General features: G+C 37.7%; 1 protein-coding gene across 2 annotated transcripts; it reads right to left on the bottom strand.

Annotated features, from left to right (window-relative positions):
• Positions 1–3,903: 3,903 nt before the first annotated feature.
• On the bottom strand, positions 3,904–101,614 carry MMS22L (MMS22 like, DNA repair protein). Of its 2 annotated transcripts, none has more exons than XM_030036235.2 (25): positions 101,528–101,614; positions 98,981–99,168; positions 96,640–96,765; positions 93,388–93,440; positions 90,341–90,428; positions 90,067–90,244; positions 88,896–88,989; positions 86,796–86,926; positions 82,720–82,833; positions 80,700–80,879; positions 74,685–74,747; positions 67,654–67,773; positions 67,005–67,228; positions 63,978–64,487; positions 31,449–31,639; positions 28,833–28,983; positions 23,960–24,102; positions 23,049–23,191; positions 22,729–22,888; positions 20,248–20,417; positions 12,336–12,547; positions 9,809–9,975; positions 8,285–8,381; positions 6,925–7,092; positions 3,904–4,577 (listed from the first exon to the last, which is right to left on the bottom strand). In XM_030036235.2, exons 2-25 carry the CDS (start codon positions 99,157–99,159, stop codon positions 4,496–4,498), a joined length of 3,744 nt encoding a protein of 1,247 aa, XP_029892095.1. In that variant the 5' UTR covers positions 99,160–99,168; positions 101,528–101,614; the 3' UTR covers positions 3,904–4,495. The 2 variants fall into 2 exon arrangements, with proteins under 2 accessions (XP_029892095.1, XP_029892094.1); XM_030036234.2 differs by lacking the exon at positions 101,528–101,614 and adding an exon at positions 100,764–100,877.
• Positions 101,615–121,896: the final 20,282 nt, after the last annotated feature.

Here is a 121,896-nt window from a genome sequence, read left to right as displayed (position 1 = left end):
GACGTGGAGTTACTCTGCTTGCATTTCCCAAGGCCTGTAAAGCCACCACATCCATGAATACAGGATCAGAGTTTTTGATTTTTTTGTTGTTGTTCTATACATACCTTCACATTTTGTATAATAAGTCTACAAAAGGTTTACCATTTTAAAGCTGTTCAAGTAGACAAAAGCCATATCCTAGTCATTCATCATAAAACAAGCTTAATTATGCTAGGACATATTGACACCGCATCAGATTTTTAATCTTCAACATAATTTTATAACCATTGCTAACAGATGGGCTGATTACACTGAATTTGAGTTTTAAGTAATAGTTAAAAATTATAAAATATGATTAAACTGAAAATACCCATGCATACATAATTTTCAGAAGCTACTGAAAGAAGGAAAAACAGAGCGCAATAAAACCTCTTTTCTGTTTCCTGAGGGAAATACATTGCATTTAGGTGGACAGTTATCAAAGTTCCTTAAATGACTCTGTAAGTAGTATATGCTATTGGCAGCTCCTCTTCTGTGCAATTACAACAGATAGGCAGAACCTTATTCTTTCCATAGGTCTGCTGCTCTATTCCAGCATAAAAGGCATAAATTTTTCTATTTCTGAAGCTCTTTTATTGAAACAAGTGCCTTCCCCCCTTTATTTTTTTTTTTATCATTGAAAATGAAAGCAAGGAGTAATTTAAATTACCATGTTCCTGCTCTTTAATAACAATAACAAATGGGAAATTCTTATAAAATAGAGGGACAGCTTTGTGGAACTAATGGAAGTTGCATGTGAATTTTGAACAGAAGGTGTCTTTTTTTCAGTTATCATTTTAAGGTTACTAAAGGAAAGATAAGCCAGACTTCCCTCTCCCTGCCATTGTTTATGATGTGCTGGACATCTGTTTCATATCACAAGGATGATAATGGGTCAGAGGTGATCAGTATCCTGAATTCTGGACTAGGGAAAATATAAAAATGAAACACTTTCTATTCAGCTCTCAATTCTATATATTGCAAAAAGAAAAGGGCAGAGTAGTCCTCTACCCACTTATATCCTGGAACAGTCCTCTGGCCAGTGAGATCAGCATTGAAAATGCTCACAAGGCTCACACCTGCTGGACTTAACCAGGGCTCCTGTTAACTGTATTAGCATTTCTAAATGAAAGGAGATATTGGGTGTGGACCATGCAAGAGCCTTGGGAGAGGAAAAAGCTTACTGAGATTTAATATTTTGTTGTAACTCCATGGACGTATGATGATCCTGTAGTGAGAATAATTAATCAGTGTTCAAAATGGCTTAATACAACCAATTTTTCTTACATAGAAGAGGAGGAGGACTAAGCCCAGGTGTGTATGTTGAAGTTTCTCTGAATTTCAGTAGGAACTTTAGCTATAACTTTTTTTCAGGATCTTTTCACCCTCAATTATGAAAGTTAGTTACAAGTGCAGTAGATGTCCCTCTTTGCAAGCAATGTTATTTTTAAACATACTGTGAGAGACCCTTCCCTTCCAAGAAGTACAATGCTGCCCTACTGCTACAAAAATGCAGGCCAAAGGAGGATCTTATAAAAGGCAAAATCAGGCTATTACTTTATGCTGATGTTCAGACCCAAACTGGGGCAAAACAAAGCTGTGTGTCTGGAGAGGGCACATGTTAGTGCAGCCAACACACTCACCTGCAGTGTGGCTTTAGCGCACCACATCTGACCTGACTTTTAACTCAGACCACTGCTGTGTCTCTGTAGCATAGTATTCATATGTAAAATAATAGAGAAAGGTTTAATTTAAATAATATTCAGTGTCCTGAATAGCCTTTTGTGCTGGTTTTGGCTGGGATAGAGTTAATTTTCTTCATAGTAGCTGGTATGGAGGTATGTTTTGGATTTATGCTGGAAACACTGTTGATAACACAGGGATGTTTTCGTTACTGCTGAGCAGTGCTTGCACAGAGCCAAGGGCTTTGCTGCTCCTCACCCCACCCCACCAGGGAGGAGGCTGGGGGGGCACAAGGAGTTGGGAGGGGACACAGCCGGGACAGCTGACCCCGACTGACCCGAGGGATATTCCAGACCATAGGACGTCATGCTCAGCATATACAGCTGGGGAAGAAGAAGGAAGGGGGAACGTTGGGAGTGATGGTGTTTGTCTTCCCAAGTCACCATTAGGCGTGCTGGAGCCCTGCTGTCCTGGAGATGGCTGAACACCTGCCTGCCCATGGGAAGTGGGGAATGGATTCCTTGTTTTGCTTTGCTTGTGTGCGTGGCTTTTGCTTTCCCTATTAAACTGTCTCTATCTCAGCCCACGAGTTTTCTCACTTTTACCCTTCTGATTCTCTCCCCCACCCCATCGGGGCAGGGGAGTGAGTGAGCAGCTGTGTGGGGCTTAGTTGCTGGCTGGGATTAAACCACCACACCTTTATACAGACAGCATCTAATAAGACATAATTCTTTTTTTTTTGTGGTGGTTTTCAGTCTTTACTTTTTCTATATTGTACTTAAAATCAGCACCTTCTTCTTTCTACCTAACTTGTTTTGGACTGTTTTGGTGTATACTTGGTAAGTCAGTCTAGACTAGCACTCTTCAAGCCTTCATCTCATTAATATTATCAGAACTGTCAGTCACATCTGCAAATGTCCATACCAAATAATTAGACCCAACCATGTTGTCCATTTGGCAGTGGTTGAGGAATACAATGCAAAATGCTTTATTTCTGTTCGCATTAACTTGACAGAGAAGGAAGATAATTTCCAAACTGTTTAAACTAGCTTATCATGCACCAGGAGCTGCTACGCATTTACATAAAGCCCTGTTGCTTTTTCAGAAACTTCCAACCACTACAGATTGTATTAAATATATCTTTAACAACCTCCTAAACACATCAGTTTATGTTTTGTTATAATATCTGCTCTATCTTTTAAGAGTCAAAGGTTTTACTTTCAGGAAGCAATACTACAGTCAGACATCTGTTCTGTAATCTGTGTGGTAGGACTCAAATTTCTATTAATCTCTCTTGGAGAGGTTTTTATTTTTTTTTAATTTATTTTTTAAAAAAGCTTTTTAGAAGAACAATCCTCCTGAGATGAATAAAACTCCTCCCAGGTACAGAAGCTTACAAGAAGCTACAATGCAAGTTCAATAAGTCACTTTTATAATGAAAAGAACCTCCATGTTCTGCACTATTAAGTAGCCTAAACAGGCTTTTAGTTACTGCATTATCTGAAGTAACAATAGCAGAGTTAGGCAAAAAGATTATCTAGTTCGACTTGATAAGATTACTGAAATGAAAGAGAAGCTGCTCTGAACAAGATTTCAGGGATTTTTGTGGCACTGTTAGACACAAAAATAATCTTTCATTCCCATTATTATTGTAAAGTTAAAATTTGAATAACTTTAAAAGTAAGCAGCCTGTTCAGCAGTGTTGCCATTAAGGGCAAACTTACCACTCCCAAAGTCCAGTAAGTAGCTGCAGAAATACAGGTTATTGAGGGAAGTGAAAATGTGAATACCACAGCCATTAATGAAAGTTTCCTGAGAACTTTAGGAAAAAAATGTAGAAAAAGTTACAGAGCTAGGCCTGTCCTGGAAAGACCCAAAAGATAATCCATAACACAGCGAAATATTTGAAATATCCAACTTTCCAGGCAACCAGGAATAATTACTAGCCTAAATGAAATAAATTCCCCAAATGAGTATTTTCTTTAGAAGTCTGTCCTCTCTTCTTTTTTCTCATACCATTTACAGCTAGTCTAAGTTCAATGGATAATTAACAGTGTCATGACTAATAAAAAGATCATGGGATCACTGGAAATTATGGGTTAATTTTAAGAACATACTATTGAAAAGGAAGAGAACAGGAAATCTGAACCTGCCTTTTCTTGTATTACCCACAAAGACAACAGAAGAGATTTTACACTGGAATCTGAAAAACTTTAAAGTTTTAATACAGGTGGAAGGTTAAGACAGGTATATACATTTTGTGCAACATATACACAAGCCTTCTTAACAACTGCTAGCTCTACCATACTGACACAACTCCTAGTGCATTCAACACATTCAGTACTAGAGATCACAGTTTTTTCCCATTCTACTAAAATAATAAATTAGAAATGACAAAGTTATGATTTTCATAAGACCATACTGAATAAGATTTTCAAAAGTTAAGAGGGTCAAGGTCTCACTCAATGTGAATTGAGTTCTGAAATTCCTGATTCTTTGAAATCCTACCTCGTATGTTGCAATACAAGTTCTGCTCACATAGACATTTTAACATGTAATAAATTTGCTGTATCTTTCAATTGCCATTCAACAGTATATTGAGAGTTACTCTTCAGATGCATGACAATACTCAAATGCCACAGAAATTATTAAAATTAATACATAACAAAACCAAGTTGATAAATGTATTGTTATTGTAAAGAAAAAGAACTTGGCTAGTGTGTCGTAGAGTGCAGTTTTAGGTATCGACAGTGTCAGAACATTCAAGAGGAAACGATTAATCACCAGCACACTGCTAACCTGTCTCGTTTTCCAGTTTTTGTATCTCATTTTGTCCAGCCTCTGTGAGGTAAGATAAGAGTCTTTTATAGGCTTCTCTGTTGAAAAAAAACAAAAGAATGTAACATGTTACTTAAACAATCTCAATCTCACACATCCTAGGAGTAAAAGCAGGTAATTCCCAAACACATTGTTTACATATTGGGATATTAAAACATAGTAACTTTCCTCCCCTCCCACCCACCCCCATCTATTCAACTGTTTTGTTTGCTCTGAATTTTTAGCATGGCCAGGTTGGAAGAAGAATAAGGATTGCATTGTTTATGGCTACAAGTGTAGTAGTGAAGATGCTTAGAAGTCTACTTGTTTAGTAAAATGCTGTGAAATAGATTTTTTTTTTTTTTTTATTTTAAAACATGAAGTTTCCAAGGCTTAGATGAGATGATTGGCATTCAGACTTCATCATGTTTGCTATCCGATTTCTGCATAAGAAATCTGTCTGTGACTCATGCTACAACACAGTGATGTGAGCCACTGGCACTAGGGTGCAGACTGGCACTCACACAGATTTAGACCATCATCCTCAACAAAGGGCAATGACCGTTTCAAAATAAACCTGGAGCTCAGAAAGGGACTGTCATGTAAGTGGATTTTCCAGAAGAGTACGTATGCATTGGCAAGACTTTTCACCTGATGTTCATTCTAATCCTCTCCAACCCACACAATATAAATTTTGTTAAAGTACTGCCTCTGACATTTAGGTCTCTTCTAATTATATATATATCTTTTTATTCTAATTATATATCTTTTTCATGAAATATTAACTTGTGCAAACAAAACTGCAGTTTTCATACTAGTTCCTTGCAATAATAATACTGACATCACCAGTATAAGCATCTAATGCAACTTCTGAACTTCATTTTTATTTTTTTTATATATATATATATGTTTGCAGTTTAATGTCTACAATAATTGCACAGAATATGTTAATATAATGTTATTTAGTGGCCAGGACTGAAGAGAGAAAATCAGTTATTAGTGGTCTTACAATAAAATGTTCATGGATCACCTTAGACTGCTGGGTTATGGAATACATTCTAAATACAAATTATTAGTACAAAACATCAACAACAGATTAGGTAATATATACATTAAGTGATGAGGCTAAAAGAAATTTAGCTCTTCAGTAATCTCCAAGCATGTATTTCAGGAAGCTCACCCAACCTGCTTTTTTTTCATATTTTTTAGGTAAAGGGATGAATTGTACCTTATTAACAGCATAAAAAAATGTAAATTGGCTATGAAATATATTATCAAAAGATCAAAAACAAATAGTTTGAAAATCCTGCACATAATGGTACTTCAGTCTGACCTTGGATGAATTCCCTTATATAAAAGCAAATGCATTTGTTGGTAGAGGATAATAAAAAGTGAATAATATAACTACAAATGAGTTGTTAAATATATTTTTCAAGAAATGGAAGATGAATACCCTTTACTGTCTCAAGAGTTACATTCTTGTACAACTCCGTCTTTTGGGTGTTTTATAGCCCCGGCCCTGCCGACACGCACCTCAAAACTTCTCCAGCCTGAGGCGTGACTAGGATCCTACCCATTGAGTAGTCCCAGTGCCTGAATTAATGCAAATGCTGAGGCCAGTTCCTTGCCCGGACCGACGCGAGGGTCAAGGGCCAGCCTTCCAGTGAGCACACCTGCCAGGAGAAGCCGCTCTGGCTCAGGTGCCACACTGGGCAGAGCGCCCTGGAGTTTTGTAATAGCATTTATACAGATGCTGAAAGTTCACTGCTGCATCTGCGCGCCGAGACGCTGTGCGTCTGCGCGGAGCTGCTCACCTCGTGTGCCAGCTCCTCCTAATGCTAGATGGATTCACAAGTCAAATATTTCTGTCCTAAGTTCTTGGGGGCAAAGGGAGGAAGCGCGAGTCTGCTGTGCCTACTGGGGAGAGGCGGCCAGCCTTTTCTGGATGCCCACAACTCTCATATGTTTGTGTTATGAGAGACCTCTTGAAATTAAGCCATGGGTATTTCTTTTCCAAGCATCTCACTCAGATCATACCTGATTATATCGTAATTTTAGATATGACCCATATAGTCCGTTAAAACAGGGACTGACAGGAAAATTCTTTGGGGCAGGAATTCTTCTTTATTCTGTTTTGGAACATAGAGTGTAGTGAGCAGAGGCAACCCAGCTTCACATAAATTCTACTGGGGTCTGTAGCCCTAGTGTAAAAACATCTCTGAAAATATTTAGCAAATATAGATGGCTTAAAACCATGAAAGGCCTGAGCAAAGGGAGATTTCTAGCTGAACACGCTTAAAAATCATTCATTTTTGAGTATCTGTGCTGCTGTCCGACATTGCTTTCTTTCAAGAAAATAAACCTTACTGCTCATTGTCAAAAAACAGTATTAAATAAAAATCAAACCTCTGTGCAGCATTCCTTCCAAGACCTTGTTTGTGCTCCGAATCCTTCAGAGACTGTGTGATTGTGGGAATCAGGCTGGTAACTAACGTCTGATCCAAGACCGCCACTGTTTCTAGTATGCTGAAAACCCGGTGATCATACACAGCAGTATAGTCCTGGATAAACTGCCTGAGGGGGACACAGAGGCATTTAATGCAAGGTCAAAACTAGATGCAGAGAACATGCCAAGAACAACTGAAGAGTCTAATCAGAACAAGCAATCTGGCTGCATGGCAATTTTCATATTGTTACACTGAAATACTCTACATGGAATACCTTCTCCAAACGAAGCCATGCTTTTGAAGGCTAATGCTAAAAATCCCACAGGTTTATTTTCGAGCAAATTGTCAGATTCTGCTGCTGTTTCACCAGGGCTGACTTGTTCCAGAGCACTTTGTAATGTGCCTGAATGCAAAACTAAAATATGTATGTATTATTTAATAAAAAATAATAATTAAAAAAAAAATAAAGACCAGCAAAACAAGAGATATTGATTCAATTCTGCAGAAATAATGTTAGCATTTCTTATAAAGCTCCACTGGACCTTAAGCAGGGCAGACCACTGGATGGAAGCGTACCCATTTGTCTTCCTGAGGGTTTGAGGCCTTTTAAGATCACAGATTACATTCGAATCAGAAGTAACACCCTAGGGATGAAACAGCCCATGAACATGATATATCACGTACAGGGAGACTGGCATGCCCACAAACATCCATTCTTATTTCAGTGAGTCCCTCTGGAGCCTTCACCTAGACATGACCCAACACAGCACCAGTGCCTAGGTTTGCAAAATGTCTTCAGGTCTCAGCTCATGCAGCTCTTCTACTGTATCCAGGTGAGAAATAGGATTCATTTTGCAGAGGTATGAAATAAGTATAATTTACATTATAATAAGCTATTATTTATTTGTCACAAAATCAAATCAATAAAAAAAAAAAAAGCTAAGCTTCTTGTATGAGGATTTGCTCTTCATTATATATGCTTCAAATCAGGCATGTACATCTTTCACAGCACCTAACACTGACCATCCCCATTCATGAGCAGTTTTTCCCATTGCAGCAGCAACATACCTCTCTATTATACACCTTTCAAAACAGTACCTAATCCAGCAGAAAGCAGGTACGTTTCTCTCTTCTACTTTTCTTGCTCTGGCTTTTTGGCCAAGCTATGTTTAAAACCAGTGCCAAAAGCACCATTATTTAAATACCATAAACAAGTGATAATGCAGTATGTTAAGGATAATCAGTTATTTTAAAAAAACATGTTTGCTGTCAATTGGCTTGCAGTAGCTTCACTGCCAATTGGCATATTTTCTGGTTACCTAAATACACAAGTCAGCTGGGTGGCACGTTCTCCTCCTGACCCTGCTTGGCAGCCTTCTACCATGTACTGTACGATGTCTGTAGATATTTTTTTAACTGTAAAAGAAAAATCACAAGATTCACACAGAGCTCTTGAACTGACCATCTGGAGAATGTCCTTCATGAAGACTACAATTTTTAAATGAGAAAAAAATGGTTTTATCTTACTTTGATGCAAGGGAAATGACTGTGAGAGCAGTTAGTTAGATTGGCTATAAAGAACAGAATGAATCACAGATTTATGCAAAAGTCTTATTTTCACTACCGTTATCCTTTAAACATACAGATTTTTAAGGACGCTATGGTCTCTTTAAGTCAAATCAAAGAGACACACACTTAGTGGAAATAGAGATTTTATTTAAATTTAAGTTCTGTTTGTATTCTTTAATCATTCCTATTTGAATTAAAAAAAAAGCAGTCATGGCATTATACCCTGCCCAAAGCTATATAGATCTACTCCTTACTTTCAGTGGTGGGTATTGTTCTGAATTCCACCCTACCTCTTTTTTTAAGGGGCGGAAAAAACCCAAACCCACAAAACCCACTATTTTCTTCCCCTTAATTGTTTCCAAATTAATATTCAAGTTGCAAGATACAGCTCTTCCTGTATAAAGGTGGAACTGGGCTGCCAGGACTTTTCTGCACAGGTGTGGTGGAGCCCTGCCTAGGCAGGCAGTGAGCTGGTGGCCACAGCAGCACGGACATTCAGCTCATTCTACTCCACAGCACACTGCAAAGCAAGTCCTTTCAGCTTCAGGCAGATACGACTATGATGGCAAACGGGGGAAGAAAGGTGTGTGACGATTCAGCTAATTTCCTAAGCATGTCTTGTCCTTGAAACTTTTATAGAGCAGAATCAAAAAGTACTTTATTAGACAAAATTTCCAGGAGAAGTCATAGGTGAATCCCCATTTTGCCTAATGCCTTGACTGGCAGCAAGAAGTGGAAATTTTGAGCTTATGCACACATGCACATTCATTATACAACTGTGGGGTGAACAGAGTGCTTCATTTTTTAAGAAGCTAAAAATAAAGAAGTTCTCACTACCAAACAAAGCATGCTAAAAGAAGACAGAAGACTCAAAGATGCCTACAGAGAGCAACATGCTGCTTTTAATCCATTTATAATGCCTCTATGGGGAGAACATACGCTAGTCTTATTTGGTCTCAAACCTTTAGGTGCAAGAAAACTTCCACAGTTTCCAAGTTTGGGAGAAATGAGATGGCAAGGATGGGGAGAAAGGAAGTGCTCTTCAGATTCCTGAGAAGTTGATCATTAGTTCATTAGAGAGCAAAACGAGGCAGGACTTCTCTGCCTCTTGGAGACAGAAACCCCAGACGAGTTAATGAAAAAAGAAAGCTTGTCCAGTTTATCTGGCCAAAGTATCTCATTCACCTCATCTAAGAGTCTTAAATACTGGGATGAAAGATGCTCAGCAGTACAAAAATCTTACAGAGATGTATTTAAAGCAACAAGCAGCTCACCTTGTAGCTCATTAACCAACACCATGCATTTCAACACGGCCGGGAGAACTAAGTCTATATCACACAGTTCAGCGCTCTGGGTTCTCTGAAGTACTTCAAGAATGAAAGCAAGAACTGAGGCCAAGCGAGGAGGTGGAGCATTACCTTTGAACTGCATGTAGTTTTCACTGGGAAGACAAAGCAAACCAGAAGAGAGTCTATACTTTGGTTTTTTCCATTCAATGCAAACACCATACACCTTAAAATAACTTTGTGATATTTCAGCAGGAGGCCTATTACATAGATTTCTATCTTTATCTAGCCTCAACTAATGGCTTCTATTTGTCTTAGTCTTAGAAAAGACTCCAAATTTATCAGAGGACAGTGATGCCTTCTGACTCTTCTGTTGAGGGAAGTGAGAAATAGCAGCTATCATGATTATAGTTAAAAACCAAAGTGTGACTATAAAAGTTAAAATATGAAGGCAGCTTTGTAAAATAACTGAAAAAAAATGGAGGAATCAAGACTCTAAGACCCTAAACCAACATCCAAAATACAACTGTTGTTCAATTACTTTATTTAGCTTTATGTGCTTTTGTCAACTCACGATCCAACTTGTTATAACAGCTCTGCTTTTATACTGGTACTGTTATTTTATTTTTGTCAACAGTATGTTGTAGCGGGGCAGCCAATGTCTGCTTTTGCTCCATCGCAATTAACACAATCATGTCCAGTATAAAATTTGTTACAAACATAAAAGGTGACCTGTCGATCTGCAGCAAGAGCAAATTTTGACATCATGCACACTGAATGTTCCAATTTGAACGGCTTGATAGGTTATTTTTCCAGAAAAGGATACAAAAATCTGAACTACTGTTCATTTGACATTACAAATGACTTTACTGGAACCTGAAGACAGTAAGTTTCAATGGGAGTATTCAGGACAGAAAAGTGCCAGTAAAAAGAACACAGCATTTAATCATCAGTTAGCAAGAGCACTCTCAAAAGCTGCAAAATAACTTTTTAGATATTTAATATTAGGTACCATTAGCTACCCAAAAGAGGCATCCATGTTTACTGAGCAACGCATCAACTAAGAACTACCATCCTTGTTAAAAACTTACTAAGGCGTGCTTCTACAACTTTCAAATCAAATCTGACTTTCAGAGATCTGAGTATTTCATTGCACAGCTTCAGGGCACTGGTATAACTTGGCAAATGAAAGTTGTAACACTTCTATATTCCTTCTATCGTGTGGTCTTACTCACTTCAATATTAGCAACTCTGAAATCTTCTATCCCATTAATTTACAATGAAAATTTCACACTGATTTTTTCTAGAGGTGCTCTTCCACTAAACCAGTTCTTTGACCTGGGTAATACACCCCTGATCATGTGGTTCAATTTCCTCTGTGCAGCAGCAGCAAGATATTCACTTGCTTTCATATGTCAAAATGGCTAGCGATCTCTGTATGTATTTATGTAAAGACTGACTGACTGCTTCCTGACCATACAACAGTTTGTAAATCAGACTGCTGCTCAGTTCTAAGATATTCTTCCCAGATCACTAAGGAACTTTTTCATGTCTTACAAGTCACCAAGTGCCACTACACTTTCAGAACTTACTTTCCACTATCAATCTGAAAATTCACACATGCATGCACACATTCACAAGTAAATTTAAAATGATTGAGTATTCGTAAGTTAAAAACATGTCAGAAATCAGACTATGAAATCTTAATTCACTCGTTCAATATGTGATAATACAGGCTTTACTTACAGGATTGCCTGTAATATTTACTTAAAATCAACACTAAAATTCTCTCAATCAACATGTATACATACTCTTTTAACACAGAAAAATACAATTACCTTAGACATAAGCAATCACGTTATATTTGAGGGGGTTTAATTCCTCTCCCAACCTAGACAAAAAGTACAGATTGTTCCCTATTCTGCAGTACATAAAACAAAGCTTTGGCTTTTCAGCAGCAGAGACCCAGCATTTATAGCTGCTGTTAACATCGTGCAAGTAGTCACAGCACAGTGAACAAGTACTCCCTCCTTGCCTCTACATCTCCCTCTTCCCACACCCCAAATTTTCCTTTTCCCCTAGGTAGCTGGCACACTTATTTATACCCTGACACTTACAGAGCAACAAGGCCTCCCATGCGCAGGTAACTGTGGCAACTATAAGCACTACGAGTCTGCGACCCTAATACAGCCTGAGACACAAACATACGATGATGCATATCGGAGTGCAATTTTCCTAGAAAAATACTTGCTTTTCATGTGGCCCCATGTGATATTTTTTTCTTATAGTCTAGGACCTCCATCCTCAGTGACTCTCTTATTAGCCTCCAGATCTTCCCAAGTTTACTCTTCTGCTCTATACACGCTGTCTTTCCTTTGCTCCCTGCCCAGCAACTTACCGGCTCTTCCCACAGCCAAACTATCAGTTACTGAGAAGAAAACAGTGGCATTCCCTTTCTCATTAGCTATTTTTGAAATCTGAGTGAGTGATGGTTTTTTACTTCACTGGTCCTTACTTTATGACATGCAGAGTGGTCTTCCTTAGACGGAGCATCTGGGGGGCTGTAATGGAAGTACATAAAGCAGTCAGCATAGGATGCTGTCCGGCTCCAAGTGCAGGCGGAGAAGAAGGGAGAAATCGTCCAAAATACTGTTGAATGATGCTCCCAAGCAGTTGATTTAAGTAGGCGCCCTGTGTTTGGGACTGACAACATATAAAGGACAGACCCTGTAGAAGAAAATTTTTAAAAGTGAGAAATTGAATAAATTTTTAACAATACTTTCAAATAAATCTTTAACATCCATAGGCTAAATACTCACTACATGCTGTGTAAACTGCTGCATACAGAGTAACTACTGCATGACAAATAAGCATCAGTAATTTCCTGCAGATATGATGGTCTACAAATGAAGACAGAGCCAGGGCAAGGCTTGCAAAGGAGAGAAAAATCTTTTACTAGACTAATTAATATATTGGAAGATAAGCTTTGGGACATGCAAGCTCCCCTTCAATTTTGAAATAAAACCTTGGCATTTCAGACCTGAGAAGTGTTTCTGTGCCCAAGAGCTCCCAATTTCTTTTTCAACTCAGTATGTGGCCTAACAAAGTACAGTCGGGTAAGATTTAGGAAGGGAGAGAGAGAATACCTCATCTGTTTGTAAAGCACCGTGTGAAATTTTTGTACGAACAACACAGCAGAAAAATGAGGACTTAGAATCGTGGTCTGACAAGACAAATCTTGCTCATAGTGTGAACAAAGTAGGGTAAAAATTAGGCACCATTTATGGCGTATTTAGAGAGTTTCCTTAAATCTGTTTAAGATAAGGCTAAAACTGCTGTGATTTATCCAATATAAGCTATATTAATCCAGAGAAAAATCTATAATGAAAGTACTTGCCCAGAAAGTGCCTATATGGACACTACCCATAGTTACACAACATATATACGGTATGTCTCTGAAAAAAGAGTATTCTTCTTACTGGTATAGGTTGCTGTGAGAAGAAGTTAGGAGTTTCCTTCCCTTTTCTTTGATTACTGAAAGCAAGAAGAACAAATCACTAAGAAAAAAAAAAAAAAGTCCAGTGATCTCCTATCACAAGAGTCGCAGTCAGTGGCACAAACAGAAGCCTCTTGAGAATTCAGTTTTCACAATAGTTTTGTCCAACAAGAATAACGGCATAAAAGAAGTTCAAGCAGAGTTCCCTGGACAGCTACTTCAACAGTACTTCAAACTTCGACTAGCATTGCCATTCAGACTCCAGTTTTGGAAGGAAGAGTATCTGCCTGAATACTGATGGTTGCTGAGGTAAGCTAATGCCCCTAATATATGAATATATAGTTCAAGACAAGCTGCTTTTGTTCCCCAGCTACTGACAATGAGTATTTCTGTTGCTTTTCGCATAGAAGTCCCTCCCCCACAAGATTTTCATTTACACCTGCCTGTGTGAACATGACAGAACAATTCATTCAGAAAAAAGCAAGCTGAGACATAGCTGAGGGTCTTCTGGGCACTTTCTTGAAATGGGGAGTTCCCACTTTTGGTTCCACAGGAAATAAATACAGGAAACGTGAGATTTCAAGAAATGAGGTGCTTCAGGACCTGCCTGAAGACTTGCTGTAGGTGGCCCTCTTGAACACAGACATGTTTGGTTAGAGTTTAACTTCACATACTTCTAGAGCCCCTTGGTAATTTGGTAAGTCCCAATGATAAAAACCACACTTCCTGAACTGGGGCTTTGATAAACAGTTCAGATTCTCTCCTCCTTTTGAGTACATACGGCAAAGTTTTGTAGGAAAAAGCAGCTGCTGCTATATCAAAATTCTTAAAAACACTGCTTGGCAAGTAGCAGACTCAGAAAGACTGTTACAGATGACAGATTATTTAGTATGTAAGCCTGAGTGTTTGGTGTTTTCAGTAAGATGTTGCAGCAGGCATAAAGAAGAGTTGTCTGTGCTTTCTGTACTAAAGCTCTTACAAAAAGATAGAAAATATTGCATAATCCCAAAATCAGAGCTGGCACTCTTAAGGCTCTAGACTGTTTTAACGCTACAAAAAAAAAAACAAAAACAAAAAACTGTGAGAAAGTGTATTAATCTATCTGATAAAAGGGACACAAAGAACATCACAACCTTACAGAGGACACCTGTAGGAATACATGAAGACATAACATCTGTGAAGAACTAACAATGATAATTACTAAAATGAGACAGTTCTTCGAATTAAGGATCCAAAAATGCTACACAGTATCAAGAAAAGAAGGAAGAAATCAGTTATTATTAAATAATAAGAGTTACTGTTTTTAAGAAATTATCCTAAAGATACTTAAAAGGTGCAATAAAAAGCAAAAAATATTAGAATTTAGATATCTGAAGGAACACTGACTAATTTTTGCAGATGATCTAACAGTTTCATTTGAAGATGGCTCAGCAAGTCTAGCCTGATCCTTAATGAAAGCATTTTTATTTTTTGAGTCGAAGTAAACTGAGTCTAATTTTTTGGGGTATGGGATGGGAAGAGATGTAGTCTGAAAAAGAAGGAAAGGATTAAAGAAGAAAACAACACCCTGTCAAGAGCATTACCGAAAGGTACTCTTCTTAACTAGAGAGGAAAATAAGGACATAAGTTCACCAGTGATTTTTTTTTTTTTCTTATAGTTATCTGATGAGGACAGAGAGCGCTCTTGAAACCCTATAAGGAGACCTGTTAACTGAAGAAGTGTTTAAAAACATGGAAAATGCCTTTTTTCTGTAATCTAATGTTTTCTTTAGAAAGGATTCCAGGTTTCCTTTTGGTGGGTCAGGCAGAGATGCTGCCTCTCAAAAAAAGTGTAATTTTTAAAACCACATAGTAATACCAAAATTCTCTCTTCAGTAAGGAGGATCCTCATAATTTTTCCTAATGAAAGTTACAAGATTAGCACCAATGGCTTCCAAGATACAAATTCTTTTTTTGAATGAGACAACAGTGAGAAAAATCACCTTCCATTTTGTTGAGAGCCAGAAAAACACCCCCAAACAAAAAATCCTTCTCTTCTACATAGTAGAAAAATCCATGAATCAGCCCTCACACATGAAGGGCATATCTACAGCATCAAAGCTCTTCAGGGAAGATTCGTCACACCTTTGACCCTGACACTTCTACTGTTCCCTTAAAGTTTCCAGAGAAGAATTTGGATTTCTCTTTTGGACATGAAGGCCCATTGACTTTAGCTCAACACTGTGTTCTTTATTTTGGACTCTTTTTTCTCACATAAGCGCAGAGAGCAACAGACCTGCACAAGGTCTGACAATGCCAAGTCCCAGTTGACACAAGGGATAAATTACCAACACTGCACAGTAGCTGCAAATCTGTCAGTACAATGGCAAAATATCCTAGGCAGCACTGGCCAAGGATGTGATTACAAGGAAATCACATAGAACTTTCTTCTTTTAAATCCTACCAGTAATTAACAGAGATGAAGGAAGCTACTGTTCATATGAGAGAGAAAAGAAACACATGCTACTGGACTGCAGTTCTGGACCAGAGATCTGAAATCAATCACATCAGACCCCTAGGACAATCCCTACAAAGCAGATGGACATTAAAGGGTTGATAGAGCCACTCTCTTTTTCTTAACTATGTTCTTTATCCATCTTCTGAGGTTAAAAAAAACCAAGTGAAAAAACAAAGACATTTTAAGGGGAGCAGAGGGGCATGACAACATCTGCTCCTCATTTTAGCAGAAAGGCAATTGATTCCTGTGCGTGTTCACTGCAGGAACCTTTTGTGGCCAGAGCTGCCTCTTTCTTCTGATTTATCCATATATCTGTAAATCACCTGTGGAGAGCGAAGAACCGATTAGTATGGATTACTGGAACTATTCACTGCAGAAATGCCAAGCTACCTAATGATGACTTATAATATCAGTCCTGCTGTTGGAATAAATCTGCTGTTCACCAATTAATGTTGTACAATTCCTATTAAACACATACTATAATTCACAAAACGTATTAATAAGCTTGCTTAAATATCGGACCACAGATGTGGCTCACAGGAGGGCTTTTAAGGTCTGATCTCTGACAAATGCTGAGCCTGCACAGGCCCATTAAAATCACTGGAAAATGTATGTGCCAAGCACTACTTAGAATTAAGCTCTTTCACCACTCTCCTGTATTTAGATAGAAATCAACCATCTCCTGTGTTTGGACAGGATTAATGCTGATAAAGCAAGCAGGGTATCTTACCTTTCCCATCATTATGTATATTATGCTTATTCCATGCACCTACACTGTATTCTGCAAGATATATTTAAACTAGTATTTCTTCTCTAAAATAAGTTTTGTACACTGCTTCAGTTCTTTCCCATATTACTGGTAAATGCGTACCAAAATTTCTCCATTCTCCAAGAAATCCATCCAAGAGCAATCTCAACTGCTCTCAAATTTCCTGTGGTAAGCTTCAGCAATCTACTATCACACAAATCAACTCAACTTCTTTTTAAAATGACAGAATATCTAAAGATAGATTTTTATATGCCTCACTATCTCATAATTAAGAACAGTCCCATCAAATTATAAAATGGCTGTTCATTCATGTTCTTCATGCTTCACTTTCTGAAGTCCATCATTCAAACAACTCTGAGGACAATTTTGATATTATATCCCAACAAAATCTTTCTTAGGTCATCAAATATTATCCTAACAGATGATGCACAGTGAAAGAAATAATATCCAGACAGTAATCCTTTAGGCAAGAAAAAAAATACTAGTTTAAAAGTTGTTAGAGCTAAGCTATTTTGACAAGGCAGCATCAGTGACTTAACTTCTAGGTAAGTTCCATGTATAGTGGACAACGGACCAGCTGCCCAATAACTGTCAAAAGGCACAGCTGTATAGCCCAGATATATATATATACAGTAAACACAAACATAACAAGTAAATAAAGTCAGTCTGAACTGAGGAGAGAGAAATGCACCATCTAGTCTTAATTAGTACATTTGACAATTATTTGTGCTTGTGTAAAGTTAAACAAAGCCTGTAATTTTGATCTATTAAAAATAAACCTGTAGGTTTGGGGTGGTAAAGGAGGGTGAGATACAGTCATCAGTTTTGATGAATTGTGAAGGTAGTAATGAACTATGTTGTGGAGAGAGAAGGAGCTTTGTATGTTGCCCTAAAAGATGAAAAATTGGCCTCCGCCATTATAGGGTGACGCACAAAGGCGATGCTCTCTCTTAGTACAGCACAGTGACAACAACATTGTCCTTGCTTTTAAGCCTGCTGCCCAAGTTGTGTGGCCAGTTGCATTACCATTTCACAGGGTATGTGACCGTTTGGGGAATCTTTTTCTATACAATTCTGGAATTCTATAGGATTTCATAAGATTGCTGCATCAATGAATATGAGAAATTAATTACCTGCTACTAAGACTGATTTAAAATCCTTTCAAAACCCACACAAAAGGATCAAATAAACCACATTAAGATTAGTTGTTAAAAGCTCTGGAAAGAGGGAAGTTTTGCAAACCATTGCTTGCAAACTAAGACATTTTCTGAGATCTAAGGAGGTTGGGGATTTTTGTGGTTTTTTTTTTGTTTTTGTCCATGTCCCCTCCCGTCCCGTGTCCCCCCCCTTCCCGACAAAGGAGCAGCAGCCCACACTGAAGGAGATGAAGAAGGAAAATTCAGGACAAGAAAAGAAGAGAAGATTGAGAGGGAGGCTGGAACTTTTCAGAAGACCGGAAAAAAAGAATTGAAGAGACCTCTGAGTAGAAATGCTACTCAAGGGCTTTTATGCTTTGACTATGAATAAATGTATAAGAAGATATTTTGCATGGTCTCCAAATTCCTGTTTCTTTATTTTCATGTAACTGTCAAAGGATTAAGTTGTAAGCTAGAACATTAACGGGGACGGATCTATAGAACAATGTTTGTCAAACAGTAGGGTGAATTAAGACTCCTGCACTAAATACCACTGTTCCACCTCTACGAACGGGCACCAGACACAGGACTGCCACCCAAGGAAAGCCTGATCACACATTTCACCAGCAGTTTAAGTTAGTCAAGGTGGGGTTATTCCCAGAGGATTCTGTTTCTCCGTCTTTCCTCCCACCACATTTACATGCTTTCCCTCCCACATATACTGTTTTATCACTTTTCTGATATGCCCATTTGGGTTTGGGTTTTTTTTTGTTGTTGTTGTTCGTTTGTTTTGTGGGGCTAGTTACTAGCTGAGTCAGTTCACAAATTGGTATTGACAGATTAAAGCAAATTAAATGGGAATGCACATGGGGGTGAAAGGGAATGAATTTAGCCTTAAGCCAACTTGGCGTAAGCCAACTGTGAAACAATAACCTGAGAAGTCAAAGAGTGCCTAGAATCCATTCAATCTCAAAGGAGCTCAGAAGCAGTCCTAAGAGAATTTTTTTTAAAAAAAACTGATATTGACATATTTTCATTTTGAGTTGATTCTAAATTGGAATTTTTCCACTTTCCCAAATAAAGGGGAAGGAAGTATTTTGAAATGAATGAAGCATTTTGAAGCACTTAAAAATTTTGGAACTTTGTAAATACAAACAATTAATAAAATGTAGAAGTACCATATTGAAACAGGAAAAATAAGTCTTCTCCTCTGTCTTCTGTCCTCCAAAGTGTTTGTCAAATTAAAGAACTACTTGTTTTCTAGAAGCAGCATTTGTCCAAAATAAACTATTTGGTCAATAAGATCATCTAGCTTAGCCAGAAAGCACACGGACTACACAGCAGACTGCTGAAGAGTACGACAGTGTACGACAGTGAGGTCAGGAAGTCAGAGACTGACAGAGAAAACAGGAAACAAGGGTCCACAACACTTGAACTTCAAAACCAACTTGAGTGGCTTCATCTTAAAGCTACATCTGTATGTGCAGACTACAGAGAAACAGTGGTCTCTAACTAAAATACTGAATTAGCAACCAGTCACACCGTGGTCGTATCAGTGTCCAGATGGTCCTACATGTATATAGCTTCTGAAAATACCTACAGATCAGCAAAGCAAGTCATATTCTGCACATCATTATATAATCATATTCACTTCCATATGACATGCCATCGATCACAATGCAACTTTTGAAAGGAATAAATCCGAGGGATGTTTACAATGTCACCACTGCATTGTTTCACAATACAATCCTGTAAAGTAATCAATTAAGACTGCAATCAAAATGAAGACTTAAAAGGGAAGAGAAAATAAGTAAGCAAAAAAGACCCAAGGATTTACAAGGATGAACATGTAAACTTATTTAAAAAAAATACATTCTTTTCTCTTCCTCACTGGCAGGTATTAGTCTCTTTCTACAGCATCAAGAAGCCTTACAGAGTTTCAAGAGTGACAGGTAAGCTGAGGGAAGAATAGGAGGAATAATGGGCAAGAAAGCTTTAGTCATGTAAGCGTAAGCAGCAGGAACTTGATTCAGCAAAACATATTCTCAAACTATTAAAACAGTGCCATGATACGCAGAGGATTGTCTTTTGTTCCTAAAAGCAATGAAGAGAGAGTAGCTCATCTTTAATTATCTACAGTTAGCCAAGTCACGGATGATTTAAAACATTTGTTTGCTCTGCCATCTCAACAAGTGTCTTGCTACATATCATGATTATTTGATCCACTGTTTCAGAAATTTCTCACATCAGAGACCAGTGTAAACAGCAGGTTGGCTAAAAGCTTTCTATACACAGCTATTAGACTAGCAGCTCTGGAGCGTACCACAGCATAGCTGCATGCAATGAGAGGAAAGCCAATGGGGTGGCATTTTTCCTTCCACTTCTACAAGAAGAAAAAAACTCCTTTTGCTGCTTCTTTTAAATTCAGTCAACGCTTGTTTTGATTAGGGAAAAAGAAAACATCCTCTGCAATATGAATCTTTTCCTGAATATAGGTTTTTCTGCTGATAATAGAGTTTAGCTATTTACCTGAAGATAAAGAGGTAGGCTTTCCTGAATGGCAGACAGCAAAGCCACAGGCAGCTCTTTGTCCTGCTGGAGCACAGAGTGTGGCAGCAGTAAGCAATCCACAATGCGGAACAACAGTTGCTGCGCTTTGGAAGTAGCCAGTATTGGTGCCCAGAACTTTACCAGACATCCTGTTGAAAAAAAAAAATAATCAAGAATTCACAAAACAATTTACACTCAGGAAAAAAAAATAAAATTAAGAAAGCCTAAAGAGGCAATTACGTTAAATTAGATAATCCAAGAGTAGCAACAGCAACTGAAATGTCTCACTCCCATGTACTCATTCCATGTTATCCCCTTAGAAAAAGCCCAGTGAAGATGACTCAAAGTCCATTTACAGTTCAGCAAAATGGAAGTACTAAATTGACTCAATACATTACAACTACAAGTTCTTAGGCAAGTGGAGCTGCTTTAGTAAAAGTACAGTAATGCTAAAGAAAGGACAGTCTCTCACATCCATGCAGAAAAATTAACTAAACTTAACACATAACACTATTGCAATCAGCACACATGCACTTAAACATTTACCTTACTGTGTGCATTCATCACAATTTGCAGAGACACTGCCTCTGCCTTTCCTTCACATTTATCTAACACCACTGTGGCCACATCAGTAACTACTCACATAGCAATTCAATGTTAGGAAAATATCTTTCAAGTTGTATTTAATGCATCTAATTCAGCAGATTAAAAAGAATGAGGGGCAGCCAACTCCATTAAACCAGCATGGTCTCTCCAGATCTTTGTGGGCTCAGTTGACAAAATGAGAGCCTCAGAGAACACCCTTCTTTTGTTTTCAACACATTAACATATCACTTGCACAGCTTTGAGCCAGTTTATAACCTTCCTTTTGAGTTGCAAAAAAAATGTAAAAAGGTGTTGATGTGTAAACACCTAACTTTGAGAAACATCTTTATTGCAGGTGAGGTGTACTTTTTCTTGAGAAAATAACTCTATACTCATGAGTGTTAATACTCAAAATACAGATTAAATAAAACAAGATTTCTACATAGTAGTTCCCACAAATATTCGTAACTTTATATTTAATTAGAAGCAAGAAAAAGTTTGCTGGGTTGAAAATACAGGAATATCCCAAGAAAAAAAAATATGTTTAAGACTTTGAAAATAATGAAAGATCAAAAGTAGGCTGTTACAAGATATTACTAATCCATAAAAGTCATTCATTACCATCTCTAAAAACAACGCAAAACAACATTAATCTTGTGGAGTGAAAGAAAACACAATGATCAATCATAGAGAAAGAGAACGATCACTTAGCAATACTTCTAATAATGTTGTCTAAGCTTCCTGTTTTGAAAGAAACATGCTCATTCCAGCTGAAAGTACTCCTTCTATTATCACTGCTGTGATGTATGGGACAGTAGAAGACACAATCTGACCACAGACAGGAGGTGTTTAGACTTGTTAAGTTTCTTTCTTCATCATTACAATTTAACAAGCCCACAGAATGTGAGGAAGTGATTGAAATACACTTAAAATATTTCTTTTCTTTTAAACTTTTTAAATGTTTTCTTAACTAAAAAGAAAGGACAATTTCTCGCACACAACAGCATGACTGAAGATTAATCATTTCCTACTGCAAAGAACAGAAAGGAAAATACCAATCTAAAATTACTTTACAAGGCTCTAGCCCAACCTCTGGATATCTAAAAACATTTGATTTGACATATGTCTTCTGTAACAAAATATGCAGATCTTGCAATAGAAAAGTAAAGTATTTTACAAAATTCATATTCTATTACATTTGATGCACCTTCTGCATCACGGTCACGCTTTTCACTGTAGTCCTTATAATCATGATGTACACTGCGTGTACATGCAAATCATCACCTCTGTCTTTAAGATACACAAGGTTTACCCTGTTTTTAAAGGTGAGTGAGTCAGACTGGCACATTCATTCATAATAAACAGCACTCATATTTGTCCATCTTATCAGTGGTTCCACACTTTAATGAACAAATACCAGAATTTGGGCTTTAATAAAGTTCTAAAAGGAAGCAGATTACATTCCTAAACCAACCTCTTCACTGTCCTAACTCCATTAAATACAATGTACCATGTCATAACACTGCTTCTCTAGCTTGTCACTGTTTCTGGTTTTCTTTAGGTAAAACAGGTGGTTTTCAGTGGTAAAAGACATGAAAACATCTTACTTATGAAAACACTGATTTGCAGGGGGAATTTAAAAAAAAAAAAAAACAAACACAAGGAGGTTAGGCATCGGGATAAAAACCAAAGAAAAACAGTGCAAGAAAATTAAGTATCTCACTAACATCTTGGTAGCTTTGCTTTTTTAAACCATTACGATAGACAGCATATAGAAAAAAAAACCCAAAACAAAACCCTAACAGTATTACAAGTCACTTTTTACTGAGTCCTTAAAACTATTTTCTAAAAGAAAAGAGGTTGTAAAATAATTACCTATGATCCAATATGTAAGCTGCAGACCTTCTGGAGGTCCTTTTACCTTCAGATAAGGTTTTACATACTTTAATACATCACCTAAATACTCCAGAGTCTTTGCTACCATGGCAGATTTGTCAGGGAGTGTCTGCAGGCCACTGTAAGTTCTACCAACAGCCTGAGAAAACAGAAACATTGAAATAAATAAATATAAATAAACTTACTAAGTCTCTCACAAGGTTTGTATGAGTAATTTCTTTTCATACACCAAACAAAATCTGGTACATAATTCCTTTTCCCTAAAATTGTCCTATGAAGCTAACACAGATGTACAGTACCTTAATGAATTGGACAAGAGCATTTTTAGGGTCTTGCTTGAAAACTGACTCTTCAACATGAGCCTTTGAAAGAATGTTTTCTACTTCTGAGAGTTTAAAAATCAGTCTTGTCATTTCAGTCAGCTGCTCCATATAGGCTTTCCCTGTTTGTTACAAGAGAGCACAGCAGTAAATACAGTATACAGTTACACTTTTCGATTTACTTTAGTCCCAAAATCATAAAATGAAACATGATTTTAAAATATCTAAAGTACAAGGATTCTGCAACCAACTGCATCTCTCTAGACAAAGAATGTGTGTCTAAACTAGTTATGCTTCTAATACAGATATATGAGAATGAAGAGTATTAAGTATGTATAACCAAGTCTTATTTTACTGGTAGTTTTCTTCAAAATCTACAAAATGTGTATGAAAAATAGTTGCTAGAAGATGTGTTCTACAAATAATTAGAACTGCAGTGTTTTATAGAAGTGATAAAGTATGGCTCTAAATATCCATAAAATATCCAGTACAGAAAAGGGAAGAATGACTTGCAACTGGATTTTTTCCTTTTTTTTTTTTTTTTCTTTTAGGGCATGCACAGCATGATTTCTGACTATTTACTTCAGATTTTCACTTTTTTCAGAGCAGTTTCTCCATGGGGGAAAAATAGCTTGTCTCCTTGGGAGCAAGTTTTTGTTCTTTGCTTCCAAGGAAACAAGCTCTTTTATCTTTGTTTGTGATAAATTTGTCATATGCAGAGCAGGCAACCTATCAATAAATAGCACAAGCAGCATAAAGAAACACATTTTGTAATTAGGTAAAAGTAAAGGAATACAAACAAAAATACATTTTGTAATTAGCTGAAAATGTTTGCCAGTTTTGCAATATAGAATCGTTACTGCAAACATTAGGGAAATGTGAACACTTACCAACTGTTCGCTCAGCATCTGTCTTGGCCAGCGTACCACTTGGTTGATCTATGAACATTTGCAAAATGCATCGAAACCAAGAACGTACTGTCAAAGCTTCATAGGATGTATATCCCATACTAGAAAAAGCTTCACATAGTGCACTGCATAGGTAGAAGAAGAAGGTAAAGAGATCTAATAAAAGTATGCAAAAAGGTGGCAGAGTGTCTCATTTAGCTGTAGACATACAGAAACAGTGCACAGAAACAATCAGAAAGAAAGTAACAGAAAGGCCAACTGGCATTCCTGCAGAGTCCAGCACTCTGCAGACTTTGCTCACAATATCCTGATGCCCAAATACAGAGAACGTGAAAAATTTGGTAATGCCACGCATGGTAATATAAAAGCATATATACACACACACACACACACACACATATATATATATATATGTTTTTGCTACATAAAACAAAACAGAGGGGGAAAAATTCACACAATGGGAAATACCTTATTCTAACAATGGATAATTTGACAGTATTATCTAAATTGATGATGCACAATGCTGGGAATAGTTTATCTGAATCAACCTGGAACTTCATATTGACACTGCTTAAGCTACTCCAGCCTTTCATATAAAGCTAGCTCAGGTGCCCCACACTATTCTGAAGTCTGCTTAGTTCTAACTACATAAAAGATGGAGAAGAAAAGGTCTGCTTTAGCAAATAAAGATATGTCATGTTAGTAACAGATCAAAAAAGGAAGCATAGAAAGGCACTTTGGAGATGAGAAAGGAAACCGCTATACTTGATGTACACTTACAGACATATGCATTTATGTATGTATACACACACAAGTATATACATTCCCACACACAGCAAACTTGCTGTATATACTTTCAATCAAACACTTGCTACTGTTCTGCCAGCCAGGTGTCAGGCCAGAGTCAATGGCACCATCAACACTCAATGCACAATCCCTGTACGCTACTGTTCAGTATTCCCAAAGTTTTATTTGCCTTACCATCACGAGTAGCTGCTGTAGGCAGTTTTTCCCAAGCGTATCAGCCCCGCACCATTAATTCTGCAGATACTCCTTGCTAACGGACAGTGGGTGTGTCCTACACCCTGTTTCCAATTCCTATCGGATGAGCTCCATGTGTGCTTCAGGTCAGTGAAATTTCTTGAAAATAGTTACACCTTTTTATTTGAGAGATTTCCTCCCTGGTCAGTCCTAGGTGCTTCAACTTTAATGAAAAATGCTTGTACTCTTTTCTTGATATATGTACATATAAATCTGCTTATTTTCTACTGAATTTTTACTCATGCGTGAAACAGAAAGTCAACACAGGTCCAGATGGAAACCAAACTGGATTCTGTTTCTCACTAAACAACATTCGTAAAGTCTTCTTTCTGTTTCATTTAGTTAAAAACCAATGACAACTGTATATTTTGTCTGAACATCCCTGCTGAAGTACTATTGACCAAATAAGGAGACGAAATACAAGCAAATAAAATATAAAAAATGAAAATTAAATTCCAGTACCAGAAGAGAAAAAAGCAGGATGCCTATGGACTTAATGCTTTTTGCAGTAACATATTAACAATTCCAGCCTTATGTAATCTTGATGTACACAGCTGGTCTACTTGGCCCCAACAGCTCACGAAAACACTTTTTGCTGTAGTCTCACTCTTGTTTCTCTTGCTTGCTGATAGGTAGGCCACTTAGGCGTCTTCCTAGAACTGGAGAGGAATATGCTCCTAATCCTTAAGAAAGGAAAGAACAATAACTACCTGCTAGAAGCACGGCAAGTGGTCCTTTTAAACCAGTGAGCTTATACACATCCTCAAATTAGTTTAAAGAGGTTATAATAGTATCACGCACTACACAACACGGATCTGGAGAGGAACTTTTAGGCACTACTGCAAAAGAAATGCCAAAGCTTGTGTGCATGTTCCCAAGGGCACAGCTTGTCCATCAGAACCTTTATTACTGATATTGAAGTAGCTGATATGCAGAACAAGCTTCAATCTTAAAAGAGACCAGGCAGAGCTTGCAGGGTACAGAAAAGCATCAGCAACAAAATAATCTTTTTACTTTTTAACTGAGAATGTTTCGTGTGAAAATTACCAGAGCGCAGTAACCATGAAGTCTTAAGATCCCAGCACTTAGATACTTTGACAACTTTTGCTCTACAACTGCCTAAGGTAAATAAGTACATGAATCATGCTACAAAAAGTTTGCTGTCTTATTAGCATATAATAAAATGACAGTGTTTAGAGTACGATACCTCTGTATAATTCCACCAAAAAAGTCTTGTCTTAGGTATTCACTGTCCTTTCACAAGGAAATCTGAGCACCTTACAGTTCTGCTGATGAGGTAGGGACATACCTTCACTTAGTCTCAGATACTTCAGTTTTTACCTTGTTGGCCTTGAGGCAACTGATGGGGGAAAACAGACAATTCTCCTTGTGGCTGGGCAATTGCAACCCCAACACCTTAGGGGCAAAAATATTTGCCTCTGTGTGAGTGCTTTCTGTCCTATGCTTCCAGCAGGGGGGACATTCAGAAAAGCAGAGAAAGAGAGAGTGAGAACATATGACAGAGAACCAGAAAGAGTGAGAACATACACACACGTAAGCAAAAGACAAATATCCATCATCACTCAACTATGGAGTCATGCTTTCTCCTGCTAGTTCTCTCAGTATGGATCCACGAACCTGACATTTTCAGTTAGTCCACGGCACAACCTGCCAGAGGAGGGCAAGGTCCTCTCATTCCTTTCTAAGGCAGTATTTGGAAATAAAGGTTTGAATTCCCTCAGAGTGCAAGACCCACTTAACTTGGGTTTTCCAAATACCTGCACAAGTGCTCTAACTTCTCAACTAATGTACACCAGCTAACTATCATCGATACTAACTGCATTTTTAGATTAAATTATGGCAGCAGGGCTGTATAGGGAACTCAGTACTAGCCATGTGTGCATGCTCTGCACTTGCTAATGCAATCGTGCTCCCAAGCACTTGGAAACATGAATGCTTTGGCCATGGTTCCAAATACAGTAAACGTTACCTCAGCCAGCATAGCAGTGTATCTGCGGATACATATATAACAATGTCAGGTGCTTAATGAATATTGCTAATGAATACTTCAGTAACTGCTTTCAATGACTTACTTAAGTGTTTACTGGGGGAACCGGTAATTAGCCTTAAGCACCTAAATTATACCAAAATTCCAGTTTAGGCATCAAAATGTTTTTCTTATTTCACCTGAAGAGCAACAAAATTCAACTTATAAATGGGTATTTATGTGCTTAACTCCTATTTCATTCAGCACACGCTAGGTATCTGCAACCTAGCATGAAACTCACCCTATAAAGATCATACAACAGAAATACGGCAAATCAGAGGACTGAATGCGCCTCTCCTGAGTTCCAAACTGACACACGAGGAACTAAATTCAACCTCTTTTAACATCTCCCTCCAAGAAGGCCATAGCCTCATCTTTACTGATCACACTGAAATAGTCTTTACCATATCCTGATTTACAGCTATCCTCCTTAGTACAATATGTACCCTAAAAATGTGCAACATTTTTCACTTTCAAATGCAGTCCAACATAGAAACACTCCCTCCTTCTCTCTCATCTCTCACCTCCCCTGCTTCCAAAGCCTGATTCAGAAGCAGGGCGAGGGGAGGGGGGGGGGGGAAACAACACCACACAAACTACCACCATTCTTCTATCATAGGTTCATAGAGGCCTACTTAAAGCAAATAAAATTTCTCAGGTTTATAAAATTCTGACTGGACAGAGTCCTGGGCAATGTGCTCTAGCTGACCCTGCTTGAGCAGAAGCATTGGACAAGTTAGACTACATGATCTCAAGAGTCCCTTTCAACCTAAACAATTCTGTAATTCTGTGAAAATTCAACATTGGCATGTAAAACACAGGAATGTCATAAATTTTCTAAACCTACTATTTAATTTAAAGTATCCATTTAGCAGGTCTCGGAAACCTGAGCTACATGAACATTAATATGCAATCAGAAAACGTTCCAAGCTTGTCAAAAAGAGTTTTAATGCATGCATTTCCTTACAGTCATTTTCCTTACAGTCATTTTCCTTCTACTTTCAATACTGCCCACCCCATCCTCCTCAGCTTCCTGCAGAAGTTCTTTGCTTTGAAGAAGTCAAGGTATTTAAACGTGCAGTACTTACTATATAGCATCTTCAGATTTCTGTGATAATGTTCATCTTGACTTTTTATAAGATTTAAGTTTTTGTGTTAAGTGTAACTGGTAGGGGAAAAATAAGACCAGTACTTTTAACTAGAAATTTTAAAATTTACCAAGTTACGTTACTCAACTTCAAATGCAGCTAGGGCAGGAGGCTACTGCCTTGCCAAGCTGTAACAACTTTGCCCAAGTGTAATAACAATAGAAGGGGGTGGATAACTATAGCTATGCAAATTAAAACTAGGTTATGGGTTCAGGTATTTCACTTCGATGCAGTATTGCTCTTCACGGAAGTATTTCTCTGAAGACACTGTCTAGGTCCCCATTTTCCAAAATCTGTTAGTAACAACACTGTTTCCATTGGGAAAAAACAAGTGGTTAGCTATATAAAAGACAACTTTTTCAACAGGCTTACCTATCTTCCTGACAAATTTTGAGTATCTTAGGCTATTTACACATAAAAACAAACAAACAACCCAACCCAAATAACACCCACTATCCCCTGTGAAATGTCCCAGATGATTTCAAGAAACCTAGAACTTTAACAGTTGCAAAGAACTTGGACCATCTTAATAAAACATTACTGTTTGAAGCAACATTTTCCACAAGTCTAATGAAGGAATGAGAGGGTACTGGAAGAACAAGCAGTCACAATTTTTCACCTGTTTTGAATTAGGTGACTTAGATATCTTGACACCAGCTGAGGCCACACCATGTCATCCCATCCAAACAGCTGCATCATTGATAGAACGGGCTGTGGCTGGAGATCTGATAGGGCTTTGCTGGGTATATCCAAAGCCAAGAGAGTAAAACCTAATATAAAGAGAGAAAAACATGGCACCATATTAATGGTTTCTCAATACATCCCTTTTTCATTAGAAAGCATTGAAAATTAATGATGATTAATAACGTGCAGTCTGGGAGTACCAGAAATCTCAATTAAAACTGGGCAACTATTCTAACAGATAGCGTTTGTACACGTGTTAAAATGTAGTCCGTGTCCCAAGGAGGTTGTAAGTCAACATGACACACTGAATGCAAAGGAGGGAAAATGGATCCAAACATATGCAATTTTAAATATACTCATGAAACCACAGATTATAAATCCGGAAGGCATAGCTTTACCACCTATGCAATAAAAAAGATGTCTTAAAAACTTGCTTTTTTGTCTTCTTGGCCTCCCTTTCTTGCCTCCATCTACCACTTCTTCCCTTATACACATAAGTATTACTGTGCTTTACAGGGTTGAGTTTTATTTATTTGCTTAGTTGTTTTTACACACTTCTCTCAGCGAAGAACTGTATTTGGAAAGAATTCACTCAGTTAAAGCTGGTATCTTTCTATTTTTAGAATAGACTTTCATGTACCAGAAACTACTGTGTAAATAAAACACTACGGACAAGCTTATTCTTGAAAAAAAAGGATCTTCATAAAACAATTGCAGATCTAGAAACTGGGACAGTACTTTGCGCAGAGTTTTTGTTAATGAAGCATAACCTTTTGCTGTTTCTGTTAGGTCTACTGTGGAATCTGTATCTAACAATACAGCATAAAAAATATAGCACATTCTTTATGCTGCAAATGACAAAGGCATTTAAACTGAGGAAGAAAATGTAATCTGAAATGCTGAGCAGTTACTAGGTTATAGGAAATGAGAGGCACCAAATGAGTCAGGAAAACTGACTTTGGAGGGCAATGAAGTAAACAGGCTCACTAGTTCCCAAATTCTCCAGTTCAAGTTAAATATAAGTGTAATATTAATTTATTAAAATAGTGATTTATAAAACTGCACGCATTGCAAAACTGATTTTGAATTAGACAAAAAAGGCTAGTTTTCAGAAACAACAATGAAGCTATTTTAATTAACGGTGTGGGGACAGACTACCTTAAGCTATGAAGGATTTAACGTTTGCTTACGTGCCTCAGAATAAAAAAGGAGGTCACATATAGAGTCTCCACTCTGCCTTAGGTGAGGAAGCAATTTGTGCCAGACTTCTTCCAGATTATCACATTGATTCTACAGCATCAGCCATAACATGGGTGGAGGAGAAATGGGAGACAGAAGCCTTAATATGGGTCCCAGGCTAATTTGCCTGGCAGGGGGAGCAGGAGAGCTGTGACAGCTGCTCTCTCCTCTGGGCTGCAACCTCTAAGGCAAGAAGCTCATGCAGCGCGGGAAGGGTTTGCCTTCCTCTGTAGTACTGCCTAACACATCTCTATAAAGCAGGTCACAACTGCACTCCCCTGCTTCTAAGTGGAGTTTATAATAGATTGTTCTTCTTGCTGTTTCACTGCATTAATATAAAATAAAAAGATATGACGCTGTAGGAAATGAATGAAAGTTTTGACATTAACAACCTCTTCCTTTGATTTGTATTGCTGTTTCCCATACATGCTTCAGCAGTGTGAGACCACTACTGTTGCACGCTGCCTCCTTCATTAATGTTACCTACTAACTACTGCAGAGCTGCTTCAAATGAAGGATCTTTTAACTCTTCTATTACCAACTTGGTACTTCTGAGCTTGTAACTTTAATTCATATCATGATGGGAAAAAATATTTTATATTTCACTTCTCTAAATTTTAGTTAGATACAAGATTTCATTGTAACTACAGAATATAAAGCTAGCTACTGATGTTAAAGATCAAACTGGGATTTCTTTCTATTCACTGCCATGCTGACTTGTTGCACGTAGAGTTCGCGTATGGAATGTTGTACTTCAAGATTAAAACCCTTCAGTGTAAAGCAAGATAAATTATTAAAACGAATTATGAAATGGTTTTATGACCATGACCATAAAGGTTCAGCAAAAAACAAGTCATGTAATATAACCTTCTAAAATTTGTCTTCAAATGTAAAATATCATTTTACAAAATGTAGTTTGAACCGCAACCATAATGAGTAGTTCAACACAAAGTTATAAAAATTCTACAAAAATATGTAAATTCTAGATACAGTGAGAGAAGTTATTCTCATTTATATTGGATAACATTTGCAATGTTGATTATAATCTGTGACTAGTAGGGAAAAAGAAGTCAGGTTTGTATAGCTTCAAAGCCCGTTGGAGTTCTCAATCTGTTTGTATTCTATCAAGTAATTCAACACTACAATATTTCTTCTTGTCAAAATATTTAGTACAGAATCTACTTTTTTGCATTTATGCATATTTAAGTTACTACATGGAAGCAGAACTACCCCAAAATGCAAAATCCTTGAAAGTTTGTGACCCAGAAAGCAGCACCAAATCCAGTCAGTCACAGGGAGGATCAATGCTAACCTGCAGCTGTATCAGCAAGCTGCGGGGAAGGTGGCATCTGTGACATTCTCTGGCTCTTCAAGTAGGGAAAGAAATTTCTCCAGAGAGCACTGGCGACAGCAAGGTGGTGCTCTTTAGCCGCTAATGGAAGCTGTGCGTCTGGGGCCGTGTTCCCTAGCTGAAGTCCCTGGCTCACACGTTTGTGCACACTCCTAGGGAGAAACAAAAACAATGTTTACGTTCAATAAATGAAAAATTCACATCTTTTAAAAACGCATTTACAACTACTTTAAACCATAGAGCCTGAGAACTGAAGGATCATTTTGTGCAATTAAAACCTTTATGCAAAGACATTATGCATACCAGTTATTTGACGGATGAATGATGGCATATTAAGCATCGTAAAGTTAATGTTAATTACTAATGTCAACCATTAATTATATGCTTTTTAATATGTCAGATCAAAATGAGAAATAGGCAGCTTTAAAATTAATATCTGCACTTTGCAACTGCTAGCATGACACGCAAGCCTGCTTACAATCCCAAGCCAGATGCGTTTTGAAAATTTTTGTCAGTAGGGTGTTTAGGATAGGGCTGTGTACAGCAAATAATGGCAAATGATTTTGATCAATTGTAAAGCTTCCTTCTGAAACGTATTTCTCATTTGTAAAACCTCACTAGGTACGAGTTTAGATAAGAGAAAAGATTCATTTTATCCTGATGCGCTGCAGACAATTAGGTTTGACAGCAATGCCCACAGCTTTGTTAGTACAGTAAGGACAAAAGTTACCTCTACACGTAACTCCCATCTCTTCCTGAGACAATGTGGCATGAATTCAATAATGCACTCAATTTTCTTTGATTCTTCTAGTACCATTCCTGCTACTTAATCTAATTTGGAAGTTGTGACTTTCTAGAGGTTTAATAGAGATATGTCTGCAGGGAATCAATGTTCTCAGAGAAATGGGGGGCGGGGGGGGGAAGCATTAATAAATTTATCTGGTAGAGCAGGATAGAAGGCATTACTGCACTGGGCTGATCAACTAAATAACATGCTTATTAAAAACAATCTGTAGGAACGCACTATCATTCCTGTTCCTATTTATCTTCTGGTCAACTCAATTGAGATTGTGCATTAAAGCACAGGCAGCATTATTACATTTGCTTTATTAAATTCTATAAACAGCACTGTAAAGTCAGAGTCAAGATATTTATAAGATAATGGCAAAAGCAGAGGCATCGAGACTTGCCTTAACACTAACATTTGTAGACTATAATATTTTTTTTTCTTAATTGCCATTCTCGCAATAGCAACTGTTTTACAAAACTCTTCCCCTAGATCTTTATTCTGTGCTCACCCTAATTTGAAATAAACCAAAACAAAAATAGAAAAGACTCTAGCCCCTAGTTCTCTTCTGGGAATGTGAGAAAATTATGAAAGAATTACACAACTCACAGCACTCATTAGGACATCTGAAATGGAATAATTTTAAATAAAGAGTAGGCTGGCTGCAAGGCCTTCCCATACTACGGTTGATATTAGAAGCGCATCTCATTATATCAAATTAGTATCCAAAAATTCTGCCTAACACATAATTTAAAACATAAAACATACTGGCTGTCAAAGGTAACGATACCTTATGCCTGCCTGCAGGCATCCATTAGTTTCAATAGGACAGACAGAGAGAATTGAGTACCAGCTACTTTTCCAATGGCTACATTTAACAGACATGGAAAGGTATGTAATATTAGGAGGAATCAAGTATTTCTTTGAGAGACGGTGCAAGTCTAAACACAAGAACAGAAGCCAGAATTCTAAACCCAACATTTATTCCCTCTGTGGCTTCACATAAATCATTCAGCCTTTGTTAGCCTCAGTTTCCCAGCCATGATATTTGGATAGTAGACAGCTTACCCTTTAAGGATGCTGTGAAAACAATCAATGCTTAGAAACTGAGGATTATATTCAGTATGTCAGTGGTATTCCTATTTACAAGGCATATTCTCCAAGTCAACATGAATTGAAATAGAAGTGAGATTAGCATAAAAAGTCAAGCAATACTTCTTTGGGAGTATCCCCTTATTAAAAAAGGGGACAAAGAAAAGGGTATAGAAATAGTGAGGTCTAGAGGACAAAAAATGAAAAAGTAAAAGCAGGGCTAAAGAAGCAAGTTAAAAATATAGTTTTGCCTATTAAAAAAAAAAAAAAAGAAAAGTTTAACAGTAAAAACAAAGGGCTTTTCTGTTTTATTTTGTTAAGAAAGGAAAGCCTGATGCCTCATAGTACAGTGAATAAAACTTCTGGGACCAAATTCTGCCCTACTTACATCCAGAATATGCTGTAAAATTGCACAAAGACCTTTTTCTCTCCTCTAAATTGCCTCTCCAAAGAAGGGTGCCATGCATCTCCTTTAGCCATCTATGCAAAGTGGAAGGGTGTACAGACTTCCAAAGTAAGGCAATATATCTCTGTGTCAGTGGAAGGGCAACACGTACAAATCAGTATTTATGTTTATTCATAGTAACCTACACAAATGCTTGCAATAAGGTAAATGCTTAGAACTGATAGGGCATCAACATATGCTGCAGCTGATGTAGCCAGCTACTTCTACCAACAAGCAAATTTTTTAATTCTCTAAAAATATGGATAAATACAATTTTACTTTTTATTCAGGCTTCCACATTTTTCCAAGACTAGACAAGCTTATCATCAAACATAGAATCACGTAATAGTTTGGGTTGGAAGGGACCTTAAAGATCACTTAGTTCCAACCCCCTGCCATGGGCAGGGACACCTTCCACTAGACCAGGTTGCTCAAAGCCCCATCCAGCCTGGCCTTGAACACTTCCAGGGATGGGGCATCCACAGCCTCTCTGGGCAACCTGTTCCAGTGCCTCACCACCCTCACAGGGAAGAACTTCTTCCTTACGTCTAATCTAAATCGACCCTCTTTCAGTTTAAAGCCATTACCCCTTTTCCTATCACTACATGCCCTTGTAAAAAGTCCCTCCCCTTCTTTCCTGCAAGCCCCCTTTAGGTACTGGAAGGCTGCAGTAAGGTCCCCCCGGAGCCTTCTCTTCTCCAGGCTGAACCACCCCAACTCTCTCAGCCTGTCTTAAAGGAGAGGTGCTCCAGCCCTCTGATCATCTTCGTGGCCCTCCTCTGGACCCACTCCAACAGGACCATGTCCTTCTTATGTTGGTGGCCCCAGAGCTGAACACAGTAGTCCAAACATAACTCCAGCTCTGAAACTATATACATCTAGTTTTCCATTGTGTTAAGAGCTCTGGAACCACCAGTTGCCTCATTACAACCGTAATAACTTGGTGTTCATTTTACTTGTTTTCTATCACGGATTTCCTATTTCTGTAAAAAGAGGCATTTTTTCATTTTGCCATCAGATCAAATAAACCCTGGGTTTATAAAAGAGGGGAATGTTTGTGCTACCGGAATGAGGACTGTGGATGTATAGGTATAGCAGTAGCATGTGGGATTACTTTCTACATCCTACACCTGGGTAAGGAATTTCAGCCATTTATCTAGATCCAGGTATTGTAATCGCAAACCATGCTTTTACAATGATAAACCATGCCTTTGCAAGCCCAGATTACTAAAATGGAGTGAAACTTTAGTTCAAGCTGGAAAAGTAAAACACATAAAAAGCAGAAACCTGCCTATATAAGGGAAACTCAAGTCACTACTAGTCCATAATCTGCACCGGCTGCATATTGGCATCCAGACTTAATACAATGTCATTTAATTTGATCTACAAGGGTTCAGAAGTCCCCAACATGAGAGAAGACCTCTCTCCTCCTACCAGCTTTGCCAGGGACACACACTACCACCGTCAGGGGCTCCCAGATTATAAATACAGACACTGGTTTCTCCACAGACTGTACTCCCAGTTCCTCTGCTCCCAGACAATGCCAGGCCAGCCACAGCATCCACAGAACTCAGCTGCCCAGTATAGCCAAGATCAAGCTCAGAAAAGTCTTTTTAAAGGACCTGAATGACCTTTTAATGTTGAAACAAATAAATAATTAAAACCCAACACCTGCAGGACCAACACCCTTGAATCTAGGGAGATTGGGTAGAGATATATGAATATTTCTAAAATGATAAATGACTTTGACGCTTAGAATTTCAACTACTAACATCAGTTCTTTCAAGGCAAACTCAGGCAAAGCGAAATGAAACAGCATCATCACACTCAGATTCAAAGACAGGTAATAGGGTCTTTGTGCTCTCTGCAGATCAATGGAACTTGAATAATACTTGAATTTGGAGACTTCCCTGCCAAATATTCTCCCTCTTTTTGCATCACTGTAAGACTATCAACGCAGTTCCTCATTTTGATATTTTGGCAGCAAATGCATTGTGCCTTGGTCCTTTTTTAATGTTGCCATAAAGCACAGCAACAGAAGTGATTGGGGGAAGTTGAGGCTTCTTCAGCTATGGGGTACCTATGAAGATTTCAGCATAAAGAACTGAAGAGATATGGAGATTAGCTGATGCAGAGAACAATAAAGTGGGAGTTCTGATTTCAGTGAAGAAGACAGAAGAGCTTTACATTCTCTCAACAAACCCCAGACACAGAGGTGATGTCAGGTACTTAGAAATGTGCACAACAATAAAGTCATCAGCTTAAGGTCTCCCGAAAATCAAAAGCCACATTAACACAATGAAAAGTATATTTGTTTCTGCTGAAAAGATTAACAACAAGTTACACAATAAACATGGCATTAAAATAAAATCCAGAACAGAAGTGCCAGTGTTGACACTACTCCATTTCATATGAAAAGGTATTTCTGCTTCCCTTCCCCCTTACTTGTTGATACACACAAATTATATAGCACTATTGCATGGCAAAAGATTGGGCTGTAGAAATCTATCCAGTCATATTTTCTGTAGTTGTATAAATCTCACTGCAGTGACACATTCAAAATTTGTTCTACTGCTACAGGTGCAAAACTCTGAGATCTCTGCTCGACAGCAGCCCACTCAGGTTCAGTGACCAAACAATATTTACCAAGCAGCATTTCAGAATTCAATTCAATATTACTCATCCAATTTCACTTTCTTCAAATGCAATAAAACACCAATACTTCTTTAATACCTCTACTCATTTCTTCCTTTCGTTCCATCAGAACTGTTGCTTCCTACAGTGACCAGAACTGGAAGCAAGGTTTCAGCACTGAAGCCACACACATTTCCAGTAACTAGTCCTATCCAAGGTTAAGCTGAGAAACATCCTTGCATGGCTTCCATATGCCTCTGAAAATAATCCAGTATGGATATTCAACTAGTTGACTGTTATGCCATTTAGTTACCCGATAGTTATAGAAAATTGCAACCATAGCACTTAACTCATTGATCCATACAGATACCAACTCCCATGTTGACAAACTCACTGTCAACTTTTACTTAGTAATTTATTGATAAGCATTTACTTATTTTTATGTCTGTGCTTCAAATATGCAGTTTACACTAAATACATGTACATTTCTGAAATCATAACCTGTTATACTACCATAAAATATAACACAAAGTGTGAAGGAGAGTATGTTTTTTAGAGTTAATTACTTTTACACATAATTTTTCAAAACATTCAAAAAAGAAAAGCCAGTTTAAGTATGGACTAGAATACTGGCATTCACAAAGGCAAGGACAAAACGGTTGCATCTGGGTTCAAGTCTGCTTTCAATGCAGTATCATGGAGCTTTGCCAAGGTACCAGTAACAAACTGTATGATCCTACCTCTCATATACATGCAGATTCATGAAAATGAAATGGACCTGAATTCACGGAAGCGGCACCCTAGCTGCACAGTGATTCCACAATGGCCCAGCTCCTCCAAGAAGAAAATGCCCTAACCTAACCATGCTTAGAGATTGGTGGCAAGTCATAGATGTGGGTTTCAGGCATCTCATGGTAAAGGCTTTTGGCTTCCTGATCACTGGTGAATGATGTGACCACTTGACCTAACATGTAAAAAGATGAACCTTCTTTTTCTTGGCCATAGTTATGAATGCAGGTATGCCAGGTTGCAGAGCTCTGCACTGAACTCTTGGTTATCAGCCTGTTTAGTAAGTGCACTGACAGCATGCTTACGAGAATTTTAAGTGCTAAAACATCTAGTTTATGGCCTCAAAGTGCCTAAGCTGGATGCTAAACAGCTAAGGCCTGTGAAAACAGCCTTAGTGTCCCTAGGCACACAAGTTTAGGTACCTAGGGAACTTCAGTCGTTAAAACAGTCACGTACATACTTTCAAGACACTTCCACATTCAGGCTGTTTCAGTGAAACATGCATGAAAGAAGGTGACTAAATTCTACCCAAGTGTGATTCAAACATCCAAGTCCTCTTTTAAATCTGTTTCTAAGCTCTTTAAGATACAATTTCTTTTTTATATCCCTTTATATAGCACCCAGTATATTGACACTGGTGTGACTACAGTGGGAACCGGACAGAAGAAGCAATCCCACCTCAAATCAGAATCTCTCAACTTCAGTTGTTTCCATATCTGCAACATACATACAAAGTATTTATAAACTTTCTTCATATTTGAGCAACAGCCTTTTCACTCTCTGATAATTAAAAAACTCAAAAAAGCACAGAATTTTCACCCACCTTTATGGAATTAAAAAATAGGCTTCAGAAAGATAAGCAACTTGACAAACTTAAGGCCAAAAATAAATTTTCCCAAACATTAAAGGAAACATTTGAAAAAAATCCCACAGTTTATAATGAAAGCGTCAGCACTGTGTAAGCCCTAATGATAGCATCACCACCACCACAGAGCTGTACTGCTGACTGTACAAATAGAACTGGAAAAATCATGATACAATACTATCAAATATTAACATGCCCCCATCAGATCAGTATTTATCAAATCATGTTTCAGTGTTCTCCCTTCAGTTTAATTTGCTTCAATAATCCACACTAAACTGCATATTTAAATGTTTATTGCAAAAAGGATGTCCAAATAATATGCCTGGTTATGTATGTGTATGATGATCACTGATTGGTGTGATGAGGTAGGGAAGGCTAAGAAGGGAAGAGAGATGCTTTTCAGAACTCTAACGTCCAGTATTTTTATCAAATGCTTTAATGCATCCATTTGTGCTTAAGTTTTTTATAGCACAGACTTGCACAACATCATACATGCCAGTATTACAACATGCCTTGATCAGGCACAACAATATGAAGCACACACAAAGTGACAGGTCTTAGATGTTGGATGAGATCCAAAGGGATAAAAGGATGTAATGGTTAAAAAGCGGGGCACAAACAGATCTCAGACTCCTGGATCATAATTCCCAAACTGCTCACTTAGATCACCCTCTTTTGACCCTAGGTGCCTGCAATTCAGCTACACAAGAGCCTCTTGAGCTGAGTATCTAACCCACAATCTCCTTCCACTGGGGCCCAGAAATCTGATAACGACTAACCCACACCAAACAAAGCAGGCTGCACAAGGTCCAGCAGTAGCTACCTTCATTTTAAAACCTAGAATACACGTTTTTTTTAATGTAACAACCAATGAGTCACAGCCTCAGGGTGGAAGGCACCTGGGTCCAGTTTTGATAGACTGTTGGGATCAGGCTCTGCTCGATTGCGAATTTTACATTAAGTCAGTCACTGGATAAAAACGCGAAATCCCAGAACAAGGAATGGAGCCCATGACATTCTTCCCTCCCCATATTATGTCCTAACCACTAGGTAACATATATTTAATCATTCAGACTGTTGTCTGTTATTTTAAAAAACAAACAAACAACAAAACAAAACCAAACAACCCCAAACATATTTAAGTACGCATCTTCAGCAGTGGGACCTTACGAGTGGTTCCAAGCACACAGATTTCTGTTCTTCATGACACTGAATCAGACGTCTCTGGGCCCACCAGACACACACGGGATTCAATCCTCCACATTTTCTGTAGGCTAGCGGTAGACAAAGGAGGCAAGAGTGGTTTGTTGTACAAGACACGCATGCTGTATGTGCCAAACAAGTTGCTGCTCAGCTGGACCTGTTACTGTAGGCCATCAGACCGTAGTATCTTGGAAGACCCCCACGCCATTTCAAGGCAGGAGTCTTCCAAGCTCTGGTATCCTCCTAGCTCACCTGGACAGAGCTGTCAGGCAGGCAGGTGCCCTAGTGCTCAGGAGTAAAAGGTCAAAAGAGGCCTAAATCACTGTAACACTCTAGGACTGAGGTGCTTCAGACCATAATTTGAAAGGCTTGTTTATATATGTGTGTGTGTAGATATATATATATAGAGAGAGAGAGAGAGAAATAAAAATACCAGGGCATCTAGCTTAGGCTGCAAGAGACACACACAGACATCAGGGCAGCATTTCAGTTTTGACAGCTTCTCTCTAAAACCTTACCTAATCATTGCTAAAAGATACTTCACCTTCCTCCACCCAAAAATCCTAATGGGACTGTTTTCTGTTTTTCCCACACACCCATCAGGAAAGCATCGCCCCTAAACATTCTAAAACATATTTTGCATTATGTTCCCTTAATTGAAAAAATGCCTATTAACAAAATAAAAAAGGCTACAGATCCTTTCAATTCACCACACATCAATCGCTGCCTGAGTAGAAGCAGATCACACATGCTTTCCTATTGAAGATACAGTAGGTTTAAACAGAGCCATTCCAATTCTTTCATTGATGGTATAAATCTTCAAATCTCAGTGGAAGAGCCTAGTATATTCCTATTGTTAGTGGATCATTGACAGAACAGACTCAACAGTTAAGAGGCTTCTAATGTGACAATTTATATAAACAGAGTAATTAAAGTATATTAGAAATCCAGATAATCTCCCCCAATCAAACCAATGAAGGGCAGCCCATGGGCATTCAAATCACACATTGCAATTTAGCTCAGGGTCACCTTCCCAAGTTAAATAATATCAACAGAAAATACCTTAAACTAAATGATCCTTACTCATTACTAAACCTATTCAGGAAATTACATAAAGGTCTTTGAAGATACAAATATTTTAAGAACAGTTAACCACTTTAAACAACTACTTTTTTCCTTTTAGTGATTTGAAAACTAAAGCCAAGTTTCATTTCTCAGACATTACTTGGGATATTCACTAAAACATAGGAAAGAGTGAGGAAAATGTGACAGATCTTTTTAAATGTTATAACGCAAGTACAGCAGCAGCAATATTTTCTCACGTTACCTGAGAGTGCATTAGTATAGATGATGCAAGTTATCAGTAATTAAATTATTACATTATCAACAGCTAGGGAATCTAGCTCTTATGATTTTTTAATATCCTCACAAGCAATTACATTTTTTGACTATTTCTGTTTGGGGTTTTTTTGTTTGTTTTATGTATCTCCTACAAATAAGTTTATCAACTGCACAATTAAAAGCATTTGATTACATTACATTTTGACATAAAATAAAAAGTAAATCAAAACCAGCACTCTTTTTATAAAGCTTTCCAAATTTAAGGTTATATTAAAAAAACAAAAAAAACCCCAAAACATAACCATTGCAACCGAGCCCATACCAAGCAGAAATGGAAAACATACACTATTCAAATTTTAAGCCAATGTTCCTAAATTATTTTTTTTTAAACAACAGATGCTGTAATACATAGCTTGGCAGCTACTTCATTAGAGAAATACAATCTAATAAATGTGGCTCTTTTTCTGACACTAATACAGAGGAATTTGGTAGATCTATGCTATTCACTACATTCTTTAGATTTCAATGTAACACTACAAACAGCATGTAGCACAGAAAAAAGTGAACTGAAAGTCTCAGGTTTTAAGATAGTTGTCTTTTCCACAGCAATACGGAAACAATAATATGTTATGTTAGGATATATAATCAGCAAAGTTACTTCTCATTGCTCTATCCATTTTCCCAACCAATGAATCACTAAAATTGGCAAAAGCAACCATGACCTAATCCAAAGTTGCAAACCAAGCATTCAAAGTTAAGAGATGTTAGTTTGTCAAGCTGCAGCATCTCTGAACACGGCCATCCCTTGACACTTTAAATATATTCATTCTTTGGGAGTTCACCTTCTGGACTTGTAGAAGGAAGTAGCGCATAGGAGTGACAGAGACGACTCAAAATCTAGGTGTAATTCACATATACCCCTTTACTTTTTTTTCTACTGGAAGGCAAAAGTTGCACAAAGGCCAAAGCAGTAGTAGCCTGAACATTCCCGCCCTTCACTGGAGAGCAGTAAAAATTCTCAGGATACCACCAACAGACTTGGCAGAGACAAGAGGATAAAAAGAAGGCTATTTTAAAACTCATGGAGTTGCAGGAAGAAATGTGGAAATCCTTCAAAAAGGAAAGTGGACAGACAGCAACTGCTGAAAAGTTTAACTTAGAAAGAAAAAAACCCACAAATGAAGTGACCTCCAAGCACAGCCAGCTCTCCCTCCTCTGTTATACCACTTCTTTCATCACATTCTTCCTGCAATGACCTTTCCCCCATGCACTATATGGCAGAAGAGAGACCTGGAACATGTTATGATCACCCTGTCCTGTCCTTCTGACTCTGCCAGACGACTGTGGATGCAGTGAGACTTGCAATGATCCAGGCCAAAGAGATGCCATAATCGTGAGATGCAAGTGAAGCTGTCATATAAACACTTGCAAGAATTTTCCACAAGTTGCTTGATGAAGGTCTTAAATATATGGAGAAATGGGCCAGCAGTCTACCCGAAATACTTATTAAGTTACAAGAAACAGCAAGTATTTGGAAGAGTACTAGCATAAAATAAAATCATGGATAAAGAAAAGGAAATCAAGCTTGAAATTCTTTTTTACTGGCTGGATTCCCTTTACTTTAAAGAGAGGCAAAGCAAGTGTCACCAAAATAGTGATTCCACAATGTGCAATATTGAAGATGGGGCATTAAGTTCCAATGATTTTCCATGCATTTAACTTTAAATTTTAGAGGCAAGTCATTCATTAATAGGTCTGCATTCATCACAGATACAAAACGTCAACATATCTTATATTACTCCTTCAATCTACTGATTTGTAGGTAATAATGTTTCTTTATTTTTAGATGTGGAACACTACAAAATGTTTTTCTTAATTACTCTAAAATGTTATCATGGATTTCTTTCAGAACACAAATATTTTCCTAAAGTATTCACCATTTTGTAAGCAAGCAAACAGTGTAACAGTCCCTTAGTTAACCACTAATTCATTCATCACTAAATTGTTTTACCCATTTTTGAATGGTTAGTCTTGATGAGCATTCCCTGTATATGCCCAGGAGAAGAAATATCCAAGGCAACATCTACAGGACCACACTAATAAAAAAAAAAAAAAACCCAAAACCAAAAAAACCCTATCTGCACATCAAAGAGCTCACATCCTGATATCAAAGTTTCTAATCTTCACTGGGATGGAAAGTGTTAATGCTGTGAATAAAAGGTTTTCAGCTGCAGTTGAATCATGTGAAGATTATCAATATAGCAGCAAAGTACAAAGGGGCTTCAGCAAGGTTACTGAGTTTAATATAATCCTCTCTATAGCTAAGCACAGTAATAGACAACCCTGTGTTCACTGTGACAGCATGTTGTGTATGCTCAGTAATACTTTTAAAATATACAGGGAGAACAAGGAATCCCCAACATCTTTCCTACACTCAAAGTAAAGATATTAACAAGAACAGACACACAAACCCTAAAACACAAAGGTACAGAAAAGCCAAACATTGAAAGCTGCAGCATATTAGTTAGCACTTTCTCCTAACCCTTCTCAAAGGGTTTAACTACATCACTGAAAAGACAAGTTGTTATGACTATAATTTAAATGCAAGCAACAAAGCTCTAGCCTGCTTTGGCTAGTTCTGCTAGGAGGGAACATTACCTCCGCTTCAGCCACCCTAGCAAATTTGTGCCAGAGCGCTGTTGTCTTTTCCTAACCACATTTAACTAAGATAAGGTTGCAAGAGCAGCAAAGACAACACAACCTGCTTGAATTCAGTGCAACTGGTTCACATTTCAGCTTGTGGAATACTCTTTGGAAAAACAGACAGCTAATTTGAGCCCAACTGCAATTTTCCTTCATTACCTTCACTGGTATTCAGCCAAGTTAGCTTCTCCCCTGTACTACACAGGCATACGCTAACATCACAGTTTTCTTTGTGTCTTTAATGCAAAGTATACACTGGAACACACAAAGTGACCCTCTGCTGTCCCAAAATCTGAAGTCCCAGGAGAGTCAGTCCAGGTACTCATTTCAGCAGCAGGGCTCAGGTGTTCGCAGATCTCAGCCAAGCACTCTATGCTAGGCTCTGCACTGTTCAAGGCACTGGGAGTCATGTTGCTTTGCACAGGTAAGTCGGTGCTCAGTTCTTTCAAGAAACAACACAGAAAAATCAAACAGTTAAAAAGACATTTAGTTTGCCTAAGCAGACTTTCAGCATAGGTCAGATTCAGATTTTTTTAATCCTCTCAAAGAACAAATAGAGAAAAAATAAAGGAAAAAAATGGACGGGCTGCACTGAAATTGGTGCTATCCTAAGCTGTTGTATTTCCCTTTTTACTTCACATACATACAAAAAACCCACCTAAACCAAACTTAGTATTTCTAAATCATTGCCATTTCACAGAACTTAAAATAGGTCCATTCCAATTCTTAAAAGCCTTATTTTGAATAGCAATCTTTGTAACAAACTGACATTACAATTAGTTTTGATCAAAGACAAAATTCCCCAATAAACTCTTGTATTACATGCAAAACTTCAGAACAGTAAACCTGCCTCAGCCTCTACTGCAGTGTTTTGCAAAGGTCCTTTCAGAGCTCCTAGTGAGCTGTGAGCCACATAACCTGACCCATAAATGCTAAGTCTTCCCCGGTGTAGGATTCAAAGTACATTCATCACATGATTGAATTATGTTCTTTACCAAAGGCAGACATTCATTCACGAGGGCAGGGTCTGCAGGCACGTCACCTCACATGATGAGAGTTTAAAAGAAAAACACAAAACACACTCATCCAGCATTGCGGGGGTGGGGGAGCACATGCAGAGGCTTGCAGGTGTCACTGGAGGCTCTCTGATCAGTCCTAACCACGAGACACTTCACTCTTTGGTTTTGAGGGTTTTATTTGTTTGTTTTAAACAGAGGTCATCTGTTATATAAAAGATTTCTTAGGAACTACTGAGAAATCGTAATTACAGTTCTGTAGGCTTAAATTATAGGGGCATAATTTCATTTTTTGGTTTTTTTTTAAAATATGAGACTGAATTTGGTTTCCAAACTATTCTATATTTGAAAGAACAGGAAGTCTAGATCACTCCAGACAACCTTTATTCAAGTTGATAGCTTATTAGGAACATAAATGCTAGTATCTGTCATATAGGGAACAGACAGTATTAGCTGTTATGTATTTAGCTGGAAACAGCAAATCACTGCTGGTACACAAGATCATTTTTAACAACCTTCCGTGACAGCTCTTCCTCCTTGCCATCAGAGCAGGATGGAGTTACAACCAGAGACTCGAGGGTCACAGCAAATAACCTGGCAGCACCATTTGCTTCCTGCTAAAGACCTTCAAAATGTTCAAAAGAAAGATCCACTCAACCCCATCAAGGCCTTCTGAGTGAGCTCTTTGCTTGCAAAGTTCTAAAAAGATGCCACACATCAAAGAATATCCTGGTATTACATGCAACAGTCCTGCCTTGAATACATACTGTTGAGTACAAAACCCACATTCTCCATTCTTACTGCGAAGTCAAGAGAATCACAGAATGGTTGAGGTTGGAAGGGACCTCTGGAGATCACCAGGTCCAACCCCACTGCTCAGGCAGGGACACATAGAGCCAATTGCCCAGGACCATGTCCAGATGGCTTTTCAGTATCTCCAAGGATGGAGACTCTGCCACCTCTCTGGGCAACCTGTGCCAGTGCTTGGTCACCCTCACAGAGAAAAGAGTGTTTCCTGATGTTCAGAGGGAACCTCTGGTGTTTCAGTCTGTGCCCATTGCCTCTGGTCCCGTCACCGGGCGCACTGAAAAGAGCCTGGCTCCGTCCTCTTTGCACCCTCCCTACAGGTATTTATATACATTGATAAGATCCCCCTGAGCCTCCTCTTCTCCAGGCTGAACAGTCCCAGCTCTCTCAGGCTTTCCTCACAGGAGAGATGCTCCAGTCCCTTCATCTTTGTAGCCCTTCACTGGACTCTCTCCAGTATGCCCATGTCTTTCTTGTATTGGGCAGTGCAAAATTGGACACAGTACTCCCGGGGTGGCCTCACCAGTAATAAGCAGAGGGAAAGGATGACCTCCCTTTCACCTGCTGGCAATGGTCTGCCTACTCCAGCACAGGATACCATCAGCCTGCTTTGCGGCAAGGGCACATTGCTGGCCCAAATCCCTGATGAAGGTATATGGAAACCTTCCGCATCATTGTAAAATGAATCATACATGAATATAATTTATAGTGAGAATCAGAATGCCAGTTTATCTGGGAAACTGAAATAAAGTAGAAATGCTGAGGTGAAAAAAACGAGTGCTTCTTATTTCAGTCATGTTACTAATACATAGACAAACTGCAGATTGCAAATGGGTATCTTCCAGAGAACTCTTCTGTTCGAGCAAAACTTCTAAAATTTGTAATCTTCTAGAAACTGCGTGTTAAATAGGATTTCTAAAATCTAAACTGGAAGGGACCTCTAGAGGTCATCTAGTCCAACCGCTCAAAGCAATGCCAGTCTTGAATAACCCTAAGGAGGGAAATTTTACAACCTGACTTAGAAACTTGTTCCAATGTTTGACTACCCTGGGAAAATTTTATCCTTGTATCTAATAAAAACTTCCTTCATCACAATCTCCAGTCCATTGCTTTCTACTACTATACACCTCTGTGAAGGGTCTGATTCTATCTTATCTATAACCCCCCCCCATTAGATTATTGTACAAAACAATAAAATACCTTCCCCCTGCCACCTCCCATCCAAGCCTTCTTTTCCTAAGGTGAACAAATTCAGTTTTCTCTGTCTCCCCTCATAGGGCATTTACTCCAGACCCCTAATCATGTTGGTGGTCCTCTGCTGGACTTAAATCAGTATTTCAATGTTTTTCTTGTATTGGGAACCCAATATGCTGCTTACTTACACAACATAATTTACTTGAAACACATTCTTCTAGAGCACCAGGAGGGCAATGAAGTGTAGCTGTCTATAGCTATACAATAGCCCAGACTCTGATGTAAAAATTCAGAAAATTTGTTGTAAGCTAAGCCTTTTTTACTAATTCCTTACTTTCTTTTGTTCACAAAAAAACTCCATGAGAAATGATAAATATGCAGTGTGACTGGAATGCCAACCAACTGGTTTTGAAAGGCCAGTTACTGAAGCCCATTTTTAAAGTACAGTCATTTCCAAAATCCTACCTTATCTCTTCCATGGGACTCTGAGATCAGGATAACACCAGTTGACAGAGAATTATAATGATGGGATAGGTTCATATCTTCTGTAAGCTATTGTTTACACTTTTTTAAAAAGTAATTTTTCACACAGTAAAGATACCTTAAAAAAAAAAAAAGCTTAACAGGTTGACCTTAAACAGACGATTTCTTACAATTCAGAGTCCAGTAGTTAACGGACTCCCAGTGCTGATGGATGCCCCACACTGGGGAACAGACACCCACATACTGTACTAAAGTGGATCTCTGTTTAAGCTCATGGTGTTTTATTCAAACAGATCAAATCCGCACAGATCCCTTTGGAAAAGCTTACAATTTGAGAGATGTGATGGTCAATTTATGGTCAGGTAAAGATCATTAAAATTCTTCTTAGCCACACTATGAAAAAACCCAAAGTTTGGCAAATTACTTGAAACAAATTCACTGAGATCAACTTCACCACATCTCTCAAATGTTTTCCTTTACCTAGCACAGCTTTAGAAACGCAGCTTCTCTCATTGAGCATGTTCTCACCCAGACTCAAGTATGAAGAAGACAGAGAGAAACCGGTAAAATAGCTGTTGCGGCTGCAGAAATTCAAATGTTGAGTTGGTGTCATCTCAGTTGCAATTTCCTGATCTGATCAGGAGATGTGAAATGGACTCTGAGGATAACTACACAAAGTCCTGAGGGGAGGTAAAGGAACAGTATCAGAATATAAATTCCCAATACTGAAAACAAACAAACTAGAAGTACTACTACCCACAGTTATCTCTTCAAACATTCTGAATTTCCAGTAACACACCTGTCTTACCATTACATGTGTTAACACTTTCTTATTATCATGCCATTCTTATTTTTCAGGTAGGAAGCCTAAAAAAATATTTCAAGTTATCTGCGTTTCTCTTAATTTAAAACAAGACTGTAACAGACAGGAACTGTAGTTCAAATAAAGTTTTTCTTTTTTAAAATGAAACTCTCTGCTCCAGCTCCTCTAGCTGCCTTTGCAGAAAATCAAAAACCTATATGCATATGGATACTCTCTAGCAACCTGCTGGGAGTCATATACTGTAAGTTGTTTAGGAAAATCTTTCTCTCCAAGAGAGAAAAACAAATTTTGGAAGGCAGGCAAACTTGTACTCAAGATAATGAACTAACTTGTTTCCAAATTCCAAAACAAAGTATTTTATTTCCTTCCTGAAAAATCAATTCTGTTCTTTATGGAGTATCTGTTGTGTTAAAGGATGCTGTTTGCGTAATACATCTTTTTAGTGAAGGAGATTACTTTGGGGACAAAACATCCCCTACTAAAATTGTTCCCAACATTTGGTAATAGAGACAGTAGAGCTAATTTTCTGTCATCCAGGAAGAACGGTAGGCTTGCTAAACTTTTATCATCATCCCTTCTGAAACACAGTAAAAATCACTGTTAGAACTGATAGTTTATTAGATCAAAGCTACCATCAACAATGTCAATTCTGCCTGGTTGTGTTAACAGGAAAATGTTTTACGAGTTCTACCACTGGGCATCCATTTAACTTCCAGCACCAGCTATGCTGTAAAACATAATTTAGTTGGTGACCTGCGTGTGTGGGAAGCATTATCCAAGCAAACTTCTCACAGTCTGACAAAATGCTTTGATTTGCACTGTTCAGATGATTGAACAAAGACTTTAAGCAATCACCAACAACAGCTTTTATCTCCAAATGTGCTAAAAGTGTAATACTACATGAGAGCAACCTATTGCTTTAAGACCAGATTTGATAAAATACAAGTGATTGGATAAATACTACATTTTAAACTTGTACACATCTTGTCCATTAGGCTTAAGTATTAGTAAAGTTTGCATTTATCTTAAATATAATTTTTAGCAGTTTCCCCACACAACACTCATAATGCCTCCATGGTATCCATGGTAACCTCTTTGCTTATATATAGCTTAAAATACACATTCATTCCAATTAGGTGAAATAAACAGAAAATAGCCATTCATAATTCCTCAAGTTACTGCTGTCCTTTCTTTTAGATAGTATTCGACAGTCTTCAGAACAGTTCCTAGTTTGTCTGCCACATGCAGTCGAAGACAGATAAGTAAGTATGTCACCAAATTCTCTTCCCTGCATCACAGCAGAACTGATTCCATTACTCCCAATAATATGCACAGTATACAAATACAGGTATCTAATAAATTCCTACATAACTCCAACAATGCAGATACAATAACTTACTGTGTTTCTTTTCAGTGCAAATGTATTGCTACTACTCTGCAAGGCTTCCTGGAGTTTAATCTATTCTTTATACTATAAAAAACATTTGATTTATAATAATCTGACACACATGCAATGTCTTTCAAAAAAGACTCACTTCTGACAGGAAACATGCTCAATAAAATATTATTATATCTAATATTCCATTGTATTTCATATCAAAACAGAAAGGGATGTTTTTTAAAAACTTGCAGGACATAATTTTTTAAAACATTCTGCTTCTATGGGCCTGTTTGGCACTTTTTAGAATTCCTTAAGATGCACTTGCCTACTTCATAATTTTTTTTTAATTATTTTTTTTTTTTTTTTTTTTCTGAGAAAGGAGCTGATAAAAGCACTTTCTGATGTTTTTACATAAAAACCACTACAATGAAAAACCAGGATGAGCCTTGGGACACCTACCAGCTCCTACTACTCTGCCTACATTCAGCATGTCATGTCCTTGCTACACAGCATCACCTACCACAGATAGATGGCACACTGTTAATCATGTCAGAAATAACCGCTTAAAGTTTTCTATGCAGCTGCTGAAAGAATTCAGAGACCTTGCAAGGCACACAGAGTTAAATATTTAAGCTGTTTTTCCTATTTTGCTCTTCAAAACCTTAAACTAGAAAATCCCTTGAGTGAAAAGTCAGAGAAAGGCTACCATCCCTTCTAGGGTTAAAAGATGCTTTTGTAAGATTTTTAGGTCAGATTAACCTTTTGTTCACAATAGGGCTGGTTATTGGTTTTATTTTTTACTGTCTTTAACACAGGTAAAAAAATCAATATGAAGCGAGACAAAGGGCTCTGGAGGCCCTGGCTACACCAGCTTTTGGTTTGGCTCACGCACAATCCTACAACATGCTGAGGCTGGGAAGGATTAGCCTGCTTGTGTTGAGTAAACCGATGATACTCAATAAACAGTTTCTGTTGTAAACCCCTTAGGACGTGCAAAGCCACACTAGTTGGCATTAGACCAGATAAGCTGCCGAACCAGCTGTAATCTCATTTAGACCTGAGCTGATCCTCCTGTCCTTTCATTCCACAGGATCAAAGCAAAGCACTGAGGAGGCAGCTGTATTATAGCAGCAGTGCTTGCTGGATGCGGCAAACATTTCATAAATTCCTCTCCTTGAAGCAAGCCTGCACATAATCTACCCAGAGCCAGTTCAATCAATGGATTTCTGAATTCATTAGTCTTATTATTACAGGATAACTGTTTTCCCCACATAGCGTGCTGGTTGTTGCAAGCCAACTTTGCAAAACAGCTCTTATTGCTGACCATTTCTTTCTGGTAATGGGCCTTTGCATTTTTGCTGTGCCACATGAAAATGATTTAAAGCACTTCAATGCAGTATTTTTTTTAAAGACTGGAAGTAAAACCAATTCACGAATATTCAAGTAGGAAGCCCTGAAATACAGTAAATTCTTCCAAGCATAATTACTGGCTACCTGCTCACATGCTTTCATGCATCAGTAATAATGACCAATGTTTTCTGAGCTCAATGACAGCAAATGATAATAGCGAAAGCAGAGATTATATCATTGTAGTAGCATGAATACAGACAAAAATTACAGATGTGAAAGGAGTCATTCTAAGAAAGAGATTTCTATTTGCCTTTTACTCTTTGTGTTCTCTGGAATTAAAAAGAAGAAATATTTTCATTCTTAAAGAAACTAATAGCACAACTTAAAAAAACCCAGAAAAGCACAAAAGCAACAGGTCTTTTTAAACTAAGCAAAAATGAAATCCAAGACACTGGATCAAATAAGACTTGAGGGTGCAACATTCAATTTCCGTACACCATATGGAGTTTTCACTGTGCAATTACAGATAAAAAAATATTATAGTATAACCTTAAGAGCTTTAGAAGAACAGAAAACACGTCAACTGCTCCATTTCCCACAAGTGAAGTCTGCAATATAACACATATTCACAGATAAAGAAAGTAAAATTAGATTTGTAACTTACATTAGAATAAGGAAACACTATTAAAAAAATATTTTTCAGTCCTTTGATTTGCTAATTGTATTAATTGTTGATGTAAAGATCTAAAGTTTTCTGGTGTAGTTGCACTGGCAAAAAAGGATGCAAGAAGAATTATGCAGTACAGCAGGGATTTTTGGGTCATGTACAAGCAATGTTAGTGATTCTTGGATCACTCTGAAGAATGAACAGTAGCCACAGAACTAAGTTTCGCCAGAAAAATAGGGGAGGCCAGGTAACCCTTACAATTAAGGTAAAAATAGAAGTGTTTATAACTTACTGCTATTTGCAGCCAGTATAAATATACAATACATTTGTGCACACAAACTGAAAAGACAGAGGATCTCTCACAGAGAACTCCTCTGAGTTTACAGAGCACAAGAGAAAGATCTGTATCATCTTTGCATGCACATCCTAACCCACAGTACACAGATCTATTGGACCTCTGTATCTGGCCATTAATGTTTTTAATAAGAGTACAAAAAAACCCTGTCCCTGTAGTAAAAAGCTTCAATGAAGTATAATAAAATCAGATGTTTAACACATGCAAATGATTTTTTAACAGATTACAGAGATGAGATGTTTAGTATGAAACTTTTTTTAAGCACTAAAGTACAGATGTGCTAGAGCATGTCATAGGCAGCTGGCAAAGATGAACAAAAGGTATTTGCACCTATCATCTACAGATGTGTAAAAAACCCAGCCACACATCTCTTCCTCAATCACTTAGAAACCATCTGATGTGTTAGTTAATGATTCCCCTCTCTCCACTTCATTCTTCAGACATAAAGGGGTCCCATTTAACATAATCACTTAATAACAGCAAAGTGATGGGTATCAGAACCCTAATTCTTCTAATATTTGCAAAATCCAGCTCTTTGTAATAATAATAACACCATGATAGCAAACTGTAAAACTGTGTAATTATACTTTAATTGTATTGTGAGGCATGCATTAATCACAAAGTTTAAGTACCAAGGATGGAATTATAATAATTCTGTAAAACAAATTTAAGCTAGCTAAGTAGGTCAGAACCACTAGCATGCAACAGGAGACCTCTGGGAATTTATCAGTTAATGGCTATTTATGTGCAAATGAGTGCCCTCCAACCCTCCCAAATCCTGTGTAGCTGAAGGGTATTTCTGTTAACCAGGAGCATGCTTAACTGCTGAGGCATAAATTAAACCATTTATTGGAATGATTTTAATTCTTCTCTCCCCCCACCCACTCTTACTACTCCCTCCACCCTCACTAGCAGCACAATTTACAGTATTAATTTACATGGAGATAGGATTGCTGAAGAGTTTTCAGAAATTACTCTGTTTCGGGGGGGGGGGGGGGGGGGGGGGGGGAGAAGGAAAAGAGCAAGAGAAAAAACTTTCAGTAAGAGACAGTAGCAATGCTATACTTAATCTTCAAATCTTCCAGAGAGCAGGTTGAGTTATTAGAAATTCCAGAGGTTCAGTATCACAGCAGTGCAGTGGAAACCCTTTCATAATGAACTCTAATGAAATAAAATTCTGCTTTATGTCCTCACGTTCTAAACTTGGAGAAGACAATGAAGCTCAAGGGGGACTGCATCAACTGTATTTTCTGTCATAATGCTCAGACTGTACACATATCAAAGGTTTTCTTTTGAGAAAGAAAACAACAAAAAAATTCTTGGCTGCAGGAAAAAATATCTTCAATTTTTTAGTTTGACTTGGAAAAAACTAGTCATTTTTGATGTCTTAGGAAAATAGATACCTTTACAAAATACTCAGAATCAAGATGTATTGAATTTTCACCGTGATGTAAAATGGGGATGATTTACAGACAATATAAATGATTTCTCAACACTTATAATCATAGCAGTAATTCAGTACAGCAAGGTAATACAAGCATAACCTCAAGATTCACTTTTAGGCTTACATTTTTATACGTTTGGGGTTTCTTTTTTTCTAAGCACATGCACACATTTTCTTGCAAAGCCTAGGGTCCCAGAATAATAAAACAGTAAAAGTTTGATTATCCTAACATCAATTAACCATAGCTCCCTGTTACCCTAAATAGGGTCACATCTCCCCAATGTCTAATAATTACATTGTAAAATCCCTTGGTTGCCTGAATATATTCACTCTCCTTACGACATTTGGATAATCATGGTTGTGCTGTAGTTAATTATTATTTAAGAGATGATCACAGTGCTTTACTTTCTGATGTCATCCTTGCACCTAATACAAAACTCCCCGTAAATGTAACACACCGAACAAGTACACACGCAGCAGATTTCCTCCCCAAATCAAGCCCTTGTAGAATACCCCTGAATATACAAGTGTGGTGTGAATTGGACGAATTCCCTGGGAGCAAGTCTTTAGCAGCTTTAAAATATTTTAGGCAGATACCTGGAACACTTACTGAAGTATTTTCAAATGCACATCGCCAATAGTGAACCAATATATTCCCGTCCAGGAAAACAAAGAATGCCAATGAAAATATTTGCTTTTATTCTCATGGTTGACTTTTTGTAAGGGAAACAAGACTGCAAAGAAGCAGTAAAAGAAAACCCCATTGTCCTGGCAAGCACATATGTACTCGCCTGTTCCTCCCTTCTCCTGCCCCTCAATAAAAGATGACACGCATCCCCGGCTGCAGCGAACGCTCCTGCTGCGTGCATAATGGCTGCCGTGGCTGCCGGTGCAGTCCCTGCATTACCATAGAGCGAACCAGAAGGTTTCTGTTTCTTGACATGGATTTGCAAGCACACACATTAAACCAGAGACTTCATACCCCTCTTTGATAACAGCCAGAAATTAGTAAATGAACAGAACTATTTGACCGAAAAAAAAAAAAAAAAAAAAGTTCACTCATGTATTTTCAGAAAGAATTAGCACAGCTGTATTATCAGAGCCTGCGAGGAGCCCAGGGTTACCTCTCTGTTCCCTACAGTGAGGGGCTGTAGCCTTGATGATGTCTGTACCTTCCAGCCATTGGCAGGGTCTCAGCATTGCCCTGAGGCTTTAATTAACCCCATTAGAGATAAACAGGGCCTTCTGGTTGTGAAAAAGAAGAGAGAATAGACAGTATGTTCAGCCTATCAGAGAACTAAGTAAACCACAAACTGCTTTTACCTTTCTCTACTTGCTCCTCCCAGTAACAATGTCAGGAAGGGACCCCCACAACAACATGAGAGGATGCACGCGTTGCAGAGTATGCTCTACTCCTCCCATTTTGGTTTTAGGAAGGATAGAGTGGCCTACTATTTCAGGCTCATTTCACACCGTCCCTGGTTTAATACCACTGGAAAGAAAGCTGGAGCATTTAGGCATTGGCAATTAACAGCACTTGGACTTGCTCCAAGCCAAACAAAACATGACAACACACCGGTACGTGCCCTGTATCAATTAGCTTTCTTTAGAAAATGTCTAAAAAAGCATTTTCAAAGTAGTTTTCTAGACAGATTTCGACTTGAACACAAAACCACCGAAAACCCAGCACCCTCTTCAGCAGAGCCGCTGTGCTGCGCACACAGTACGAGCCACCCTCCCGCTCCCGCTCCAGAAATTCTGAGAACTAGTAGGACATAGAAGCACTAAACAAGTTCAACTCCCCCCCCCCCCCCCCAATAGAAAGGGGAAATTAAAAAGAGTGCAGATACTACAAATCAAAATGAACGACATATTTCCAAAGTTAAATTTTATGGCAGACTACAGTTTCAGGCACAATTTCTTTACCTTCCAATTTCACTGAGTTTTTGTTTTGTAAGGAAAAGCACAGAATACTGTTTAGGAAGCATCCTTACTAATCAATCACCAGCTGCATTGAGCGCTCCTTAATATCAAATCACAGAAACATAAGTGAAGGGCTGGGTACCATCTCGAGAGTCATTTAGGGAGTTCATCTCAGCAGTCTGGTAAGCTTACAAATACTACCCGCTGGCAAATGTTTTGTCTAATGTATTGTCTAAAAAGTTAAAAAAAAAAAAAAATTATATTTGATTCCACAACTCTCTCTTGCAGTCTGCCAGAGTGTACACATTTGCAGCCTACTCTAAATAACCACACTGAACTTCTGCCCCAAATTAAGCCAATTCCTTCTTCACCAGCATGGAGAACAACAACAACTCGTCTTCTTTGCAACATCCTCTTATATACTGGATAACTTTCAGCATGTCTCCCCTCAACGTTTCCTAGCTAAAATTGGTTCTTTCAAACTTCTACAAACTTCCTACTCTCATAATTCACTTCTGTGACTCTCTCCAATTTTCTATTCATTCATAGATGTTTTATAAACTGACATGTCCAGAACTGCATACAGAACTACAGCTAAAGACAGAATACGCAGCTCCTCTCAGCTGCACAAGTTTTATTAACACACCCCACAGTGATATTTACATTTATTTATTTTTTCTTAAGCAGAGTCACATTAAGTCCTGCTTCCTAATATCGTACAGGTTGCGTGCATGAGAGAAAGTCACTGTTAAAAGTTAGCCAATAGACAGATTTCAATCAAATTTCAAATTTTCTTACAGCCACTATGGTCTTACAAATTCATGTAAATAAATATCCATGTAAACAGAGGTGAAAACATAAATACCACACCCATGCTCCACTCCCTTTTTAAGATACAATGGAATCCATTTGAACTACCATTGACAAACAATTTTAGTTTTCCTCCCTACACCAGGCAGAAACTGTGCTAGTGCAGGGACAATACTGGACCTTGCAGCCACCTGTGCTGCGTGGGCAGCAAAGTCTACAAGCAAGTGCAGGACAGACAGACGGGGTAACAGCTATGGTAGCTACCTCACTTTAACCAACCCCAGGTGTGGAGATCCCTTTTGTTTCTCTCACCTCATGGTACATACTATTTCCCCATACTTTCACAGTATGGCTGCCATGCCAAGCATTCCATATGTTGTATTAGCATTTCTTCTTCCTAATTTCAGTACTTGCCCTTCGCTATTTCCTCTTGCTGATGATCTTTTTTTTTTTTTTTTTTCCCCAAAATATCAAAGTAATTTTAAATTCTGGTTCTGCTTTCCATTTGAACACAGAGAAATACCCTGTAATTTTTGTCCACACACAAACTCAGACAAACTCTGTAACTCATTTTCATCTACTACAACTAGTTGTGCTAAACAGTTCCTCATTTTCAGTGATCAGAAGCGATACCATTAAACACTGATAATACTAAGATAATACAAGTAACACTGAAGCCTCACACTAATTACGTTCTTTATGAAAATATTCTCTCTCATTCCCATAGACTTACACCATTTCACAGAAATGTTTGTACTTGTAAGGCTGCTGTTTTCTTTTCTTTTCCTTTTTTGTTATGAATACCCAGAAACAAGTAAACTGGAAGTTGCTTTATGTCCCAGAAGAAATTTCATCATGAGCAAAAGCATCCCAGGGGAAGAAGAATCAAATAGTATATACCCAGAGAACAGAAAAACAGTAAACAGAAAACACAGAATGTATTTAGATTCATCCCTTCTCTTCATTTAGTCACTGGTTTCATGAGAGCACCAAATTGCTCTTGCTGATGAGGTAGTCCCGTAAGTTAGTAGTAAGAGAAGCTGAGCCTGGTAGGTTACAGCGGTCAGTAACAGAATCTGAAACAAATTTGGAAAAAATTAAGCAAGTGGCTATTTATCATCATTGTAGCTATTACTCAGTTTCCAAAGCACCAGTGATGGAGGTGGGGGGAACAAAACCCAAAAGCTTGTTCTACTGAACGACTGAACTGAATCTTTCAGAACTGCACAAACCACTACAATCTGTGTTGTGTTCAGCACCTGGCAGGTGCTTTGCTTGCTTCTCATTCTCCACCATTAAGATAAGCATATTCGTGTGTTCAGTTAGCATAACGGAACTCTCCTTTGAGTTCATTCAGATTTTTTTCTCCTCCTTAAAACATGCAGGCACAAATTAATTCTCCTCTCCAGAGATGACCCCCTTTCACAGGGGCTAGCAATGGAGAAAAGAGTACAAAGGCAAATAATCTGTGTGAAGCAGAGACACACATGTATAGTTCAGTGCATGTAGATGACTCGTCTAACCGTTCCTGAAGACAACGGTGGCTTGCTCTTGTCCCAAAAATGTACACTTGCTATTTTGTCAATCAGGTTTGCAATTCTCTGCTAAGAGAAGAGACCAGAAACTTACGGGAACAGATGGGCAGAGGCACAGAGTGCACTCTGGTACACTAGAGAACCCGAGAACCTCATCCCAAGATGTCTATCCATCCACTTTCTCCACCCTTCTGCACAGACTGTCAATAGGAGGCAGCATTGACTCTGACAGCAGCAGCTCTGCACCGCAAAGTACTTGGGAGCTAGCTTCATTCTTCTGTCATTATATAAGCAAGATGACACTGTTCTCTAATCCAGCCAAAGCTGATAAGTACCATCAACCTGTCACTTCCTACATTTCAAATTCTAACATTGCAGCATCAAAGAGTTTTTACATTTCGATTTCTTTTGCTGGCAGCGGTCGGTAGCCTCTCATTCTCCCACGGTGTTCTAATGCAGCATTTGCACACCGGGGTTACTCCCAGTCTGAATAGCAGGTCATCCCCTACTCACTGAGCTCATCTGCGGCCCGTGTGCTAGGCAATTTAGATCCAATCAGCCCTTATTTAGCTCAAGAGTAATGAGCAGCATAGTGACACAGACTTAAGCCTGACCCTCAGGACACTGCTCATCAAGCAGTAAAACTGTGACAAAATCATTCATCTTCCACCCGCTGGCAAGAAATAATACTCGCACTCACTGTATTACTTTTTCAAGATATAGGAAAAAAAAAAAAGTCCTGAATTTTCATGATGTGAGACATTAATTTGCAGAAAGCTGAATTCCCTTAAACCCCCCTGTTGCTATGAGCTCACCAGGGGGAAATAGGCCTTAGGAGACTGAAATGGAATAAAGAAAATTGCTTCAGCTTTCTGTTCATTTTAAATAAGCCTTAAATCTGACAAGAGATATCCTAAAGAGAGAAGAAATATATATCTTGTAAGGTAATGAAGAAACAATCAAAATTAAGAGATTAGAAGGCTACTTGCATATAATGGTTTTATTGGCGAAAATATTTCTTTGTCTAACATCCACAACAAAAAAATACTCCGTATGAAAAGCCATTCTCACACCTCGTGTGAAGAATAAAAGAAGGAAAACTGAGAGGAAAGTTAATTTGGGGAAAATAGTTTCAAAAGTGAGCTACTTCCATCAGAAAACAAATCTGTACTTTATGTCCTTCAGGGAGCACATATTTCTCTGAACAACTGCAGGGTCCTAAGCAGCAGGTTCTCAGTACACCTGGCTATGATTTTACTCTCTTTTTTTGGTGGATTTACTCTTTCACAACAGTAAGTCTTGTACTGCTGTCAGGTAGGCCACAGAAAGCTTATGTGCATTAATTTTTGGTAGATAAAACGGATACAATGGATGAAACACAGAAAAGTACTTCCATCCGTAGCACAGGGGACAGAGCTGTGTATCTTCATGATTGAAGTCCAAGTACCAGACTCCAGTTTCTTTAGCTTCAGATGTCTACCAAGACTGGCTTTGTTTGGGCATCAACAATCAGAACGTCCTTTGACAGCTTTTGTTGTTTCAGTTTGTTCTTAAAGTGATTCTAAAATAGAATTTTTCAGTTGGAAGGGACATACAGTGATCATCTAGTCCAACTGCCTGAGCAGTTCAGGGCTGACCAAAAGCTAAAGCAAATTATTAAGAGCGTTGTCCAAATGCCTCTTAAACAGACAAGCTTGTGGCATTGACTACCTCTTTAGGAAGCCTGTTCCAGTGTTTGACCACCCTCTCGGTAAAGAAATGCTTCCTAATGTCCAGTCTAAACCTCCCCTGGTGCAGCTTTGAACCATTCCCACGCATCCTATCACTGGATACCAGGGAAAAGAACTCAGCACCTCCCTCTCCACATCCCCTCCTCAGGAAGGTGTAGAGAGCAACGAGGTCACCCCTCAGCCTCCTTTTCTCCAAACTAGACAAGCCCAGAGTCCTCAGCTGCTCCTCACAGGACATGCCTTCCCGCCCCATCACCAGCTTTGTTGCCCTCCTTCTAAGGGAGATGCTCTCTATTACACCTTAAACACCAATATGAAATTGATTTTAAGCAATTATTCAGCTTGCACATGGCCACCTACTGATTCAAGAAAATGGACGGTGAGAAGTGGAAGTGAATATTCTTGCAAACCTGAACCAATGCTAGACATACACAGAAACTTTCTATAACCAAAGTATTAGGTACACTGCTCCAGTGCACACTGTAGCTCATTTCATTCCTTTGTATAGTAATACTCTCAGAGCAGAGGACACACAATCAAAACATGTCAGTTTTAGCTAGTCATCTTTGAAGATCAGAATACAAGGGACAAAGGTGTAAAGCCAAAAAAAAAATTCCTGAAAAAAAAACCAAACCAACTCAAATCCCACAAATTAGGAGGAAGAGAAAAGAAATTCAGTTTTAATTACCAGAGCCATACCTTAAGGCAACAATTGTAGCTAAGAGCACATCCAGTATTCCCACAAAAGACGGTAACATTACTTTTAAGGATTTAGACACAGCAAACCTCTCAAAATGCTGCTATATTCTAAAGCAGTGCTTGCTTAGCATGTTGTAAAGCATTTAGAAACTAGATTTTCTTTACGTTCATTCAAACCTCAGTTTTATTAACGGAATAACTGAACTTTAAAAAAACCTAAGAATACTTTAAACCATAGGTCAAGTTAGCACAGCAAGGCATGCTTGCTCCCCAAGCATAAGATCTATGTTGTGAAGTCAAAAAAGAAAGACTTATTTCCTTTTTCCACACAAGTAAACAAAGTTCATAGCAACTTCTAATGTCTTTCTAATGGTCATTCATTAAGCCTGGGAGATCTTAGAGCCAAACTAAGATCTTCTGACTCTCAGTTCAGTGGTTTAGTCACAGAGTTGCCCTCTGTGCTTATCAGTACATCACAGCTGGTAGCTCTAAATATACTCACAGGATGGGATGGGTAAGAGAGGACTCATGCTCTTCCAAACTCTTCTGGATACAGTTTTCAGAAGTTCAACATCAGAAAATGCATTTTACAAAGACTAACACTAAAACCCCTGAGGGGGAAGAAAAGAAGGAGGGAGGGGGAAGGACCTTTCTATTCTCCTCCTGAGCTTATCTGCTGACTTACATGGTAACAGAGAGGGGGAGAGAGGCTTCTGTTGGTCTCAGAAAGCTTCCCACAGGCTGTTTTGATGGCAAGTAACGCAAAAAAAATTACAAATGACTATACATTTCCATAGCAAAGATATACTGGATAATCCATTCCTATCGTGATTTCTCTCACAACCTCAAGGCTAGACACACTCTAACAGATAGAAACATCCAGTTCTGCTGTTATCCATGGCTCAATTATTAATGTAACTTTTAATTAGAGACAGGTTTACCTGATTAGTATTCCTGTAGAGCTTATGAAATTTACACACTGAAATTTTCAATAACTTTTCATGTCCTTCAACACTGGCAGAACAGTACAAATGGGCATAAATACACAAGAATTGTTTTCAAAACAAAATTACCATTTATTATGTTATTAGGTTTGTGGTAATTCTTATTTCTCCTATGGGACTCAGTAGCAAGTCTCCCTGAAACTAGGAGTACAGCAGTGATTTTACACCTGGGCATGTACTTTCATTTTATAATCCTGTAACTCAGTGCTAATACACTACAAAACCCAAATGCCAGGATGACGATAACGAGAGAAAGCTCATGTCAGAGCAATACTTGATTACAGTAAGAGACATTTTAACAGGTTTCAAGCACTTCTTTTAAGAATAACATATTGCAATGCTGGAACCTACTGTTTGCAGGCACTCAGCAGATTTCTGATGTTGTGTCCATTTTTACAGCAAGTTCTGTCAAATCCATTAAATGCCTGTATTTTTATTAACCTACAGTTCCTTTTTGTGTCACAAGGCACTCGGATGATGGGTAGTACTAGAGATTTGGAACAAATGAAAACACACATGGGCAAGCATCCCGCATTTACCTTTCATTAAAGAAAAACAAAAAATCATGATTCTAAAACTTATAAACAGAAACAAAAAATAAAGGAAGAACTTATGTCTGAGCTAGAAGCTGAATGCTCAAAGTAAACATAGGAAGGAAGCACTTTGTATTTTTATTTTGGGGAGTTTCTTCATTGTTTACTGTTTATTTTACATTTGTTTTTAAAAAGGGGACTGTATTAAAATACAATCTTACACTTCATACTGAATCTCACTATGAAGATCAAATACTTGGTAGTGCCAGCAAGTAGCATCTTGTTTCCAATTATCCACTCACCACATTATCAAAAACTAATAAAAATGAGTTCTCCTGCCAAGTCACAGTTCTATTTAAATATATGGACACCAAAATAATCATAATGATAACAATTTAAAAAACCCAAACAACTTGGTTTAAAAAAAGAAGCTTACTTAAAACAGCCTAAGCATAGGTAAATACAACAATCAAAAGCTACCAGTACTTTTCTAGCAGACAAGAAAAATACAAGAAAAACCTGGAAAGGGTTATTTTAAAACACAGTAGTGTAAAAATGGTGAAGGTGGGGGTCTCTTTTCAGATGCCTTTTAAGAAAAAAGAAAGGAAGAAAACAAGCGCACTTTCAAAACCTTGTATGCCAAGTTTTAGCCCAGAGCAAGTTTTCACTGCTATGTTCCAAACCCTTGAAAATAAAGGTTTATAGTGGAAATGCTGACAGACCCTTAACCATAGCAGCATGAATAGCTATAATTAAAGAGCAGCTTTTGGCTACACCTCACTCTGCAAATGAAAGATTGCCATTTTTACAGTATCCTCAAATAAAAGCAACTGGGAAACCTGGAATGCAATTCTAGCAATCCAACAAGATATGTTAAAGGGGACTGCTAAAACTATTTGACATTTTAAGCTTTAAATACTGAGGCATTTAGTTAACGTAACCAAGTCAGTATTTTCATAATGCTACTTAATCAGCAATAAAGAATGCTCCTGTGAGCCATCATCTGGGGTTTGCAGAAAGTGGCACATGAAGTTATTATTTCCTAACAGCCTAAAGGGAGCCGCTTCTCTCTTTAATCAGTGATCTCACTTCCTTCCTACCTGTAAATTCCCTGTCATACAGTTATAAAATTATTAGAGTGCAATGTACAGAAAAATTACATTTATGAATGGCCTACTATCTTATGTCTGCCTGGATTTTAAAAACAGGAGAGAGGATAGCATTGAACCATTTCATCCCTTTCCAAGTTTGCAGGCAGACCAGGCCTAATCAGTCTGGTTAAGCCAATACTAGTTTAACAACTGGCTGGCACAAAGTCATCCAAATCTTCTGAACCAAGTAAGTGGTTTTAGTGTTGTTTTACTTGTATGGCAACAGAGGACTATTTTCAGTGAGTCTGTCAAAGTGGGAGAGAGAACCAGTAACATTTTCCTGTTCCATACAGCCTCCAGATCAAAGTGTTTTATAAGCGTTAAGGAATTAAGGTTCTCCGTAGATGGGATAAATAGGCAGGTAACAGTAACCAAATGTATAAATACAGAAGCTGAAATGAAGAACTGTTAAAAACAAGGCTCTAATAATCTTTCACACACCAATTAGTATTTGAGCGTGTTGGTAATTCAAATATTTCAGCAGACCTTTTTGTAAGAAAAGGTACAAATACTGTCCTGTACTTTGTCTGTGATGACCTGAGAAGTCTGTAATGAACTTCTATGCCCGCCTCTCTGTGTTTCAAGAGGATCACATAACCCCCAGTTCTGGAAAGCTTTGAAATAAAGCTGAGTTATGAAATAGGCAACTTTTTCACCAATCTCAAATTTCTCCGTATTTCATCTTTAAAAACAACACAACAAATGCTGTGTATTAGCTAATGGAGAAAATGTCAAAGTATTTTTGAAGTCTCCAATTTATTCCAGTAAATACATTCAGTTGAACTGAAATAATAAATAATAAATCAACTAAACTTAGTTTCGTGCTTCATCTTTTTTTCAAAAGACTGCCTGAAAAACAGTTGTCTTTGGATGTATAAGCTATTGACAGCTGCAGTCAAACTACTAGACAATAACAAAGAACCTAGTTAAAGAGAGATCTTGCATATGGGCCTCACTATTCCTATTATGCACTCCTCCACAGCTCTTTCCACATATTTCAGTCTTGCACATTTGAAGTAATGGCAGATCAATAGCTGCCTCTTAATATCTTATAAAAAAAAAAAAGCAGTTTGGGCTTCAAACTGGAGGACTACTTCTCAAAGGCATCAGTAGACAAAAATATGCTTATTGAAGGGCACTGTAGATGTTGAAAACTGAACTAGTACATCAAAGCAAAACTGCTTGAAAGTGGTAAAATATGATTTCCTTCTTTCGTATTGAACCCCAGACAAGTATTTAAATCTCCATAACTGTTGTATTTGATTGCAACCTTGCTGAAAGAGAAAAAAATAGAATGAAGAGTCTGAAAAATAGAATAGATTCACTGAAGAAAAAAAAAAAAAAAAAAAAACCAAAACCAAACATGAAAACCCCCTAACTTAAGTAATTTAGTACAGATAATAATTTTGAAATTTCCTGTGCCAAAAGAAAGATGGTATTGTCTGAAACAGTAGCAACTGGATGACTTTCTACAGAGCCACTAATTCATAACAAAGTAGCAGGGATGTCAAACCTAATGTCCTGAAATAGTAAGGAAACATTTCTAAGATTCTCAATGCAGTGAGGTACTGGTGGATTTTTAAATTTAATGTATCATTCACAGTCCTCCAGGCATTTCTCTTTCCTTTTACTCTACTTCAGTAAGAAATTAATATGAACTACAGCTTAACGCTAAACACAAAACCAACATGCCAGTCTATAGCCACAATTTAACTACATAACTTACCGAAGTCTGGCTAGAACAACCTGAAGAAAATTTAGGACCATACTCAGTTCAGTTCCTCGACAAGCAGGCAGCAGCATAGTAAAGCCGTCATTTAGCAACTTTTCCTCAGAAAGACTCAAGTAGCAGCTGGTCTCAAAAACTTCTTGGACACCATCAATGTAGGTTGAAAGTAGAGTCCACAGATTTTGTTTCTGTGCGTAGTCATTTTTGGTTACTAAAAACTCCTTTGCCTTCTCACGGAAAGCATTTGAGAGTTTCTCAGCTAGGACACTAATGTCCATGTTCTTCTCAACATAAATTAAAAGGAAAGCAAAATGACCTCTCCAGATGAGAGCTCTCTGAGACACGGTGAGGGAGGATGGAGTCAGGAAATCCAAAAGATCCAACACTCGACTCACTATATCTTCTGTCTCCGCAACAATTGCCAGCATGAGGAACAGGTTAAAAAAGTTCTGCAGCCCCACTTCTGTCAGCTCCTTCATTCTTCTCCGATGGAACTTGGAATAAATTCTACATTAAAAAAAAACCCAAACAAACAAAAAAAACAAGAAAGAGAAGGTTTCTTAAAGTATGCAATTTTCTATCTGCTTGATAGACTAAAATTGTATTTTCATTATTTTAGTTTACAGTTATCCTCTTCCAATAACCCTTAAATCCTAAATATCCTCTTTTCCCTCCCCTCTTCTACTCTTTCGGCTACTGGAACAAACATGCTACTTCATTTTCTGCTCCTAATACAAGGTACATGTTAAGAGTTTTCAACGCCAGGTACAGCCTAACCCTTCTCCCTCATCCAGCCTCTAGTACAAAGTTGAACACAATGTTATGAGCAGATTCTCTCTACTTTGTCTGTGATGGATGTCTTCCATATCATGCCTTCACATTAAATTTAGCCCATGAGGGCTGCTAGGGAAGGAAGTTGTCAAGTGGCATCTCTTCGCAACAGCAAACAATTCCTGTACCCCAACTTCTTCCCTGGAAAATCCCTTATTTCCATGTGGCACAAAGAAAATTAAAAAGACCAGGGACCCTCCTTCCTTTAGCTACTGATTTCTGTTCTTATGTTATACTGCCACAGCTGCTGTGATCAAAGGCTCACCTACCTAACAATCACTGCAGCAAAAGGGAGAGGAAGATTTCTGATGGACAGCTACTTTTCTACACAGTGCTTCGCCAAAGTCTGTACTGACCTGTATTGCACACCTACTATACAGACTGTGGACAACAAGTTTGAGAGAAAACAGGGAAACTGAGGCGTTTGGGAGAGAAACCTCTCTTCAGCAGGAGGATGTTAAGAACCTTTAGGCTGTATTGCTTATAGGACAGTAGCTGATGGTGAGAAGCACTGCTACTTTGCAACTCTGAAGGGGTTGACAAAAAGCAGAAAGCTTTTACGTAAGTGTTTTTTCTGTGATCTTTGCTCAGATCTGGACTTTTAAATAAATGTCACCATTCCTATGACAAAGGAGTGAAATGAAAATGGCTTGCTTAACTTTTTGATTTCTGTGTTTAAAACCTTGGGTATATCCTTCACCTTTAATTTAAAGTAAGTTCCACATACAGTAGTTAAACATCCATAAATGCTGTTTTCCTATTCTGTTACCTGGAAAAATAGTTGGAAATGGTGCTGAGGTTATCAGATCTAGCCACCAAAAATTACAGCAAATCCAATTAATGTTGTTTAGTAGTAAATTACTACTGACAGGCATTTACGTTCTTCATGCATCAATTAATGCTTGGTTAGCTGCTGAAAACAGAGTTCATCCCAAAATCATAGCTGTAGGCTGTTAAATTTTGCTACTTGTGTAATTGATTTATTCAAGGTAGAAAAAGATGAATACTGGTTGAGCAGACTGACACAGTGTGTGTTGTGTATTATTATTCCCCCTCTTAAATTAGGGAAAGTAACAAGCTATAACAGCACAAAAATATAAGTATCATTTGTTTTCAGTAAAAACAGAGCAGGCTAATTAAAATTACTAACGCAAGACACTGATTCCGCATCCAACAACATATTTGTTTCTATGTAGTTGTAGTAATTTTTAAACCTGAACTTTACTGACTGTAACAACTTGTGAAGGTACATAGACATTAGGTACATTTTCCCTTTCTGATAGCCAAGATAACCCTTCTTTCTTGGGAGAAATATACCACATAATATTGTAAGGTGTGCATACACATGTACATTTTTTATATATTTATTACTTGCATACAAAAAGATTTTATCAATACTTAATAAAATTTAATTATTTTTATTAATATTTAATGAAATCTTTTTAAAAAATCAAACAAAAACCCCAAAGCAAAACTAATTCTAAGTATTCTATATCCAATGAAAAAAAAATAAATTTAAAAGTAAGCACTTTTAATGATCAGTACAATCTCATTACTATAATAGAAGTTTTAAGGATTCAGTAAATATATAAAACATCAGACTTTTGATTTAGAGCATATATATTCTATGTGTTTTTTATAGCATGACTGACCATACCTCTTAATTAGCAATTTCAAAATTAAATTAAAAATTAAAACCCTCACAAAAACAATATTGTGAGAAATTTTGGAAACCATGAAAAAGAATATGGAAATATAAACGAAATTGCAGGCCTAGCGAGAGCCAGTCTGCATGTTCTTGGACAACACACATGGCTTACATGCAGCTCAGACAGAACTTCTGTGCTTTAATTACATTACCTGTCTGGCAATAGGGTTGTACCACTGCATAGGTTGCCAGCGTACCAAATTCCTGGCCCGTGGGACTGAGTAAATCATCACAGGCTAGGTGCCAAGGTGATTCTTGGACCCAGCTCTTGGACCCTGTCACAGCCTCAGCTGGCAACAGAAACTTCAGGGAACAACTGCTTTCTTCAAATTATGAATCACCCTGGATCCCTCATCCCCTTTACGTTCTCATGAGGACAGTACCCCCCACCCCGCTCCGCTTGCTTTGGAATGTGGCTGGAAGGGCCACGCAGTCTGAGTGACTAGACCTCTTACAACGTGAGAGAAACTAAACACCGGCCATACCGTCCTTTAATTTGTTTCCAAGGATGCACGCCACTGTTCTCTGCTTCCTTCATCATCCGTGCCAAAATGCTGACAAAAATGAAGTAACTGTTGCTGGACTCGTACAGGGTGGGGATCTGCTGTTCACAACAGCAACTTTTTACCAACTCAAGCATTGACAAAGAAGTTTTACTAACATTTGCCAGACCCTTCAGACCAAGCCAAGGAACAGTAAAGCAACTGTTCTAAAAGAATAAATGAAAACAGAAAAGATTATAAGTAACAGTAAATGCTAATATTCCAACGGCAATAAGATGCAATCCTTCACACAAACAAAAGGATATGTTCCTACCACAACTCAAAAAATAAAAATGCATTGTAACTATGTGCAAAGTGTTTTTGCAAGATCTTAAAATCAGTAGTCCTGATGAAAAATAAGAGTAAAAATATATTATAATTCATTCTATGATGACATAATGTAAGGGACCATAACATGTATTTAAACATGATTTCTTAAATAAATATAGCAAATATAGGGATACTGCCATTGACTAGTCAGTTTTACAAAAGTATAGCAATCACGCTTGGCTACCGGAGAATCAGAATTAATTGCTCAAAATCAAGGACCATCCACATGCAATTCTACATTTTAATACAGTCATCTACTTACCAGGTTCTTGCTGTAATAATCCCAGAGTACGGTGACAATAGATAGGTTCAAGTCCCAGAAACTACACAAAGTCAAACAGCACTGAAGATGCATTCGTAAGTGTTCCTCTAACGCAGCAGTCTTGAAAAGGGAATAAGAAGTTTGAGGAGGGGAGCATCACCTTGTCTACACATAAACCCAATACTACTACACTATTAAGAATAATTTCCTAATACAAAAATTATTTTTAATTTTATAATGTTGAGGAAATGCATCTACTAATATGAGCAATGAACTAGAAGATAAAAGCTGACAATTACAACCTGCAATCCAGCCAATATAATAGTTCATCATGCACCATTTCAGGTGTCCACAGAGCTGTAGACACATTAAGATAACAGCCCACTCAATAGGTGAGCCTAACTGGAAACATGACTGCATGGTAGAGACCGACCCTCACAAAGCAGTAAACGGGGCAGTAGCTATACTGAATGCATGAGTTAGCGGAACATTTAAGCCCTTCTGTCATGTAAGTCCAAAGGAGGGCTCATTCACTACTGATACAGAGGGAAGGTGTAACTATCTGAGAACTCATGTTTCTCTGTTCCAAACAGGAGGATCTTTTCTTTCTGAATCATGTCCCTTCTCAAATCTCTGCAACATGGTTATACGGCTAACATCCCAGACAGCTCTAAATCAAAGGCAAGTAAGTCCCTGAACACCAGAAAAAAAACCCAAACAAAAAAACCCAGACAAAAAACTTCCCACACCACACCACATTTTTCGTATTCATCAGTTCCAAATTTTGCACACAAAAGCAAGGCGTCTCATAGGAAAGAAAACAGGAAATGCCAAATATTTTGAACACAGTGAAGCATTCAGGTTGTAATAGTGGGATACTGAGAGTGGGATTCATCTCATCCAGCTTTTGATGTCAGCAAAACTGGACTTGCATCAGAGCTAGGATATTAGGAGCTCCATGCTTAGACTGAAAACATGTGTTCAATCCAGCCTATTTTAGATATCTACTTTAATATGATAAGTATAGGATGATAAGCCCTGGAAGGGCTTTATTGTCTCCGCTGACTATAAAAGTGCTTTAGTGGACCACCTTCTGTGTAGTTGTCTTAAGGGAAGACTTTTACACATGTAAGTCTAACGTATCTCTGGGATAGTAGCAAACTTGTTCTCTGACAAGAGAAACCCCTGACCTAATTCTAGCTTTCAAATACATCCAAACACTATACAGGCCTGGAATTTCTAACTGCATAAAATAAGCTGAAGAGGAATAAAAGGGGTAAGAAAAATAAAAAAATATACAGGATGAGTTTTATGACTCAAAATCATAGCCCCAGTGCTGTGGTTTAACCCCAGCTGGTAACTAAGCACCACGCAGCCGCTTACTCACTTCCCCCCACACCCAGTGGGATGGGGGAGAGAATCGGGGGGGGGGGGGGGGGGGGGGGGGGGAGCAAAACCTGTGGATTGAGATAAGAACAGTTTAATAGAACAGAAATGAAGAAACTAAAAATGATAATAATAACAATAATAAAATGAAAATAATAATAAAAGGATTGGAATATACAAAACAAGTGATGCACAATGCAATTGCTCACCACCCACCGACCGATGCCCAGTTGGTTCCTGAGCAGCAATCCACACCCAGGCCAACTCCCCCCAGTTTATATACTGGGCATGACGTCACATGGTGTGGAATACCCTTTTGGCCAGTTTGGGTCAGCTGCCCTGGCTGTGTCCCCTCACAACTCCTTGTGCCCCTCCAGCCTTCTGCTGGCTGGGCATGAGAAGCTGAAAAATCCTTGACTTAGTCTAAACACTACTTAGCAACAACTGAAAACATCAGTGTGTTATCAACATTCTTCTCATACTGAACCCAAAACATAACACTATACCAGCTACTAGAAAGAAAAAAAGAACTCTGTCCCAGCTGAAACCAGGACACCCAGGAAGGGAAATGAAGGAAACCATGCCTCAGATAAATATTGGGAAGTTAACCCCTTCAGTTCCAATTACAGTGCTATATCCTGAATTATGTCCCAAGCTCACCTTGCTCAGAAAAGACTTAAATAAAATAATAATAATACTAATAAAAAAAAATCACTGATGCCAGATGATGGAAAAAGATAGCATTAGGTTGTATTGGGGTTTGTTGGGGGGGGGGGGGGGAGATTGGTTGTTTGTTTGGTGGTTGTTGTTGTTTTAAAATAGTCTTTCATTAAGTACCTGTTACTGAAAGAGCAGGACTTCTGCTCTTACCGACAATGCTACTTCTTATGGCTTACTATGTCTTAGAGCTGCTTTTTTCCCTGTTTTCAATGCTACACAAAGGAGTTATAACTCATTAACTTATCTCTACCTGGCTATACATTCATGTCAAAAACATTATTTGCTACACTTTATCAGAATACTGTAAACAATTACACCAATCATCTACAATAACTTCTAATCATATCTGCCTTCTCATGAACAATTAAGGTAGGGCGTATGGCTTCTAAAGTGGTATATTTCTAAAATGACTTGAAAATTGAAAAGGCATTTTCAGTTGCCATAGAAAATGATATATTCAAAACATGTATAACAACATACGAAATCCCTGAAATAGAAAAGAAACTCTTCAGGAGAGACTCATTAAAAGATGTACAGAATAGTAGTTCAAATATAATAAAAATGCCTACAAATGAAAGGTGACCCTCAAGTATTGTTTTTATTTACGACATAACTGTAACTATTAAATCAGTAGTCTTCCCAAAATAACAATCTTTTATAAAAAAAACAAGGGACAGAACTGCAGCCATTTTCAACAGCTGCTTTTTTTTTAATGAATAAAAGCAAGAGTCTTGATATAAAACAAAAAACTGCAGATGAACATATCTATTTCTCTAGAGAGATCTACCCAGTTATGAAAGATGTAAAAAAAAAAAAAAAAAAAACAACAACCAAAAAATCACAAAAACCCAAACCAAAACACACACCCTTTAGAAAGAGAATGCTTAGTCTTAAAGCTGTAATTTGTGCATAGGATTATGTTTAGGATCTACTTCAACAAACAATGACTGCTTCAGTTAAATTAATTCAACAGTAAATATGGTATTGTGAGCAGCTTCAATTTCAACCATTATTTATCTGTCCAACAATAGTTTTAGAACAGTTTTCAAAACCAGGATAGTACTGAAGGCTTTATCTCAAATTTAATATGAAAGTTCTCCAGACTTCAAATATCCCTGGGATTAATGGACTCTCTCATTGCTCTTTTGCTTAAAATGTTCTCTTGCACTGCTGGAAATACTACCAGAACTCTTGAGGTAGTCAGCTTTTAATTTATCGCAGAAGGGAAGAATACCAGATACTATCAAAATGATAGTACTATCTAAACACAACATTTTTCTCTTATGACCTCCTACTGTAGTAACAAAATTGGTTTTCTAGAACTCCAACAAATACTTCTGTATCTCTTTTAGAGTAGAATTAAACAAAAAATATAGTGAAGGTATGACAAAATTGAGGCAGAAATGAAACAACATGAAGCATTTATTTTCTAAAATGAGAGAAGGCTAATAAGACAGACTGCTGTTAGTTCTTATGAACAAAAAAGCTTTTGATTCTCACTTACAATAAAACTCTGTAAATACAAATTCATCTTATACTGACAATCCATAAATTTAGTCAGTTTGATGTTGCCTAGTATAAAAATACAGCTATGTTAATATTTCTAGTACAACCTTTTTCATTTTGTAGTACAAATAGAATTGTAAACCAGCTCTACTTTTGTCATTAGCCCAGTAACAGAAATCCAAATTACAACAGAAGCAGGGAATACTTTATGTAACTAGTTTCCCCATAAATGTCCTTTTTTGTGATACAGATGGGAGATCTTTCACACGATCAATTGTCTTCAACTCTATCCATCGAGAATTATAAAAAAAGAGAGCAGTTTCCGGCTGAGAAACTCACCAGTCTGTCAACTGTTTGAAACTGAAAGGATATATCCAAGGAAGCAGGACTCTGCACTTGCACAGGTATCCACTATTGCTCCTATGTTTATTTACAGCTCGCAAATAGAGTATTTATGCTTCCCATCTCCATTGGTCCCCTAACCTGAATACCACCTTCACATCTTTTCCTTGGTCAGAAGCAGGCTGACTATAACATTATAAAGAAGGAGTTCCTACCTGGAGACAGGGCACTGCAGCACCCCTCTGCCACCTTCACCTGGACATAGGACATCTCCTCAGGAAGTCTTTACCATCCCCAAAATCAGGCATATCCTGGATGAAGGTGGCTCAGGCACTCTGCTGCCTGCATGAGGGCTGCTCGCTCTCTGCTGGGGATCACTATACTCAACAGTTTTACTGAAACTACCCAAATGCTGCAGGTTTAACACTGGTTAGTCATTTTTGCATCCCAATACTTAGCTGTCCTAAGGATGTTAAAGCTAACTCCAGTTTCTGCTGATTCATCATCAAAGGTGACCATTCTTTTCTCTACTTTCATGACACTCCCTTACCCTCAAAATCCATGTCTGCAACAGTGCCTATTAAATCATCTTTTCACAACATAGAAATTGAAGTTCACATGAAGAGAAATTAACAGTTACTGGTAGGAAGGAGATTATCAATTTACCTTACAAATGTATGATCTGCACCTTTTTCAAATGCTTTTGAATACACAAAACTATGCATACTTGACTTCATCTCCATTTCCTCCCATCCTTTGTATATTCCCATTCTGCTTTTGAAATTAGGGAGCAACAAGCACAAGTGGATTATGAGGTTGATGGACATACTATGTACTGAACATGATTAGTTTTTAAGCTCCCATATACTTAAAAATGAAGTTTCTAACCACCAATTCCTGCCCTTTCTTGCAAATGAGTGATTTGGCACTATCATTTCTTCTAACTTATTTTGCACAGCTATTACTGTGCATCTCTAGTATAAATAACAGAGGGTATATGCTGAAAAGGATGGCTCAGGTAGGACTTACTAACAAAATCAAGCCAAGTGTTAGTGGGCAGCATCATCAATACTGTCCTCTTGTTCATTCAAAGACCACTATTCTCCCTTTTGCTTTTTCCTGCTTCTCCATGTTCCATTTCATTATTCATTTCTTGATATCTCCTTGTGCTTCTCATTCCTACATTTTCTGGTCTCAAACATACTCACTCAGCAGATACTTCAGAGATGCAAAAGGATAAGATAAGAGTGACCACATGAAGCTGACAGATCAACAGAGGAGATGGACATGTCTACTGGTAAAAGAAAATCTCCTTCCTAGACACTGTCAAGAAGGCTGGTGTGCAGGGATAGGAAGCAGGATGCATTTTTTAATAGAAGTACCTACATGTACTTGTGCATGCACATATAGGGACTAATGCTCTCCAAGGAGCATCTCCTACAAGCAGCTAACTCCATAATGCAAGAAAAAACAATGAACGAAAAAAAAAAAAAAAGGAAATAAACTAGATGGATCCTTAGATGGTTGGTAATAGTTGCAAACATATCCTTGGCAAATGAAGGTTTGTTTTAATTCCAACAGTGGTTGCCTTTGGAAATGAAAACTGATATTTGCCTCATATTACTGTGTCATGACTGACTCATTATTCGAATCTTCCGAACTTGGCCACCTAGCTGCCTTTCTAAACTGTCTACAATTCAATACTTGTTTAACAGAAGCATTAAAAAGCTGTATATTTCATGTATATTCAACTTCAGAGTAATCTTTATTCAAAATAATAAACACTTACAAGAGAAGAGGAATATTTTGAAGAAAAATGTAATTACAAGTGTCCTCTTAATGTTTCTCAGGTTGCTGACATACAGAAGATGCAACACAGGAAGGTGGCTAATAAGCCACTCACAGTTTTTATGCCTCTTATCTCATGTAAATCTCTCCAGTTTCTCTCACAGAACAGTAAGCATCCAATAAGTGAAGTCATCACTGTAGTTTTAATGTATATGCACAGTGTGTGTATTCAGTTATATACTGTGAAATCATTCAAAGAGCTAACCTTTTTACATAAACATTAGACTTTATGTATAGCATGATTTTCCAACTTTTTAAATACCCTACTGTTTCAACTATCCTAACAACTACAAGATATTTTTTTGTAAAAACTGTAATTGTAACAAGTATTGTTCCATACTCCAGCTTCAACCGCAGCTGTTGCTGCTGCATGAACAAGGCAGCAATAATAAAAAAAAGAACTGATTCCTCTTTTGCTTTCAACAACAGAACTTTGCAGGTGTTTTTTTTATTTCATGAGCAACCAAATAAGAAAATAACCATGTTTATTCTTGTCTTAAGCATACGCAAATTAAAGAAATTATTTTTATAGGTGTTGCTGATACAGCATTTGCAATTTGTACCATGCAACTTCAGAACAAATTTACAGAGCTGCAACGTAACATATTTAAAAACGTGATGAACAGCATATTTAAAAGCATTTTAAAAGGAGGTCAATTCTGACCTCTGGGCCATGAAGCATTGCATTAACAGTTCTGCAGAAAGAAAAATGATAAGGTATGAAATGAGTGCTCAGAAACTAGAACCTTATCAGTAAGAGTTTGATTCAAGCCTGTAAGACAAATTGCTCAGCAAGGCAAGTCACCTTCCCGCTGTGATGAGGATATAGCTGAATTTTCAATGCAACTGACTATCTCCCTCATCATGTCTCCTCAACTTGATATCCTTACATTCAGTATCTGGTTTACATTTTCTAAGCATCCAGTTCTTATTCTGAATACATCTTGTCTGAGTAGCCAAATACCTTCCCTTCCAGGATAATTATCTTTTTCCTTTATCTGACAATTTAGCATCAAGCACAACCACTTTAAAGCAAGTGTAACCGCTAACAAGGAGGGAACTGTATACTGCCATAGTTCAGCTATGTCCAGGATGTTCATTTACCTGTGATAAAAACACTAGAATTCCAAAAATACGCTTGTTAGTTTGACTTTGTTTCAAGCACTGTCTTTTCCTGAAAGCATCCCTGACACTTCCCTTGTTCATTATTTCTTCCTTTACACACTTACTTGAGCATCAGTGGATTTTTTAAGGAGTTCTTCCACAAATTTCCAATTGGATTCCTTCCGCTTCTGAAAAATAATGATTATCAGCATTTGTATCGCTCACAGGAATCATTACATAATAACATGAAAATAAGCAGGCAAGAGATTTCCAGAAATATTTCAGTTCATGACAGCATATTGTAGTCATCACTAAAACCAGCTTTTTCATTTTATGAACGTAATTGATATCTGTCCTAAAAATTAGGCCTCAAAAATTAATACAGCCGAAAATAAAGAGTACGCAATTTAAAGTGGTTTCAGTGACTCATTTGCAATCCCAACCTTCACTTTTAGTAAAGAAGCAAAACATTCATGCATTTTTGATCAGTACAAGCAGTAAGTATGTCTTACAATTTCTTTCTTTAACATTCTGTAAAAAGGAAGATATAAGGGGTAAGAAAGAGGAAAAGGTACAATGTCACCTTTTCTTGTTTTTTTCCTTTTCAATGAAGAAAACCACTTCTAACTCATTTTTCCCAGGCCAAACATTAAGGATTGTTTTGGCCAATTCAGTAAGGAGTTGGCCAGATAGTAATGGCCTATATAGATAAAAAATATAATGTAGGTCAAATATGGCCCATAATTCATATTCTTCAGCTTGGGAAGACAGACGACTATCCATTTGAATCAAATAGACCATGCTAGTGAAGTAAGACAGTTGCGTGGCAAAGTATATTAAAAAGGAAGAGAAAAAAAACCATACTTAGGCAAAGCTGGAAAGAAAAGGGTAGAAGGTTTTGCAACTAAGGCTATTTCCCAGGAAAAAAAATAAAAGGCAACCAAGCCAACATACTTAGAATTCTAGGAGGTCCAAAAATCATCTCTTACATTCAGCTTGTGTAGATATAGCTTCTGTAGATAACTAGATGTGTGAACACAGTACTTTCATCATTGTCCCTCCTTACTCATTCCCTCCACTACCACACTGTTAAGCCCTGTAAATTATTCTGCAGATACCTGTCCTTTAAACGTCTGTATCTAGCTTACAATAAAGGGCATCTTATGCTTTGGTAATTGAAATATAACTACTTTCCAGCAGCAACATCATTGTGCCCTATTCTCTGCTACTGACTGTGCTACTTAATGCTGTGACTTGGTGACAATTCCACACAGAACTCCAGAAAGGACTGAATTTTAAAGATGAACTCTTTAAAAAGATGCACTAATACTAACGTAACACAATTTGACTATTTGGTGGCTTTACATTTTTGCACGACAAGAAAAAGAGAATTCTGAAAGATTGCTGATGGTAGCAAGTCACAGTCTGTAGACTGTTTATGGAACAAATATGAATGAAAGGACAGATCTGCAGGAAGTTACACTAAAGCTGTGATTTCACGATTCAGGAACTTGAGCAGCATCAATTAAGGAGTTCCCACTGCTTCCTCCTCATCCTGGCAGCTGTTCTTCCTGCCCTCACAACTGTAGCATGCCATCACTCAGTTGTTCTGGTACTTCTGTTTGTGAGGGACAGTGTGAACCAGATCAGTGAACTGACCCAGAGCTTTAGGAGAGAAAGAAAGAATGGAAAAAGGGAGGAGGGCCTGACCGAGGTCATAGAATAGGGACACAAATATTTGCACCACAACAGCAGAAGGCATATCATGCCTAGGGTGGTAAACAGGACTTCTTAAGCTGTCATTGATGCCAAAGCCTTTGTATCATGAAACCAGAGCTAGCATCCTGTCACAGAAGGAGAGGCCAGTGCATCAACAAGTAGCTAAGGAATAAAAGTAGCACTTCAATAATGAGTAAAACCCATTGCACAATCAGCATTCCTAGACAGTTCTGGCTAGTATTTTATGTCGTATTTTGACTGCTGTATTTTAGAGCTTGATGTTATGTGAATACCTACACACTGGCATGGTCTTAATGCAGATCCCAAGTAGAGCTAATCAACTGTTCAAAAGCCAGATTTATCAGAGGTGAGTAGATATTAGAGTCATGCTAAATGGCTATGAGACCTCTGAATGTCTGGAAGCCTGCTCAGAACATGCTTTTAGCAACCCTATAGCCTAAGGACACATGATTTATACAAAAGGTGTTTATAGCCAAAGTTCCAGCTTCTGCAGTATGCAGATCACCTTACAAGATCTTGGAGTAATCGAGGGCGAACTCCTGACACAAACTGAAATTGATTACAAGAGTGCACCCAGGTTCAGCCCAAACTCAGGAAAAAATGACACCAACCACCTGCTGCGCTTTTTTTTTTTTTTTTTTTTTTTTTTAGCCTCAATTGTCTCTATCTTAACAGACTTGTTTCATGCAAATCTCACTAAATTTACATCCTAACAGTATTCCCTGCTACCCTGGTGATATGGCATGGCAACTGTTTACAATCCATCCTTGTCAGAGAATACATACCTCAAGACCTTACAGGGCATAAAAGTGCTGCTAAAACCAAAAACTTGAGCTGAGACCCTCTGGGTTTGCAGGAAGAAACTTTTGCAAGGACTAACAGCTGACTACCTGGAAGAGCCATACCAAGCTTCTCAGCTGGAAGTCCATGTTTGCATATCTTGCCACGTAGTCATTTCAGATTATTGTATTCAAAGGCAAGAATTCTTAGCCTCAAGTAATTCTGCCTATATTTCCCTAGCCCGTGGTATATTGAAATTGACCCCTGCAATGTTCAGAAGTAGCAAATTTTCTCATCAGGTCCCATTTGGTTTTCAAATGTACAAATCCTGCTTTTCAGAAGAGTGAAGTGAGACCTGAATGGAGGGTTATGGAAAGACATGTACTGTACAACACTCACAACAGAGTCTCTAAGAAACCTGGCCAAAATTTTCTAGTTTAAAAAAATGGTTTCATGTTTATGAAATATATATTCAATATATATGAATCATTGCATATTTGAAATTATGTTATATGAGCTAAAGGGGAAAAAATAAAAAGAAGCAAGTCTGAAACCTATTTAGAATTTTAAAAGCTTTCATAATAACCTCAAGGCCATGCAGACCATATTAAAAAATTGAAAATCTTCCACAGATGACATAGGCTTAGAGGCAATTTTTACTACAGAGCACATGAATAACCATCATTATGACACATCACCCTCCCACCTCTGATCACAGTTAATTAAAAGAAAGCATGTGTCACGAAGCTATCATATCAGATGTTTAACCAACAAAACAGGACTACATTGAACCCTGATGTAATTCCACTGGCTTCACAAATTTATATCATGGTCTTGTAATGTTCAAAGAATGTTTGAGGCTGTAATTCGGCAGGGGGATGGGGGGGGGGGGGGCATTGCAGACCGGACCTAAAGAAAAATGGTTACCATCAACTATCTATGACAGATTACATTCCTGTGGTGTGTGAAAAGGCACTGTTGTTACCGATAGATTTTTTTTGTAAGCACCCATGGCACTTAAGAGAACAGGGATCCCTGGACAAACTCACAGCCACACTCAGAGAAATGCGAAGCACAGCTAACAGTTTGAACATAAAGACTACTGGAAACATCAAGGGGAGCATGCACAGGACGGTCTCATGATTTACAAATCGAGACTTGGAAATTCTCTTCTCCCAGGTGGGCTCTAAGGAAAAAATATTATTTAATCTCGGGCAAGTCACTTCCTGTCACTGCATCTCAGATTCCTACTTTAAAATAAGAACAACAGGAATCCTTTTTTCCATTCTACATCTGTTTGGCTTATTTAAATAATATAGTGCCTGGGGCAAAAAATAATCTCTCATGAGGCTAAATACATAGTATGTATCAGTATGAGAGACAGGAAAAAAAAATCCAATGATCAAAGTAAACAGTATCACTGCATTTTGATTAGGGCATAAAATATAAGAAACCCAGGATAAATGTCTGCTTCACACTGGTTTCTGTATTCAACCTGGGAATAACCTTTTCTCTCCATGTAAGTTCCTCTAATAAGCAGGGAGTATAGTAATTCTAATCTTCCCCAATGTCCCTCTGAAATACACTACGGTTTGTGGTCCTCCCCCACTACCATAGTAATGGGGCAAAAGCAACTGAAGCTTGAGACAACCTTCCGTATAACAATCAGTTGTGGTCTGCAATTTTATACTGTATGAATAAGAAGTTGCTTTATTTTGCAATGGTATTATTAGAAAAGACTGAACCACATGATAATAAGCAGCCTGCCACTGGATCCTGAAGGATCTGTCAACCTGCAAGCAGCAGAAGCATAAGCATCCCACATTGATCAAGTCCTCTAGTCACCAGAAATGGTCATGAGTTTTTCAGCTAAATATTCAAGCAGAGTTACCACACCTTCCCTATCTTTTTTTTTTTTTTTTTTTGACGAATCAGGGAATTTGCAAGATAAAAATCAATGAAAGTAATTCTTACTTTTATTAGAAAGTCTAATTTTACTTAGGATTAAAAGTATTCACAGAAGTTCAACAGTTTTCCTTCCTTCTCTGTTTATATACTAATGCTTTTAAAGATCTAAAGATGGGGGGGTGGGATTTTAAGTTATCAAAACAAATTGATCAACTAATGTGATCAGACTCTTCTCTCTTTACAGATCTGCAGTTCACAAACGTATTTCAAGGTTTTCAACTTTTCGTCCCAAGTCAGAACAGGAAATCATGGTAAAGATTTTAACAGGAAAAAGGGTATGACATTTCCAGTTTTAATACACACTACTAAATTACAAATAATAAAAAGACACTTTACAAGAAAGGGCAATTAAGCCCAATTTGTGGAAGAAACCATATATAGCTGATGCTTGGCAAACTAGGGAATATAAACCTAACCAACCAAAAAAACACAACCTGCCCCCCCCCCAACTACAATGAGGCAAAAGATCAAAGAACAGAAGGACAGATGACAGAAGATGGCATGACAGGATTCTCCCTAGTGCCAAAAACACTATCAGACAAAAAGAGCCCACAAAATCTAGATTTCTGCATCTTCAGCTATCTCTTTAGCTTCTAGTCAGCTCCCTCTATAGTCAATTAAGAAAAATGGTCAGCTTTCATACCTCTCAAAAAGGATGAATTGCCTCAACAAATGCTTATTTCCTTGCAAATAAATGATTAGAAACTTAAAACTAGGCAGGATGAATCTTGGAGTAAGAGACTTAAAGAAGCATCAGGGCTTATATGATGCCAGAACTTCAGAAAACTGCAGTGAGGTCCATGAAGGAATTTGATGCATCAGTACCAAGTATGGCCCTACATACATCTTACAGGTGTAGGAGTGGCATATGCAGGTCTCATCTAGGTCCCTTACAGAATGCATGGTAATGTCAAGTCCCTCACAATGAGATTCACAGGCAAGAACCTGATTAATCGGGGACTAGCCTGCTCTAGCCAGTAGGAAAATCTAAGGCCATCTTCTAAGAGCAAACATCTTGCAACTTACTGCCAGAACTTCCTAAACTGAAACTTGAATTCAACAGTTATTAAACATTGCCTATTGGTACCACACCAATACAGAAAATTAAGCTGCATACACAAATATACGTGCACCTCATCATGCCATTGCTGCAATGCAAAGGGAATGCAATTAGACAGATCGGAATTTATCCAGAACAGACCTACCACTTTTTTAAAAAAAAAAAGTGGCATTAACAATTACACAGTCAATGTTTGAGGTTTATACTTCGTACAGTACACTCTAATGTGTTCAGTTCCTAAAACAACAAACGCAGTGAAGCATTTATGCTGCAGGCAGACAGTCTTAAAACATATGCTACATCATTAAGTATATGTGCTACTAACTAGCTGGGATATTTCAAGTTTCCCAAATACAGTAATCTACTGAATATGTGGTGTATAACATGATTATGTCAGGGGCTCCTGGAATGTTTACTGACTTGTACAAAGCACACTTTAACACCACCAATCTTAAAGGACCTTTTTTTAAGGAGTGTGAAAATTCCTGTTTTACAACATGAATTGTTTTCTGTCAACAAAAATAACCAAGCAAAGTTAGAGACCTGAATAAATTATAACAACTTTTAGGTATTTAGAAAAAAGCATACCCACCTTTTCATCTAGATTTCCATTACGGTCAAACTGGTAGAGTGATGCCAGATGAGTAATAATCCACCAGCTAAAACTCAACGGGTCTTTACACTGAATTGTTTCAAAACCAGACATCCTTTCAGAACTACTTGGCCTTTCAAAAATATTCTTTAGATTTTTGTTCACCAAGCTCCAGAAACACTATAGAAAATGCAAAAGTAAATTTGAACTGTGTTGAATTACAAAGCCTATGTTAACAATTTTCTTTACAATACTGTCTTATTGATTAATTTGCTTTTACAGAGAACAAGCAAGATGACAAGTCATTTAAAGAAAATAACAAAAACCAGTGTTCATTATTACCAGAGAAAACCTGGGGCTACTTTAGAATATCAGCTTTAAATTGCCAGTAAAAAGCAATGTGAAAGGACAAGCTTTGGTCACAAGGAAGAACATGGCGTGATACTTCACAGACAAAATTACAAGCTGATGGAATGACGATGTGCAGACGGGATGGTGCACCAACACTCACGTGAGAGAGATTATACTTCTTTAATGAAGACTTTTTATAACAGATTTTTGAAAAACTCTTAGTGCCAGACTAACCTAACCAAGAGGAATATAGTAGTAGATGGTAGAGAATCAATGTGAAAGACAGCAAACTGAGGTTCAAATTCCCTGCTTTGTTTCAAGTCTGTTCCAGCGCTGACAAACTGATTAATTCTCTTTGGCTCAGATCCCTGTCTATACCACAATATTACTACTTCTTACAGCTTGTGCCTATCTTCCCTAATTACACAGAAACTCTCTGCAACTTCTTTGCAACTGTATTTCACCCACCTTAGCTGGGTCCTGATCCTAACTTATGCTTCAACATGCTAGTGCTAGCACGAACAATTAACGTTAATGAAGTTTCACTTGTGTTGTCCACCTTTACATCTGTTGTCATTAATGAGCAAATAGCTATGAGTACAAACACTCTACCATGAAATACTTCATTCTATACTAAGTGAACAGTACTCATTGTGCAGATGGCAGCTTTGGTTTTTATAAAGATTATTTCAGAAAACTTTCAAAGGATTTTGACACTTCTTAATATTCATTCGGAGGAACATCAGCTCCATTCTAACCAGCAGTCAAAGAAAAATCAAAACACTAGAAAATATTAGCAAAGGAAAAAGAACAAAATAGAAAATGTCATTATGCAATGTATAAAATCATATGGCCACCTAACCCATACTTGGAATACTGCATGCAATGCTGGTACTCTGCCATTTGAAATAGGATGTAGTAGTATGGAAAAAGGTTCAGAGAAGGGCGACAGAGATGACCACAGGCAAAGAATGGCACCTGTAAAAAGAATGACTAAATACAGTAAGACTCTTTAGCCTAGAAAAGGCAGAAGGGAAGAGATACCAGAAAAAAAACCTGAAGAGACATATAAAGTAATAGTGGTACAAGGAAGGAGAACAGGTAGTGATTGGCTCTTCCAATAAAAGTGTAAGGGGGCATCAAAAGAAGTCAGCAACTACAAGATTAAAAAACAAAAAACAGGTTGTTTTTGTACAGGTAGTTAAGGAATGGGTACCAAAGACAGAAACATGGGCCAGATGGATCATTGGTCTGACTGTACTCATGTTTCTAATGCCTGCAGATGAACCATTGCATGACATAACACATAAATTGCAAATAATACTTTTTTTTTAAAAATGGGTAAACATGGTTTCTTTTCTTTTGTTCTACCATACAACTTTCACAGTCTGTTCCTTTGCTTTGCTTTCCTTAGCACAAGGAGCACTCCTTATCAAGTGCCCTAGGTCATAACTAAACAGTACACCGCAAACCTAGAGTCAGGACGTGATGCACATTCAAGACGGCAGCCTAAAGCATCACAGCTAGCATGCAGTCCTCCTAAAGCAAATATGAAGCTTAGTTCTATTATCAGGTATGTGCACTAGTGCATCCATGGCAATCTGGGGACATTTGGTGACTGTATTGCGTATTTAACATGCATGCATGTGTAACAGTACTCTTCCATTACCTCTGTGTGAGACCCTTTATTTCTGTGGTCCAGCAACTGAATAAGTAGAATCCATAATTCTTTAATGCAAGTACAGAAATAATGGTGACTAGTAAGAGCCTCAGAAGGTCTCACCTGAAAGAGAATATGCAATACAATTATTCGGAGAAGTGTTATTTTTTGAAATTGTATTTTATGTACCAATATTTCCTCTGGTTTTGGTTGTTTGGGTTTTTTTTTGCAGTTAAATAATATAGCTACAAATACATATTGGAAAGTGCATTATTTCATTAACATCCAAAATATATCTCTCATACAACAAAGACCGTTTCCTAATTCTGCATAAGTTACAGGTTGTGCTATTTCTTCCCAGCCACTTTCAAGCATTATTTAACCAAATGAAAATGGGATGCTGAGGCCTAAATGAAAAGGAATTTCAATAAATACTGATTCATTGTCTGACAGTAGGGAAAAGAAAAAATGATTGATTAGATTTTCTTGATGTTCTTGGGAAGATAAGAAAAAGATTTCAAATGATTTAATAGCTATTATTGTTGCTATTTTTAAGTGAAAAATCCTTAATGACTAGGCATAATGCTAGTAGAATATGTTTTTGTTGGCATGAGGATGTTAATGTTCCCACAACATTTCACAAAATCTGCTTTTCGGTAAATTTACTGGAAGGCATTCTTTTAATATGCATAAAACAGCATATTTCAAGTCATGTACGTTATTTGATTACTATTCCATATTTAACAAAATTCACTCAGACTGATGCATTTCAAATGCTAAGTAGTCTTCTTGTGATTCATCTTTCAGTTTTACATTCCCTGAATTGTGAAACAAAATACGCAAAACAGCAAAAGGAAGTGCTAAATACATAAAAATTCTCTGTATGCTTTAATGTTTTTAAGACCTACCAGCACTGTATTTGAAATAACCATAGTATAGAGAAAACTTTACTTACTCTGTCTTAGGACCTATGAATCCACTGAATTCTATTCAGAGGTAGTAAAAATAGTGAGAAACACTTTGCTTAAATAGCGTAATTCAGCACATTTTACCTTCAACAAGGACACAATAGCAGAAATGTTGAAAGAAGAGAGGCAGGACAAAGCACCTCATACTCAATTTATCCCTAAACAATGAGTAGTCCAAGTTTGAATAATCAACTTACTGTCCTCTAAAGCAAATAGAGGGGAATGGGCACCTAGAGAGACTAATTCATCTAACTCACTGCAGGATAAAGAACTGTTGCTATCCTTCTCTGACAATAAAAAGAACCTAGAGTGACTAGTTTAGCCAACTAACTCCTAGACACCTAGATCTGATGAGATGAATCCTGAATTTTTATATCCTCATGCTCTTCCTGATCCATTCATGCACAACTATTCTCAAATCACACTGGTACTTAAAATCATTTCTGAATTTGGAAATCTAATGGTGTAAATTAAAAATTAAATCAAAATATGCAATGCCAGTGACAGCAGTATCTGCATGAAAGAGACATTACAGAAGTGAGAGTTAATGACTAAAAACCACACTCTCACAATTAGAAGAACAAGTATATCACCAATAGATTCAAATCTGTATAACATTCTATAAGGATACAGACTTTTGATTTATCACCCACCTTTAGAATAATAGGTTTACAACTGCTGTTTTCATACAGCTCCAAATCACGTTTAAATACTGAACACTTAATTATAAATATTAATTTATATGTATTTAGAAGTGTGACACATAATTTGTTTTTCTCTCTCTACAAAGAACCCTGCTTACCCTATGAAATTGCCAGGGTGGACCCTGATAATCAATTTAAATACATCACGAGGTCAAGACTAAAATATTTAACATAATTGTATTATTCACATTCCACATATGCTGTTTAGAGTTTTTCATGTGCCTATGCCTCCTCATGCTTTTAGTTAAAGATCTGTTATGGGAATCTCTCAACAACCTGAATTAATCTTATGTAAATATCATCTTGAGAATAAACATCAGTGTGACTACTAAAGTCTGTTGAAAAATTCATTATTTAACTACTAACTTCCCAAAAATGAAGTGCCTCAAAAATACTCTGGTTATGACTCATCACCAAAGAGCAAAACAGATCCCTCAAAAAGGAGCAGTCTACTTATTACAGACGCACTATAACACTGGAGGATTTTATGGAAGTACTAGGTACACAAACTATCTTACAAGTGACAGTTTCAGGCCTTTTACATGGAGTACCAGTTGTTGCAGCAACTAGGTTTTTCCATCTACTACTTGCACCTACTACTGTGTTCTTCTCAAGATAGCAGGATCTCTTCTGCACGAGATGTGCAGTACCCATCCAGGATAGAGTTTGGCTAGTAGTATCAAAGCAAGACACCACACAGATACTGGTTAGACTAAGGATAACCGAGACATTGTTTTCTTCGGAGAGAGCTTGGATTTCCGCTTGCAACATCCCAAGTTCAGTATCTTGGTAAGAAAGGTTATAACCTCAAGCTGTGGTACTGTCGGGACAATAGAGCTCTGGTGCCAGAAATATGCTGCTGAAAATAGAAAGAAGATATCCAAGGATATATATTTCTCTGCCAAATGTATCTCAGAGCACAAAGGGCTCAGTACATGATCCAAGTGTCTTGATACCAGAGCTGCCCCAAGAAACAGATCTGCAAATATGAGTCTGGCGGATTAGAGTTTACATCCGTCCTTTCAAGGATACCCACAATGTTAAGAGCTGCACTTCTGAATATTCTCAGCCAAAAGCTTAATGACGTGTTTTAGTGATGATCTGACAGTGTCATCTATTATGGGTATCGGTTGTGTTTTCAACAGTTTTGAGGGATGTTATTTCTATTACTGGATTATAGCAATTAATGCATACTAGAGGAGGCACCAGCTGAAGACATGTTATCCAGCTCAAGTGCAAGCTCCACTTCAGAAATGAATCTCCAATAGAACTAGTTCAAGCTGTGAGGCTCAAGCCCAGGGAGAGCTGAAGAGAAAGCAGTGGCAAAAAAAAATCTTCTCTCCTTGTAATGTAGCTCTGTGGAAGTAGGATGAATTTGTCATTTTAACATCTGACATTTCAAAGCCTACCATCAAGCACAATGGTCAACAGATGCTATTTGAATCTTCCTTTAAAAAAATTACTTTCATCTATTTGCTTTTCATGGGGGAGGAAGTTGCAGTATTATCTGATAATTTAATAGATAAAACTGATTTTAAAAGGTAACAGAGTTCTCTACAGAAAGATACTTTAAAAGAATAGTTATCAAATGCTAGTACAGCCATTCCCACCCCCCCCAACAGTAATATGAAAGAAGGGGAACTCCGTTTTTCATGTCTTTGTACTAGGAAAACATAAATTATACAGTGGTCACTGCTACTTATTCTCAGAGTTCAGTCCTGCACTCGTGAATGACACATGCCCACCTAAAGCAGGTTTCACAATGACACAAAGAAGATTACATAGTTCTTTTACTAGCTGCTATACAGAGCTATTATGACTTTCTAGCTTTGGAGTGTTCAAAACAAGTGAGAAAAACACTGCAGCTGTAGAAGGAAAGAAAAAGAAAAGAAAGGAGAAGGACAAGTTTTCCCTTGACAAACATAAAATCACTGTAACAGAAAGATGAGGTTGTGGAAATAGGAGCAGTGCAACAATAAACTGTAATATGACAGTCTGTAAGTGTCCAGTTAGCTCACTGCCAGGATTATAGTTACTCTCTTTTTGTTTCTGTTGAGAGAGTTTGAAAAGATTTTTTTTTTTTTGCACCTATAGCTCTAAACCTTTTAGACTGTACCATGTTTGGCATTAAACCTGGAACACTGAACTTAGGAAATGTGGCACTCACTTCTGCTCTGTACACAGTGCATTTCAATATTACTCTCTCATTCAACTGCCAGATGGTCATGAATAAATATAACACAATTTTAGCTCCTAACAAATAACACTCTTTAAAACATGGAGATATAAATCCATACATAACATTTAAAACTTAGCAGTAAGAAATCATCTATGCATTGGTGCAATATCTAATTCATATGGGTCCCAATACAAGCATCTAACTGCCTGTGTCCTATATAAAGAAAAAAGTTACCTTGATATACTTGTTGATGGACAAGCTTATTAAATCAGATATGAGATTTCCACAGTGTGTTTCAAATAAACTGATACTGGTTAAATTCTCTCCGGTTAGATTTATGAAGCGGTTAGCATATACAACTTGTCCTAAAACACAGAAGAAAGTTAGACCTATTTAGTCCTGGCTGTAGGAATACAAGACAGAGAGGAATTTTTTTTTCTATTCTATATACTTTAGAATTGGCTTGTTGAGCTGTATGTAATGTTAATCTACAAACTCATTTGGGAAAGTTCATCCATTCTAAGATCAAGCTAGGGCCTGCATTATTACCCTGAAGTCCGGTATTATTCTGGTTGACAGTAAAATAGTTTGGCACTTTACAGCCTTTTATTGGCACAGTTTTTGCAGTGGAATAAAGATTTATTTATCTGCAAGTTCCTTTTTGTCACATGCCAGTGCGCATGTTCTGAAATCATGACATGTTTCGCAGAGATGCAAGTTGATGACAAACAATTCTGGAGAGGTCTAACACTTTCCTTTGGATGTGTTGATGTAAAAAGCTGGCATGATCATATTCCAACGTGAGCATTTGTAGACATTAACACAGATAAAATGGTAAAGTTAAGAGGCTGTAAGATCTTATCCCACAAGCTTTTCAACAGTACAACTCCCTTGACATCAGTGGAACAGAAGATATGTAGAACGAGCCTGTATTTTATTCTTGGAAATGCAGGGTGAAGCCCTGAACCCACTATCCTGCTATTGGTCTCAGCAGTGGGAAGTTTCTACTCAGCATGCTCTACAGAATGAGATGAGAACCTATGAAATTCTACAAGGCACATAAGAATACAAGACAAGATAATATATGCAGAGATACTACTGTCTTGACCAGTAGATTTTGTTGTTAAAAAGCACAAACTTTCTCTTACGAAAATGGATTACTGCATTATTACTCAGAACTTTATCTAGAAATATAGAATTCCGGACAGTAAGTTGCCTCCAAGTTTTCCCATCCTTTCTCCAAAAAGCCCCAAAAAAGGAAAACGGGTTATCTCACAACAGATCATAAAAGAAAATTAGAATTATAGAACAAACAGCCAACCCACACATTATCCAGTAACACAGACATGCAGAAACAGTGAAGATGCATTAATCTGAGCAAGGCTGTGTTGCGACAGAACTCAGAGCAGGCAAAAGCTAATCCAAGAGTTCAGATTCATTACCAGTTACCTGCACTAAACATACAGTGCATTCTTTCTGGACCTCAACTTTACTCCCAATTGTTGCAATTCCTATATGGAATTTATATTGATAATTTATAATAACGGGAGGGTGGGGGGTAAGTTTGGTTGTAGTGACACAATGATTATGGAAGAAAATACATTTTTGTGATTTATTTTGCTAGCATGGACATGAACAATAGATATAATTCTCACAAAGCAAATAAAGTTGTCTTCTGTATTTTAACAATTCTTCAGCAAACTGAGATAATTTGAAGTTGGGTTCTTCCATTGCATTCTATGACCTTTTTTATCTAGCTTCTATGAACAGCTTATTCTTATCAATCTACTTTTTGCCCTTTTAAAGGCTTTAAAAAAAAGTCCCTTTTCTTTTTCTGTACTTTTACAAACTCCTCTGACTGAGGCTTCTTCTTTTGCCCAGTATTTTCTTAGCATCACATATGGTTAACAATACAAATTCTCTGTTCTGAGATTCTTTGCTCTGGTCCATCCTTGGACACTTTTTCTACATTGTTTTCATCAAATTGCTGTTCACTGTTATGCATTCTGAATCTCTGCAAATGTATTTTTATTTGTGATGTCAAAAAGTGTATTGTTATTAAGTATTTAGTATGTTGTAAGCATCAGTTGAGAACAAACTTTGTAATCTTGGTCAAGTTTTGATAGAACAAATTCCTAATGCTATTTAATTTAATTTCAGCTACATGAAGATTCACGAAGAACCTGCCTTCACCATATTTGAGTTTATCCTATTAAATAAAGCTATGCTTAAAAACTACCAAAAGTAGTAAATGATTCTGGACAAATTAAGATGAAAAAACTAGGTAAGTCATATGTACAAGAGTAAGTTCAAGAAAAAAACCTACGTACTTACTCATCATTTTTTCACTTAGTACATGAAGAACTTCCAATACTAGCCAGTTAATATCCAAGTGGAGGTGTAGTAAATGCCATGATGGGGGAAAGACCTGTGATTGGAAATATACACATTTATTTATTTTTAACATTTCTTTAGCAAATTCTGGATACTGTACGAAGACACGTGAAGATGTGCACACATTTTGCCTGCGATGAACATTATGGAGATCTATGATCAAATACACTGTAACACACAAAAATGCCATTCAGTTAAAAAAAAAAAAAAGAAAACAAACAAAAAACCTTCATGACAATTAATTCTGTCTGTAAAGGATGTTCGTGAATTCTTTAATCTGATCTAAACTACAATTTAAACACAATGTTTTGATTCAAGCTTGACAGATTACAACAGCCTTAGTTATCCTTTCCTTTCCAGAAAAGTGTGCTCTGAAAGTAGTTCCAAAATTTCAATATTCTCTTCTGTAAAGTTTACTTGAAATTACTGTTTCTTTCATCAGCTCAACAGTGGCCATACTGACAAGCTAAATGAACAGAAAGATTCAAAATGCTGTTTCCCAGTGGATCATTCCTCTCCAGATACTAGTTTATACAAGCCAAGACTGAAATTCCTTTTTCTTTCTAAAAGATTTAAAAGCATTTATTATATGTATGCACAAATATTAATGGTGTATACTTCATTAGTGTTTAATGTTGCAGTGCCTACTTCCATGTCTGCACGTTCCTTCTTTATATGTGTGATCTTTTCCTATTTTGAGTCAGATTTCAGAATGTATTTTTAAAAAAAGTGCCCCTCCTACTGGGAAGCTCAGAAATTCTAACCATTAGTAAGGACAAACACCAAGGAATTTTTTAAACATACCACGCTAATTCAAGCCTACTTATCTACCTGTAGATATCATCATTTGTTCAGTGCAAGAATTCTAAAAAGCTATAAAACATAAACATAAATAAATAAATAAAAACAACAATGGAAAATCCAGAGCTCATTAGTTGAGTTTGCCAAGTATGGGATGGCACTTAGTTAATAAAAGGGGAAAAAAAAAACACCAAACAAAGCATAACTTCAATTTCAGCCTGAAGAAAGATTAATTCTTATTCAGCCAAAATTTATCAAGCTGAATATGTACTGTTACACAAAAAAAATTAAATTTATAAAAGACATCAACCTTTGCCTGATGTTGAATTGTAAATGCTGCCAGGACACTACTAGGGAGTTCACAAAGGTGACCAATGTGCATGGTCAAAGCATGAAGCTCTTCCACCAACACGGATGGTAACTGCGCTTCTAGTTCTTCATATGGATGGAGCATTCCATCATATTCCACTTTAGGGGGTTCCAGATACCTGAGCACACATACACAGACACACAATCAGAAAACAGATAAGCAGCAGCTACACAAAGCTCAGTACATAAGTTGGTAAATTGTGTGCAAATCTCACCTGAAGATGAAAACTTTCACATAATGCAAAAACTCAGTACATTGACACCTGATGGTCTCCGCTTCAGAGTGCAAGTTTGCAGCTTGACCTGAAGTAAAAGAGATCAACAGCTCAAAGCAGATGTGCCCAGACTGTGACTCATGTAACGTGCATTTTCCCCAGTAATTAAACAAGACCACTGGAAAGCCACCCTCTTTTCTGAGGACAACTTGGAAGGTGACTGGTGGCAAAAACCCACTTCTAAATGTCATCTTGCCAGAGGGATCCACTCTTTATCTTATCATCTCAGGTGCATATCCAGATACACAGAGAAAAGAAGGCATCCAGTCCCTCAGGAAAGGTGGCAGAGGCAAGCAATCAGGGCTAGAAGAAATCATTCAACCCTACTGCCCTGCTCCCTGTCTGCTTCCAAGACACCTTCAGAAAAGACGTGTGAAACAATTTCTCAGCATCCTTTTCTGTTGAGGGACTTAAGCAGGTGGACTTATTTGGAAATATGCTTTGTAACTTCTCTTCCTAGGAAGCATCACGTTGTTACACAGTGCCTTAAAAAGTGTAATGCTAAGAGCCATCCACTCACGATCCTGTAGCCTGCCTTTCACTTGCAGCTCTGTACTCTTTCAGCCAGTTATTGAGGCTATATGTCTCCTTTCCTTTGCTCCCTGAAGCTGTTGTTCTCATGGTGTTACCCTCCTTATCTTGCACCTGCAAGCTCAAACACCATCATTATGGCACAAATTCATTGGAAGCTATTGCCATTGGTGTGAGAATCACTCATTTATTCCCACATCTTGCCTTGTAGCTTTCAGCCTTGTACCTTTCAGCTTATACTAGAGACGGATGAAACTTAGTGCATAACAAAGCAGATACAGTCATTTAAATACCCAGTAACTAATGCCCAATAATATATATATGCAAATGCTTAGCAATCAGTCAGCCTGCAACACATGAACCTGATTAAGCACGTGCCAATCATTAAGAGCATCATAAATGGGAACAGCAAATGAGGAGTTTGAGCAGGCCCCAATGAAAGTGTATCATGCTAGAGGAGATGAATGGCAAAAACTCTTTGACGCCTGCTGCATTTGACTGCATGTCCAGGGAAAGGCAGTCGCCTTTGCTCCTCTTCCCAGCTGGCCACTAGCGAGTCTTCCCTTTCCTTTTCTTGCTCCCTGTCTCTCCTTTGTTTCCCCTATACCCTCCCGGTAACCTTGAAGTTCACGTATGCCACTTGTTATGGACCCCACAAATAAAAGTTTTGTGCGTATAAGCCTATCTCAACATCTTTTGAGCAACGCTCACAGAGTGAAGCAAATCAACTGGTACAAGTACCATAATATTCCAGTGTACAGCCTACCCCTACCACACAAGATGCCATAGGATCTGCCGTGGTAGTGAACCACAGGTTTAGAGGCTCCAATCACTTTGTTCTAAAGGAATTATTTATAGATATTACTGCTGCTTTGTAGCAGTAACAAATATTTTACCCTAAGTTCTCAGAAGTTCTGTTTAAGCAAAATTTTATATTACAGTATTTCACTACAAAATCTTTTGCATACTGTCCTAAATCATTGAGCGATGAAATAAGTGGAACAAAACAGGAACAGCAGAGTGTTAAGAACAGATCAGGTATTTTCAAAAAAAAGACAAAACAACACAGAGCATAAGAAAAGATTTTATATGGCTTCCACATTACACAGTTCTCAGTACCAAGTCTCCAAAGCTCATAAAGACTGATAGGAAATCAAATATACAGTATTGATATCTGTAAAAACATATGCGCACAACAAAGATTTACTGAGTTAAAACTCTAAACTGGGGTTTTAAGCAGTGGCAACAGCGCATTTATCTAAGACATCAATAATACCTAACATCACACTGCCTGATCATTTTAAATATTTTACTCCTCACAACACCCCTCTCCTACCAGCCTGCTTGTATAAAGGAGGAACTGAGTCACAGATGGATCAGTGACTTGCTCTAAGTCACAAACAAAGCCTGGTGCAAAGCATAAAATTCAACAGCTATTTATTTTACTAGCTTATTTGACAAGAGGAAGAACAGGATACAGAGAAGAGGACCAAGCAGATGCTTAAATTTAAGGGAAAAAGAACTACAGAACAGTTTCTTGATGTCCAGCTACCATATCAAAGTTCAAATGTAATTTAAAATAAGGCTATTTCCACTTATGTATTCAATGCCAGCAAAATTAGACTTTTAAGATACAATCAACAAAAGCATATGAAAGAAGCTTGATGATAAATTCATACCAATGATTTAAATGGCAGAGCATGACAATACCAAACCAAAATAATAATAATGTGTAAAAATATTCACTCACACTCTTAGAACACTAGCAATTTATCTGGAATGAGAATATACTACAGACAGTTTATTTCTGAGTAATTACTTCTCAACTTGCTAAGTAATTCAGCCTTCAAACTTAGAATAAGCCCAAGGCTGCAATAATCCTTCAGAAACATACTGCTTCTCATGCCTTAGTGTTTAATTGAAACAAAGCATTTTGTAGTGATCCCATTTTATCGATCCTGCTGCAAATAACTCTAAACTAAGCAAATATAACTAACTTGTTTAAATAAAAGCCAAGAGAACACTGAAAAAAGTCCCAACCTACTACCTTTGTAACTAAAATAGTTATTGGGTGTTTTGATGCAACTTTCCATTTTTAATTAAACGAGTTAATAGTTTCACCAAATTCTACCTTAGGGGTGACATCTTGCTCAAGTCAAATTAATGCAAAATTCCCCACTAAGGTCAGTAAGGTCAGGATTGCCCTGTGCACCTACTATACAGGCAGATCTGGTTTCAAACTGACTCACAACATTTCCACTATGTACTTTCACACTACCTTACATCACTTGGTTGCCTATATTTGTACCCTTACTGCAGGCTTATGCTGTTCTGTGGCCCACTCCATGAGCCCTTGGTCAAGAGTCAAAGCACAATGTATCTGTGATAATATAAGCCTATAATGAAAAGGTAGTCAGATACCTATCCCAATGTCAGATTAAATGTGTTAAACTTACCAAAATCAGATGAACTCATTTGTACTAGGTTTTCCAGTCTGTGTATCTGTTGCCTAATTAAAGGAATACAAAGGTTTATGGTATTCATATAGGTAAAAGTCCTTTAACTACATCTTAGTAAGGTCTAAATAGAACAGAGAGAGGTGAGAGGTGTTTCTTGCTTCGTATTTCTGAAAAAGCTTACAGAAATGTAACTTAGGAAAGAGTATTAGTAGAAGGCAACAGACATATCCAAGTGTGAAGCAATGACAACGGATAGAATTTTTGCTTGTTTTTAAAACATTAAACACAGTAACAACAAACACAAAATTAGCTAAATATCGTGAGAGGGAAAAAACAACCACACACACAAAAACCCCGAAAGCCATTCCCTGTAAGTGATCTTTCCACAAGTGTAACTCCACTTCATATTTGACCACAGGATAAACCTGAAAGTTAGCCCTCACGGCATACACTCAGTATATACTAAATTAATTTACTTGTGGATGAGCACTAGTGAATTCTGTCAGCAGCTTTTCCCGCTTCCTGCTTAGGGTGGTCTGCTGCTTAACTTGAGCACAAAAGATAAAGAGCAACAAATATAGCAGAGTAAAAGGAGAAAGTGTCTCTAGAATTAAAACTCAGTTCAGTTTTGGTGGGGAGAGAGAACATTTTTAAAGAAGCTGCTAACTGCTACTGCAAATAAAAATCAAAAAAAGCTGTAACATAGGTAAGTACTCAGCCATATTCTGCAACAACTGTTATTTTTAAGTGGTCTTCAAGTATAGTCTCCACACAGATAACACAGTACTAAAGTGCATATGTGAAAAGCGCAACTGTGTAAGACAGACTTTTGAAAGAAAATGCTGCATAAATTGAGGAAGGAGCTCTCTGCCTCATTTCTTATACAGTCAAAGCAGCAACTACTGAAGGATTCAAAAACAGGATACTTGGATCAAACCCAGATCGAATGTTCTTAGGAAAGAAAAAAAATTGAAAACTACTAAGTGCCCACAAGGATTCAAAACCCCAGGTTGTAAGCTGCATATTAAAGGACAGGCACACATTAAAATTATCTCCCTTAGCTCTTCCTTCCTTAGATAAAATCACGCCAGCTACTCAAGATTATCTTCAGCCATTTAGGTGGGTTGTGGAGTTTTTTTGTTTTGTTTTGAAATCAAAGCTGAATTTCTACACAAATTTTTCAAGTATTTCAACCATGTAGAAAGGAAGGAAGTCTAAAGCATGAGGACTTTATGAAAGAAGGCTGTTGAGGCTGAAGGTTAGAGAAAGAAAGAGTGAGAAAGGAGCCACACAGGAAGGAGTAAAAAAAAAAAAAAAAAAGGACTCTCCACTGAATTGACAAAAGACAGAATACAGTGGGCTGATAAAATAAAAGCACAAACTGGGCATGAGAAGCATAACAAAGACATCAGTTAAATAAGTCTTTTTAATTTCAATTTGCATTTGTACCTCAAAGATTGATCCTCATGTTTGTTAATTATTAAATCATTTGATTTGCAAATAAATATTCTGACAGTTAAACTGGTACTTCTGTTTATTAATCAGTTAAAGATATATTGTCTTAATATACCCACTTCAATGGGTATACTTACTCACTTCGACTCACACAGCTTCAATCACATAAAAAAAAAGCTAAGAATTTTTTTTATTGTGCAATTAATAGTTTTAACTTGCAGTTCCGCTGTACAGTATTATTATTTATTATAATATTTTAAAATAATAACATTCTTTAATATTTACAGACACATTAAAAAAAGACTAGGTTTCTGTAAGCATGTATTTAAACACAGATATTATCTGTACTTCATAAATTGACCTATTTACAGCCACCTTGTCCTCAAGAATTGTTATAACTTGTACTTAACACATAAGACTTCTGCAATGGAAAAAGGAGTTTTCCTACTTTCACTTGTCAACTGGTCTGTAAATGAAAGTGTTCCATTTTATGACTGAACAAATGAACTGAAAGAGAGAATATCTTTGCAGAGGGACTTGTCACACCAAAAGACAGCTTAGCAACCAAACTCTCATAGCCAAGAGTTAGCTGAAATCCATTATTCCTACCAGTTCAGTAGGTTTTAAAACATGTATAGCTTGAATAACTTCAAACCCACAATATATTATGCCTTAGGTTCATCTCTATTACAATTACAGAGTAGTTTACATTACAGAAAAAAATCTATTTAATTCAACAAATCAACTACATCGCTCTCACTGCCCAGTGATTTTATGTTAATAAACAGGTAATAAACAGTTCAGACTAAACGTTGAAAGCGATACAGTGTTTCTTTTAACTAAGTTATCCTCTTATCTCCTTCATTATCAGATTTTTTTTTAATTTTTTTTTTTTTTTAAATACAGTGAAGTCAAAGCTTGCATCAAACAAGCATATCTAAATAATACTGGTTTTAATATACTTCCTGCCATCTATGCCATTGTGTTTCAATAAGCCAGACCCTATTAATGATGTTTCACATCATGCCCTTGGTCATACCCTAAAGGGATGGAAGAATCCACTACAATCAAAGGAATGATGGAATATATCACATATATTTGTGGAATCATACAAAAGCTCCTCTCCCATCCACTCTCTGTATGTGCTGTACATCCTGAGGATTATCAGAAGCAAAGAGGATTATCAGTGATCTGTGTATTTGCATTGACCAGATTAAACATCTACATTGAATTAGTCAAACACTGAGTAACTGTATCTGAAGAGATTGCTGAAGCTACCCTAATCCAAACAATTGAAGAAAGTGCTGCATCCAGCATTTACAGTATTTGATTTTTAACCTCCATTTTTCTTTATGCACAAAAAAAGGACGTAAAACCTTCAAAAGACAACTTTAATTATATGGGTAGCACAATCTCATTCAAGGAAATCTTATGTAGTTTATTCATATATTCTGAAGTTAGAGCCTTCTAAATTAATCACAACACTCTGTTGTAATAACTATACTTATCAATTTTTATCTGATGATGGCTAAGATATGCACCACACTGCTTAGAAACTTAATAATAAGTCACATAATATTAGCAACCTGTGACACAAAATTTACTTCTTCCCATAATTCCATCTGTGTCTTACCATCACTGGGGTGTTAAGACACCATAATCTTTTTGGATGCATTGCATAGCCCACAGCCTTTTTAAGTATTTGATAGTGAAATCATAAAAGTTTGTTACAATCTTAAGGTGGGTATAATTACAGAAGTGGATTAATTATAAAATACATGAACATTACCATACCTAAGTAATCCAAAGAGAAGTCTACAGGATTCAACTAATGCCATTTCAGTAACCCACTGAAAGCCAAACATTTCCACTACATCTTCTTCATAGTCATTTGGAGAAGGATCTAGTCTCAGCAAAACCCTGTAAAATAGAGCCAACAATATTCATACATTCCCCAGTAATAAACCTGTAGAATACAGTATCTATAGCTGTCTTATGTACCACTGATATTTTATCAGTATATCAGCAACATGTATACTGTAGATAGGAAGGAGTAGCAGTGCTCTCAAAAGACAGACTGTTACACCTTTTATAGCAATATAATAGTTAGTACATAAAATATGACAACTCCTAGCTTCAGGAGCATAAAAACATGATATAGTCACAGGGCACAGTATATTTCAGAAACAAATAAAAATTAACAAGCTACCACCCTGAAACATCTTAATCCTTACAAAGAGGCTGAGACACAACATACAGACTGTCCTTAACAGAAGAGGCTGCTATGTTAGATAACATGCTCCACTGTAAGTGTGTGTTTGCAATCTGTCTCCATGTACACTACATGCCTAATAACGAATGCTAGAACATACATTTGCTCCTTTAGATAAATTAATAATATTTACATAGAACACACTGATAAAAGCACATTTATTAATATAAAAATATATAAAGCACACTTTTAGGCAGGTGAACTGATAAGGGTCACAAAATGTGACTTCATTATTAGAACTGAAACTAACACTAGGCCATGACTACCCTTTGTACTGGTTAAAGAAAAAATAAATAAAATCAGAATTACCATTTTACTCAAAGTGGAGAAAATCAGACATCTGTGTAGAATTGTTAAAACATTACTAATTGTGCAAATATAAAAATATTTCATTAATATGCTTTCAAAAAATACCACAGCAAGCTGTATAATAACAACAAAGGCATCAAAGCAAATTATTTCAGAATTTTCCCACTGCTTTTCACACATAGATGAAGCTGAATTCACTAATATGCAAGAAATATTTCTGGGTTTAAAAATAAAAAAAATGTACTGGGCAAGCACTTGGTTTTCATTATATTACACACCAAATTCGTATTCTTCTTGACCTATGCACTATTACCAATTCAGTTCTCAGAGGCAAAAAGAGCATCTGCTGAATAATTGGCTCAATCTCCCACAACACCTGTAGTTCACTTGGTAGCTGCTTAAACATTGGTCTGTTTTGAAGCCTTTAGCAATTAAATTCAGTTACTCCTCTTCTAGATAATGACAGAGGAGTCCCTCACATGCAGGCTTTTCCAAGAATTTACAATCCAAGTAGACAAGGTGAATAAATTAGAGGAGAACAGTATTATCATGACTGTAGCGATCTGGGAAACCTTTCTACATACAAGCTCCTGAGTGAGTTTCCACATGAAATTGTTTCTGTCATTAAATGTTTCTTTGTCAGTGTGGAATCCACTACTGATACGTTCCTGCAGACACAGGCTCTCTCAATCCTCTACTTGACATCAATTTCAATGAATGTGCTCTGACCCAACAAAACCAAAAATATGATAAAAAAGGTAGGGAATAGGGGAGGTGCAGTGCAACCCCCTTTAAGGCTTTACAGAAGAGGTTGTGGAAATGAAGGTTGAAAATCCCCAAAGTAACAACACAAAATATGAGGCTTGGCAGGAGGACAGACAGATAGACATAAAGATTACACTTTTGTAGGAAAAACAAGACAACCCCTGCAGGATCAGCAAATGGCACAGAAAACTAAGCTGGATCACAGACAGTAGAGAAGGTATTAACTAAACCAAAGTAACATTTTAGAACCTCATGGAAAATACTTACTTGTTATGCATGCAACTCCTGAACCTTAAATCCAGAATGCATACAAAGGTAGAGCTTTGAGAAAGATGGTCTTAAAGCTACAAAGCACAGTCCCAGCGATCTGGAGAAGCTGGGCAGAGCAGGTTTGTTTCTATCACATGGAAAAGAGAGAAAGGGCCAGCACTGAAGAGAGCATATGACTGGAAAAGGCAGTGCTGCAGCCTCCTCAGAAATTTAAGGGGTCTCAGATGCTGTTGCCCAACAGGCCAGCTTTGAAGTGTCCTAACAGGCTTGTAACAGCTCCTTTACAATATCTTAAAGTAAGTTCACAAAGCTAGGAATTGGACCTAAAACACTGTTCAAAGCAGTGTATCAACACAATTGCCCTGCCCCCTTTGGTATACAACCAAGTTGATCTCAGGATCATAAGAGCTGAAGAACAAACTGATTTGGAAACCCTGTCAGCATTTAGAGGCACCAAACACCAGTGGAAAGAGCATCTTAGAAGGGTATTATATTTGTAACTCAAAAAAACCCCCATACCTCTTAAGAGACCCACTTGCTAAATAAGACTCTGCAGAGAAGCTTCTCCCTCCATTTTGGTTGTCAAAAGCACAAGAAAAACAAGGCGGCTTTGAGTTCTCATTCTCCACTTCCATTGCCATCTCCAAGCTTTCAGTGAGAAACGGAGGTGTGGAGGAAGCCACAAAGTCATCATCCATTGTTTCCACCTGAACCAGAAAATAAATAGATAAATTAAAAACCACTCAGTGTTTCTTCAAATAACTTTCTCATGTTACAGCTCCCCATAATCCTTCAGCTGAGGTGAGGACACAGATCTGACTAACTGTAACATCAAACTAACAAATAGATATCACCAAGAAAGGCCATCATGGTCTCATGCCCTGCCACAGGATTCTGCCGCTTTGCGCAATTTCATCTTCCTCCATCACAACCTGTTCAAGGAGTCACATCAGTGACTACAAAACCCAAAATAGGTTCATTTTCTTCTGGTTTAGCTCTTTAAATTGACTACTCATGAGGTTAGACTAGCACTAGGGTAAAATAAGAAGCAGGAATGCATTACAAGACATGGGTGAGCTACTTTCAGCAACACTTCATTTTGTGACCAGAGTAGCTATGCTATGAAAATACAGGCTCCCAGTTTTCCATGGCTTTGAGGCAACATTACAGCTCAAGTGCCTTCTAAAAAGCAGTAAATACACCCCACATGATAATTAAGGAACCCTGAAGTGCTGAAGTTTTAAAGCTCAGAAAGTGACCATATGGCTGATTCTGACATAGCTAAAGTTGGAAGTTTCTATTTAAGAAGAGTGACTTCCCAAGAATCTGACAGAGAGAAACAAAAGCAAAGGAGAAGTAAGATCATGTCCAAAAAGGTTCACTGTACGCTTAACATCAGTGAATTGATATTTTATACAACATACTGAAACAGCAGAACTAGGCAACAGTTGCCACAGAGTTCTACAATGACATTCAAACAATATAATTAAAACTCTAAATTAAGTTTTCAATTTAATTTCTGGCAGTTTTTGGTACTGCTCTTGCAGAAACCAGTTTACGTCGCGGCTAGAGGTTGGTAATACAGAGGCTTGACTGAAAAATGAGCTCAAGGAAAAAAAAAAAGAGTTTCTGTCCTGCTTTTCCCCCATTCATTCACATTCCAGCGGTGCAGCCGGCTGTGCAGCAGAAGCAGTGCAACTCTTAAGTGAAAGAATGACTTCAGTGCTTCAGTTTACAGCAGGACCCCACGTATAGGTGTGTTAGCACAGCTGGCAAGGCAGAAATAAGCAGCTAAAGGGAACGGCCTAAATCAGAAGAAGAGTTTCTAAGGAAAGTCTGTTCAATTGAGAGTATCAAAATCGCCCCACACGACAAAAAGCACCGGGAAAAAAGGTACAAAAAGGGCAGCTCTCCACGGCCGCCATTCACATCAGTTCTGTACTTGTCTACCACAGCCCTGATCCAGCGGAACCGATTACTGACTTCAAGCACGGCAACCTTCCCGGCCAGCCACGCTGGAGAACTGCCCAGGCGCTTGCCATCCGCGGGCAGGAGCTGCGAACCGGCGACAGAGCCGCCGGCCGGGCGGCACACCCGCCGGGGACCTGCCGCGAACACGACCCCCACCCGTACCGCCTGCGGCCCAGGGCCGCTCTCCTCCCCGTGGAGGCGCTTCGCCCGCCGGGCCGGGTCGGGCCGGGGGGATGCGTCAGGCCCGCCAGCCCGAGGCAGGCCGTGCCGTGCCGTGCCGTGCCGTGCGAGCAGGCGGGCGGGGGTGCGGGTAGGAAGGGCGGCGGGGTACCTGCGCGCTGCCGGGGGCGCCGCTCCCCTTCCGCGCCCGGACACTTTTCCGTTCGTCCCGCGCGCCACCGTCACCACAGCACTGCGCAAGCGCCGCGGCGCCGATTGGCCGCCGGCCGCTCCTCCTCCTCCCGCCGCCGGCCGGCTCTCCCCCGCCCCGGCAGCGGGGGCCGCCCGCCCGCTCCCTTCCGCGCTCCCTGCCACGCCGCCGCCCGCCCCGCCCCGCCCCGCCCCGCGCTCGCCCCTCCCTTCCTCCCGCCGCCCGCCTCAGGGCGAAGCGCCGCGCGCGCCCCCAACCGCCGCCCGTGAGGCGGCTCCCCGCGGCCGTCGGTCTTCGCCGCTGCGGGGCGGCTGGCGGCCCCGTCCCGTCAGCGAGCGTCCCCGGCACCCGCTGGGCCTCTGCCCGCCGCCTGTAGGGCTTCTCCAGGCAGGCGCGGTCCCCGGCACGGCCCGCCCGCAGGCCCCGCCGCGCTCCCCTCGGCGCGAGCTGCCCGCCCGCCCCTCGGCTGCCGTCCCTCGCTCCCCGACCCCCTTCATCCGCGCTCCGGCCGCGTTTCCCAGCCCCTGTTAGTTCCCAACGTGCTTCTTACTCGCCCGCTTCTTGAGATTTCGGTGGGGTTTCCTGGCGGCCGCTTGCCCCCCCCCCCGCTAGCCCACAGCACTCCCGCAGCTCCCCTCAGAGCCCCCAAGGCCCCTGCTTCCACTGCTTTGCCAGGAGTCCCTTGCCTCGCCAACCACCACAAGTGGTTTCTGGCCAGCTCTCACCTGAACGCCACCATCTTGCCACTGCTAGTAAGTGCCCCAGATCAGACTGCTGCTTCCTAATGTTGTCCTTAAGCTGTCCGCTACCTTTCTTTGGTTTCCTTCCTGTCTAGCCTGTGTGTGAACATCATTTTCCTTCTCCTTGGTCTCCGCAGTTCACTCATCCCCACGCTCCCTCACAGCCACGGCCAAGAGGTCCTAGTCTTTTCTGATGCCTTACAGACCCTGATCCAACCTTCCCATGTCTGTCAGGTATGGCTCCCATCTCGAGACACAAACAATTCTTATCAAGCATGGGAAGTGGTGTTTAGTACATTTGAAATTCAAGATGGGTATCGCTTTTTTCATTTACTGAAGCGCCTTCATTGGGTATGACAGTCACCACAGAATAGGGGCCTGGGCAAAAGTCCTAAAACCTGTGCCTGGCATGACTGAGCTTAAAATGCATACTGTGCACCTAGCAGCTTCTGGGTCTTTTAAAAAATTATTGTATTATTTTGGATTGCCTTGGTTCAATTTCATTTCAAAATGAACGCTCTTCCAGTTTTGCCTGGTTTTTGGATGTAAATTAGCAGCAGTGCATGAAACTTTTGTTTCTAACAAGAAAGTTGCTATAAAAAGTTTTGCTGTTGCTGCTACAGCTTGCTGTGAAAACTCTCCTGTGATTAAAAATGCTTCGTTTGCTCTTGTGTCTGTAAGAATCCCTCATTTCCTTCTTTAAATTCCTGTCTAATTAAAAAAACAGTACATCATGGTTAAATAAAACTGTACCCAGGATAACCCTGATTTCCATATGCAGATTTATCTGCACTGACAGCCCCCTCTCTCTCTCTTCGTCTTTCTGTTTCCTCTCTCCCTCCCTCTCTCTCCCTCTTTCTCTTCCCCTCTCTTTCTCTTCCTCTCTATCTTTTTGTCTCTCTTTATGTCTATTGCATTATGCCTGAATAATTTTCAGCCTTTTTTTTTCCTTCCCTTCTTGCACGCACATGCTAAAATAACAAGACAAAGCTGCAAGGTGGTTGCTGCAGTCCCTGTCTCTAGGACAAAACCAAGAAAGCTTGTGATTGCAATGCCACCTTTCCTTTTTTTTTCCTTTTTTTTTTTTTTTTTTTTTTCCCCGACCCATGCTCGGTGATTAAACTTCCCCAGGATGGGGAAGAAAAAGGAGCTGGAAATGAAATAGGGTTGAGGAAAAATCCCATTGCAGCAGCTGCAGCCAGTGGTGTCTGCTGCCAGATGTGCTAAGGTTCCTGGGGTCCTTGACACTAAAAGGCAGTATTAAAATATTTGGAGACAAAAGCTGCATCCTCAGTGATCATTTTCTTTATTTAACATGGCAGCAGGCGCCGTGTGGGGGAAAATCAACACGCTGGATGTTGAATTGGACTTTTCTCCTTTCTAGGATGAAAGGATGTTATCTATCCCGTGCCAAGAGGGAACTGAGGTAAGAGAGCTGATCCAGCTCCTGCTTTTTCATAGTATATTTCCTAAGCATCTTTTCTGAAACAACCTATATATATGTATATATTTATATATTTCTATGTTTGTGTATTCGTGTATTCGGTTTCAAGTCAGTAAGTGGTAATGGTTTTTTTTCTGTCTTTACATCAAGCTGGAGAAAGTTAATTCACAATATATATTCAGAGCTTGTTCGGAAGGGTCGTTTTGTGGGGTTTTTTTTCGAATACGTTTTTGTTTCCAGAGAAGACTTCAGCAGTGACATCATGGTCGACTGCTGATATTAAAACCGATTTTCAAAGTCTGTAAAAAAAGAAAAAAAAAACCAAGGCCAGTAACTTTGCGATAAGAAATTGTGCTGGAGATTCATATGCTCTATTTTTCAGTTGCACTCTAAATATTGGAAGTCTTATTAAAGCGATAGTGAGATTTTTTTTATTATTATTTCTAGCACAGAAGCGATGAATGCTGCATAATTAAGTACAGTATTTAATTTGGCTGTTGTGAAGCAAAAGAATAAGGTAATAATTTTTATTGTACTAATCAGACTCAAGATGTTCTCTGTGTTAATTGGGTTAAAAAAATTGCAGTACTTATTAGAAATTCTAATTTCACAATGCAGCACTGACAATAAGCTCAGCCAGTGAATTATTCACATCTTTAATTTGCTCTCTTAATGACAGTGTTCTGTAATCAGAGTGCAGAGACTGCTTCCTATGCATTATGTATGATGTTCAGGACTTAAATGCAGGACATTATGAAGCCTCTCAGTGGCTCAGTAATTAGTTTTCCACAAGACAAGGCTTAGATATTCACAGATAAAAGTCTACAGTTGAGATAATGTTAAGGTGGTGACTCATGGTAACAAAAGCAGGGAAGTTCAAATTTAATGCTGAAACTGGTCTCCATTCTCCCTCATTGTGCGTAGGTGCAGGGGGAGGGGAAGAAAGTCTTCAAAACTAGCCCGCCATGGTGAGTACGCTGCGGACAGCCCAAGGGGGCAAACGGGGGGCTCATTTCACTTTGGAACCGTGTTTTTGGCAACTTTACTGATCGGAGGGTGGAGGTGGAATTGTGTTTTGTGCCTCTTTTTAAAGGTTGTGAAAAGGAAAATAATGTACCCTCCATCAGAGAGCAGTCATCTGTAGGAGAGATTAAGTGTATTTTAAAGGATTTTGTCTGAAGCACAGGCGTTTGTAACACTGTCAAATTTGAATGGGAGCTACTTTGTTATGTGTAGAAACTTTGAGAACACCTGATGCTTGCTATATTGCTGGTTTACCTATTTCAGTTCTCATGGTCTTAACTGTACACACATTTTAGAAAACATGTTATTTTTCTAGCAGTTTAGTTCTCACCATCTGAAAGGTGAATCATAATGCAGGTTTGTTCTTTTTTCCTTGGATCATAATTTACCTGGTGTTACATCAAGTGATTTAAATGTAGGGAATATGCATGGTTGTGTAACTTTACTACTTCTATATGCTGCTTATTATAGAATAAAAGCCAAGAATATTGAAATGAAGTTGGAAAATGTTACTTTTTCCATACGTAGTCGCTAGTCAGAGTGGCAGCTGTACATTTGTCCTGTGTTCTCACATTAAAACAATCATAAATTTTTACTGGAAACAAAATATCTGACTAGAGAAAGTTATTTACTTTTTTTTTGTTAACTCTCAAAGGACTACTCTGAAGCAAAGATATACTTGTGCACCGTTTACAGGATTGCAATTCTAAATATTAAAGATGATCTACCAATAAAAGTTTTAGGCTTAAGTTTAAAAAAAAACCACTAAAGATCCCAACTTAATAGTCAAGTACAGATATGGGATTAAGAATTTTGAGTACATCTAGATTTTTGAAGCAAAATATTTTAAAGCTAATTCCTTTAAAAAATTTTCAGCAAAGACTACATCTGGAATTTGGCGTTATTAGCAGCTGTTGCTAGTGTTGTCTGACCTTAAGGCCATACAACAAGTTACTAAGGCATTCCTCTTAGCAAACAAAGTGCTATATAGGATGGCTGAATTAGACATTATGTTTATGTATAGTCCAATCCTGAAAGTAATTATCGTTAAACTGTTGAATAAAGAAGTTGCAGATTAGATCAGTGTAACTAGGTGATCCATAGCTAGAGGATTGTATCAGAATCCAAGTGATTGTCTACATGAAGAAATTGATTGAGTCTTTTGCAGAATATGACTTTCATTCCAAGTGAAGATCCTACAGCTGTCACTGTCACTACACAGCTACATTTATCGTTCACTTCAGTGTAGACTCATACAGTTGAAAAGGACTCCAAGAAGGTGTCATGCCCACCCCTTCATTCTTCCTTCAAAGCCAGGATCAATAAAATCTGTCTTGTTTAATGAACGCTTCCTGTCTTCATAAAGATTTGTTATGATTACTTACTGAAGTTGTCTATTCCAACATTTCACTAGTCTTCCCATTAGAAAGTTTTTCCTGCTTTCTGATCTTAAACTTAACTTGCTGAAAGTAAATTGCTTGAACCTATTACTTTTTGCACAGTAAATTTTTACAAGGTTACAGGGAATTTACCTTCCTCTTTGTAGCAGACACTTACATATTTGAGATTCTTAATCATGTTTTCACTGTGTTCTTCTCTTAATCAATCCCCATTTGTTGTTTTCTTCTTTACAGAAAAAAAAAAGTTTGGTTTTCTTTTTCTTTTACTTCAAGTCATTAGTTCTTGTTGCTCTCCTCTGGCTTCACCCTATTTCTGCTTTCTTGAAATGCGCTGCTCCAGACTTAGGCATGATATTCCAACTGCCATATAAGTTCTATATTTTCATTTAATGAAACATAGTTTTTCACTTCTATTGTTTTCTTAAGCAAATCTTAACAGTATGACTTGCACATTGTGCGTGCAACCACGTCTGTTAATCCAGGATACAATCTAGTACAATATGAAAAGATGCAACATGTGTTTGAATAGGTTTTTAATTCAAAGGTTTATGTTCCTAGCAGGAGTCTTCATGGATATAGTATCCAATAGCCTTAACTCTCATGGTAAGTACCTGTGACTGACCTAATTAGTGGTGTCGGGTTGTGAGCCATCATACTGAAAAGAATATCTGAAGTGTTCAATCCTCAGAGGATTGTTTCAAGGTGTAGAATCACTATTGGAGAGTCAAAATTTTAGCCTCTACCCCCGTTGTAAAGCATCTTGGGTGGCCAGAAGAAGTTAAAATCTGAATTTTTCCACATAACCCCAGCCACATTGGACAATCCAAGTTTGAGGCACTACAACAGTCAGGTGAGAAAACTTTTTTATGAAAGTGGCAAGGGTGTTAGTGGCAACCAGAAATTAAGGTCCAGGGTTAACTGTGCAGCAAGGATGAACAGTATGTTCATCAAATAAAGATTAGAAAGTTAGCCCATTCTAACTAGCCTAGCAGATTGATTCTACATCTGAGCTATGTACCTGGGAAAGAGCAAACTGTTGTCTACCCAGTCTGTTAGAGTGAAGGCGAGGTCAGTTCATTTTTAGCTCTGAGGAAGGAAGGGCCCAATATCATTCCTAGGTTAGAGGAAGACAGTTCATACTATCCTTGAGTTGTCATGGCATGGGAGGAGGACAACACTGCCGACGCCAAAATGGAAGAGTCATGTGTCTGAAGAATTAAAGATGATTTGCTATGTTTCCAGGGGATCAGGGTTAATATAATCTGGTCATGAAGACATAGTGGCTACCAAAGAAAATTTTAAGGACCTTCATGTGATTACACAGGCATCTAATTCATGTATTTGGAATGTAACCCTTTTACTGTCCTCTTACTGGCTTGTACCTTCCCATGTTTAGGAATATTGCAAGTTTTTTGCAGCTATTTGATTCGTATTTCTGTATTTGTTCTTATATCAAAAAGTCAAGAAAATAGTTTTAACACAGTGCAATTTTTAGTGATATCTCTAGTAAAAACTTTTAAAAAAATCCATCCATAATATATTTCCAGGAGTCGTGTTTTGTGCTTTTATTTATATTGCTCCAAGCTCAAGTACCATTATAAATATTAGGTTCTGAAGTGGTATGATGAGTTAAGTATTTCCAAACGTCTTCTCTTAATCTAGCCTAATAATGCAGTCCTTTCATATGCATAATTCCTATGAAAACCAGTGGGAGTACTACATTGTAGAAGGAATAATGGATACATATGCCAAGGTGTCTCCCTTTTGAGTCATTGTTTTAACTTGATTGACAAAGAATAAGGTTAACCAAAAGAAACAGATATTGAGAGTGGAAGGAGTTATTGATAATATTTTGAATTCCAAATTTATCTGTTTCTCCACTGAAAGATATATGCCAATGGAATGACAGTAATCAGCATATCTGATAGAAATCTCAAATTAATTTACATTCACTAATGCTTTCCAGGAAGTATTTCACAAGTAGATCATATGCATTCTAGCCAGTAAAATTCCATATAATGGAGTCGATATTAAGAATTCCAACCTATATGTAAACCTATTGTCGTGGTTTAACCCCAGCCAGCAACTAAGCACCACGCAGCCGCTCACTCACTCCCCCCCCCACCCAGTGGGATGGGGGAGAAAATCGGGAAAAAGAAGCAAAACCCACGGGTTGAGGTAAGAACAGTTTAATAGAACAGAAAAGAAGAAACTAATAATGATAATGATAACACTAATAAAATGACAACAGCAATAATGAAAGGATTGGAATGTACAAATGATGCGCAGTGCAATTGCTCACCACCCGCTGACCGGCACCCAGCTAGTCCCTGAGCGGCGATTCCCCGCCCCCACTTCCCAGTTCCTATACTAGATGGGACGTCCCATGGTATGGAATACCCCGTTGGCCAGTTTGGGTCAGCTGCCCTGGCTGTGTCCTGTGCCAACTTCTTGTGCCCCTCCAGCTTTCTCGCTGGCTGGGCATGAGAAGCTGAAAAATCCTTGACATCAGTCTAAACACTACTTAGCAACAACTGAAAACATCAGTGTTATCAGCATTCTTCACATACTGAACTCAAGACATAGCACCGTACCAGCTACTAGGAAGACAGTTAACTCTATCCCAGCTGAAACTAGGACACCTATGTATATATTATATAAAGTAGAATAGTGATAAATATTCATACTATAAAGTCAGTTTGGGCTTTTTTTGCAAAGTCAAACTAGAAATAGCATAATGTTCTGTATGAGTTCACATACTCAATCTTCTATAAAATGGAAATCCATAAAACTTTTCAGTTCTTATCTGCATCCATAGTAGGCCAGAAAAAATAGTAGTAAGAATACCTAATACTGCACAAAAGCATCTAGCTGCTTCCAACTGGCTTTTCTTCTGTCTTGTCTTCTATACATACTTTCTGTACATGTATACATACTTTCTCTACTGACTGACTTGCATCCTAGGAGCTACTTCGTACCCTCATTAAACTCCAGATTTCATTGCTCACTTGCTAATTTTTCAGCCATTCTTTTTAAACTTTTCCCGATGCTTTGTTTGAAGCTTAGGAGGCTTTTACTATTCCCGAAGCATCCCTCCTTAAAACTCTTTTGTTATGTTGCTACATGAGTTGACAACAGTTAGACTGCTGATGTCCTTGAAATCTCTTCCTATCACAGTATCTTTTTTCAATGTTTTCTTGTAGTAACCTATTTCTTGTCTCTTGCAATGTTTAGATTGCAAGATCAGTGGTGAAAACACAGGGGCTTTTTCTGTGCTTTGTAGAGAGGGCAAAACAGAGGGCTTTTAGGCTCTATCTTAATACAATGAATAATCGTAACAGTAGTAATACAAATAATGTGTGCAGTTAATCATTTTAACTGCTACCCTTTTAATTCCTAGTAACGCAGACTTTTCAACTCCTAACAACTTCTTTGCAATAGAATTCCATCTGGATCCTGGAAGTTGGCAGGTTAGGGCAGTAGGAAACTGAGGAAGAAAGGGGCCGAATACAAGCAAAGCAGAACTTATCCTCAAAATGTTCCTGTTTGGCATTCTCTATTTATTATCTTTGCTTCTCCTGTGTAATACTTTATCAAAAAGACCCTAGGTCCAGTAACAATTGTTCTGAAAGCTTTTTGGCTCTTGGGTACATAAATTGTTTATAGTGCGTGCTACACAGTGGTAATACAGACTCTAGGTATGGCTGAAGGGTTGCATTGGTCCAGCTGTACACTGAGGGTTTTTTTGCCAGAAGAAATAGCTTTAGCTGAGAGTGGCTGTGGTGGAGCAAAAAGTTTCTGTGAAAAAGAGACATTATAAAGCTGTGGTGGGGACACCATGCTGCAAAGAGGGGTCAGGATGTTGAAAGGCAATGCAACTTGCTGGCAAAGGCACTGGCAAGTAGATCCATGAAGGGCTGCTGGACAAGGAGGGACATAGAAATGGGACTGAAATAAATAGGACTCTAAGAGCTATGAGCTCTTGAGCATAAATGCATACAGGCTTTAGAATCAAGGTCAGGCTGGGAGAAGACTATAGTGACCAGGCAACATTGAGGAAGAGTTTGTTCAAAGAGTGAGGGAGAAAAGATATTGCACAGTCCTGGAAAGAACCAGTGCTTTTAAGGTGTTACGATACACACATATTCTACATGTTGGAGGATGAGTTTCTAGCTATCAGCATTTTGGTGTACTGTATGTTGGTAGTATCAAATGTGAAGGGATACTTGGGGAAGTGGAAGGCACAACTCTGCAATCAAATATGAAGCACAGCAGGAACCTCTGGCTAAACCATATCACAAACTTTTTGGTGCAGAATTTTTAAAAACAGAATATTTGTTTTACAACCACTGCGTGGGTTTGTAGTATTTGAATGAAGGCAGTTAATTCGAAAAGAGTGTAATTCTGTGAGGCCAGCTATCACTCTAACTCACACTGTCTAATGTTGGGAAACAAGGCTGGGGTCCTGCTTTGCTAGTCAGCAGAGCTCTTTTTCTCCTGGCTTGTCCGGAGGCTGCAAACTTAGAAAGCATATCAATGATCTCTGTGGATATGAATGCGGGCATCACACAAAAGGCACTCTCAGTGCAAACCACATTTTCAAACAGGTGTCTAAAAGCAAATAGCTAGCTTTAACCAGTTTAATTTGAGAATTACAATAATCATTCAAGAAAGTGGATCTCCAATGAGATGTGGATTCCAAAGTATACTATTTTGTCCATTCTTCTGTCATCTCAGTAATAGTCCCTTTTAATTTTGTTGGTGCTTTGTACACTTTGACTCAATCTAACCTGCCAAAAAGAAAATTTTGGATGACTATTGGATACTTAGCATGACTTAAAAGATTCTTAATTAAAAAATCTGTAGATTTTTTTTTCCCTTCTGAATTTTATAGTAATATTTATATAATGGAAGAAAAAAATGCCCTGCGTATCTCAGGTCCTCATTTAGCAACTTAGAAAACAGAGATGTCATTAGCAAAAAGGATACGAAGGCAATGGCTCAAATTCAGTGTCTCATTCTACATAGCTTATCTATATGATTTCAGGAACTCCGTTCATCCTTGTATCTCCATTCCTCAACTGTGTAATAGAAAAGGAAATCTTCCTACCTTTTGCAGAATCTGAAGTTCAAATCTCTTTGGACTGTATGAATTTTAATGTGGGTTTTCTCTCGTAGCATGTCATTAAAGCACACCAGTAACATCTTACTCTCATTTAAAGTCTCCAGGAGGCACCTAGATACTCTAGGACTTGAGCAAATGTATAAAAACAAGATGGTATGAACAGGTGTGGAGATTAACAAATGGTTAATGACAAGAAGTTCTGTTGAGCATCTGTCTAGGAAGATTCCTGAAAGGAGGTGGGGAAAGAGCTGATTTTTAAAATGAAACAGAAACTGTCTGTGGAAGGGGTCATTTAGTATGCTGCCTGAGAAGTACCTTTTACACAAAACATCTTTTTGTAAGTGTGGTTTATTTCTAGATTTGCAAGGGAAATTTGTCAAAAAAACTCATTCTTAAAAGGAGTTCTGCATTGAGGTCTTCAAATTTGAATTGAGTTGTTTAGTTTCCTTTTATTTATTATTTATTTTAGGTCATCACTGCCCTGTTCACCTTTGTTATGATTTCCCATTGCTCTGTTTCTTGGAACTTGGTAACAACACAATCATACAGCCCTGAAGCTTTTCTTCATCTATTTAGAGTTCGTCAACCATGATACTTATTTCAGTGTGTGGGATGAGGTTGTCCAAACTGTGTGTCATAGAGCTACTTTTTAGCTAACTATATTAAAAACATATTTATGAAACTAATTCCTATTAGGTTTATTGGTTTTAGTTGGGTTTGGTTTGGTTTTTTTCCCTAGGGAAAAGTGAATAGTGAAGAAAGGAAGACTTTTCTCTATAAAGGGATTCCAAAACTTAATAGGAACCAGTAAAAAGAAATGCTTTTAAAAATGTATATAGAGATCAGTACAGGTTGTCTGAAGATGAGCTGTTAGCCAGTACATTAAGACAACTGTATACAGATGCCAGTTTTCATCAGTTGATCTCAAAGCCTTTGCCAAAGTAAATGAGCTTAACCTTAATTTTGCAGATGCCCTGGCTACCTAATTTATAACACATGGGTGTAAGATGATGTAATCTTTGTTTTGACAGCAACCACTTAAATAAATATGGCTGAAACAGATATTCTGGCTGAAGAGTTTGTAATAGCAAACTTTGATGTGACTGTACAAAGGAACTATTCTGAAGTGTCTGTCAGGGAGAAAAAAGGAGGAGTTTTGTTCCCAGTATCTGGTATCTAGCCTTCAAAGGGCTAGGTCTGTACGATAACTGAAAATAATGCTACTGTTATGATCCTATCTCTGGATGTCCACACTATGATCTGAATATGAGTTGTACTATCCTTTCTGCAGGGAAAGGTTTTACAAGATAAGAGGGTGCTGATGGTGTCTGATGACTAGATCTGAAATCTCCAGAGGCAAATTTCTTCCTGGCAAGAGAGGAGAGGAAGTTTGTCTGTCTGCCACTGCAATAGTTTTCCACTTCATAGAATACCTTATATTTCATTTTGTCTACAGTAAACACACACACACGGATGCTGCAAGGAATTACAGATTTTTTAGAGATTTCTCAGGTTTCCTGATGAGAGTTTTGTACTGTAATTTGCCAGGTGTGCTTATATGACCTAGAAGTACATTGAACTTTCCTTGTTGTCAGTCTGACATGTGAAGTTTAAGCTTGGAACAATGGTAGAGAGCAGTGAGAATAAATTGACAGCTGTCTCACATCAAGCTTAAACTACAGAATTGAAAATATATTATCATGAAAATTGTATTGGAAAATGAGTCTCAAATTAAATAGTGGGCATAAGTAATGAATCATATCCAATTGCATGCTGTATATTCTAATAGATTTAACAGTACTTACCAAATTATGGAAACTGCTATTTTTGAAAAGTGAAAATTGTACAATGGTATTATATAAAAGATTAGATCTCATAATTTCAAGTAGGTTGATAAAACCTGTAAAATTGTGCTATAATTATGTTTAGAACTAACCACTTTTAGTCAACCTTATCCAGTAAAACAACACTCCAAAGATATTCTAATTTGTCCCCTGCTCAGATAGATGTGGTTTTCAGTATATGGCTATCCTTTGTGGACTATATTAGAAAAATAACCTCTCCCAGTTCAACACTGAGTGCAAATACAAGCTGAATGTTCCAGGAGCTTGTGGCAGCCCATCTCAGAGAAAGGACTGAGGCAGTGGTCCTTCCTTATCATTATTCCTTTGGGAAAAAATGAATTTTCAAAGGTGCATTGAATGAATGGTATTTGTGTTTCACCAAGGGACGAACTATAAGTAGCCCTTGCAACTCTGAGTGTACAGGGCTCACCCTTGCACTTTTGATAGGAAGAGGTCTTGCATAGTCCCTTGTCCTGGTGTATGAGCAAATATGGTTCTCAGCAAAAAAACCCAAACAAACCCTAAGATCTGATCATTTAAATTCATGACAAAAATTTATAGTTTTATTTCAGTGTGCTGGACAGCTGCTCACCGGAGCAGACATTTGAATAATCTGATACTTGAGAGTAGATTCTTCCTACACTAATAGAAGGAAAAGAGATATTTTTTTGGTTTGAGCATAATGAACACCAGAGACAGTATTGTTGGTTGAAATGATGAAAATTGTTTCAACTTCACCTGGAGGAGGTATTAGCCTATTCAAGTTGAATTTTAATTTTTTTAATGGAAGGTGTTATATCATAAAGCATGCAGAAACAATTTTAAAAAACCCCAAAACATCAGGAAACTGATTGAGAGACCTGGAAAAGAGAATAAATGTCACTGCTCAACTGTCATTCAACTTTCTAGGTATTTAACAATAGAGAATACCTCTACACTGCTCAGTAAAGCAGATGGACTACAAAAATTTACCCGGTTAGTGGAACGGAATGGGTAGGAGAACTTATAGTGAAAATCTGGCAGATTATTTTAAAATAGATTTATTTTAGACGTTTTAAAAAACAACAGCTGATTATTTTTTTTCTGTCTTCAAGTTATGAATATGCAGTTTGAGATACTTAAAAGTGACCAAGCTTTCTGAACCTTTATTCTCTGGAAATTATTTCTTGTTTCTAAAGTTTTAGAATTCACATTCTGATTGCTTTTGAATATTTTGATCTTGATTTTTAGTGTTTAGCTAAGTCACACTTCAGATATTCACAGGGAAGCAGGGAGCATTTTTAGATAAACGCTGCCAGTCATCTTTACTAATTGAATCTCTTGTATATTAGCACAGTAATATAGTCTTTTTGTAATCAATACCATATCTTAATACTTCTTAGACCAAGCTATTATTAGCACTGAAATCAGCTAGGTATACCAGATAATCATATCTACACAAAAGCCACCTATCCATTATAAGTAAACAGTACGATAATTAACCCAGAAGATTTTTCCTGACCCTAAAACAAGGGTCAATCAAGCAGATTATGTCATATTTGAAGTGCAAAGACACTGGCTAGGGTCTCAAAAAATAATATCACTGAATTAGCATTTTGTTTTGTCCAAGCTGATATATTGTACATCTTAACACACCAGTTATATTGGACACAGCCTGTCTACTTCTGCTTCAGGAGCTACCTTGATCCAAACAAATTTGTGGGATATCCTCCCAGTACTCTGCCGCAAACACAAACTGCAGTCTCTCACCATATTGATTTTGAATAGTATATTTTGGAAACTCAGAGTTCAAAATGTTAATGCTTCTCAAACTATTATTAGTTGGGAAGGCAAAGTAGTCTTCTATTTCACTAGTTTTAATATGGTTTATGAACTTGCTCTTAATGTAAAGATTGTTAATAAAGTTAAGTAAATTGTCGTGAAAGGTTTAGTATCATACAATAGTCTGATAGGAGATTTCTTCCATTTAAATTCTGCATTGTTAAGTTGCAGTAATAACAGAAGTGATATGATCCATCTCTTGGTAATAACAGTGTTCTCCGACTGCTGCTTTCAATATATATACAGGACTGTGTAATGTCTTCCAGAGATATCCAGTAAAATGTAGATAGCGATAAGTCTAATTCTTAGGAATTTTCTTTTTTTTTCTTTTTTTTTTTTTTTTTCTTTTTTTTCCCCACAAAAGTAAGTTAGTGGGAAATAAATTGAAAAATGTCTGACCTCTTTTCTAATAACTGAGCTTGGACTTCTGTGTGTCATTTTTCAAAGCTGTGGTAGTTAACATCTTAACAAAGCTTTGTTCATGAAGACCTTTTGATGCATCTGCTCATCTGTTCTTTCCTTTAGATAGTACAGAGGGGTCACTTATTTAAGGAGAAGTATAGGACTACTACCTTTCTGGACCCTATGAGTCACCAGCAGCATAACCATCTTATGAAAAATATTATGAAGACAACTTCAAGTTCAGGAGATGAACACAGTCTCACTCTTCCACAAACACAAATACTGACTGCTGAGAGAATATGCCAGGGAAAGAATTATGGTACGTTTGTTATGTTCTTTTCCTTCCTTTGGCCTGCTGTCAGAGATGCTGTCACAGGCAGGATATTGAACCAGTTGGACTTCTGATCTGATCCCATTCAAATGTTCTTAAAGCAACTGTCTGTTGTACCTAAAATCTGATCCAAAGGATAGATAATTAACTTCCTAATACAAAGAAAACAGTGTGGCATAGTAGCAAAATGCACATTTCTACACATTGTACATTTCTCTAGCTATTTGCAGCACTTTTTGACAGAATGTTAGCAAGAGTAGAAGATGGATAAAATACTTCAATTCCATACCATCTTTTGGACGTTGTTTATGTGCATAATTCCTGATGATTAAGAGCATTGAGAACTAGATTGCCCGTTTTTGTGATTAAAATGAGACTTATGGAAGTTTGGTGCCTAAATCCTAGAAAACAACCCAGGAAATCAATGCTCTCACAGCTGCCTAAACCTCCATGTGCCTAAAACTCAGCATATATATGTTACTATGATCTTAATTTCCATGGACACTTAAATTCAGGTTCCTGCATGTAGTTACCCGGTGTGACCACTGCATCCTTGCTTCTCCTTAATATCTGTTAAAATCTAGAGATAAAAAAGGGTGGTGCTGAAATGCTGCCTCCATCTTTGGAGGTGTCTGGTATGTTTTGGGAGAGGTACTCAGTACGCTCCCAGGGCAGAGGGGCAGCACTAAGTTCTGCATAAATCCCTAAGTGTGATCACATCTCTGTTTTCCTGTAGCTGGTTTTAACTACCAGGTTGTTCAATAGTCTGAGGGAGATGATTGGGGAAGAGGAGCTGGTGGGTATTGGGCTTTTTGGTACTGAGCCACTGTGCAGGCAAGAATGCCAGATTCATAGGGCAAGGGAGAATAAGAGAGAGTGGCTGTCTGTGTGCTGGAGAGATGGAGGGAGGGGAAGGAGCAGCATACTGAGCTATATACTTTGAATTAGAGGTTTTTAGTTTAAGAAATAGTTCTTTAAGATTAAATGCATCCTTATTTCCTATGGGTTTGTATTAGTGAATTGAGATTTTAATTGAGTAATACTCAGGCTGCAGTATAAACTCACCCTTTATTAGACAAGAGAGCATCAATTTGAAAGAGAGGCCTTGACTGAGAAGTAGATTCTGCACTGCTAAGTAAAAGTTGCGTTCACTTCATTTTCTTTTAACTAGCAGACACCCTATCCAGCTGCCTCCTTTCACAAAGTTTGTAGGAATGTTAAATCTTTGAGACCTTTTCCTATGTACTGGACTTAGAATTGGTTACTGGAAGTGATCAAGAGGAGCTGAGCAAGGCAACAGTACTCATTTTTCAAGAAACCATGTAAAAAGGTACAATAGTCTTTGGTCCAAGGAGCTTTTTGTTCTCTCACTCTACAAAAAATGCTGCTAAGCTCGGTGTCTTAGTAAAAATATGGTGTTTCTTTCATTTAAACTCATTTAAATATGCTCATTATTTCTTATTCATAGAAATCTGATCCATATCCTGAAGAATCAGGTCAGGTGCCAGACTTCTAGGAGTAACAGCTTCTGATGGAAAGCTGTTACTGCTGCTTCTCCCTACTCTTACCCTAGAAAACTGCACCGCACACCCTGCATTCCTATTTCCTTACTCTTCTCTGCTCTTCATATCTCTATTATTTTATGGTTTATAGTATTCACTGTTTTATCCTTTTCTCAAACAAGTGTTTTACAATGGATTATTCACTTTCCTAGCTCCAAATAATCCATTCCTTTCCCTCAATACTTCATGAACAATGGCAAAAAAATATCAGAAATTATTGCCAGGTAGACATTTTGTGTGCTTTTTAAAAGCATCAGGTTTCTTTCTTATTGCTTTAGAAATCTTTAGAATTTTTAATTAAAATTATGTCATTTCACATTATCTCTGTGTCATCAATTTTCTTAATCTAGGAGAAGAAAACAAATTGGAATACGTCTAGGAACATGAAGTGATAAATAGTAAAAAGTTGACAGTTGGTAGTAGTATTTTATTAGAATCATCTTTGATAACAACTCCTCTGGTACCTGTTATATGTGCTCATGAATAGCCACTGAACTAACACAAAACATCTGCTGCTTTGGCTGAATTTAAATACTCCAATCTGATAACCTTGTAGAGAAATTTACTAGTCACCTAGAATTGAAATTCAGGTACCAGTTCTGATCCATCAAACAGAATGAGACACCACACATCCACAAATACATGTCAGTAGATTCAAATGCAGAACCAGTTTTTGTGTTGAGCATTATTTTGTATCGTTATGTTTTACATAGAACTTAATAGTTCAGAGGTAAAGAGTACTGTAATTATAGAGGTAAATATGCAGCACTGCCTATGATGTGGCCCTAGAAAAATAGGCAGAAAAATTTGTTTATTTAAAATTGGATTCATTGGTACATGCATGTGTAGGTTTTATAGCAAGTAATAAAACTTTACATGCAGGACCTGTTCATATTCCAGATTCTTCACATTTTCTAGAATTCTTCACCTAAGCAACACTTAAACAAATGTTCCTTTTACAGTATCACAGGCAGTTACAAGTTGTTCTGGGGAAGTATTTTATATGATATATGTTGAAATTAATTTTCCAAGAAAAAAATAGTATTCTTACATACTTGTGCATTTTCTGTGATTATTCTTACAATATCTTTTCTTCTGATTGTCGTCAGGTGTTTTTTACTGAAGGTTTTACCCTAATTCTGTTTATTCTCTAAAGAAAAGACGATCATCTTTCTAGTTAGAGAACAAAATTATTTAAGTTCACACTCTTGGCCAATGTGCATTTGAAAAATTATACTTTTCTTATCTCTTCTATCCATGAAAGTGATTGACTAATAAATGTTTTCTTCTCTGGAAATCGTTGAGTGGACTTAGAGTTTTTCACTGCTTTTTTAAAACTAAGTGTAATTTAGACTTTAATGGAGAGTCTGTTTTACTTAATGAAATCTAACCTTTCTCTTATTTTCTATCTTAGGCCTTTTAACTTTTTCAGTTATTTATTAGAAAGAATTTTGACATTATGACTTAAGAAATCTTAAGGTTATATAGTTGTTACCATTACTCTTTTTGTTCTTCGAGTGGTCTTTTTTTTCCTAGCTCTGCCAGCCTGGCTTCTTGCTGTGGGCTTGAAGATCAGATATATTGGAAAGTGATGACCATAAATCTTTTAATCTTTATTGGTATGTTACCTGTTTCAGATGCTTCAACACTTAGAAACAAATAACCACTTCAGTCTGTCAAAGTCTGTATTTTTTGAATCAAAAAGAACAGTTTGCAAAGTTTGTTCTAATGGGAAATATTTAAATCCAGTTTGAGCTTTCATTCTTGAGTATCATTAGCCCAAAAGCGTGACATGGTTCTGTAAATCTAGACAATGAAATCTTTTGCAGAAAAGTAAATAGTTCTGAATGAAGCATAGCTTATTAAATTCTCAGTTGTCTTAATACCACAACAGCTGGAACAGCCTTGAGACCTGATGTAGGAGTTCCTGGGGCTGCTTCTTGAAGGTGCTTTGCTATTTTTCTGGGAAATTTGCATGGCTACCTTAAGACCAAAATGTCTGTATTTGATACAGAGTTGGCGGGAAGTCAGTACTGGAGCAGGAAGGAGAAACTGTTTAAAGAGCAACTTGCAAGTTGCTTGTTGTAGCAATTCTGGGGACTGACCCAGACTTTCTGCTGTGTTCTTGGAAAAAAAGTAGCAAGACCTCATTTTTTTTCCAAGTGTATGTATATGCAGGAATGGAATATATAGTAAGTATATATATTTGTAGGTGTGTGTATGTGTTTGTGTATAATTGGTTACATTGTTGTTTTCTGGAGAGCTCTGACACCCTTCAGTATCATCCGTTGCTTGATTCATTTGGCTGAACGATAACATTATTCCATGAGTAAGATTGTCTTCAGTCCTTTATTTCAAAAGGGAAAGGCAGGAGCTTTTTATATACTTTATATGTTTTGTATACTTAACTTTAAATTTTTTTCTGTATGTGCTTGTGTATTTATTCCCTTTCCTTGTCATAATAATAGTTCCACTGTAATAAGTTTATATTTTTTCCTTTTGATTATATTATTTTCAGTGCTTTATAAAATTCTCGGGTTATGATCTTGTGAACCAGGAAAAACTTGTTGATCATATGTTGCTGTTCATTCTCAAGCCCTCAGCTTTTACGAGAAATGAGTTACATACTAAATATCTCTCAGGTATAATGCTTGCTCTGTATGTAACAGACATAGTAGTCTGTTATCTGGTCATGAATAAGAAATACAGTATTCTGTGCAAATACTAAAAAGTAAAAATAGTATGCATATCCATGAGGGGAAGATTGGTAGTGCCCAAGACAATTACTGTATGAAATCTGAGTATTGCGCACTTTTTATTAATTGCATTGGTGGCTGTTTTGGGGCTTTCCTTTTTCAGATCAGAAGTTCTAAGGGGCTGATAAATCTGTCATACCTAATATGCCATTTTCTGATATTAAATGGTTTGTCAAAATTCCCAGCAAGCTTAGGAATTTGGCTGTTTTTTCCTTATCTTTTAGGTGTCTCTCTTTAGCATATCGTTAGGATGTTTTGGTACTGTCATTTGGTTTAGTATTTGCAAGATGTTTTATCTTTTTTGTCTTTTCATTTTAAACACACTGACAGGCTTTACATATCCAACAGGGTTTTTTTTTTCCCCTAGAAGCTGTTTTGTTGATGTTCATACTCTGTCCCTTTGCACGTTTTTTCAGATCTGTTAAAGTAGTGTCTTTGAGTTTCAGGTTTGATGCCAGTGAGATTGGATCATCTTTCCTAAGTACTCTGTGCCATATAGGTTCTGGAATTTAAGGATGAACACTTACAACTTTCTTTGGCAAAGTGTTTAATTTTAAATTCAGGTGTTTTGTTTGTTTGTTTTTTTTTTTTTTATAGACTGGCTGGCATAGCTCCAGTACTTATCCTTACATTATTTTTATTTTTTTTTAAACTTGTTCATTATGCTAGAAACTCCCTCTTTATATTTCAGTTGTTGCAACCAACCAGTCAGACTTGCTTCATTTAGTAACCAGAAAATGTATTTACAGACAAGTACTATCTCTCTGTGCAATGGTAGATTTCATCCTGTATCCTTGGGAATAATGGAACAGGTGTCTCAAATAATGTGATCTGAAGTACAGTTTGCAAGTGCATTTATAAAAGTTTATTTATAATTGTTCTTTAATAGAGTGGTATCATAATAAATATATGGAACTTGTTAACACTGAATAATTAAATTTGATGGGTCTTAGTCTCGGTTCACTTCTTAGGTTTGCCTTGGTTTAAGCTGGGAAAGCTACAGCTTTTTTTTTTATTTTATTTTTGTGATTAGTCTGTTTAACTTCTGATTGATCTCTAGTTGTGATCGGTAAGGAGAGGACCTAGAAGACCTTTCAAGGTCCCTTTTAGTATTTAGTTTTTCATTCTATTATTTTATATAACCGTTTTACCTATTTTTGTGTCTGGTGTTTCATTCTAAGTAATGCTAGTTTTTTCGGTTGCATAATAGATGAGTAACTAAGACTTTTTTCACATATGTCTAGTCAGTTAATTGCTCTTATTTTACCTTAACTTTGTTATTTTTAAGTTCAGGTGACCAAAAATCAGAAGAATTTTCAAAGACAGGATTATAATTCATGTTATAATGGCATATTTTTTTCATATTGTTATCTGCACATCTTTCTACATTCTCAAATGCTAGGAAGTTTTATGGTAGGCACTCTAAGCTAGTTGTGGCATGAATTAATAATTCTAATAAAAAAAAAAGAAATTCAAGAATTTTTTTATAGATGCTTCCTCTTCCTCTATATTTAATAGCATGTATGACCTACAAGTAAAATCTAAAATAATCTCATGAGTTTCTTGAGCAATGGAGAATTCTCTCAATTAAAGAAAAATCAGAGAGCCAATCCACAAGTGTAGAACAATCCTGTTACTTTTTGCTAAAAAGTTACAAAAAAAAGGGAATATTCCAAAAAGGCTATATTGAAAGATTTGCTAAACTTCCTTCACTATTTTATCTATATCTCTAACATTCACAAAATTGTGCATAAACAAAACAGTGCAACTGGACCAAAAGACAGATTTTCTTAGAAGAACTGAAGGGAAATAATAATATGAAGAGGGGTTTGTTTGTTTGGGGTTTTTTTTGTTTGTTTGATTTTTTTTTTCCTTCAGCTGTGCAATTAAAAAATGGAGTTGGCACCAAGTGAAAGAATTTGAGTCCCAAAACTGGGGGATAACAAAATACAGAGCTCTTTGCATACAAGAGCTATGAATTTGGTCTGATTGTATTGCTTATAGCTTTGTTATTTTAATCAATGACAGGACTTCCTATACTTACAACTTTCTTTGACATCCCACATCAAGGGAAGCCAGAAAAAGTTCAGTATTCCTATAGTAATACTGCTTCTAGAAATCATTATTCATTTTTCTATCTGGCTTTGGGGGAGATGGACATGCAGCTTACACTTGCTATTGCCTACTGAGGTGTGGAATATACATGGGATGAAGAAACCTAAAATTTGGAGGATGGTTCCACACTGGTCTGTGGGGTATGATAAAGTTTTGAGTAACCTACCTTTGCATTAAACTAACAAAAGACAAACATCAGCATGTAATACTAAAAACTGTAGTGAGATCCTGATATGCTTTAAATACTGTATTAGACAGACTGGAACATCTGAAAGAAAAAAGAAAAAGCACAAAACCCTACCTTATGAATAAAATTGTCATATATGTAAAGAGGAACAGAAAGTACAAAACTGAGGTCAGTACTATTTTCACTTATCTCTTCTATTTTGCCATTTTTGTTAATGAACTAGGAAAACAATAAAGACTAATTTCATTGGCCAGGATTAGAGAGTACATAGGAAGGAACACTCAGGATGTGTATAGTTGCTTTTGAGGACACTTAGAGTAAAATATATATATTATAAAGTGAAT

The sequence above is a fragment of the Aquila chrysaetos genome, chromosome 2 (genome assembly GCF_900496995.4).
Source record: "Aquila chrysaetos chrysaetos chromosome 2, bAquChr1.4, whole genome shotgun sequence".
Lineage (NCBI taxonomy): Eukaryota > Metazoa > Chordata > Aves > Accipitriformes > Accipitridae > Aquila > Aquila chrysaetos.
Note: the sequence above shows the minus strand (reverse complement) of the source record. Positions and strands in the feature narration are given on the sequence as shown.

Coding starts and splice junctions, on each gene's coding strand:
- MMS22L (XM_030036235.2), bottom strand. CDS start 99,159: ATGGATGATGACTTTGTGGCTTCCTCCACACCTCCGTTTCTCACTGAA. Junction 96,766..98,980: donor GCAAGTGGGTCTCTTAAGAG/GTATGGGGGTTT, acceptor TCTATTTTACAG/GGTTTTGCTGAGACTAGATC. Junction 86,927..88,895: donor ACTAAGTGAAAAAATGATGA/GTAAGTACGTAG, acceptor TCTGTGTTTTAG/GACAAGTTGTATATGCTAAC.